The 144,179-nt window shown below is 36.4% G+C and overlaps 2 long non-coding RNA genes across 2 annotated transcripts; one reads left to right on the top strand and one right to left on the bottom strand.

Moving 5' to 3' along the window:
• Positions 1-28,082: 28,082 nt before the first annotated feature.
• LOC144454579 (uncharacterized) lies at positions 28,083-96,972 on the top strand. Its single transcript, XR_013483100.1, has 2 exons — positions 28,083-28,234; positions 95,186-96,972. It is a non-coding gene; the product is annotated as an uncharacterized LOC144454579 (long non-coding RNA).
• Positions 96,973-107,997: 11,025 nt separating this feature from the next.
• On the bottom strand, positions 107,998-117,547 carry LOC110201693 (uncharacterized). Its single transcript, XR_002322555.2, has 3 exons — positions 117,244-117,547; positions 114,950-115,069; positions 107,998-108,100 (listed from the first exon to the last, which is right to left on the bottom strand). It is a non-coding gene; the product is annotated as an uncharacterized LOC110201693 (long non-coding RNA).
• Positions 117,548-144,179: the final 26,632 nt, after the last annotated feature.

Genomic DNA, 144,179 nt, shown 5'->3' with positions numbered 1-144,179 from the left:
TAAAAAGAGAGTGTTAGCTGAAAAAACTTGAGACTATATGATATTCCCAGGACATAGGTTAGGGTCAAGCAGTGGACCTATGATTTCATTGGTATAAGAAGTTTGGGGTGTTGAAACACCTTCTACCAGTTCAGTTTTGTGGTTTCTCTGCAATTTGAACTTGCCTGTGGTTCTAGGAGGTTGTGACTTCTTAGAATAACGTAGATAATACATGTCAAACATGGCACTTCAATCTAGGCCTGCCTGACTTCAAGGCTCTCTATCTTCTGTAGCACATTGCCTTTCTAGGAAATACTTTCGTTTTTGTTTTGTTTTGTTCTGAAAGATAAGCTTGGTAAAAATCCTATTTATGTTAGCTATTAACTAGATATATAGTTTAACCCCAGATGACAATAAGCAATGTCCACATTCACCTAAAAGTAACACTCTTTAATTTGGAGCAAGATAGCAGGAAACATTCCTGAGGGATAAGTTTTCAAACCTAGTAATTTGGTACCAAGTGGGCAGCTAGGTGGCACAATAGAGCACTGGGCTTGGAAAGAGGAATACTCTTCTTCATGAGTTCAAATCCAGCCTCAGACACCAGCTATGTGACCCTGGGCAACTAACTTGAACTGTTTATTTCAGTTTCTCATTTATAAAATGAGCTGGAGAAGGAAATGGCAAAGTCCTCCAATATCTTTGCCAAGAAAACCCCAGATTGGGGTTGTAAAATGTCTGAAATGACTGAACAACAATATAGCATCAAACAACTTAACCTCAAACCTTAACAATTATTTTTTAACTTATCCAAATTTACTAAATGATATAGTAACAACACACTAAATGTAACCAATCATTTCCATTTAATCTCTTTGATGGTCACCTAGAGAGTATCATGAGAATCTTAAGTATAGCATTTTAGATATAGAGAAATAACTATCATAGTTTTAAATGATGTCAGATAGTAGCATTTAATTTTAATTTATCTTAATGCTTTTTTAGGCAAAAATTTTTATATTAAAAAAACTATAATTGGTACTTCTGTATATCTAAAATACCATACTCAATGATCAGATAGTGTTATCCATGAAACATTTCAAGATGGTGAACAATGAAACAGATTAATTTGTGCCCAGTAAAGTTTTACTTGCAAGAATATTTTACTGAATTCTAATTCTTTAAAATTTGATAAGCCCAGGTGCCTGGGACAATCTACTACAACTACCCCTTTCATGTTGGCATTAATCAATGGACCAATATTCTTTGGGGTCAGTCATCCAACCAATTTCAAATCAACCTGTGCTGATACATATCTCTCAATCTTATCCACAAGGCTACTGTTAAAGAACTTGTCAAGTTCTTCACTGAAATCAAGCTCTATTATCTCTATAGCACAACGCTGATCTATCAATGTGATAACCCTGTCAAAAAAGGAAACACGTTTAGTCTGGCATGACTTATTTCTAATGAAATTATGCTAGCTTTTAGGAATCACCACTGTCCTTTATAAGTGCTTACAAACACTGCCTTTAATGTACTATATATTTAACCAATAATTATACGGTCACGCTGTATGGGTGAAACTCAGAAAAATATGCTTTCTCACCTTTTCCAAAAAATATTTACCTGTGTTCATTCCTACAGCTACAAACTTCTTCTCCATGACTTCCTAAGTTCACTAATAAAGGCTCCTTAATCCTATCCATGTCAATTCAGTACCATGAGATACAAATTTCACCTGTGCCTAAGACTTAAACTCATAAGGATAGCTAGGTATCACTCTTCCCAAATCCTTGTTTATTTTTGCTTTCCATTTTCAACTAATCATTTTCATTCACTCCAACATGACATGAATATCACTGTTTTTGGTATAGGCATTAAAAATTCAATGTACATTTTTTTAAGAATTTGAATTTATAGAACAGAAAACTTGAGACTTTTTAATGGTAGACTGGAAAATAAATGTACGAAAGCTTGATCAACATTCAGTTTTTATGTGCTTTCCACATTATATTCTTCAGACTCATTATTGTATTACTAATGGAACAATGTTTTGGTGTTGTAGAAAATTTAGAAAAGGATTGATTAAATACTTGGAGATTCAGTTATAGCTTCTCATCTTTTCAAGGGGTGAGCAATTCCTGTTACTGGTCTAGAATCAATTGTACTGGCTTTTTGTTGAAAGGGTGTCATGCTAATCCTGGTTCAAGAGGAATTTAATTGACACAGCAATACCATTTCTAAGTCTGTATCCCTAAGAGATGATAAAAATGGGAAAAGGACCTACATGTACAAAATATTTATGGCAGCTTTTTTGGTGGTGGCCAATATTAGGAAATTGAGGGGATGCCCATCAATTGGGGAATGACTGAACAAGTTGTGGTATGTGAATGTAATGGAATACTATTGTTTCATAAGAAATGATGAGGAGGGAGACTTCAGAAAACCTGGAAAGACGTACATGAACTGATGCCCAGTGAAGAGAGCAGAACTAGGAGAACATTGTACTCAGTAACAGTAACACTGTGAGATGACCAATTTTGATAGACTTAGCTCTTCTCACCAATTCAAGGATCTAAGACAACTCCAATGGACTTACGATGGAAAATGCTATTTACATCCAGAAAAAGAAATATGGAGTGTGAATGCAGACCGAAGCATATTATTTTCTCTTTTTTTGTTTCATCTTTCTTATGCTTTTCCCCTTTGGTTCTAATTCTTCTTTACAACATAACTAGTGTGAAAATTTTAAAAAAAGAGAGAAACTTAAAAATGACTTCTCTATCTGCTCTGAAGAGGTGATGAACTAAGGGTGTGAAATATTGCATATGCCCTTAGTTTATATATTGGTTGGTTTTGCTAAGTGTCTTCTTTTTCTAGTTCTTTTTTAATCTTTGTTATTGGGCATGGCTTAATAATGAGAGGAGAAGAAAGGGATATTTAAACCAAAATTATTTTAAAAAATGAAACTGCAAAAAAAATTTTCAAGTAAATTTTAAAAAAGTGAGTCAAAGATAGTGGTGTCCACTGAATTAGAATGTAATTAGAAAATATATCTTTTCTCACCACAATCCACTGATTCATCATAGGTCCCTTACTTTTGCACTGGCTAGGAAGTGTTTTTTGCTTTATACTATATGAGTCTCTGGGCCAGAAACATAACTCTGTTTTGTTGATTTGTACTTTTTTTTTTTTAATGAGGTGATCAGGATTAAGTGACTTATCCAGGGTCACACAGCTGGAAAGTGTTAAGTGTCTGAGGCTTGATTTGAACTCAGGTTCTCCTGACTCTAAGGCTAGAGCTCTATTCACTGTGTGACCTAGCTGCCCGATTTGTACTTTTAAAATGACCACTGATAACACAAACAACCTCAGGAAGCATATGAAATGTATGGAATTCCAGTGGGTGGAAATTAAACCAAAAAGAAACATAAAGGGATTAGGAAGTTTCTTCTTTATGTTTTATTTTTCTCCTCTAAGTAAAGTCAAAAGAAGTAATTCAGGCCTGAGGGAGACTGTTGTCAGGAGATCAATGGTATCAGTTCCTATTTCTGTCACAGGAGCAATGGGAAATGTTCATTTAACTAAAAAATGAAGAATGAAAATTTTCAAAAAAAGAAAATCATTTTGTAGTGATGCCTGAAATAAATCAAGGGTATCTCTGGAAGACATCCAAGAGCATTCACAAATAGTAACTATTTAAGTCCAGATCATGGCATCATCGAATTATAGAGCTAGAAGAAACTAAGGTTCAGAAGTCCTCCAATCGTCCCTAAAGCTGGATTCCCTTCTTCAACATCTGACTGTTCTGATCTCAAATTCCAGTTCAGCTACTTACTACCTGTATGACTTTGGCCAAGTAATTTTTCTCTTTTCTGGGTCTTGATTTTTTCATTTATAAAGTGTGGTAGTTGGACTTTTTGTTCTTGGCAGTCTTTTCCTGTTCTAAATCATATGATTCTGTGTCCATTCACAAATAAATATCCCATTTCTAATTATTTCCAGGAACCTGAACTCACTGCCTCACAGGGTAGGCTGCCACTTTGTTGGATATCTGTTAATGTTAGGAAGTTCTTTCTTCTACAGAGCAAAAATAAATATCCCTGACTATCATTTCCACCTATTTATTTCTGGTTCAGCCTCCTCGGTCCAAGCACAGTATTCTAATCTTTCTCCTAAATGACATTATAGGATGTTGCACCTTTAAAAAGTGAGTGTGTTTCTGATAAGATTATAGTTTCCATGGCATCCTATGTATCCAGTGTGTTTATTTTCTAAACCACACATTTTTATTAAGTACTATATTAATTATTACTAAAGATAGTTTTATTCAGTTCATCAACTCATTTGTTTCCCAAATCAGCCTATTTATATCAAGCATTAGCTTCATGTTCAGATTGACGGTTAATGGCAGAGAGATTTCTCCTTAGAAATAATAAGTGATCTTTTCCTTCTGCATAATAACATGTTTTCCTACACTTAAATTTCAAACCTAAGTGTAAAACTTTAAAAATCAATAAAACAACAATTATATATGCAAAATGGAATAAAACTGTGCTATCTGGCATAGTCAGAGAGTGGAATGTTTTATTTAATAAACAAATCCGATAAGTTTTTTTTTTATTTTTTTGAATTTTATTAATTTATTTGGATTTATCAACAATCACTTCCATATGCTTTTGAGTTGAAAATTTTTCCCCCTTCCCCCTCCAGCCTCCCCAAGATGGCACACAATCTGATATAGGCTTTACATTTACATTCTTATTAAACATATTTTCACAATAGTGAAGTTGTAAGTAAAAATTAAAACCAACAGGAGGAACCATCAGAAAGATGAAACAAAACTCAACAGAAGGTAAAAATAAGTGATAGCAATTCTACTTCCGTAGTTCTTTCTTTGGATGTGGACAGCATTTTCCATCCTGTGGCCTCTGGAGATCTCTCAGATCCTTGTAATGCTGAGAAAGATTCAGTTTAACAATATTAGTCATTGCATAATGTGGCTGTTATTGTGTACAAATTCCTCTTGGTTCTGCTCACTTCACTCAGCATCAGACCATATAAGTCTTTCCAGGTTTTTCTGAAGTCAGCCTGTTCATCATTTCTTATACCACAATAGTATTCCATTACATTCATGTACCACAACTTGCTCAGCCATTCCCCAATTGATGGGCATCCTCTCAATTTCCAATTCTTTGCTACCACAAAAAGAGCTGCTATGAATATTTTTGTACTTGTGGTCTTTTAATGTAGAAGCTGCAAGGTCATGTGTAATCCTGACTGTGGTTCCATGATATTTAAATTGTCTCTTTCTGGCTGGTTGTAGCACCTTCTCTTTCATCTGGTAATTTTGGAATTTTGCTATTATATTCCTTGGCATTGTCAATTTGGGAGCTCTTTCAGGTGGTGATTGGTCGATTCTTTTCTATGGTTATTCTCCTTTCTGGTTCTAGGACTTTCAGGCAGTTTTCCTTCATGATTTCCTGAAAGATACTGTCCAGGCTCTTTTGTTCATCATGATTTTCAGGTAGTCCAATAATCTTTAAGTTGTCTCTCCTAATTAGATTTTCCAGGTTAGTAGTTTTACCAATGAAGTATTTTATGTTTTCTTCTATTTTTTTATTTTTTTGTTTCTGTTTGACTGATTCTTGTTCTCTTATAGAGACATTAGTTTCCATTTGTCCAATTCTAGTTTTTAACAGATTGTTTTCTTCTGTTACTTTTTGTACTTCCTTCTTCAATTGGCCAATTGTATTTTTGAAGGTCTCTTCTATCTCTCTCATTTGACTATTAAAATCCTTCTTAAGCTCTTCTATGAAGGCTTTTTGGGCTTCAGACCAGTTCATATTCCCTTTTGACATTGAAGATGTGGGTTTGTTGATAATGTTGTCCTCTTCAGAATTTCTGTCTTGATCTTCACTCTTCTCATAATATGAATCTATGGTACATTTCGTTTTACTCATGGAGTTTCTTTATTCCCTGGCCTTTAAAGAGATTGAGGTCTCCTGCTGGAAAACAGAGGGCACTGACCCAAGCTTCTTGTGTTGGGAGCCTAGGTCTTGATCACTGGCTTTGTGTGCTGGGGGCTCTTATCTTGGCAATTGGAGGCTGTAGGTTTCTGGCAGCTTACCTGGAGTTGGGCTGGAATCAGCAAGGCTGGAACTTTGAGGCAATTCTAGGTTGCCTGCTTTTCCTTTCCTTTAGCTTTCTTCAGCTTCTTTTAGATAGGTGCTGCAGGGTGTTTATCTGCCTGGGGCCCCCTGCAGTGTTGTCTACCTCATTTCTGCTAATTCACTGGGAGGTTCCTTTGAGGTAGAATGCCAAGGCACCTGGTGGTTTTTCAAGCTGGCCTCCACTGGTTCCCCCGCTGTAACAGGGGCACTCAGAGGTCCAGGTGTTGGTGTTTGCCTGTTCTACCACCTGGGCTTCAGGATTTCTTCCTGGTTAACAAGTGGAGGCTGCAGGGCTATGATAGCTCCCCTGGTGTTGGGCTGGAACCAGCAAGGCTAGGGCTTTAGGAAGCCTTTAGGTTGTTTTCTTCACCTCCTTTCAGATGAATGCTGCAGGGTACTTATCTGCCTGGGGCCCCTTGTAGTTCTGCCTCCCTTATGTTTGCTGAGGCACTGGGAGACCCCTTTGCTCGGCTGCTGCACTGCTGCTCCCCATCTTTTTTCTAGTTCAGCTGTTTCAGGGTTTTTTTCTGGGGTGATATTATCTGGGTTTTCAGAGGTTGATAGGGGAGAGTGAGAGTGGCTACCTTTTCACTCCATCTTGGCTCACTGAAGCAGAAGTCAACAAGTCCAATTAGTATGGAATTACTGTACATCTCAAACAGACATTTCTAGTTTTCAAAGAATTAGAATACAATTAAATGTTTAAGGCTAGAAATCTATTAAGCATATTAGTTGTTCATCTCTGAAAATGCACCAATTTTTCATTGTCCCTAGAAATAGTGTGGTGCCCAAAAATGAATCTGATGTACCTGGTATGTACTGCCTAGGACAAAATACAGGGTAATTACTTTTCCCCCTCTTGAAATCCATCTTTCTTCAAGGCCCTTCCTCAGGCCTTCTACTATAAAGTCTTCACTGATCATATGAGCTAAAAGCAATCTCTACCTCCCAACTTTTTGTATAGATCTTTGTACAAACCTCTCTTTTCCTCTTTCATTCTACCCTGATACTTCATAACCTGGTCCAAGTTTACCTTTCCATTCTTCTTGTAACTTACTCCTTTCTTTTGTGGATGGTGAAATAGAGAATCAATTAGATAGGAATTAAAAAGACTGCTTTGCTAATGTTGAAGTTGGATAACATGCATTTAGAATTTTCTTCGTTTACATTATTGTGATACTTAATTTGAGCATGTGCTATCATCACAATTGGACAGGAAACTCCAACATGAGAATAATATCTGACCTTACTATTAGACAGTAAACTCCTTAAAGGCAAGAGAGAAGGATCATAGGAACACAGGGATTTAGAGCTGGAAGGGACTTCAGAGGTCATCAAATTCAATACCCTCACTTTATAAATGAGAGACCTGAGGCTAAAGAGATTAATTGATTTGCCCAAGGCATCATATAGCTAATTAGTGGCACACCCAGCATTTGAACCCCAATATTCTGAATCCAAATAAAACACCCTTTCAACTAACATACTACTGTTATTCAGTGGACATTGACTTTCCTATTATTCTTTTAACAAAACACTCATCTCCTGACTTTAGGTATTTTTCACTTGCTGTCCCCCATGCCTAGAACTCTCTCCCTCTTCATTTCTTACTTAATTTCCCTCACTTCCTTCAAGTCTCAGCTAAAGTAATACTTTCTACAAGAAGCCTTTCAGCATTTCTATAGTAATAGTACCTTCCTTCTATTGATTATTTCCAATTTATCTGATATATAGGTTTTTTTGTAGGTAATTGGTTGCATATTGTCTCCCCATTATATTGTAAACTCTCTAAGAGCAGGGACTGTCTTTTACCTTTCTTTCCATACCCAATGCTTACCACAATGCCTGCCATATAGTACAGACTTCATAAATAATAATCAGACTCAGGGACAATTCTCATGTCAATAGTATGTTTTCCCTAGTCTGTTAAAATATAATCTATTTCACCCTTAAAAGTATTTTTTTTTGGTGGTAGGGTACTTTCCATGGATGTACACACTGATAATGAGGTTGGTACACACATTACTAGAGCTAGCCCAGTGTTTGGGAGGCTCTGAAGGAAAGTATGGGAGAAAAGAGGTATTAGACTAACTACCAAACTGAAGCTGTACACAGCCATTATGCTGACCTCATTGATGTATGCCTGTGAAACCTGGACGGTATACCAATGCTGTATCAGGAAACTGAATCACTTTGATTAGAATTGTCTTAGAAAGATTCTGAAGATCACTTGACAGGATAAGATACCAGACATTGAAGTCCTTTCTCAACCTAAACTGACAAGCATTTAAACTCTACTTCAGAGAGCACTACTCCAATGGGCTGGCCACATTATCTGAATGTAAAATGTATGCTTGCCAAAAAGACCATTTTGTAGAGAACTCACAAAGGACAAGCGTTCACATGATGGTCAGAAGAAATGATACAAAGACACTCACAATGTCCCTCTTAAGAATTTCGGAATTGATTGTGTGACATGGGAGACACTGGCTCAGTGTCTCAACCTGGTGTGCCCACATCAGAGAAGGTGCTGTACTCTATGAGCAAAGCAGAATTGAAATAGCTAAAAAGAAACAAGATATGCACAAATTAAGAGTCCACCCCAAATGTTCACATGGACTATTTGTGCCTAACCTGTGGTAGAATATTCAAAGCTTGTATTGGTCTGGATCAACCACAGATGGACACACTGAAACTTGATTCTAACATAGTTATGTCATTTTGGTCTTCGAGAACAAAGGACAATACCTGGCATTCACCATATCTAGAACCTGTTGATTCTTTTTCTCAAAGAAAATGTTTCTAATATAAAGGAATGAAGTTTTTGCATAATTTTCAAGTCTGCCCTCTCTCATTCCTTCCTCCTGAACCAAACTTTTCCATTTATTTTTCTTCATTTGCACCATTTATTTCCTCTGCATTGAATATGCTGTCTATCATAGAATATGTTGATCGAAATTAGCAGGTATTATCAAGTTGTAAATAGAATTTCTCTACCTATTTCACCATCAGTAACCCATGTTGAATAAGTTGCAATTATTTTCATGGTGATATTTTTCCAAATACTTATAATTAATAGTGAATAATGTGATGAGAAAATGTACCATTAAATAATATTTATTGTTACCTTTGAGCATATGATACACACACACACACACACACACACACACACACCGAATGTTGATATAAATATTTTAGTACACAGAAGGTATTTCAAGCTTTCTTTGATTTCTTGTACATTTTAAATGAGCACTTGTGGTAGCATCATTGATTCAAAGTGTATGAACATCTAAGGGAGCTGGGTGACACAGTGGATGGAATCAGGAAGACTTAAGTTCAAATCCGGCCTCATATATTAACTGTGTCACCCTATGCAAGTCATTTAACCTGTGCCTTAGTTTCCTTATATGTAAAGTTAACTGGAGAAGGAAATGGCAAAACACTCCAATGTCTACCAAGAAAACCCCAAATGGGGCCACGAAGAGTCGGATGTGACTGAAATGACTGAACAACAAATTGATTGTTTTCTAGACCTATGTTTAAACTGTTTAGGATATCCCTAAGTGAGGAATCCCCTGTACAATATAGATTGGCTCATTTTCTAAAACTTTAGTCTTAGAGTGTTGCCTAGAATACAAAGGTAAGGGGTATTGGCCAGGGTCACACAGCCAGTGTGTGTTAAGAGGCAGGACTTGAACCCAGTTATTCCTTGCTCTGAAGAGAGCTCTCTAGCCACTCTGCACAGCATTGTCTCTCTTACCTGGAACCTTAATTTAGGGAACTTCCCTCACTGACCAGATCACCTGAGAGCATTGCTTGAGGGCAAGAAGAGGTTAAGTGACCCAGCTAGAATGGGTCAAAAGCAAGACTTAAATCCAGGTTCTTCCATGACTCTTAGATCAGCTCTTATTTTACTGGACCATGTTATCAGTTCATCTTTCTCTTCATCTACTTACTTACTCCTTTTCTTTCTCCTTTGGCTCTTCCATCTCCTTTATCACCACCTCCTTTTCCTTTACCCCCTCCTCCTTCTTTTCCTTACCTCCTCCACCCTTCTCTTCCCTTGCCTTCTCCTTCATCTTCTCATTTTTCATCTCTGCCTCCTCCTTCACCTTTTCCTCTTTTCATCTCCTTCTCTTCCTCCTCTTCCTTTACTTCTTCCTATCACTCTTCCTCCCCCTTCTTCTTCTTCTCCTCTTATCCCTTTTTCATCATCTCCTCCTCCTGCTCTCTCAAAAATAAGAAAATTTCCTTATTGATGAGGCCATAGATCCATGAAGCATGGAAAATGATTTACATTTGAATCATTAGAATTTTGTACTTGAGAGCCTCTGATCTCCATTGGTTACAATTTTTTGAGAGATGTTGGTCATGGGATAGTACTTTTTTGTAATTTTAAATTATTGTCATAAACTTAACATTTAACAAAGACAAACAACCATGTAAACACTCAAAATAATGAATAAGATGTTAAATAAAATCCTTATCATTTAACAAAGTAAGAAGCAAATGAAAGAAAAAAGCATTTATTAAGCAACTCCTTTGTGTAAAACATTGTACTATGCCCTTTACAAATATTATCTCATTTGATCTTTACAACAATTTTAGGGGGTAGATGCTTTTATTATCCCAATTTAATAGTTGAAGAAAGAAGCAAAAAGAGGTTGAGTGACTTGCTCAAGGTTACATAGCTAGAAAATGTTTAAACTCTAGGCATACCATTTATCCACAGCACCCCCTAGATGCCTCAAATGAATAGACAAAAACAAACATGAAAATCCATTTGCTCTGTGTATTTAAATGTACATATGAAGTTCTGGTACTTTTGGTTTTGTTTTTTTTCTTTCAACTTTTAGTCTTAGAGAGTTGTGTAGATTACTGAGATATTAATTAAAGTTGTCCAGGGTGACACATCCAGAATATATCAGATGCAGGGCTTCAATCCCACACTCATTGCTGTATATGGTGTTCTGATTCCATTGAGCTTCTTCCATACAGGATTATCCATATTTTCTTTGTATTCATCCTTTCAATTACATGAACATACAGGAAAGCTATTCTTCAATTACCAAATAAGTAGCTTTCCCCATCCCACATCCCAAGCAATTATAAATGATCATAGCAAATGGACATTTCTTTCTGTGTATGGATAGATCCTCTTTTTTCTTTTTCTGATCTTTTAAGGGTAAGATTCTAGTAATAGATCCACTGGGTCCAGACATATAATAAGTTAATTCATATTCTTCAGAATATTTCTACTTGTCTGGAGTCCTACTTACAACAAGCCAGAATGCCGGTTTCTCCACATATATTAAATATTATTTTTACTCTATTTTTTCCATTCTAGTGTATATAGAACATGCTTTTTTATACTTTAAAAATCTATTCTTCTAAAGTCTAAGATATGAGAAATCATGATTATGCAATCCTCATGAACTCTGGGATGGCATTTTCTCTTTCCTCTATGGTTTTGGTTGCTTCACTATATCAAAGAAGTATTTCTTATTCATAGGAATAAGAATATCAGAATATCATAAGAATATAAGAATATCATCACCAGTTAGATTCTTGTTTTTGCTTCCTAGAGACAAAATATTCCTAGACATAAAAAGACATTACTTTGCTTTTAATGGAAGTAGTTCTCCAGAAGATATTATCCTCTGTTACTACCATAGTTTGCCTCTGTGGCAAGTTTGGAATTTCTATCAAGCATTCACCATCCACTGCCTTTACTTGGTCAGGTGCTCTGGTAGTCTGTTTGAATAGTGGCCTTTCTTTTTTGTTTTCATTTTGTTTCGGTTTTTATCTTCACAAATTTTCTGAGCCTTCAGTTTTTGAGGATCTGCTAAAGAACATGTGAAAGAGTGAACTGATCATAGCTTGGAATTAGGAAAATTCATTTGGCAATGATGTATTGGGTTGGGAATGCCCGAATATAATGCTAGCCTAGAGCAGAGTAGAGGCAGTAGAAACCAGCAAGGCAATATTTCCCAGTGTCCATCAGTGGAACATGGCCAACTGAGAGCTTTAGAGGAAAATTCACCTAAAGTGGCAGCAGAACAAATAACTTATTCTATCTGTTTGGAGATCAGAACTGCAGGCAAAATGATGAAAATGAAACTCAGGAAATGGCCCCAGGATTATGAAAAGGAAGATTGTCCCAAGAAAAACCACAAAAGACTCCTTACTAGGGAATCACATTCAGAAGTTAAAGGTGGATGATCAATCCATTGAGTGCATCATCAGTAAATGATTGTCACTTCTTGAGGAGGGTTTTTCCATTGTTAGTTACTATTTTCATAAGACTCAAATATGAATTCTATCTCTCTTCATTGACCTATAAATAAAGGGGCTCATATTTTTATCTTTCTTTTTTTTTTCACTGTTTTTGTTTTGTTTTTTGGTGAAGCAATTGAGGTTAAGTGACTTGGCCTGGCCAGAGTCCGTAGTTAGTGAGTATGATATGTCTGAGGCTGGATTAGAACTCATAGTCTAGATGACTCCAGTGCTGGTGCTCTATCCACTATGCCACCTACCTGCCCCATATTTTTATCTTTCTGAAGCTAATAAAGTGGGTTGTTGATAACATAATGTCTAGTGTCAGTCAGGAATTTCCTGTGTTATCTGGGCAAAGGGAAGAAAACAAAAAAATAAATCCTTCAAGATATGTCATGGCCCTCTTCATCATGTGAGAACATCTGACAAAAAGGTTACATAAACTAACATTTTCTCTGCTTTGTTTCACCTTTTGATTTAATCAAAATCTACCTTTAATTGTAATTTTATATTCTGGAAGCAGATGCCCATCCCTCTGAGTTTACTCTTCTGGGACACAGTAGAAAGCAATGACATCACAGAGGAGAAGCAAGAATGCCAATATAAATATGAAAAAGGTTCAGGGAAATTTTTGCAGGATGAATTAAAGCTCTAGACATTCTGTACTACATATCCTATAGGTATCTTAAACAACTTACCCAAAATAGAGTTTATTAACTTTTCCTTCAAAGCAATCCTTCTTCTGAACCTCATTTTTCTCTCAAGAGAAAACACAAGTTTGTAATCTCACTGCTATCCTCAGTTACTTTGCTTTTGACATGACTCCAAACTACCTGCCTTCCTTTATACCTTAATCTCCTTCCACAGTTGGTAGTCAGGCCAAACTGATTCCCTTGCTGAACCTCCCATCCCACTCCATTTTCTATCTCTCAGTCTTTGTGTTGGCCATCCCCAGGCCTAGAATGTTCTCCTTTAATGCTTTTGTTTCTTAGGAATCCTTGTTTCCTGAAACTCTGCTTGAGACGAATTGTACATCAAGAATTTCCTGATCCTCCACCTACTAGTGTCCCCTCCACACTAAAAAACAGACTTATTTTTATTGTCTATATATTATGCACATGCTTTTCCTCATGAAATAATGTAAGCTTCTTTAAGGAAAAGACTATTTCATTTTTGTCTTTGTATCCCCTATGTCTAGCACAGGATCAGGCATGGAGTAGAGACTTAACAAATGCTTGTGGATTAACGTAACTGGCATTCCTACACACAGCATAGAAAGTTGAGTGGTTAATGTTACCAGGGCTTGGATTTTTATCCTGAGTTTAGCTGCTTCAACAGAGGAAATTCACTAATTTGCATGAAATTTACATGAGCATTCAGGAAATTTTCTGAATCATCTATGTCAGAAAAGGCAAGGTGGAAATCACCGAAGAGCAGTGTTTGGTTGTGAAATTCAATTAACTTCCTGGTTCTGGAAGGATGAATTAAAAATATTATAAGGAGTGCAGCAACTTTCCTTTTGACCACTTTTACCCTTTAGGGCTCAGCTCAAATTCTGTATGAAATTGAAAAGGAATGAAAAAATTATATAATGATCTGGTCATCTCCTTTGATTCTCCATCATGAAGTTGTGTGTGTGTGTGTGTGTGTGTGTGTGTGTGTTTATAATTGAGGTCTAAATTCTTTTGTATTGTAGGTGTTCATTGTTCTGCTCAGGATGATTTAAGAATAGAAGCTGTGTATTACTGTTCATTCATGCTGGCACTGAAAGCCATTCATCCATCCATGCGACACCAAACAGCATTGAACTGCTAACTAAGAAGAAACTCATATGCATATTACTCAGTGAAGTTGTTGAGAGTATGTCGTTCATTCTTTTAAATTGAATGTCTTATCTGAGAAGGGAGGTGATTGGACAACTACAAGGCAGCTGCCCTTTTAACTTTTGTAAGGAATACATGGAGTCACAGTACAAGCTTCCTTTTATGTTCTGCTTAGAAAAGTTAATTTTACATGCCAGCTCCCCAGGTAAACCTTTGGAAGATGGCTAGCTACAGCTACAGTCAACTATCCCTAGAAATACTACTCTGCCATTCATTACAAGTATGTGTAAGAAGGAAAGAGACATCCCTCACCTTTGGTAAGCCCTCAAATAGGTCTACAGTTGCATCTAGATTTAATATCTTTTATGAACTCTTATCCCACATTACTAGATGCAGGCTGGACAACTTCATTGCATACTCTGTTGGCAACTAAAACTTAATGTCTCTACCTCCCCACACACATTTCCCAACAATAACCATCAAAAAAATCCATTAGTTTCTCTATTAACCTTCTCTTCCTTCAAAAGTTCAAATTGTGATTGAGGGAACCACTATCCTCCCAATTTTTCAGATTCACAGTCTTTAAGGAGTCATCTCTAACTTCTGCTTTGACTAATAATTTACTGGAATTGTGTATATAATGTATGACTCATATTTACATAAAATTTTCTGTTCAAGTCATAAATGCGTACATCTTGTACCCCTGCCACTTAGTGCTAATTTAACATCTCAGAAGAAATTACACACAGTTTTTAAAAGCCAAACTTACAAATAATGGCAATTATCATACTATCCATGGGAAGAACGAACGTTGTGATACACTAGTTGGTTCATGGGAGCAGCTGAAAAAATGTGTATTTGGCCTGTATGTAGGTAAGCTTATGGAAACTAAGGAGGTCATTAGACACTAAAATAAAAAATAATTGTGGATTTGATCAAAGTGACCTTCTAGATAACAGGCAAATCCTTAACAAGAAGGTAAAAGGAATATTAAAAATTATTGAAAGGACAGATGTTCTGTCTGTATTTCAAGTGTAAACTCCATATCAAACCCACAGCCTATAACTGGTGTAAAACATTAATAATTACATCCTCCTACTGAAGACCACATTTTTATTTTAAATTGGAACACTTTGAGCATGCAATGTAATATAATGTATTCAAAGATGATTATACTTAGCACCTCATCACCAGAGAACATGACAAATGTTAACTAATTAATCTTCAAAATAACTCTGTATTATTATTACTATGCCAAAATAAACTGATGCAAAAGATTGTTAGAATCATATTCATGGCCCTAGAAAGGACTGGGCCAAGGCTTACACAGGGATAGACCACTGCCTACTGATGGATAAGCTACCACCAACAGGGGGAGTGATTTGAGAGAAACAGCAAGCAGGATCTCTCATATCTACATATTCCCCTTATTGGCCTGATTTAGGATTTTCAAAATATTCAACAAATATTATCTTATTGTATCCCCACAAAAATCTTGGGAGGCCATCATTATTAACACTCCAATTTATTAGTTGAAGAAATTGAGGCTGAAAAAAAGATTAAGCAACTCACCCAGGGTGACATAAAAGTGTCTGATCCTGGATTGGAACTCAGACCTTCCTGATTCCAAGCACAACACTCTATCCATTGTGTTGTCTAATTACCTCAATGTAACTGACACAGTGATATTCCAGAAGCACAGGTCTGACTATGTTAATTCAAGGTTTAGAAAGATTAAGTGATTCCCCATGGTTTCACATTTAAAGTATTTCACAAACAGATTTAAGACTACCTTTATAGGCTTTTGATGGGATGTTCCTCTTTGCATACTCTCCACTACAGTCAAAATGACTTTCTTACTGTCCTTCACACATAGAATTCACTCTTTCATCCCCACATACTTATGGAAACAGTACTCCATAACTAGAATTAATTTCTACCTCAGAACTACCTTATAATCTCTACCTTAATCTACTTTATAATCTGTGTATATACTAGAGAGAGTGATAGAGAATAAATATGCATATACATGTGCAAGCATTTATAATCTCTCCTCACTCTCTCTAATTGAAAAACAAATTAAATATTAAATAATAATCAACTTTCATTAACAAATATACATAGCTTAGCAAAACAAATTTCCGCATTGGCCATTTCTCTCTCTCTCTCTCTCTCTCTTGCATCCTCTGGTTGGCAGCAAGTGATCACTCAGCCTCCACTTAAGGGCTTACAGTGAAGGGGGACTCACAATGTCCCAAGACAGCCCATTCTATCTTTGGATGACTCTGGTTGGGAAGGTTTTTCCCTTAAACTAGGCTGAAATGTGTCTCTCTGCAAATTCTGTCACTGGGGCAAAGGAGAACAAGTCTAATCCCTTTTCTTCTTGACAGCTTTCCAAATAGTAGACCTAAAGTCTACTATCATGTTCTCCCCTAAGGCTTTTCCTTTATAGGGTAGTCAGACCCCTCATCTTATACATGAAGAAGTAAGTGAAGTGACTCAACAAAATTCACTCTAGCATTTACTTCCCAAGCCTAGATTAGGCCCCAGGATTTCTTGCTCCCAATTCCTTAAGCTAAAGAAAAATCTTTACTTTTGCCCCATGAAACAGCCTTTTGGTCACAGCCCATTTGTTCCTTTCCCTTACTTATATTTTGCATATAATCACATTGCTAGCTAACTGAAATTCACAGCTGCATGTCAACACTCCTCTGTTTTAGGAATTTGGCAATGGCCAAAGAACACTAAGTTGTCATTCAACTAAGAAACAAAATTATTTTTTACAAAATGTGCTTTGTTTACAAACTGCATTTAGTTAGTATGATTTACCTAGGGAGAGAGAAAAGGATTTCTACTATACCAGTTTCTTTCCACTCATTTAAATTTTAACCTTGATACTTTGTTCTAAGTTAAAAGGCTTTTTCCTTTTTTCCCCCTTTTGTCTGTCAAGTCACTCCTGAGCTCATTAACCGAAGGGAATATTTTAGTTTAAACTTTTTAAGGTTATATTTGACCTAAGATGAAAGAGAGAAGGAGAGGAGGTGGGAAGGAGAAAGAATGCTGACCTAAGAAAGACATAAAAATAACTTCAGAAGATATGACTGGAATGCCAGTCAAAAAACCAGGCATCAATTATACATCACATGGGAAAGATGGGCTGACTGTAATTCTCCTCCCAGAAAATAAGCCTATCTTCAGGCCTGAGCAGGATAGATCATAAAGAACGAGTAATGATTATCCTGTCCTTAAAATGAGCAAAATAAGGAGAATCAGAAGAACCATATATACATTGGCTGCAATGTGCAAATGAAAAGAATCCTAAAGGAAAGTTGAATTCTAATTAATTGTGGAAATTACCTCCCTCCTCCTGACAGAGAGGTGGGGAAATGAGTGGGGAATGTTTCAGTTACTATAAGATATCTTCACTGTTTCCACTGTTTTTGCTTTAACAGAATTTCATATTATAACAAAGGGTTCAATTCCAGGGGTTAGAGGCATATTCATAAATAACTATGAAATGAAAACAAAAGAATCAATACAACTTTCTTTTTTCTTCAACCAAACTCTGTATGATGTTATTCTAGATTCCTGTTTATATTCTTCTGTGTTCACTTGGTTTTGTACTTCCTTTTTGAATATAGTACACACTGTCAAGGAAACTCATGCATAATAATGATAATAATAAAATAATGACTAGGATTTATGTAGTACCCTCTATTAAGAGATAATCTTCTTTCTTTATACAGAAGGAAAAATAAAAAGAAGGCGAGAGTAGTGTTGAACTGAGGGTGATTTTAAAAACAACTTATCTTCATTTTGCTGGGTTTCCAAGAGAGACTAGCTGTGTTCTTTTTGTGGACCTGCTGACTTTTCCCTCCTAGGATCCTAACACAGTGCTGGCACTCCATATGCTTCTACTTTTTCATGCCAACAGGTGGCCTTTTGGATATAACACCATTTATATGCAAACAGCACCCCCCCCCATTTTGTTTTCACATTAAGATGGATCTAAGAAGACTAAGTCCCCAGAGTGGCAGAGGAAAGGGGAAAACCATTCGTGACAAGTCACTAGAACATGCTTAGCTCTTTTTGAATTAATATTTCTGAATTACATACTTGTTTCCTTTGGATCAGTGAACAGAGTCCAGCACTAGATTTGTAAGTCTCTCTGATGCTTGAAGACAACAGTGGATTAGAATAACCCTAAAGAGTAAAAGCCCTGCATTATCAAAGAAAGACTGCAAAACCTATCTCTGAACTTGATTATATTAAGAAACCAAACAAGAGCACTCCACTCTGACCCATCATGCCCTGGCCTAAGGATGTCAGGACATACTTTCAGCTATTCTTCACTCCATTGAAAATATCAATGCCATTCTGCATGCAAACATCTCCCAGCATTCAATTATGCTTACGTATCCAGTATGTAGGCCAGTCAATTTAAACTGAATTAAAAAATGTCTCTCAGTTTAACTGTCACATACTTTTTTTTAAGCTCCCAAGGATGAAAATGTTAAGTGGTTAAATCCATGCATGTGTGTTCTGGGGTTTTTTGGTTGTAGAAAAAAAAACACATTCCTTTCCCTTCTTTTTATTTCTGTTTTCCACATCAAAATTGTCCAGAATTACAAAAAAAAAATATTTTCAAACACTGTCTAGAAAATGTCTCTGGGAAATGGTCACAGGATCATGAACTGTATGCACATATGTGTGCACAGATGTATGTTTATATGATGGTTGTGTGTATTTCCAAGCAGCTCATAGATTTAATGACTAACAGGGCTCAAAAGTACTTGATATATCATCTATTCTAGCCACTCCTATCTAAGGAGGCCCATTTAGATGAAGTGATTGACAAAAGAATATATACTAGTTCCATGCCAGCAATATGATCAAGTCTTCTAACCCTGAGTCCAATACTAAAAGATTTAGAGCCAGGAATAGTCTCAAATCTCAGTTCTGCCACTCATTCTCTGTTAGACAATAGGGTATTCACAATCTCTCAGAAACAATGTTCATTTGTAAAATGAGGATACTAATACTTGTACTAACAAACCCATGTGTTTATAATAAGGATCAAATTAATACATACGGAATGTTCTGTTAATCAGAAATTACTATATAGATGTGAGTATCATTGTAGGCATGTGCAGGCACACATGCTGTATAAGAGGTGGCATAGTGGATAGAGTACTCGGCCTACTGTCAGGAAGACCTCAGTTCTTATCCACCCCCAGATACTTATTGGCTATGTGCTACTGCCTTGTTTTCCTCAACTGTAAAATTGTAATAATAATAGCATTTTTATCCCAGGGTTATGAACAACAAAAGAGATAATAATTATAAAGTGCTTAGAACATAGTAGGTGCTATGTAAATGCTAATTATTATTATCATTATTATGCATGAGTTTCTTTGAATGTGTATAATATATTTAAAAGCTATTCTTCTAACAAAAGCATTTTGCATGGATAGATGAATGGAAGGAAGTTAGGAAGGAAGGAAGGAAGGAAAGATCTAACTTAGGTGTCAATTATTCATCAGGTACCATGCTAAGCACTTAACAAACATGTAATGTGATCATTGCAACAACTCTTGAAGGTATTATTAGCCACATTTTATATTTTAGGAAAAAGAAATAGGTATAAATTAAGCAACTTGTCCAAGACGGTTTGAAGCAAGATTGGTGTTCAGATCTTATTGATGCCAAGTGTAGGGCTGTATCCACTATACCACCTAGCTGCCATAGCTATTTTATGGCCCGAAGACCTAAAATTTTAACATAACATTTCACTTTAAATTGTGGTTGACCCAACAGATAGTCGTGGAGCCTATGGTGAGCTGAAGTCACCTATAGCATATTTTCAACAATGAAGTACGTGTAAAGGGTGACATAAGGGAAATTTTAAAGGAAAAATGCCATCAGAAAAGGTAGGCCAGCCATGTGTTGGACACAGGAGTTAACCAACAGACAAGTCACAAAATATAAAACAAACAAACAGAATCAACACAGAGGAAGGCTGCTGTGGATGATCTAGAGAAATACATGAACAAGTCAACCAATTTGAAAAGAGAGTGTGTGTTATCATCTGCTCTAGTACAGGCAGGGCCCATATCCAAGGTCCTGAAAGCACATTAAAATACTACAGAATAAATATGGGTAGCACAAAAGACCTTCTCAATGGGTAAGGAAAGGAGAAGAAGGGGATAGAGAGAACATGGAACTGAAAACAAAATATAATTGAATTTTAAAAGAGAAAAAAATAAGAAAATGACAGTTAAATTGGTAACTCTTGCCAAAGGTCATTAACCCTTTAATGACCATGCTATACAGCTTCTAAAAGAGTCTACTGGCATTGGTAACAACATTTATTCATTCCCTGGGCTGCCAATCTATACCTCTGCTCAAAACAGGCCATCCCACTGCAACCACCTTCGTTGAGGGCCAGAGCTGGACAGTCTAATATGGGATAAGGAATTTAGGTTACAACTTGACTCTTTCCTTTTCCTACCTGTAAGGGCTTACTTATTAAGAGTATTTGGCTCTGCCACCATTTCCTGCCTAGGAGGTTAGAACACTGGCCCTTACACCTTGATAGTAAGCAGGTGTGAACAACTAAGGATGTGCATAAGGGCTGGGGTTAGTCATGTAAGAATGGTGAGAATGCCTAGGAGATGATTGTTACGTTTCACTATAAAATCTGGTCCCTCATAATAATAAATTGGCTCAGTCTTTCACTGACCTGCCTGCCCCACGTTTCTTCGTTTCACACTCCTCCATTTGCTGTAACACTCAGTCGTGAGCCACACACCTTCATTCATAGGTAGTATTATATGTTTTCATTTCAGAAATCATAGGATCTAAATGTGAAAGGAATCATAGGTGTTGAGATGGAAAGGACCTTAGATGTCACATAGTTCCAACTCCTTCATTCTACAGAGGAGGAGAGGCCCCTAAAAAGAAAGTCATTGCCCAAAGTCACACATGTAAGAAATTTGAAGTGATAGGATTTGAAACGTTCCTGGAAGCCTGAAATTCTTTTAATTAGGGACCAGGATTTAGGTTTCCCAATCAGAAATTAGGTATGAAGTGACAATAATCCAGGAAGAGAACATATGTTTACTGAAATTCACACTAGCAATGTTAGGAAGAAGAGGGCACAGATGCAAAAGTCCTACCTAGGCTCTACCACATGAGTTTTTAAACTGGTGTCTTCACTGAGTTTAAATGAGAAAATATACATATTTTTTACTCCTAAGCAAAATTCAGTATTTCATTCAGATATTTAAAAAAAATAATATTCTGAAAAGAGATTCATAACCTTCCCTCATAAGTAAAGGGGATCTGTGAAACACACTAAATCAAAAATTTAAAAAGAAAAAGAATCTTAGCTCTAGAAAGAGGCAGAGAAAAGACAATACTACAAAGGGAGGAAAAGGGTACAAGAAGGGGAGGCCAAAGACATCCAAGACAAGTCTTTTCTATTTCACAGCTTCATCCAGGTTTACCCTGTAATTTCTCTCTGATTGCTGTAAGGCCCAGCTGGTTTCTTTACATCTGTATTTGCCACTTGGCAAAATAAGCACTTAGTTTAATATTTTGCTTCAGAATGTTCATCTCTCCGTCCTCTTTGTAATTGATTCATTTTCACTCAGTCTGGTGTAGCTGTTTAGGAAATTCTCAATGAGGCTGGTCAACCATGTAAATCAATTTATTATGCCCCTTCTTTCAGAGCCTTTACAATCTAGTTCTGTCTAAAGGAGCTGAAAAACAAGTATATTGTTTCAGTGCTGGTGGTCAGTGAGGCCATGGCAGGGTTATCCTGCCTCGCTGGCCAAGTGATTTTACAGGTGGTTTCCAGGAAACAGAAGTGTTTGAGAAGCTGGATGGTGTGTCTCAGAAAGGTCTGAATCACATATTCACAAAGCAGATTGTAACTGAATTCTTAGAGGTCGGCAAGTTCAAAACATACGTTCGGATTTCCAGAGAAGCTTGGAATTATTCACTAGCACATCTATCAGGTAGGTGAATGAATGTCAAGTATCAGTCTCCTATTTTTTACAAGAGACTAAGAAACTTACCAAAAATTATGCAACACATGTGCTGCAGAGCAGGCATTAGAATGTATATTTGGGCCATCCAGCCTGCTCTTAGGCAATGGGCATTTTTTTACCTGGGCACTGTGAAGAAATTTAAAGAAATGATTCTTCCCTTGTAGCAGTATATTCTCTGAGGTAATATTAAATCTTTATTTTTGTTCTTTTATTTTTATGTCATAATAATTTATATCATAATAATAATGTTGTTACCAATACCAGTAGACTCTCTTATAATAATAATTTTATATCATAATAATTAACAATAATTGCACCCCCTTTACTTTCTCCTCCACACCTTTTTGCAAGAAAGAAAGAGTTGAGCTAAATTATACATTAACAATCTTAAAACAAACACAATATTCCATAACCGTGGTCCCTAACCTCTCCAACAAAAGGAAGTTTATTTCCTCAACTCTTTTGGGGCTATACATATATACACATATATACAAAATCACATATAAGTGGATGAATATAATGTATGTGCATATACGAATATATGTAATTGGCTGAATATAACTATATAATATTCAATTTAGTTTCACTGTTATTTTCATTCATGTTCATTTACATTGTTGGGTTAATGGTATATACCTTGTTTTCATAGTTCCCCTTTTCCTCAGCATCAATCCATTCATGTCTTCCCATATTTTCCTGAGTTTTTCCCCATTCTTCATTTCCTGCAGAATAACAGTATCCCTTTATAGTTGTATGTCATATTTTTAGCCATTTCCCAAACAAGACCATCCATTTAGACTTTTTCTCTATCATAAAAATGTTACTACAAATGAAGTTCATTTTATAAGCACTTAGTACATGCTCAGCACTGAGAGTACAAAAACAAAAGTGAAGACAGTCCCTGTCCTTAACAAGCTCCTATTTTAGTGAGGTAAGCTTAACCACACAGATAAGAGAGTGGTAACCAGGAAGGTGTATTTGGATTTGGCAACGTACAAGGATAGCTAGTGAAGTAACAATGGAGTATTTTGACCTATCCATTATACAAGCAGTGATAGTCTGTTCAGTTGATCATATTTCCAGAACTAGGAAGTTGACTGGGGCTGGGATAGGTACAGAGACTAGCAAGATCAAGGTAAGGGTTCCTTTCAGCTCTAAATCTGCATTCCTAAAGAGACACTCCTGCCTTTTTATTCTACAATATAGACTCAAAAAAACTATTTAAGAATGAGGAGAAAACAGCAGTATAATACGGTTTCATACAACTCAGCTTATATTTTATTGAAGTGAATTCAAAGACTTTGATGGAGCAATTGTCATCTAAATTATGTTTTCAAGAAGCACTGGTCATAGGATTTAGGATGCCAGGGGGAAAACAGCAAAGAAGTACTCCCAAACCAAAAATAAAACTACAAACAAACACAACTGTTTAGAGCTTATTTTACAAATCATATGCCTGCCAGTAGATGGAAGAGGGTGGCATGTAGTGCAGTAGGTCAAGTTCATTGGCAAGACTAATCAATTGGTTACCAAACATTTATTAAGTACCTGATATGTTCTAGGCACTATGTATATGAAAACAAAAAAGAAAAAATCTCTGCTTTCAAGATGCTCATATTTTAACTCAAATATAACAAGTGCATATGTAAGAGGAGTCTGAATAAATTTAAAGAGAATTAATACAAGATGAGTCAATAAAGGTAGGTGAGGCTGAAGGGCACTAGTAGTTGGGGAGATCTGAAAAGGTTTCATGTAAAAGTCAGTCAAAAACACTAATTAAGCACCTACTATGTGACAGACACTGAGCTAAATGTTGGGGATACAAAAAGAGACAAAAGGCAATCTCTGTCCTTAAGGAGCTTTCAAATTAATGAGGGATACAACAAGCAAACAAATATGTACAAGAAAGCTATATATTGGATAAATTTTATTTGTCCTTTATTTCGAAGAGGACCAATGGCATTACAGTTGATGTCTTGATTTGTTCATGAACTGGATTTAAATGAGGTAGAGTTGCTGAAAGTCAGCAGCCTCACTCTCTATTCCACAGTCATCAAAGTTCAGTGGCAGGGCAAAAGTCTTGGCAGTGGCCAGGGATACAATGAATGACCTTGGCATTTTTGACCAAACTCTAAGGTGCCACAGCATCTGCTTCAGTCACCTTCACGGTTGTTGGGATAAATTGTTCTTATCCATCCATCCTGCCAGGGGGAATCTTCACATACTTCTGGTAGACATACCCCTAAATCATCCATAGGTTTGAGGCCTGTTGGTTACCCTTAACCTGGTTTAGCCTTTCTGCCACAATGGTTTTACTGGGGTGTGCCTGCTGTGAATGCTACAGCTTCTTGGAGTCCCAGGTAAGAGTTGGATGAGTGGATACCAAAGGTGGATGAACAGCCCCAAAAAGGGCTCTTGGCAAGCCCCCCTACAGTCCACCCTGAACACCCCATACAACCCACAGAATAGATAGGAAGGAACTAATGGAGGGAAGGCACTAGAATTAAAAGGGGTTGGGGAATGCTTCTTGTAGACGGTAAGAATTTAGATGGGGTTCGAAGGAAACGAGAGAATTGTGGAGGTAGAGATCAGGATGGAGAGCACTTCAGGCATGGAGAACAGCTTCAGAAAATGCCCAGAGATAGACTGTCTTGCTTGTGGAATAGTCAGAAGGCCAGTGTCACTGGATCGAAGAGTAAAGAACAAGACTGAAAAGGCTATAATACTGATAGGTTATGAAGGACATTGAATGCCCAACAGAGGGTTTGACTTATCAAGTCCTTCTTGCTTACTGAGTGTGTATACGTGGGAAAGGAGGTTCAGGGTACTCTGATTATTCTTATGGTTTCTATTCTTGATATGTTCTTAAATAAGAAGTCCTTAGAGCTTACTGAATATGTATTTGTGGAGAGGTAGGGGTCACATAGTTAGACCTGAGCTGAAGAGAGGATGAATGGGAGTCAAGAGAGATATGAAGCAGATTGAACCAATAGCAGACCATTGCAATAATCCATACATGAGGTGATAAGGACCTGGATTGGATGGTTGCAGTACCAGAAGACAGAAGGGAGCATATCTGAGAAATACTGCAAAAGTGAAATTGATATAACTTGTTAAGGGTTTTGATATGGAGGATGAGAGATAGTGAGGAATCACAGATGGCACTAATATTGGGAGCCCAGGAGACTCTATGGTTAGTGGTACTTTTGACAATAACAGGAAAGTTTGAGGGGGAAGGGATTAGGGATAAAAATAGGCTCAGTTGTAGATATATCATGTTTTTTTTAATATAAATTTATTTATTTTTAGTTTTCAATATTCACTTCCACAAGTTTTTGAGTTCCAAATTTCTCACCCCTCCCCCCAGCCCAAGATGGCATGTATTCTGAATACCCCTTCCCCTGGTCTGCCTTCTCTTCTATCTCTCCCCCCTCCCTTCTCTTATCCCCTTCCCCTTCTATTTTCCTGTAGAGCAGAATAGACTTCTGTGCCCCATTTCCTGTATTTCTTATTTCCCAGTTGCATGTGAAAACATTTTTTTAAACATGTGTTTTTAAAACTTTGAGCTCCAAATTTTCTCCCTTCCTCCCTCCCCATCCACCCTCATTGAAAAGGCAAGCAACTCAATATAGGTTATACATGTGTAGTTATGCAAAACACTTCCTTAGTAGTCGTGTTGTAAAAAAAATAAATCTATTTCCCTTAATCCTATCCTGCCCTCCCATTTATTCTATTCTTTCTTTTGACCCTGTCCCTCCTCAGAAGTATTTGCTTCTGATTACCCTCTTTCCCAATCTGCCCTCCTCTCTATCATCCCCCTGCTCTCTTGTCCCCTTCTCCCCCTATTTTCCTGTAGGGTAAGACAGATTTCCACACCCAATTGAATGTGTATGTTATTCCCTCCTTAAGCCAATTCCTATGAGAATAAGATTCCCTCATTCCCTCTCACCTTCCCGTTTCCCCTCCACTGTGAGAGACTTTTCTTTTCTGTTTTTTTTGTGAGATAATTTACCCCATTCTACCTCTCCCTTTCTTCTCTGAGTATCATCCTCTCTCATCCCTTAATTTTATTCTCCAGATATGACCCCTTAATCTTCAACTCACCCTGTGCCCTCTATCTATCTATATATACATACATACAATTTTTTTCCTTCAACTACCCTAATACTGACAAAGTTCTCATGAGTTACAAATATCATCTTTCCATGCAGGAATGTAAACAGTTCAATCTTAATAAGTCTCTTATGATTTCTCTTTCCTGTTTACCTCTTCATGTTCCACTGGAGTCCTGTATTTGAAAGTCAATTTTTCTGTTTAGCTCTGGTCTTTTCATCAGGAATGCTTGAAAGTCCTCTATTTCACTGAATGACCATTTTTTCCCCTGAAGGATTATACTCAGTTTTGCTGGGTAGGTGATTCTTGGTTGTAATCCTATCTCCTTTGCCCTCTGGAATATTATATTCCATGCCCTGCGGTCCTTTAATGTAGAAGCTGCTAAATCTTGTGTTATCCTGATTGTGTTTCCACAGTACTTGAATCGTTTCCTTCTGGCAGCTTTAGACATATCATGTTTAAGATATCTACTGGACATGTAGTTCAAGATGTCTTAAAGGCAGTTAGAAATGCAAGACAGGAAGAAGTGAGGGCAGGATAGGTAGACTTCAGAATCAGCATAGAGATCATAATTATATCCATGGGAACTGATCAGCAAGAAAAGAGAAGAGGGCCTAGGACAGAGACTTGTAGGACATTTACAATTAGAGGGCATAACCTAGGTGAGGATCCAGAAAAGGAGACTGAGAAATAGTAGTTCAATACATAAGAAAAGAACCAGGACAGAGTATTGTCCCTAAAAGCTAAAGGGAAATATCAAAAACAGGGGAGTGCTCAAGAATGCCAAATGTTGCAGAGAGGTGAAGAAGAATGAGGACTGAGAAAAGGTCATCAGATTTGACAATGATTAGGTCACTGGTAACTGGAGAGGATAGTTTCAGTGCAATATTGAAGAGAGAAGCCAGAATGTAAAGGGTTAAAAAGATAGTGAGAGAAGAAACAGCTTAGACACTTAGTTTAGAGACTTCTCAAGGAGTTCTGCCACAAGGGCAGGATGGTAATTGAGACGGAAGAATCAAGTGAGAGTTTTTTGAGGGTGGGGAAGACATGAGTATGTAAGTAAGCAGTAAAAAATAAAAGCAAGTAGATAAGAAGATACTGAAGATAATAGAATGTGGACAACAGAAGAATCAATCTGTTGAAGGAGAGAGGATGGAATGGGATTGCCTATGCTGGTAGAGAGGTTAACATTAATAAGGATTAAGGCCACTACTTCATGTGAGACAGGAGTAAAGAATGAAAAAATAGAAGAGAAATGCAAAACATCTCATAAGAAAAACAACTGATCCAGAGAACATATCAAAAGGAGAAAACATAATAATAATCAGACTACCTGAAAGCTATGATGAAAAAAAAAAGAATCTTGATGCAATAATATGAGAAATAATTAAAGAAAATTGTCCTGAAGCATTAGACAAAGAGGTGAAAGTAGAAATAGAAAAAATTCACTGATCACCACCTGAGATTCTATGAGAAAACCCCCCAAGCAATATCATAGTCAAATTCTGAAACCCTTAGCTCAAGGATAAACTATTATGAGCAACAAGAAAAAAAAAATATGGCAATGCCACAATTAGAATCACATGAAACCTAGCAGTGATGACACTAAAAGACCACATGTCTTGGAACACTCTATATCTAAGAGCAAAATAGCTGGGGTTCCAGTCATACATATTATAGCCAGCAAAACTAAGCATGATCCAGAATGAGAAAAAATGGGCATTTAATGAATTGTCAGACTTCCAAGATTTTATTTTTAAAAAATCTGAACTTAATAGAAGATTTGACATACAAGAGTCAAGAGAAATATAAGGTACATATCAAAGATTAATTACAAGGGACTTGATGAGAACAGACTGTTTGCCCTTTTAATGAGTTAATGTGAAATGTATGTATAAGATTCTTATTAGTAATTGGGTAGTTCATAAGAAATATTGGGGGTAGACTTTGGTATGGTATGATTTAAAAGTAAAACCATTTAGGAACAACTAAATAAAAGTAATTATCTTATACAAATGAAGTGTGAGAGAAAGAACCAACACAGGGGAAATTAGATGGGGGAAGGGGTCTAGTAGTTCTGGAAACTTACTTTCATCAGGAATATATGTATATGTATGTATGTATGTATATGTATGTATGTATGTATTCCAGATTCAAAAAGAAATAAAATGCTAAGGGAATAAGAAAGGGGAAAAGGTTAAGGGAGGGATCTTTAGAGGGGAGAGCTGAGGAATAGGTTAAAAGAAGACATAGAAGGGTGTTTAGATTAATGAGAATGGGAGGATAAGGGAGGGTTCTTGGAAGGGGTAGGTTAAGTAATAGGAAAGCAAAGTAGCAGGTAGAAGTAAAGTAAAGGAGTTAGGAGGGATAGGAAATAAGAGATATGCACAAACAAAATAAAGATCAGGAGCAGAATTTGTTAGGGAAAAAGGAGCAGGGGTGGTAATCATGATTTTGGATAAGTTTAAGGCTAAAACAGGTTTAATGAAAAGAGAAAAATAGGGAAACTACATTATGTGTCAACTATATCTATCAGTATTGTTTTGGACTATCTAAAATAACTAGATAGTGCAAGGTTAGAATATTGCTGTGATGTAGGAAATGACAAGTTGGTGGGCTTGGAAAAATATGGAAAAAAACAGACTTATGACAGAAGAAGTTATACACTCTCAGAGAAATAGAGGACAAATTAGTATAGTATGGTCTTAAATTCATGCATATGAATGTATCTGCACTTAATTTTAGACTTCTGGGGTGGGGAGGACGGTGGAAAAAGAACAAAGTAAAAAGTGCACAGCAGAAAACAAAAGAAAACTTGCAAAGAAAATAGGGACAGCTTTCAACACAATTCATAGTGTATATTATATAGGCTTTCTTGAAATGGAAATATATTGCTTTATATTTTTAATCCTCTCATATTCTGCTGTGCACATGACAATGGTTTATTTTTATTTTCTTACTTTGTACTTAAGTTTCAATATTTAAGTTTATAATATGCTTCTTTTCCTTTTCTCATTGTATTTAAGCTTTAGCATTTAAGCATAAATTTAAAAAAATTAAGTCTAAAATAAAAAAAAGAAAGAAAGAAAATTTAAAAAAAGAACTCTCCTGACAAGTACAAGATGGGAAAGGCACATCTATACAATAGCTCATCTGAAAAGAAATGAGAGATTTAAGTTGAATATGAATCAACACTGAGATATGTAAGTTAACTATACATTGTTTTAGACTTCATTTTGAGAAGCCTGGTTTCTAGAAATAGTAGTCCTGTTGTATTCTGTCACCATCAATCTGCAACTGGAGAACTACTGTTTTGAATCCTAAGAAAAATGATGATAATCTAGAAAGCATTCACAGAAAAGAAACAAGAAGGTGGAAGGCCTAGAATTCATGCCATTTATGAATTAGTTGAAGTAACTCACAGGTGTGTAGCATGATGAAAAGAAGGAATGGAGGGGGGTGAACAGAACAGAGGAACAGAACAGTGCCTTTATGTATTTAAAGGATTATATGGAAGACATTTTGGCCTGGCTCCTGGGAGTTAATGTAGCAGGAATATGTAGAATTTGATTTGAGCTTGACACGGGGCAGATGGGGAACTTATTAAAGGAACTTACTAAACTGGCTCAAGAAATTGTTAAGTAGGTTTTCCCTCAGTGGACATCTTTAAGAGCAAAGGCTAGATGGCCACTTGTCAGATATAATGAAGTCCATATTCTTCAGGGATGAGTTGGACTCGATGACCATTGATATCCCTTGCTAGGATTTCAATGTTTTAAAGGTTAATTCAAAAGTACCAGGAAAGTGGGAATTCTATTAGCTCACTTTTTCGAAACAGGAAAAACAAATGTAGGGGAAAAAAACAAAAAAGTCATTACCAGAAAAGAAAACACAACCATTGCCTTCACCTCTCTGCAAAACTGAATTACTTTATACTTGAGCATACATAATATAAGAAAAACAATAAAATATTATAGCAGAATATATGGGAGGTAACCTTAGAGAAGATGCTACCAGCGCCTGAGGGGATTGGAACAGGGACTTTGAAGAAGACAATGTTTGAGCTGAGTTTTGAAGGACAAGAGGAATTCTAAGAGCTAGAGGTGTTGTTGTGGACAACAGGGGTGTCTGATGAAATCATCCACAAAGATCCCTTCAGGTTTGAATGTTATGACTAATTTGGCATTGCTGAATCTTAATTTATATGAACGAGAGAAGAATTCATTTCTCTGGGGTAGAACAAAAAGTAAAACTTTACACCATGAGGTATCTATAGTTTACTTTCAGCAACTCAATTTTATGAACTGTGGGAAAGGGATTAGCTTTTCAGGCTGGTGGCCACTGTTATCCATTGTAGATCTGACATAAGAATAGTTTGGCAGTTGATGTTAAAAAGGGTTATGGTTATAAAAAGTCCAGGATGACCTGATTAGAATTGAAAAACAGTGTAACCTCTAGACTACGGAGGCCATTCAAGTCATGGCTGGGGTACCGCTGAGTAGTAATAACCAACCACTGACCATGGATTTCACAAGCAATTTGTGGGAATTGTGGATGAACTGTCAGATTTTCTTGCTGCCTTCATGGGGCACCTTCAGTTTTCACTGAACACCAGGGTCCAAGCTAAGGGCTATGACATGGTACTCTGGCCTTCCTCTGTCCCAATGTTAGATATTCTACGATTCTGTGATTCTATGACCCTATTTTGATATCAGTATCACTTAACTTTTAGTATTCCCCAGTCTATATAGACTTATCCTCATAGGCCTGTGATACAGTGGGGAAAATGCTGGATTTGGAGTCAGGGGTCTAGGCTCAAATGCTAGCTCAAACTGCTAATTTTGTGATCTTGGGCAAGTCTCTTTTACCTATCCATGTTTTCATTTCTTAATACGTAAAATAATACTGTTAGACTGAATGACCTCTAAAGTCCCTTTCAGCTTTGAAGCTGTGACTCAAAGAATGTTGAAGCTGAAATAGACCTCAGTGAACCATCTTACAGATGTAAAATATAAATAAATTTGAGGTTGAAATGGAATAAAATTATTTTACCCAATGCCATACCCATAAGCTACAGCATTTAGTTTCAAATACAGGAGTTGTTGTTACCACATTATGTTGCTTTCTCTTGAAAGGGTCAGTTTTGGATATTGGCTCATCCAGTATACAATAGTCTGTTTCATGCTTCTCTCCAAATAACTGATGATTTGGGCAGCTAGGTGGTACAGTGTATAGAGCTCCGGCCTTGGAGTCAGGAGGACTGGAGTTTGAATCCGACCTCAGACACTTCCTATCTGTGTGACCCTGGGCAAGTCACTAAACCCCGATTGCCTCACCAAAAAAAAAAAAAAAAAAGAACAAAAAACCTAACACAGCTATAACTGACGATTCAAAACCTATAGCTAACAAGTTCCTATTCAGGAACCAGGTAAAGTTAGAGAACACGGGGATAAGTCACCTTCATTCTACTTTCAGAAATCTCTCCAGTCACAGTAAATTACTTTTCACATGCCAACAGATGACTTGATGTTATGGATTTCAAAATTCTTTAAAGCTGTTGCTGTGATTCTCCTAGGCTCCTTTCACACTTGTAAAAAATAATAACCACCCCAAAAAGAGCTGAACCACACTTCTCACTTTGCAAACACTTCCACAGATTTATTCTCACCTTGGAGCTTATTAGCATACATCTGGCAGGACACATTGCAGCCTTGCTAAACTATGTTTTTGAATTTTATTTTTTTTGCTTGATGATCTCAACATGTGAGGCTGTCGGAGTACCCAGACCCATTTCATCCTACCTTCTCTACTTAATCCGAAGTCCTTAATTAATCTCCAAAAAAAAGTTCACAAAATCTACTCTTATTATCATCACCAAACTGTACTTATTAAGTAATCAAGTGTGAGAGTGGGCCTGTTGGTGGGCCCTGACAGAAGTAGCTTCATTTTGAATCATATATTTCAAAATTTTCCTATACATCCCACAATTGCTATCAGCCTAACAAACTTCAAACTTCCAAATACATGCGTACAAAGTTAGTAAATTTTACTAATCACAGAGTGAGTCTAGACCACTTACTCACTGACTTGCTCCTAAGCTCCCCCTCCCATTCAGTCTCTGAGAATCTACCCAGCAATAACAATTTGATAGAAGGGCAGGGCCCTAGAAGATCTGGGCTCTCAATCAGGATACACAACTCAATCCATGATTCAGTTATCTATGTGCTCTCAGGACGATAGGGTAGAGAAGCCAGGGCACACACTTGTATACCTATGAATGACTGACTCTGGATCCATTCAGCACCTGTGTTGCTTCTTGGTCCCCCCCCCTTATACCATACACTCAAGGTGACATTTTAGACACTGTTCAGAGAAGACTACTGTGGATGTTGACTTGGGAAGTAGTAAGCTCTATATCCATAGAGCTGGTCAAAGAGAGGAGGCTTGATGGTCTCCTTTGGGGATGTTATTGAGGAGAAACTGCTCAGGTAAAGTTTGGATAGATAAGCCTCAATGAACTCCTTATCTTTCAAATTCTGTGATCCTGTCAATTCTAAAACCAGGATCAAAAATGAAAAGTAGGTTGGATGGACCAAGACTTTTTCAAAACTATGACTTGAGGGGCAGCTAGGTAGCACAGTGGATAGAGTAACGGCCCTGGATTCAGGAGGACCTGAGTTCAAATCTGGCCTCAGACACATAACACTTACTAGCTGTGTGACCCTGGGCAAGTCACTTAACCCCACTGCCTAGTAAAACAAACAAAAAAAAACTATGACTTGAATAGACAGATAAAGCAAGTGTTATGTGCTATGTTCAAGACATTATATTCTAAATTAGAAATATTGAAAACCAAAGGAATAATTAATAAAATTGAAATTAAGAAAACTATTGAACTAACAAATAAAACTAAGAACTGGTTTTATGAAAAAACCAATAAAATAGATAAGCCGTTGGTTAATTTAATTAAAAAAAAAAAGAAAACCAAATTACTAGTATCAAGAATGAAAAGGGCGAAGCTACCACCAAGGAACAGGAAATTAAAACAATAATGAGGAATTATTTTGCCCAACTATATGCCAACAAATTTGACAATCTTAGTAAAATGGATACATATTTACAAAAATACAAATTGCCCAGATTAACCGAAGAGGAAGTAAAATTCTTAAATAACCCCATCTCAGAAAAATAAACTGAACAAGCCATTGATGAACTCCCCAGGAAAAAATCTCCAGGGCCAGATGGATTTACATGCGAATTCTATCAAACACTGAAAAAACAATTAATTCCAATATTATATAGACTATTTGGGAAAATAGGTGAAGAAGGAGTCTTACCAAATTCTTTTTATGATACAAATATGGTGTTGATACCTAAACCAGGAAGAGTCAAAATAGAGAAAGAAAATTATAGACCAATTTCTCTAATGAATATAGATGCAAAAATTTTAAACAAAATACTAGCAAGTAGATTGCAGCAACTTATCACAAGAATAATACACTATGACCAGGTAGGATTTATACCAGGAATGCAGGGTTGGTTCAATATTAGGAAAACTATCAGCATCATTGAGCATATCAACAACAAAACCAACAGAAACCACATGATCATCTCAATAGATGCAGAAAAAGCTTTTGATAAAATACAACACCCATTCCTATTAAAAACACTAGAAAGCATAGGTATAAATGGAGTCTTCCTTAAAATAATAAATAGCATCTATCTAAAACCTTCAGCAAGCATTATATGTAATGGGGACAGGCTAGAAGCATTTCCAATAAGATCGGGGTGAAACAAGGATGTCCATTATCACCACTGTTATTCAATATTGTACTGGAAACCTTAGCTTTAGCAATAAGAGAAGAAAAAGAAATTGAAGGCATTAGAATAGGCAAAGAAGAAACAAAGCTATCACTCTTTGCAGATGACATGATGATATACTTAGAGAATCCTAGAGAATCAAGTAAAAAACTACTTGAAATAATAAACAACTTTAGCAAAGTTGCAGGCTATAAAATAAACCCACATAAATCATCAGCATTTCTATATATTACCAACAAAGCCCAACAGCAAGAGATAGAAAGAGAAATCCCATTTAAACTTACTGTAGACATTATAAAATATTTAGGAGTCTACCCCTGAAACAAACCCAGGAACTCTATGAACACAATTACAAAACACTTTTCACACAAATAAAATCAGATCTAAATAATTGGAAAAACATCAGTTGCTCATGGGTAGGAGCTAATATAATAAAAATGACAATCCTACCTAAGCTAATTTACTTATTCAGTGCCATACCAATCAAACTACCAAAAATTATTTTATAGAGTTAGAAAAAATAATAACAAGATTCATTTGGAAAAACAAAAGGTCCAGAATATCAAAGGAACTAATGAAAAGAAATGCAGGGAAGGTGGCCTAGCAATTCCAGATCTTAAATTGTATTATAAAGCAGCAATCATCAAAACTGCTTGGTACTGGCTAAGAAATAGGAGGTGGATCAGTGGAATAGGTTAAATATGCAAGACACAGTAGTCAATGACTATAGTAATCTATTATTTGATAAACCCAAAGACCCCAGCTTCTGGATAAGAACCCACTCTTTAAAAAAACTGCTGGGAAAACTGGAAAAGAGTATGGCAGAAACTAGGCATAGACCCAAATCTCACACCATATACCAAAATAAAGTCAAAATGGGTTCATGACTTAGATATAAAGGCTGATACCATAAGTAAACTGGGAGAACAAGGAATAGTTTACCTATCAGATCTATGGAGAACAGAAGAATTCATGACCAAACAGGAGATAGAGAGCATTATGAAAAGCAAAATGGATAATTTTGATTACATTAAACTGAAAAGTTTTTACACAAAGCCAATGCAACTAAGATTAGAAGGAAGGTAGAAAATTGGGAAAGAATTTTTACAACCAGTCTTCTGATAAAGGCCATTTCTAAAATATATAGAGAATTAAGACAAATTTATAAGAACACAAGCCATTCCCCAATTGATAAATGGTCAAAGGATATGAACAGACAGTTCTCAGATGAAGAAATTAAAGCCATCTATAGTCATATGAAAAAATGCTCTAAATCATTATTGATTAGAGAAATGCAAATCAAAACAACTCTGAGGTACCACATCACACCTATCAGATTGGCCAACATGACAAAACAGGAAAATGATAAATGTTGGAGAGATGTGGGAAAATTGGAACACTAATACATTGTTGGTGGAGTTGTGAAATGATCCAACCATTTTGGAGAACAATTTGGAACTATGCCCAAAGGGCTACAAAAATGTGCATACCCTTTGATCCAGCAATAGCACTTCTAGGGCTATATCCCAAAGAGATCAAACAAATGGGAAAAGGACCCACATGTACAAAAATATACAGCTCTTTTTGTGGTGGCAAAGAATTGGAAATTGAGAGGATGCCCATCAATTGGGGAATGGCTGAGCAAGTGTGGTATATGAATGTAATGGAATACTATTGTGCTATAAGAAATGATGAACAGGCTGACTTCACAAAAACCTGGAAAGACTTATATAGTCTGATGCTGAGTGAAGTGGTGAGCAGATCCAAGAGTACTTTGTACACAATAACAGCCATGTTATGCAATGACTAAGAATGTTAAACTGAACCCTTCTCAGCATTACGAGGATCTAAGACCTCTCCAGAGGCCTCGGGATGGAAAATGCTGTCCACATCCAAAGAAAGAACTATGGAACTTGAATCGCTATCACTTATTTTTACCTTCTGTTGAGTTTTGTTTCATCTTTCTTATGGTTTCTCCTATTGGTTTTAATTTTTACTTACAACTTCAGTAATGTAAAAATATGTTTAATGGGTATGTAAATGTAAAGCCTATATCAGATTGTGCACTGTCTTGGGGAGGGTGGGGGGGAGGAAAAGGGAGAAAAATTTTCAACTCAAAAGCATATGGAAAAAATAAATAAAAAATATAAATAAAAAAGCATTAAATAAAAAAAGACATTATCTTAAGGACTGGGAATGCAAATACAAAGCAAAAGGAAAGACATTTCCTGCTGTCAAGCAGCTTATATTTTAGTAGGGAAAGACTATTATAAAAGGGAGGTTAAAAGTCCCTCTAGAGTCCATGAGTAAAATGTTCATTCCACAGGTCCAATCCACTGATACATTCTAGATACATTAGTCCAAACACAATTAAATTCTGAAGTCAATCAGTTTGCTTGAACTATTTTACCATCTGTCATTTCTTCTCTTCGGATACCCATGGCTACTCATACATGGAGAGCAAGCCATGCTTTTTGCCTCTTAATCCTGGACCTTTTTGTCTAAACTCAGTATCCTCTGAGAGCTCAAACTCATCTCTCCATTCTTAAAAAAAACAAAAAACAAAAAAAACCTCTTCTCTTTTTCACATTAAGGTGTCAGTTCTGATTGTTCTACTCTCAACTTGGACTTTGATCTTACTAATGAATTTACATCAAACTATGGATGAAATAAAGTTTAAGTTTGCAAGCCAGCTAAAGGGATTTAGCGTATAGAAAAGGACCCCTGGAGAGGCATCTGTCTTATAGAGGGAGGCTTTAATGGCAGAATTTCAGATACCTGGAATGAAAATGGGGAAAGGTACATTGGTATCACAGCCTACACCTAATACATGTGACCAGTCCTACAAAGACAGCCTAATTGGGCTAAAGTGTGCCTTAGATGGTGTTGAATTTGGTAATTAGTGGGCAATTATCCTTTTCACAAGAATGTTTACTGTTCCCATAGACCCATCAGTTATGCTGCAAGGTTCAGTTAACTCAACCCTCTCCATGCAAATTTCAGTCTAACCTCAGTGCCTAGCCGAGAAGGTAGGCTAAAGCACTACTGTCCAAAGTGGGAGCCATGACCTGATTTTAAAGGGTATATGATCAGATAGTTACAGGGTGGGAAGATGAGAGGGTAGGAAGATGAATTACATCCCACTCCTCTTGCAATGGCCAATGTGAGGCTTGTTTCTTTCCAGTGTACCCACACCAGCTCTTTTGTATGGGCACTACTCCATTCCCTCCTTACCTCTGATGTATACATTTTCAAACTTCTTACCAAATCACCCTCAGCAGTAGCCATGCTTGGGTTATTAAGGGAAATTATCTACCCTTCTTACCCAAACCAGGTTCACCACTTGCTCCCAGATCCCATTATAGATGTGGCAGGTCAGATGTCAAAGGATCAGATCTATGATTCAGGGAAGTACTACGCAAGAACCCTTCTCTCCCCACACTTTCCACTTTTTATTTAGCTAAGATGGTCACTTATGGGTTGTGAGCCAAAACCCAACTATCATTGTATTGTTGTTGTTCAGTCATTTCAGTTACGTCTAACTCTCTACAATTCCATTTGTTTTGTTTTGGCTTTTTGACAAAGGTATTAGAGTGGTTCGCCTTCTCTAGCTCATTTTAGAAATGAGTAAACTAAGGCAAACAGGATTAAAAAATTTGTCCAAGGTCACAAAAGGCCAGATTTGAACTCACAATAATAAATACCCGTGACTTTATGCCCAGCACTCTACCCACCTCACCAGCCAGCTACCTAATCATTGTAATGTTTTTCCCCAAAATCTTCCCTTCTATACAACCTCCCTTTGTTCATCAATGGCACAACTATTATTCTAAGCATCCATATTCCCTACCTCAGTGTCATCCTCAACTCCTCACTGTCTCTTACTCCCCATATTCCATTTTTTATTTTTCCAATTCTACTTCCACATCACCTCTTATAGGTATTCAGTTTACTTCTATAACCACTATGCTGGTACAGGTCCTCACCAACTCTGGTCTAGAATGTTGCAATAGATTCCTAAGTTGGTCTCTCTGACCTCAGTTTCTCCCCACACCAATCCTTAAGTGAGGATAAGGCCATGTTACTAACCTAATTAACTCCAGTGGCTTCCTAATGACTTTAGAATCACATACTATTTCATGTGTGTTTAATCATGTTTTCATTTCTATTTTCTACACTTTTAACATAAATAATTAATAGTACAGTAGTATATGCATATAATTCATAAAAAAAGATATATGTGCATATTGGGGTCTATGCTCATTTTCCTACTGATAGGAATATGAGATAAAAAGAAAAAGTTTGTGAAGACCACTAGATTAAGTCTTTTTTTTCTTCTGTACCCATGCAAAGTTTGTCCCCGGAAAAGGCAGAACATTCTGTAGGTAAAACTTTGAAGATGCATGTATAAAAGTCAAGCTTTCATCAAGCTTCTCTTAGAACTTGCCTCAAAAATAAAAAAAAAAAGATAAAGAATGAGATATGTGTAGAGTGGAAATGATTACGTATAAAACTTTTCTTGGATTAAAGGTCAGACTTCAGACTCTATGGTAAGGACACATATTGGATGTCCTTCCTGATTAATCTATAAGAATCAGAGATGAGGGAAGAATAAATTATCAAAGAGATTAATTGGGTTGGATTTGGGAGACTCATGGTTTGAATGCCTAATGAACTGCATTCTCTCTGTTACTGTTGTGGCATAGAGACTGGCCTTGTGGCTTAGAAGATCCATGCTGATTTCCCTGGGAGAAAGCAGGATTTCTGTGAATCTTGTCTATTCCAGGTACAAGTTACCTGGCTTCAAATGCAGGTGGTATCAGATCACAGTGATATTCACTGGGGAAAATATAAGGGCCAGACTATTTGTTTTTCTCTACCCCATGTAAGAGTGCTGTTCTAAATGATCTTGTTAAAGAAAAAAAAAAATTAAAATCCTTTAAAAGGACAAATGTGGGATCAACTAAGTGCTTGATACGAAGTTACACAACCATATAACGATATAACTTTTCCCTTTTTCTCTATCAATCCTCTTGCCCTGATCCTTAACCTTCTTACTTTATCGAACAACTTACTATCTTCTGGGAATTGTCCTTGAATCCAAACTGGCTGTCTATAGTTTGTTCCTTCATCTTTAACTACCCTACTATGATACATACATATTGAATTAATGTCTGTAGTTCTGAGTTGCTATATTTTCTCCCATAGGAAGAAAACCTCCCAGGGGAAGCCCCAGGTGTGCAACTCAGGAATCATTGCCATTAAAACTATACCATTAATGCAACATCACCAAACAGCATGGAGCACAGCATCTAGGTAGATTTCCCAAATTAAAATTTACATCTGCTATTTCAAGAAGCTATTGGCCAACTGTTTTTCCACTGAGACATTTGTAGTCCAAAGGAAATGTTACTGTAATATAATTTTGTGGTTACAATTAGCATCCTAGACTAATTTATTTACTTTCTGAAAAAGCTTTACAGCAATAGCTCCAGGAGAACTAATACATGATTTTTTTTAAAAGGTCCTTAGGGAACACAAACAAACAAACAGATATGGGACAGGTAATAACACATAAAACTCAATACTGGATGACAATGTTAATCAAAGGTAACAACAAAGGCATATATAGCTGTGAAGGTGAGAAACAATGACAGAATTTGATCCAAAAGCTACACTTGTAACACATGTACACACATATGTGCATATATACACATATATACCTACACAGAGTATGCCTGCATGTATATATCTATATGCATATATATATATATATATATATATATATATATATATATATATCTTTATAGGCATGCATATATATATATGCACATATATACATATACACACATGCTATTATTGTTCAGTCATTCAATTATGTCTGATTTTTTGCGACCCCCAAAGACCATAATATCTTGGCAGCGACACTGGAGTTGCCATTCCTTCTCTAGTGGATTAAGGCAAATAGAGGTTAAATGATTTCCCCAGTCACGCAGGTAGTTAAGTATCTATGGCTAAATTTGAACTTAGATCTTCCTTACTCCAGGCCTAGCACACTATCCAATGAGTCTCTACACACATACATATGTATTTATACACACATATACATGCATGTAATAATAAAGAAATGGAAAGAATGCAATTTGAGTTAATAACTATATGAAACACAGACCTTATTTCTAGAGTTTTTGGTTTTGACACTCTAAAACACAAATTAGGATCTAACAACTTTAATGTCAAATTGCACAGAATCTCAGAGGCCATATCCTTTAGAATCACCTCTACAATGTACTCAGCAAGTGGTCACCCAGCCTTTGCTTGAAGATTTTCATTTACAGGGCAGCCATTATATTTCATATGGGGACAGCTCAGTTAGGAAGACTTTTTAAAAAAATAGATTTCAAGTGATATATTTTGTTTTTATGTCACAGATTATTTTAAAATTATGTTTTTGCTCTTGAAATTTTAGTTCAGAAAAACTGATCAGTGCATTAAGAAGAATATGACATTATAGGCAAAGTTTCACATTTGTGGACCTGTGTATGACCTGTGTATGTGCAAAGGAGGAGGGAGGGCAATTAGGATTTTTTTTTAGTCAAACTGAAAACTGCCTTTCTGTAACTTCTTTCTATTGTCCCTAATTCTTCCCTTTGTAGTCAAAAAGAACAGATCTAATTGTTTTTCGGAAGCATAGTTCTTCATGTATTTGAAGACATCTACTATATTTGTAAAGATGGCTATTGTTTGTGCTTCTCGAGGCATACCATTTGACTTTGTTGTTTATATAGACTTCGTATAGATTTGAGGACATACAAAACACCATGCCTGCATGTTGTCTCCTTTCATAGAATCCCAGAGTTTAAAGGGACCTCTGAGACCAACTAATTCAATGTCTAAGTGAAAGAGCCAACAAGTGACTGTTCAGCCTTTGATCCAAGATCTCCAACGAGTGGTAACTCACCACCTCATAACAATTCAATAAAGTAGTTAAGCCTAATATTACTATTCACATTTTTTGACTGAGGAAACCAAAGTGTAAAAGTGAAGGAACCTGTTCAAGATGACAACAAACAAGTGGCAGAAGTAGAACTTAAAGGACATAATTATACTGCTCTGCTCTATCACACTTGTTTTCCATGCATGTAAATGTGTATATAGAGTATAATTATATGAACATATGATAAAGATAAATAGAATGAGGAGGAAAGGGGAGAAATGTACCAGTTTCTGCCTCATATTTTACTGCAGAGTTCTCAAAAAACATAGAAACTGAGAAATAGTTTGTGCCTTCAGTTTCATAAGCTTCAATGCAACAATAATCAACCATCAAGATATTGATTGGAAAAAAATTACTGAAGAGTATCTTATACGTACATATAATACATATATGTATACATATATGTGTACGTATGTGTTCATATATATGGAAACACACATATATACATATATAATTGAAATGCTATGAGTGCATGTAATATACACATCAAATTCTACATATACATTTCATAAACAGGTACTTAGATCTAATTGAAAGTTATAAGTTCCAGTGTAGAAGTAGTAAATTAGAGACTCCTTAGAAAATGATGAATACTGTCCAATAAAAAAACATGTATTATTAGTTTAGGAAGGAAGTTAGTGGGCAATTATGCTTTTTATAACCAATCATTACCTTCCACTCCCACTTCTTACTATCCAGTCAGTCAAGAATGATTTATTAAGTGTTTATATGTGCCAGGTACTATGCTAAGTGAAGAAGTTACAAAGAAAGCCAAAAGACAGTCCCTGTTCTCAAGGAGCTCACAGTCCAACTGGGAAGCCATCATGCAAATAACCGTGTTAAAACAAACTATATGCAGGACAATTTGGAAACAATTGATAGAGGGAAGACACTAACATTAAGGAGGATGAGGAAAGACTTCCTGGAGAATGTATGACTTTATCTGGAACTGAAAGAAGCCAGGGACACTAGGAGGAAGAGATGAGCATGGATTCCAGGCAAGAGACATAGCCAGAGAAAATGCAGTTGAGAAGTGAATAGTTTTGTTCAAGAAATAATAAAGGGTCTAGTGTCACTGGACTTAAGAGTTCATGGGGATTAGTAAGACACAAGGTGGCAATGGCTAGTAGCAAGAGCTCATGGATCTATTTTGTAGAGGCAGTAGCAGAGGTTACATGTTCTCAAATGAGTTTCTCCAAGAGATGGGAATCATATGGACAACTTTGTCCCCAGTCTTCCAAAACAATAACATCAAATTCAAATAGAAATGAATCCTTGTGGGCTGCATATTGCCTTAGAAAACCACAAATCAACATTATGAATGTTGTATTTTTATTTATTTTGTTAAACATTTTACAACTACATTTTAATCTGGTTCAGGGGGGCCACTTGGGCTTTGCCTGAGTATGATACCTCTCTTCTAGAGTGAGAAGGGGGAGTTCCTGGGGAGGGATAATACCACAAGTCTACAGACTTGTGTAGGTCCCTGGAAACAAGAAAGGAACCATATAAGGGTTCACTAGAATGCTAGGGGAAGGAGCTGGATCTCTAGCATCCTTGAGTTCCTTTCTTCTCTGAAGGGAGTCCATGCCACATTGTGGCACTATGAGTTTGATGGAGTATATAGAACCCTAAAGGGATGGAGGTATTCACCAAATAGGGAAGATAATTACAGAAATTCATTATGAGCTACTGCAAATACTTTGCATTTTCTTCATTTGTTCTATGGGGTGAAGCAAAAGCTGTCCTTTATTAAATATACACTGTTATATAGAATGCTTGCGTGATTTCTAGAGATATCTTTATGGGCATCAATATAGATAAGCTAAAGTCTCTATTTCCCAGTGGAAAATCAGGGGTGGGGGTGAGGTGAAGAACAAATTAGAGACAAGTAATATAGTGGAAAGAACATCAATTTTAGAATAAGAGAAACTGAATTCAAATAATACTGCTGTTGCTATCTATTTGAACAAAGGCAAGTCACTTAAACTCTCTGTGTCTCATATAAAAAATGGTATTGTGTTCAACTAGATAGCCTCTAAGGTCATTTTTGTACAGATTAAATACAGACACACATATACATGCATGTATGTTTGTATATATGTATTGGTAAACGTGTATATACATGTATGTACATATAAACATACATGTGCATGTGCATATAAGTATCACATATATAACACAGAGAGAGAAAAGGAAAGAGGGAGAGAATGAGAGAGAGAGGGAGAGAGACAGACAGACAAAGAGGGAGAGAGACAGAGACAGACAGACAGAAACAGGCAGAGACACAGAGACAGGCAGAGTCATTGTAGAGATGGAGCCTGAGGAAGTAAAGGAAGAGGAACCCCTGTGCAATTGATGGCTAGCAAGAAAAAGTTGATCCTTGAGAACAAAAAGCTTCTTAACCAGGAAAGCATTCACATATCAGCTATCAATCCCTATCAGGTGAGGGAGGGACACACCAGAAGAAACGGGAAAAGATCAAATTCATCTAATTCCAAAATTCAAGGCAGGAAATGATTGCCCTCTGTTCCCAAAAAGGGCAAAATCTAGAGATGGAGAAGAGTCTTTTAGCAATTGTTTCAAAGGCAGCTAGAAATTAAGAGATGAATACTCCTACCGTTTTAGTATTTAAGATTCTGATTCTACAGTCTTACTCACTTTTATTCTCCGATAAAATAGATGTGCTAAACATGTTGAGCAAGAGCAATCTTTGTGAGAAATGCGGTGAAAGTTTGTTCTATTCATTTGTAAATTTTATAGCTCCAGTTAACAGAGATTGTAGAAGGTGTAAATGGGCCTTTATCAAAATTTACTGATCTGGAAGAAAGAGGTTGAAGTTAAAGAAAAAAAATCAACCTCCTTATTATTAGCAGTCTAGGAGCTAACACAATTCTTGATGCTAGTCATATGAATTTTTTATGGGTTTTCAGAGGGTATTTACTAAATGTTTTTATCCTTCGGTATTTTTATACAGAAATATCATGATGCTAGTAAAACTACGTCTTTTAAAACACACTTCCAATGAGTGCTTACATGTAAACATTTTATTTATACAGAAAATCAAAAGGCATTTTATCACATTTATTCTTTGGGGGAAAGGGGTAAATAATTCCTAAAACTGAAAATTTTCCTGTAGAAATTCTGAGATAATTGTTACTCCTCATCTGTATTATTGGTATTCCCAATCCTATTTCTATCTTCCATTCTCATCTATACACTTTGTATTCACATATCTAGTGCCAAAAGAACATGAAGATATGACCACAGTTACTGGTAGAAAAATCAGCACACAGAGAGTGGAGAGTGCAGGAGAATGTGGTGGTGGGGTGAGGGTGGAGGAAATGTAGGTTCTAGTTTGCAGTCTACCAATAGCTATCTGACTTTGGGCATTCAGTAGTGGATGATGGTGATGATGATGATGATGATGATGAAAAAGAACATTAATAGACATTCATAGAGCACATCATAAATAGAGCAAAAACCTAGCAGGCATAACTTCACCGAACAATGCTAAAATGTGATAACAGGTAATAACATGATTTGTCAAACATAAACAAAATTGGTGGCATAGCTCTAGATAGAGCCTATAAAATTGCTGAAATCCAAGTTTGGAATGAATAGGCCCTCCCAACATGATATTAGCCTACCTCACACAAAGACAAATACATGAGAATCATGTGGTTCTGTTTGTGGAAAAGAAGGGGTCTGTGATGGAAGTTCATGGCCAGGTTACTATTACAAGAGAGGGCCATCTCCAGTTGTCCTGGTCTATATCTTGCCACTGGACCTAGATGGCTCTAGAGGAGAGAGTGAGGCTAGTGACTTTGCACAGTCCTCCATCACTTAAATCCAATTCATTTGCAAGTCATGACATCATGTTCCTGATGTCATGTTCCTTTTCAAGAAAGAAGGATAAATAAAAGGACAAAAACATTTCAAAATGGGTTCATGATTTAGATATAAAGGCTGATACTATAAGCAATGGGAGAGCAAGGAATAGTTTACCTATCAGATTTATGGAGAATAGAAGAATTCATGATCAAACAGGAGATGGAGAACATTACAAAATGCAAAATGGATAATTTTGATTACATTAAATTGAAAAGTTTTTGCACAAAGTCAATGCAACCAAGATTAGAAGGAAAGTAGAAAATTGGGAAAGAATTTTTACAACCAGTCTCTCTGATGAAGGCCTCATTTCTAAAATATATAGAGAATTAAGACAAATTTATAAGAACATAAGCCATTCCACAATTGATAAATGGTCAAAGGATATGAACAGGCAGTTCTCAGATGAAGAAATTAAAGCCATTTTTGTCATATGAAAAAATGCTCTAAATCACTATTGATTAGAGAAATGCAAATCAAAACAACTCTTTGATAAAGGCCTCATTTCTAAAATATATAGAGAATTAAGACAAATTTATAAGAATACAAGTCATTCCACAATTGATAAATGGTCAAAGGATATGAACAGGCAGTTCTCAGATGAAGAAATTAAAGCCATTTTTGTCATATGAAAAAATGCTCTAAATCACTATTGATTAGAGAAATGCAAATCAAAATAACTCTGAGGTACCACATCACACCTATCAGATTGGCCAACATGACAAAACAGGAAAATGATAAATGTTGGAGAAGATGTGAGAAAATTGGAACACTAATGCATTGCTGGTAGAGTTGTGATATAATCCAACCATTTTGGAAAGCAATTTGGAACTATACCGAAAGGGCTATAAAAATGTGCATACTCTTTGACCCAGAAATAGCACTTCTAGAGCTGTATTCCAAAGATATCATACAAATTGGAAAAGGACCCACATGTACAAAAATATTTATAACAGCTTATTTTGTGGTGGCAAAGAATTGGAAATTGAGGAAATGACCATCAATTGGGGAATAGCTGAACAAGTTGTGGCCTATGAATGTAATGGAATACTATTGTACTATAAGAAATGATAAGCAAGCAGACTTCAGAAAAACCTGAAAAAACTTGCATGGACTGATGCTGAGTGAAGTGAGCAGAACCACAGTACACAGTAACAGCCACATTTTGTGATGGCTAACTTTGACAGACTTAGCCCTTCTCAGCAATGCAAGGATGTAAGGCATCTCCAAAGGTCTCATGATGGGAAATGATATTCACATTCAAAGGAAGAACTATGGAGTTTGAATGCAGACCGAAGCACACTGCTGTTTTTTCCTTCTTTTTTGTTTTGTTTTCTCTTTCCTGTGGTTTCTCCTATTGGTTCTAATTCTTCCTTACAACATCACTAATGTGAAAATATATTTAAAACGCATGTACATGTATAACCTATATCAGATTGAGCACCATCTTGGAGAGGAAGTTAGGGAGGGAGCTGGACAAAAACTTAAAACTCTAAAGCTTATGAAAGTGATTGTTGATAAATCAAAATAAATTAATAAAAAAAGAAAGAAAGAAGGACAAACAACATTATAAGAAATTATAAGTGAATTATCCTTAAGGATCCTGGACTCACTGATAAATAAAGCTTTTTGTAAGTAACTGCAACAAATAGCTGCAGATGGCAAATTTAGGATCTTCTCAATACCTAGTAAGATATTATAAAGTGGCTAGAAATAGGCACTAAAAGGTCACAATCCTGCACAGATGACAAATCCCTGCACTTCAAATACAAACACCAAGATATTATTGTAAAGTAACAAGTATATACAGTATATACAGTGTTGGAAGCACAGTACCATCAAAGACAAATTTATTGTTCCAAATCTCCCAGATGTAACATTGACCCATAACAGATTAAGAACATTTTTTTTTTACAAATCCTAAAAACCTCCAAGCAATGTGTAATGAAAAGTTTTTTATAAAAGGGGGACATACAAAGTGGAAGAAATCAAAATTCTTTGGGGACAGGATGAAGTACATATCATCAATATTGTTCTATTACTAGATTTGTCCCAAAGATGACTTCGGAGACCCTACTTCAGTGAGAAGATGCGCTTGCATCTCAAACATTTTATTCAATAATAAAAATGATAATAAATAAATAAGCAATTTTATCCCTTCTCCAATTTACCTAATATTACAACAACAACAATAACATTTACAACAATGACAACAGCCTCAGCAGCCACCAAACTACCAAAAATAGTAAGATAATGATTTATTCCAGGTCTGTTTCTATTTTAACTTCATTGACTATAGAATGAAAAGAATGAGAATTTTAATGATATAACATTTATAATGGTTTTATGATTTTTAAAAAATAATTTGTTACCTATCTAGAATAAGCAACATATGGGTATCAATATGTTGTAGTGGAAAGAACACTGAGCTAGTAGTCAGTCATAGGAATAGAGTTTGAATCCCAATTCTGCCACCTATGTAACTTCTCTTGCCCTCAGCATGTGTGTGTACATATATGTATATGTGTGTGTATATGTGTTTGTGTATATGTGTGTGTGTGGGTGAGTGCACGCGTGCGTGTGTGTGTGTGTGTGTATAATCAGAGAACTAGACTAATTGATCCCTAAGGTCAGACAGTCAGTTCTGATGCTGTCATCCTATGGCCCTGTGTTTTATTATCATCATTCAACAAAGAAGCAAACTAACTCAAGTAGATTGACTCCCTCCCTAGTGAGTCAGTCTCTCTAACAAGAGACTGTAAGTAACCTAGTTCTGACTCTAAGTATAGTGATCTTTTTTCACTTTTCCATGCTACTTCACAAAGTTTCCATTCCAGACCCCTAAAAGGAAGGAGTGGAATGAATGATGTCTTAGGTTCTCTCCAGCCCTCTGAGTCCATGATCTTTTTCAAGTTTGATACATTGCCTGAGTCTAACAGCTTTCTTGGAACAGGTACTTGGTTTAAAAATAGGCATTTCTTAGTAGATTAGAAAGAGGTCAAATGCTTAATGATTTTTTAATCTGAAATAATTTTTCTTAGAGAAAAATAATGAAAAAGGAAATACAATTATACTTTTTCTCAAATGGCTCCATTTCCCCCCCTAAAACATTAATTGGTGTTACTTTCCCTCTTTTACATTTGTATATATAGCTTTAATTGTTATAACTTGTCTTTACAAACTTGGCCAGCCCCAGGCAAAAAGGGGGTAGTTAAGGGAGTTTCTCTGGTGCCTGTTATTTCCTAGTTTGAATCTCATCCCCCACCCCTTCCCTCCACTTTTGTTGCCTTAATTTTTTTTTTTGCTGTCTATGGAAGAAAGGAAGGGAAGAAGGGAAAGAAAGGACAGAATGAAAGGAGGGAGGGAAACAATAATATATGTATATAAAGCTCCTAGTATGTGCCAGGAACTGTGCTAAGTACATTTACACATTTGACTCTCACAGCCCTGCAAGGTATTATGCCCACTTTATAGTCGACGCAATTAAGGCAGAGATTAAGTGACTTACCTAGAGTCACATAGTGTGTCTGAAGCTGGATTTGAAATTAAGTCTTCATGGATTTAGATCCACTGTGTCAACTAGCCGAAGAAAAGAAAAATTCTTCTGCTTGGCACTTATAGCCCTTCAAAATCTGACTTTACCCTATCTTTCCCAATTGATTTTGCAATACTTCCCTTTATATTCTGTGGATGTGTATATGTATATGTGTGCGTCTATGCACAGATATAGTTGTAGACTTATATGAATAGATACATATGCATGTATAACCAAATACTGTCACACACGCTATGTAGTGTCTACATGATTTTGGACAAGTCACAGTGTCTCTGGGATTTAATTTTCTTATTTTTGAAATGAAGAGTTTGTACCATTGATTCTCCAAGGTACCTATCAGCTTGAAATTTGTGATTTAAAAGATTAGACCTATCTTACCCTATATATGAAAATAAAGTCAAAATAGATACACAATTTAGATATAAAGCCTGATACTATAAGCAAACTGAGAGAGCAAGAAATAGTTTACCTGTCAGATTAATGGAGAAGAGAATTTATGACCAAACAAGAGACAGAGAAAATTTTGCAATGCAAAATTGATAATTTTGATTACATTAAATTGAAAAAATTTTGCACAAAAAAAGCCGTGACCAAGATGAGGAGGGAAGCAGAAAATTGGGAAAGAATTTTTACAACCAGTGTCTCTGATGGAAGCATGCTATTTGCTCTATTTTTTTTCTTTTTTTTTGGTTCTTTCTTGCAGTTACTCCCATGGATTATAATTCTTCTTTACAATATGACTAATGTGAAAATGTTTAATAGGAATGTATATGTAGAACCTATGTCAGATTTCATGGTGTCTTGGGAAGGAAGGAGAGAGGGAGGGGGAGAAAATTTAAAACTCAAAAACTTATGGAAGTAAATGTTGAAAACTAAAATTTATTAATTAATTAAAAAAGGAAACCTACCAAAAAAAAAAAAGATGAGACCTTTGCTTTAAGAATACCCTGCCTCACTCCTTTTCTTCTCTCTCTCTCTCTCTCTCTCTCTCTCTCTCTCTCTCACAATGTTAGCATTTCTTTTATCTTGATTGTTTTAAACACATATCTTTTTGCCACATACACTATCTATACACACACACACACACACACACAACACACACACCACACACACATAATATATAATATATATACATATATATATATATACAGAAATGTAAATAAAACAATCTTAATAAAAAAACCAATTACTTTCTGGGTAAAAAAATCTAGATTCATGTCTCATAATTTTAATTTTCCAAATATTGTATTTGAATTTCTGATCTTTTTTTTTAAATTTTAGGCAATTGGGGCTAAGTGACTTGCCCAGGGTCACACAGCTAATAAGTGACAAGTGTTTGGTCTGAGGCCGAAGTAGAACTCGGGTCCTCCTGACTTCAGGTCCAGTGCTCTATCCACTGCCCCGCCTAGCTGCCCCTCTGTGATCCTTTTTATTCCTTATCAAGTCCACTAAGATTCTAATTGTTTTTCTTTTGAAAGATATTTTTCTACTTTTGGAAGCTTGCAGCTTTTACTTTTCTTTATCTTGATAATTTTGGAGTTTAACTATGATATTTTCAAATGTTAAATCTTGGCTTGGTCTTTGAAGATGTCATGTGATTTGTTCACGTGTGTATTTAGTAGGATTTTTTAAACCAATTCTTTGAAACTTTCCTACAATATATTTCCTGAAGACAATGTCCAGAAAAGGTTTGTTGCTCTTAGTTCCTCTGAATATCAATATTTTTGAGTTTCCTACATCACGGTCGTTTCTCCTGATTTTTCACTTGAATCCATGTCTTCTTTTTTTATTTTTTACATACTTTTTCTTTTCTGCCCTCCACTGTCTGTAACATTTTGGGGGCATTTCCAACTGAATATCCTATAGATATCTCAATATAACCATATCCGAAACAAAACTCATCTTTCCAACAATTAACAAAAAACAACCAAAAACCCACTGCTTTTCCGAACTTTATCTCTGCTGAAGGAACCAACATCCCAGTTATCCAGATTTACAACCTAAGCCACCCTTGATTCTTCATTACTTCCCCTCTCCCTCATTCTATTATCAATTGCCAAATTATTCTGTTAACAACTCTTTCATCAGTTCTTGTTTCAATTCTCACACATCTCCCACCTTATTTCATGCCTTCACCTCCTCTTTTCTGGACTATTTCAAAAGCCTCGTAAATGGGCTCTTTCCCTCAGCTTTCTCCTTCCCAAGCCATCCTCCAAATAGCTACTAAAATGACTAAAACACAGGTCTCAGAATTGAATCTCCTTACTTAAAAATTTCAGTAGCTCCCTATTGGGCAAAACTAAAACTCCTCAGTCCATATTTAAATTCCTTCACATTCTGGCTCCTCCCTACTTTTCCAGGATTATCACACAGCATTATGCTTCACACATTCTACCTTCTACCAAGACTTATCAAATTATTCATACATGCCGTGTCACCTTCTACTTCCATGCTTTTGCAGAGGCATAAAATGTACTTGGGCAGCTGGATGGCACGGTGGGTACAGTGCTGGTCCTGGATTGAGGAAGACTCATCTTCCTGATTTCAAATCTAGCTTCAGACACATACTAACTGTATGACCCTGGTGAGGTCATTTAACTCTGTATGCCTCAATCTTTTCATCTGTAAAATAAGCTAAAGAAGGAAATGGCAATCCACTCCAGTATCTTTGCCAAATGACAATAACAAATAAGGTCATGAAGAGTTGGACATGACTGAAATAACTGAACAATAACAATTATCATCCAGAATACTTCAAAATTGGAAGTTATCTTGAAATCTGAATTTTCAGGCACTTAGGTGGCATAGTGGTTAGAGGGCCAAGCCTGGAGTCAGAAAGACTCCTTCTCCTGAGTTCAAATCTGGCCTCAAATATTTATTATCTGTGTGACCTTGGACAAGTCACTTAGCTCTCTTTGCCTCTGTTTCCTCGTCTGTAAAATGAGCTGGAGAAGGAAGTGGCAGACCAGTCCAGTATCTCTGTCAAGAAAATGCCAAATAGGATAATGAATTGGACACAACTGAAACCACTGAACGACAAAAATGTATTCACTTCTCACCTCTACATCTTAGAAGCCCTTGCTTCCTACAGAGCTCAATTCAAAAGTTACTTCCTACACAAGGCTTTTTCCTGATTCCCTCAGCTGCTGGTAAATCCCTCACAGAATTGACCCTTTATTTATTTTGTACATATTGTATATTATTTATGAGTATATTTTTCCTGATACAACATAAGTTCCTTAAATATATATCCTGAGCACTTAGCAGTTGATGAAAAATAGTACTACTCAAAAAGTGTTTGCTCAATTAAGGTATCTTCAATTCATCATACCTATAACTTTTTTGTACATAGTTGCTTAAATGTTTCCATTTAGGTTTTCCATTAGGTTGTAATCTCCTTGAGAGAAGGGACTAAGTCTTATTATTATTATTACTTGTTTTGTTCTGTTTGTTCCTTAATTGTGTCCCCTTGTACTTGACATTGGACTTGGCACATAATAGGTGTTTAATAAATGCTGACTTGACTTGACAAGCATGGGGGGAAAGATAGTGAGTTCATATTCGGATACATTGAGTTTAAGATGTCTACATGTCTATTCCAAAAAGTTCAATAAGCAGTTGGGTAACTGAAGATGTAAGGCTGGATATAAGGGGAGAGGTTAGGCCTTGAAAAATAGGTCATCAAATTTATGGGAGCTGGTGATATTACTAAGCTGAATAGAAAAGAAGAGGATTCAGGGAAGAGCTGTGGGTGAGGGGGACGTGTGGCTTGGTAGGGGGAGGGTCATGGCTAATGAGTATGACTTGGATGAAGTTTTTTCAAAGCAAAGTGTTTTGATCTTCCATCATTTAAAATATTTTGAGAATTAATCTCTCAAAACCTCAATTTTTTTACCTCCAACATGGGTCTCCCTTGTATGCATTTGGTCTGGAATAGCTAGTCTTCCTTTTTTTTTTTTTTCTTTCTGTTAACTTTAGGACCATTTCTATTTAGATTCATAGGATCATGGGTTTAAAGATAGACAGAAGCTTAGTGGTCAGATAATTCAATTTCCTCAAGTAATACTTAAATGATTGTGATATTAAAGTCCAGAGTAAAACTTCACTGTCATAAATGATAAACATATTTATTTTAGAATTTTGATAAATCCTTTCCTTGTTTCATTTATTTTGTACTGTCCTTAAATGGCTTCTGGATGATATAGCTTAGTTGGATCTCTCATCAAGTTTTATTTAAGTTTTTTTTTTCTTTTCACTGTTTCTCACCATTTTATGAGAAGCATAAACATTATTATCAAAAACAAAAAAAGGTGACTAAGAAAATATAAATAACTACTGGCATATATGTATATACACAACAAAAACACCTTCATATGAAGAAATTTACATAAACATTGATGGTATTCTTCATAAAGATACTAGAGTTAGCAGACTTTCACAAATGATAATCTTTATCATCTAAAATCAAATCTTTAGAGTAATACAATTAATGGAAAGTGCCAAAGAATACATGATTCATAGAGCTTATTGTTTAAATATAAAACTTGTTTCAGATGAACAAATTGGGATAAAAAGGTTTTCCTCTAAGAAAAGGTATCTCCCATTCCACTAAGAATCATTCAATATTCCTGGAAAGAATGTAAAAGAAATATGAGTTTGTTCAATTACTATCTGATTATTAATATTAAGCCCAATTTAGATACAGGGAAGAAAGAAAAAATAAAATTCATTTCTTTCTTCCATTTTTCTTCTTTATTTATGGTCATACTCTCTTCCTAAGTAAACAGTCCTTAAGTTAGGCAACAGGCTTATTGGAGATCATTTAGTCCCATTCTCTCATTGTACGGAATGAGGGAACTAGGACTTAATTGAGGAAAAATGACTTGTCAAAAATTATATGTTACATCAGAGTATGACTAAAATTCTGAAATTCCAGGCCACTGGAAGAAGCACTGACTGTCCTTGATTCCAATAGGAAGCATCTCCAATGCCATACTTCCTGGAAAAAAAAAAAGAATTCTTACCACACACATTTCTGCTGCTGAAGGGAACTGGATGGTAAGCTAGCCTTGAGGCTAGGAAAACCTGTCAAGTCCTGACTCTCATTTACCCTCTCCTTATTCCAGACAAGTCCCTAAGGCTATAAATTACAGTTGTTGTTCAGTCAGTAATTCAGCCTTGTCCAACTCTTTGTGACCCTCGGAACCATAGCACACCAATATAGGGTTTCCATAAGGTTTTCTTGGAAAAGATATTGAAGTGGTTTGCCATTTCTTTCTCCAGTAGATTAAGGCAAACAGAGATTTAGTGACTTGCTCAGGGTCATTCAGCTAATAAGTGTCCAAGGCCGGATTTGAACTCAGGTCTTCTGGATTCAAGGCCCAGTGCTCTAGCCACTGAGCCATCTAGCTACTTCCATAAATTACAGAGAAAGATTCAATTTACATTGGTAGAAGTTCTTCACAAACTGTCAGGGGATTCTCTATAACTGAAATTACAGATTCATTCCCTGTGCAATCTCTAACTTACATATGTGTGTGTGTGCGCACGTGTGCACATATATGTATATGTGTATCTGTGTATGTATATGCATGCATATATGTGTATGTATATATGTACATATAACAAATGTATATATGAATGTAAATTACTATATATGTGTGTGTGTGTGTGTGTGTGTGGTTGTGTGTGTGTGTGGTGTGTGTGTGTATATATATATAATATATAAAATTTAAAATATAAGACTTCTTCCCTGCTAGGCAATAACATAGCTGCCATTTATATGTAGTACTCTGAAATTTGCAAAGCACTTTCCACATATGATTTCTTTTGATCCTCTTAATAACCCCATGAGGTAGGTACTACTTATCATCCCCAGTTTATAGATGTGGAAACTAAGGCTGAGAGAGGTAGCAACCTCCCCAGGGTCAAACAGCTGGCAAGTATCTGAGAAAGGATTCAAACTCAGGCCTTACTGATTCCAAGTCCAGCACTCTATCCACCATGCCACTTCCTTGCCCTTGAAAATAGAAAGGTGTATTCACCGAGGCTGGTGAAATAGGATCAAATGTATGTGCTTGTGAATATCTTATTTTTTCCCAGTTTTATGACATGAAGAGCTCCCGTTGTTTTGTCTACCTTTATATATGAGGATCCTTATAGCTAGTCCAAAATTACCTTGGCATTTATCTCCCATTGACAGTTTTTCTCTGAGATTCATTCTCTCTCCAAATATTTTTTTCACTGAGCAAATCCTCTTGTCTGTTTGGTGGGAAAGGTATGTCAACAATAACAAGCAGTATTTCAGTGATGTTTCACCTCCACTGTCCAGCTGAATTTATGCCCTCGCTCACAGACAACTATTAATTACATTTATTTATCTACTCTGTGCCCAGAAGACAGTGACAGGAAGCTTTGTTTCAAAGAAGCTGAGATATCTTCACTTGCTTTCTTATGTCCCAAAATGTCTTTAACTGTTTTCATCTTCCATGATTTTGCCTTATTTTTACTTATGACCAGCATCACCTTCTTTATCTAATTCTCTCATTTAAGTTATTTTTTCCCCTTTGCTCTCAATTTCTTTTCTCATTTTTTTTCCTTAGTCATTTCCTTCTGTCCTGTTCTCATTGGAAACAAGAATCTAATGACATTCTAGAGAATGAACCTGTTGTTCACAGGGCCTGTCTGATGGCTAAGAGAATATACTTTTAGTGAGAATTGAGTGACTTCTCCCAGGCACACATTTCACTGCCATTACTCCAGTAAATGAAAACAACACTCTTTATAAGGGATATGCTTGGGGTAGAGGGTGGGGAATGAAATATACACCAAACTGAAACCCTAATATTATATTTCTTTTAAGAATCCCAATAGACTGATTAACAAAGTACCTGATACATGGGAATGTTTTTCAGTGATATTTCTTTCTAAGGAAGGAAGAAATATTGGTCTCCCTTTAATTAGACAAGACTTTACCCCATCACAACTTGTGATATACTGTTTTTGCAAATGTTAAACACTGAAACAGAAAACTTTAAAATGATCACAGAATATTCTTCTTTCCCTTGTAAATTCACATCTCATTAGATATTCATTTCCCTCTGGCTCAATTATCATTCTGATTTGTCCTGTGTAGGCAGTCTCATCTGTTATTGCATCTGCTTTGGTGGGGAGAGAAATTTCATGAAATCCCCTTACTTGTTTCCCTGTTTCTTTCATATATATATATATATATATATATATATGTATATATATATATATATATACATATATATATATATATATACATATATATATATATACATATATATATATATACATATATATATATACACACACACATATATACATATATATGTATATATATACGTATATATATACACATATATGTATATATATGTATATATACATACATATGTATATGTATGTATGTATATATGTATGTATATATGTATATATACATATATGTATATATACATATATATACATATATATGTATGTATGTATATGTGTATGTATGTATATATGTGTGTGTAATATGTATGTATATATGTATATATGTAGGTGTATATTTATGTATATGTATGCACATATGTGTGTACAAGTGTGCATATGTGTATATAAATATAATAAAAGTTGGATGAGCAAAAATAGTCTACTATCTTTCATCCCACATAGATTATTACATTAAGATGATGGGTAAGTGAGTAGACTGGGGACAATTTTGTTTACATTGACAGAACCAGCTGGACTAGGGCCGGGGCTGTCAAACAAGGAAGCTTTTAGTCTGGTGAACCACATATAATTCTGAAATACTATGCCCTGTGTCTGAACAATATCCTCCCAGTTATGACCTTCTTCAAGTAGAAATGCAGCACAATTACCACCACAAAGATGAGAAAAATGGGTCAGGGGAAAATAAACAAAAAAGAAACCAGAAAACCCAAAGTCATCTCACTAATGAGTCTCCAGTGCCTTCTTAGTGTTCCTTTTTCAAAATCAGAATGGAGTTATTTTAGTGGTCAGGTACCACATTTCACAGAGCATCCATGTTTCATCACAAGTTTCTAGCTGCTTTTTGTATTGTCCTTAAACTATCCTGCTAAAAGTTAATCTAAAATTCACAATGGTCACCTCAGCCCCTTCTTTCCAAAACCAAATTTAATGAAATGACAAGATTTCAGAGCTGGGAGGGAACTCAGAATCTGTCTAGTTCATTTCATAGCTCTGTAGGAATTTTCTATACACACTTGTATAATTGGTCATCCTACCTACATCCTGAGGGGGATCGTGCTGACTCTTAAGGCAGTTCTTTCCTCTTCAAGATGATTGTTAGGAAGAAGGAATTCCCAGCACCACCTTTGCAGCTCTAAAACACAATGGGTCAGCTAGGTCAGCCTTCTTCTATCCTGTTATCAGTTCACTTGATGTAATTACAGAAGGTGTTCACATACAATAAAGTTTTAAGTGCATAAACTATTGTCTAATTCCTGTGATCCCTTTATGAAATGTGGACCTCTTCGATCAGGTAAAGAAAAGAACAAAAATGTTAGCTAAACAAGCAAGCTAACTATGCCTTGTGGAGGCATTTAAAAGATCAATGATTGTAAGCAATTTGTCAAATAGTGGAAGCTTCTAAGAAAGCTTGAGAATGCTTTGTGGAAGAAGAGGGTTTTGCCTCTACTAGAGGGAAAGAGAGCTTGAATGGCCTAAACCTACAAGGGATGTGTATCAGTAGGTGAAAATTTATCTAAGCAAAAGCAGAGATACACTGACTGTATGAATCCGAGACTGTCATACAAGAATGGAGCAGCTTCAAGGAGTTCAACCCCTCAGAACAGAGACAGCTACCAATTATAGGATTAAGAAACATCAGACCCTCAGAGTCCTGACGAGTGGCCTACCCAGAAAAGATGCCCTCCAGATCCTCAGAACCAGGAAGTAGTCTACTTTAAGTATAGCTGCATGGGTACTATACTTTACACAGAGAGATGAGACCTGCAATATCAGGAGACAAATTACTCTTGTGCCACAGCAATCAGATTACCATTGTAATCTAGGCTTCAGCCTCCTTTGCCCATGGATGCTATATGTGTTTTTAAGAGCGTGAATGGAGTTTTGACGAGGGAATAATTTGCACCAACTCTTCTTACTATAGCATCTTAGTAAATGCTTTTGCTAAAAGCTAATTAATCTAATGGCAGATTGTTAATGGGAAGCACACTAAGCTACAGTTATAGGAATATCCATCCCCACAAGTTTACAACCCTGGATCCCGGGAATAGTCTACCTTAGGTACAAAGACTAAGTTGGGGGGACTAGCTTTAGATGGGGTGCCACAAGAAGAAGAAGAAGTGCCCAGGTTTCCTTCATGTGCTCCATCTGGCCTCTCAATGCAACTCTCTCTCACTGGCTCCTAGACTTTCTCCCCTTTGTTATTACATCTCTCTATCCTGTTTATGCCTACTACTATCCAATGAAGTTTTCTTTATCTCAAATAGCAGTTAGAGGAAGCACAGTACAGATAAATAGGGCACCAGACTTGGTGCTCAGCTCCTATAGCTTAACCTTCTAAAGTTGCATTATATGCAATATTTGCATTATATGCATATTTGTATAGTCATCTTTCTGCTCTCTCACCCCACTCCTGATGCCTACCCCTTACCCTAGTTTGGTGGTAGAGTGGATAAAGCACTGGGGCTAGAGTCAGGAAGGCTTTGTTTCAAATCCTCAGACACTTATTAGCAGTATGACACTGCGCAAGTCATTTAACTGATGTTTACCTCAGCTGCCTCAATTGTAAAATGGAGATAATAATAGCACCTACCTCCCAAGGTGGTTGTGAGGATCAAATTACATAAATGTCTGTAAAGAGCTTAGTACAGTGACTGGAATACCTAGGTACCTAATAATAGTTGTTCCCTTCGCTTTCCCAGAATGTAAACGGCTTGAGGACAGAGGTGTGTTTTTTTTTAATCCAAAAATTTGGCACATAATAGGTGTTTAATAAAACTTGGTAATTGATTAATGTTACCCTAAATATTTCTGCTCCTCACACAGGGCACAGCATCTCCCATCTCTGCTTTTGTACTGTCCACCATGTCTGGAATATACTCCCTCTCTCTCTCTGCCTTATAAAATCCCTCTCTTTCTTCAAGACAGAGTTCAAGTACCAATTCTATATGAAGCCTGTCTCTATCATTGACAGTAGCCAGTATCCTCCCTCCTAAACCACCTTATATTAACTACTTCATACTTTTGTTTGCAGGGAATATAAATTCTATGTGAAGATTTTTTCATTTTTCACATTTGCATTCTCATTGCCCAGTTCAGTGCATAGCACACAGTAGGTACTTAATTAATGCATAGAGACCTGTTGATGACAAAGGCTCAATGTCTACTCAAGTTCAAGGAAAGGCACAGACATAGGAAAAGAAAGCAATTTTCAATCTTCACCTGGTTTGAGCAAATTCCTTGCACTTGCTTTCATCAATCACTCCCTCCTAAGCAAAACTATTGCCTGTCCTCCACCTTTTGCCTCCTTGATAATACATCATCTTAAGTGTATTCCTACCTGACTTCTGACAGACATCCTCTCTCTTCCATGGCTTGCTCGCTCTCAGCTGCCTCTGCTTTTAGAGACCACAAAGCACTCAATTCTTGTCCCTGCCTGCCCTCTCTTTCAGGCACGAGTAATTTCCAACAGACCCTTGCTCATACCCTAATTGCCCTAATGCAATCAGTCCCTCTGATTATCAGCAGCTGTATTCACAATGCCTAGCTAGAGACATTCTAGATTCACCTTCCTTCTCTAGGCATTCTTTCATAGTTCCTAATTTTCTTATCTCCCTAATTTTACCTTCCCTGCTTCTGTCACCTTTATAAACTCCTATTTGGATTCTTCCTTCCATCCTCTAAATATGAGAATTCCCCAAGACTTAGCCTGTAGTCCTCTATTCCACTGTCTTAAATGCTGCCTTGGAGTTAATACCTACTGTCACAGCCTCAAAGTTCATATCTATAAAGATGATTCCCATATCTGCAGCCATGACTTCATTTTTAAGTTCTGGTCACATGCTTATTGGACATTTCTATTTACATGTCCTGTAATCAGTTTGAAAATCAACATGTCTAATGCTGAACTCCAAAACATGCTCTTATTCCTGATTTTCTGATTTTTGTCAATAGTCAGGTCATTCTTCCCACAAACCTTGATCTAGAATGCAGTTGACCATGGCAACAACTAGCATAGCAAGAGTTGGTGAGAGTAGAACAGCCCATTCTCATCAGAGGACCATGCTAGCCAGACTGTGTTTAAGTATATAATGAAGTAAAAAGTGTCTGAAAGGGGCTATGATAAATGATAAAAATTTATTTGGAGGCATCAGAAGCCTTTAATTAGAGTGAATCAATGACAGCTTGGCAAGTCACTTCTAAAAGTCTACGAACCCCTATCTGAGTTTACATATTTTGCATCTTTATTCTTATCAAGCCATAATAAGAACAATTCACCTTCATTTAGCTTAGACTGCATCCATAATTGCTTTACCCAAGGAGAGGCCTAGGCAAGATACTCAGAGAGTCTCACAGATAGAAGGAACTTAGAGGACATCTAGTTCAATCCACACTGGAAAGGGAATCAATCATCCTCTCTCCAGAATCCCCCAAATGTAGTCATCTTGCTTCTGAAGACTTCTGATGAAGGAGAATCCACAGCCTTAGAAGGCAGTCTCTTCAACTTTTGGATAACTCTAATTGTTAGTAAGTTATTTTTTCCCTTTTATTGAGCTTAAATATTCCTTCCTGCAACTTCCTCTCCTTGCTCCTGGTTCTGTACTTCAAGTGCAAGGATAACATCTTTAATCTCTCTTCCACATAGCAGACTTTCACAATCCTGAAGACAGCCATATCTCCTGTCTCCATCAGGGACTACATCACCTTCATTAAATAGTCTCTTCTCAGGACAAAATTATTTCAGCTCCTTAGCTTCTGTTGTTCTCTTCACAGATCTTGGGGGTGTGTGTGTGTGTGTGTGTGTGTGTGTGTGTGTGTGTGTGTGTGTGTGTGTGTGTGTGTGTCTTCACTGCCCTGCTTCCACCCCTCAAGATATTTTTCAGTATGTCAACACCTATACTAAAATTTGATGCCCTGACTGAATACAAAAATTCAAATGCATCTGGTCAGTGCATAATTTTATTCATCTATGCATATGTTCATTCACATCTAGATTTTTAATTTTATCGGTGTAGGGAATTCAAGACAGGAAACCCCTTTCTCCAGTTCAAATTAGCATTTGTAATTTTGAATAATGTCCCAGGACTGTCATAAATTTAAGTGGCTTCTCTAGATTAACACAATCAGTATTTGTTTGAGACAGAAAGGACTTGAATCCAGGCCTTCCTGACTCTGAGAAGGACATTCTAATCACTCTATAGTACTGTATATGAGCTAAGTGCTCACTCTCTCAACACACACTCAGACTAGCACATGAAGTCCTCAGAGGATACCAATTTACAATTTCCTTTAAGGATCTGAGAGATTGGGTGGGGGGGGATTCCTTAACACTATTGCTTATCATCTAGTGTGTTTGCCCACTATCAATTGCCTATAATTAATGCCCAAATATAATTTTGGTTTTCTTCAATATCAATTGACCAATTAATATTAATTAGCTCTTACAAAGGGATATTTATTGAGAAGATACAGCAAGAACTAAGTTAGAGGTTACCAAGAGGAAAATTTAAGCTTTAGGTCAAGAAAAAAAAAAAACTTTGAACTTTGAAAACTTTTAAAAAACAAGAAAAAACAATCAGAACCATAAAAAATAGAATTTTTGATGTCTTTGGAGTTATTGGTTTCCCCCTCATGGAGTTCTTTGACCTGAAGGGTGAATAACCATTTGTATGTGATATTATTAGGTAAATTCTTGTTCATTTGGGTTAGACCAGATGACCTCTGAGATTCCTTCCAACACTGACATTTTGTAACTCAGTGACTTCACATTAAAAAATAACAACAACAACAACAAAAATAAAACAAATTAAAAATTGGTTTGATCTAGATCAGTGATTTCAATGAAGGTGGAACTCCTGGTATGGAAACTCCTTCTACCAATTCTGATTAGCAACTTTTATGCTTTACAATCTTAGGAAGTTGTCTAGAAAACCGTGAGGTTTGCATTTTCCTAGATTCATACAAGTATGTTTCAGAGCCCATTTACATTATTCTTTAGATTGTTCAAAGCATTTTCCTCACAACAAACCTAGTAATTAATCTCCATGAGACACTCATTGCTACATGATATTATTTTGAACATATACAAAATAACTTGACCCCTACAGTAACTTTTACAAATATCTTCTTTTCAAGTTTCTTATACCATCCTTTCACAGAAGAGGACTTACTGAGAAAACAGGGTGCCATCAGTCATGAGTTCTATCTACTCCTTTACTGTATACTTTATCCTTTCTATACCTTCCCCATTTCAGCTACTTTAGTCTTAGAGGAAGAAGTGGATCTTTCCCTTTCCAAAAACAATTTCTCTCATGTATTCTTGGTATCACCTCCTCTGTCTTTTCCCAAAGGTCTTTTTAATCATATCATCTCTCTATCTCATCTTCAATCTCTCTTTATGAGCCTTCTTCACCTCTCTCCCTATATTTATTGAAACAAAACAAAACAAAACAAACAAAAAAAACTTCAACTTGTTATGCACTCTAATTTTCATCCTTTATTTCTTTTACTGATTACTGCCAAACTACAGTGTGTGGCAGTGTGGCAATGTGGCAATGTAGCAGTGTGTGTGTGTGTGTGTGTGTGTGTGTGTATGTATGTGTGTGTGTTGGAGTGGGTGGGTGAGGGAGTTGGAGAGAACTGTAAACACGGGTTTCACTTCTTCCCAACCTACTAACTCCTCAATCTAGTTACCAACCGCAAACTTTTTTTTTCTATTTAAATTTATTTATTTTTAGTTTTCAACATTTACTTCCGCAAGATTTTGCATTCCAAATTTTCACCCCATCTTGCCCCTCCCCCACTCTCAAGATGGCATGAGTTCTGAATACCCTTCCCCAGTCTGCTCCCCTTCTATCTCTCCCCCCCTTCTCTTATCCCTTCCCTTCCATTTCCTGTAGGGCAGGATAGATTTCTGTACCTCATTTCCTGTATTTCTTATTTCCCAGCTGCATGTGGAAACATTTTTTTTAAACATGTGTTTCCAAAACTCTGGGTTCCAAAGTTTCTCCCTTCCTCCCACCCCACCCACCCTCATTGAAAAGGCAAGCAACTCAATACAGGCCATACATGTGCAGTTATGCAAAACACTTCCATAGTAGACATGTTGAAAAACTAACTCTATTTCCCTTAATCCTATCCTGCCCCCCATCTATTCTATTCTTTCTTTTGACCCTGTCCCTCTTCAGAAGTACTTCCTTCTGATTACCCCTTTCCCAATCTGCCCTTCCGTCTATCATCCCCCTGCTGTCTTGTCCCCTTCCTCCCCTATTTTCCTGTAGGGTAAGACAGATTTCCATACCCAATTGAGTGTGTATGTTATTCCCTTCTTAAGCCAAATCCTACGAGAATAAGATTCCCTCATTTCCTCTCACCTTCCCCTGTTTCCCCTCCACTGTAAGAACCTTTTCTTGTCTGTTTTGTGCCAGATAATGTACCCCATTCTACTTCTCCCTTTCTCCTTCTCCTAGTATAATCCTCTCTCACCCTTAATTTTATTCTCCAGATATCACCCCTTCATCTTCAACTCACCCTGTGCCCTCTATCTATCTATCTATCTATCTAATCTATCTCTATCTATCTATCTATCCATATAGATAATTTTTCCCCTCTCACTACCCTAATACTGACTAAGGTCTTATGAGTTATAAATATCATCTTTCCATGCAGGAATATAAACAGTTCAGCCTTAATAATTATGCTTTCTCTTTCCTGTTTACCTCTTCATGTTCCACTTGAGTCTTATATTTGAAAGTCAAATTTTCTATTCAGCTCTGGTCTTTTCATCAAGAATGTTTGAAAATCCTTTATTTCACTGAATGACCATTTTTTCCCCTGAAGGATTATACTCAGTTTTGCTGGGTAAGTGATTCTTGATTGTAATCCTATCTCCTTTGCCCTCCAGAATACTATATTCCATGCCCTTCAGTCCCTTAATGTAGAAGTTGCTAAATCTTGTGTTATCCTGATTGTGTTTCCACCATACTTGAATTGTTTCTTTCTGGCTGCTTGCAATATTTTCTCCTTGACCTGGGAACTCTGGAATTTGGCTGCAAAATTCCTAAGAGTTTTCCTGTGGGGATCTCTTTCAGGGGGAGATTGGTGAATTCTTTCAATTTCTATTTTGCCCTCTGGTTCTACTGTATCAGGGCAGTTTTCCTTGATAATTTCTTGAAAGATGATGTCTAGGCTCTTTTTTTGATCATGGCTTTCAGATAGTCCAATAATTTTTAAATTCTCTCTCCTGGATCTATTTTCCAGGTCAGTTGTTTTTCCAATGAGATATTTCACATTGTTTTCTAATTTTTCATTCTTTTGGATTTGTTCTACTGTGTCATGATTTCTCATAAAGTCACTATCTTCCAATTGCTCTATTCTAATTTTTAAGGAAGTATTTTCTTCAATAAGCTTTTGGACTTCCTTTTCCATTTGGCCAGTTTTGCTTTTTAGGGCATTCTTGTCCTCATTGGCTTTTTGGACCTCTTTTGCCATTTGGGTTAGGCTATTTTTTAAGGTGTTATTTTCTTCAGTATTTTTTTGGGTCTCCTTTAGCAAGCTGTTGACTTGTTTTTCATGATTTTCTTGCATCACTTTCATTTCTCTTCCCAGTTTTTCCTCTACTTCTCTTACTTGCTTCTCAAAATCCCTTTTGAGCTCTTCCAAGGTCTGGAACAGATTCATATTTTTCTTGGAGGCTTTGGATGTGGGAGCTTTGACTTTGTTTTCTTCTGGTTGTATGTTTTGATCTTCTTTGTCAGCAAAGTAATATAATATAGTCTGACTCTTTTTGCGAGGTTTGCTCATGATCCCAGCCAACTACTTGAGTTTTAAACTCATTGTTAAGGTAAAAGTCTGCTTCCAATGTGGAGAATGTTCTGTCCCCAGCTTCAGGGGTTTATACAGCTCTTTTCAGAGGTACTTGTAGAGACCTGTAAATTTTCAGTTCTTCCAAGTTTGTAAGATAAGGGTGGAGGTGTTTATTCTTTTCCTGGCCTTTGCTCTGGTCTTTGAGTGACTGGCCATAAGCAGTCTTTTCTCTCTTGGAATTGTGAGGAGGGTTTCCTCTTCACTGCCACTACAAGCTCTACCACACCAGTGCTCCTCCTTACCCCAGGACCGCCAGCTGGAACTGTGACCCAGATCCAAGCAGGGCAATGCAAGAGATTCCTGCATCAGCACCAGCAAAGAGATCCCTGCAGTCCCCCTCTGATCAGCCACTTGATTCTCCCTCAGTCTGTGGGCTGGAAGCTCAGAAAGCAGCCACCACCTGGCACCTGAGCTCTGAGCTCTATGCTCTGGAGCTGTCTCTGACCTAGCTCCTTTCTCAGCACCACAGAAACAGACTTTTCCCACTGACCTTTTAAGTTGTCTTTAGCATTCATGGATTGAGGAGTCTGGAAACTGCCACAGCTGCCTGTGATTCATTCCTCTGAGGCCTGCTCCAGGTTTACTGCGGCCTGTGCGCCCATGCAGAACTGCGCTCCCCTCCCCTCATGGTGTGATATGCCTTTCCAATCAAACATCCAGACTGTCTTGGGCTGGAAATTTGTTTTACTTTGTCTTTTTGTGGGTTCTTCTTCTTAAGAATTTTTTAGAGCCATTTTATTTTTATGGGTGTTTGGAGGGGTTTGGGGTAGAGCTCAGGCAAGTCACTGCTTTCAGGCCACCACCTTGGCTCCACCCCCCCAACCCCAAACTTTTACTAAAACAGTCTCTTAAGCTACTAATGAGGCCTCATATATGAAATAGGATCACTCTTTTTCATTCATTACTTAATTGTGACTAATGTAACAGGGACAGATGAAATAACTGAGGAAACAAAGGTTCAAGCTTCTAAGCATATTTATTTAGTAAGCAACACATGTCAATTGCATAATCAATCAGGAACAGGCCTCCTCAGCCTTGGCGCTGGACCCTACATATATGAGGAGACAGATATTTATGCATTAAAAACAATCAAATAAGACCAATTAATTATAGGCAAACACTTAGCAGGATATAAACCAGGATACAGAATTAGGTAATCAGATTTTAATTGGAGGAAAGATTAGGGACGTTCCAAGTATGGAGAGGGGAGAGCAAACAGATGCAATTGCCTGAAATCAGAAAAAGAGGTGTCCCAATCTGAATTCAATCAAAGGAACATTGAAACAATAACGCATTGACCAAAATAAGGCCAGTTTTCAGATAAGTCATATGAGTTACTTGGGTTGTATAATTGTGAGAAAACTTGCATTAATCTTTGGATCTGAATGGATTTGTGGTCAGCGTGACCTACATCTTTAGTTAAGGGTCTCTAAGCAGCAGGTAAAGTGGTCCAGCTTCCCAGCCATTCAGGGCTAGATTCAAACAATACAGTAAGTTTTTTTTTTCCACATTTTCCACAACTGAATAAAGTTTTCTTACAAGACAGAAAATGGATTCAACCCATAATTAAATAGAAAGAGAACTGAGCTAGATTCAGAATTGAGTCACAAGGTGGATTCAGTATGGTTCACTCAATTCCCACATTAAGGATGTCAAATTTGAATTTCCAACTAGACTTAAAATAGAAAGTACTCTTTAGGCAGTGTATTTGTGCTTCTGATTCTTTCCCTGTTGTACCCAACTCACCTTCTAATAATAGGAAGGGCTAAATTTTGAGGCAGAAAATGAATACTAGATTGTGCAAGCGAGTGTCCCCTGTTTCTGTTCTCTGAGTCTATGCTTCAGTTGTTTCCTTCTTGCTTTAGCAAAAGGTTTCTATAGTTTTTGGAATATACTCCCTCTTCATTACTACTTTGTATTTTCTCTAGCTTTCTTCAAAACATAGTTCAGGTTCTACCTCCTACAGGAGATCTTTCTTCTCCCTCTCCACCAATCACAAGAATATAATGTACTTAGAGATGGAACTCTTTTGTTTTTTGTCTTTGTACTCACAATTCATAGCCCCATGTCTTGCACATATTAGGAATCGAATTTTTTTTAATTGAAATGAATTTAACTGAACTGTGTCCAGCACTTACTGAGATACATCCAAGTATGATGAAATCACCCTTGTCTAGGATCTTACCCTTTTTGATGTCTGATAAATTCAGTTTCTGAGGGAACAAATTATCAGAATTGAAACTATTCTGACACAATTAACCCTTATGTTTCCATGGAATGCTGGAGTTACAAAAAAGTTGAGCTAGAGTCAGCTCCTATTTCTGAGAGCTTAAAAACGATTGTTAATTTTTTTTTTCAGCCAAAGACAAGGTTTATTAGAACATTCTCCATATTGGACAGACTCTTTTTTTTTCCTTTTTTTTTTTTTTAGTAATTGGGGTTAAGTGATTTGCCCAGGGTCACACAACTAGTTAAGTGTCAAGTGTTTGGTCTGAGGTGGATTTGAACTCAGGTCCTCCTGACTTCAGGGCCAGTGCTCTATCCACTGCACCACCTAGTTGCCCCTTGGACAGACCCTTAAGGAATCTGAACATTAGTTAGCTATTGGCTAGATTGTAAGAATCTAAGCATCTTAATGGAGACCAGATGGACCTAACATACAGAAAAACTATGAGAGGGATCTAGGAGTGGCCAAGTAGTCTATGAGGTAATAGAACTCCAGAGACCTGGACTAAGTGGCTAAGGGAAAATGGAGCCTATATAGGATTTAGAGTGGGAAGTGGCCTAAGGCCATAGGGAGCCATAGCACTAGACTAGCTTAAGGGTAACAGAATTGGGAGATTGGGTGTAGCCACAATGAAAGGCTAGTTGATGGGATTATAGCCTCAGGCAAATGCCAGAGATTTGGCCACATGGGAAAGTCCAGGGATTTTCCTTTTTGAGGTCTTGATCCCATCCTTATCATTCCCTGCTTCAAACAAATGTGAACTAAATTCTTTTTTGGTAAGGGGCGAAGGCCTTGGCTTGTGAAATTGCTTCCTGCTGGCAAGGGGCATAGATAGAACTGTCCCTGCCTTGAGGGGGGCCAAGAGGAGGTTGTCTGGAACTAAGCACAGGCTGCATCCAGGGAACAGTGAGTGTGGGGAGGAACATTGGCTGGTATCTGCTGTTGGCTACCAACTATAGGTGAATGGCCTGTAGTTTAGAAGACACAAATCTGACAGAAAAGACTGCACGGTCCAGATATGAAAAGGGACTAGATTTAGGGCCCAATATGAGAGGATAAAACATCCTTAGCTCTGTCTGGATTCAGACAATTCAGTTTTCCAACCATCCGCTATCAAAACCACCTCATAGCTGATGGGGTTGGGACCTAGACCACAAAAAGCTAAAACCCACATGGCCAAAACTCTGGCATTCCCCTGAGGCTATAATCCCATCAACTGGCCTTTCATTGTGGACCTCCCTATGGCCCCAGGCCACTTCTCCATTCTCCCTTGTCCATAGGGTCCAGGTCCCTGGAATTCTATTACCTCATAGACTACTTGGCCACTCCTAGATCCCTCCCAAAGTCTTTCTGTGTATAAGGCCCATCTTGTCTCCATTAAGATGCTCAGATTCTTATAATTTAGCCACTGCTCAGATTCCTAAAATCTGGCCACTGCTTAGATTCTTCTAGCCACAGCTGGGATTCTTATAATCTAGCCACTGTGTACCCATGTTCAGACTCCTTAAGAGTGTGCCCAATATGATGGATGTTCTAATAAACTTTCTCTTTGGCTGAAAGAAGACTTGGGTTGAATTCTTTTCGGTAGGACCCATGTGTTGTGATTTTGGGGTCCCAGAACCCCTGAGCCCATAAACTGCATCATAACCAAACTCAGGAATAGCCAGGTGGGTAACATTCCCTTTCAAAGGAACACAATGGGGAAACTGAGCCAGGAGGATCCCATCATAGACTGAGGCTAAAGATGGTGGACTATTGATTTATTGATGGATTATTATGATCCATTAGACAACTCAAAATAAAATCATGAGCTTTTTTGCCTCAAACAGTAAGTTCCACTAATCACGGTTTAGGAAAAACTTTTCCAGGATTTATGTCTTAAATTTAAATTTGTCCTGGTGTAAAAAGGCCTGTCATTATGATGCAGTTTAAGGGTTCAGGGGTCCTATCATTATGATGCAGTTTAAGGGTTCAGGGGTCCTTAGACACCAAAATCACAACACATGGGTCCTGCCCAAAAGAATCTACCCAAGCCTTCTTTCAGCCAAAGACAAGGTTTATTAGAATATCTGCCTATTGGGCAGACTCTTAAGGAGTCCGAATATTAGTAAGCTATTGGCTAGATTTTAAGAATCTAAGATTTTAGGAATCTGAGCAGTGGTTAGATTATAAGAATCTGAATATCTTAATGGAGACAAGGTGGAATTATATACAGAAAGACTGTGGGAAGGACCTAGGAGTGGCCAGTAAACTGGGACCTGGACCTTGGGCCAAGGGAGAATGTAGCCTAGCTAGGATTAAGGGTGGGAAATGGCCTGGGGCCATATATATAGGGAGGTAAAACAATGGAGTGGAGATTGGGTGTAGCCACAATGAAAGGTCAATTGATGGGATTATAGCCTCAGGGGAAGCCAGAGACTTGGCAATATGGGAAAATCCAGGGTTTTTCCTTTCTGGGGCCCAGATCCCAACCCCATCAATTACAGATTATTTCCATATACTTGCAAATTCTCAGTGAGACAAAACCCAAACAAGCTGTTTGGCAAGTTTACACATTAAAACAATAGCCAAATTATTTTAGCGGTAACCAAATTATAAAAAGATGCTTGACATAGCTGATACAAAAAGTTCACCAATTTGAAATTGAAACAAACCCGTTACCAATCAGGCGACTTCAGTTTTGTTAAATGCATTTCCAAATTACTTTACACAAAGAATCAACATCTCATCATTAACAGTTAAAACTACAACTTTAAAAGAGCGGGCTCACCCAAGTTCAGAGGCCAGTTTCTTTACCTTGAGCAGAAAGTGCTGAACCTGGGTGATGCTTCCAAGTAAAGGTTGCCCCAGGGCCCAAGCCCATTGCCAGTGGGGCCCATGCTGTAGCTGCTGCCCCTTCCCCCTCCTTCCTTTCCCCAGGTAGGGGAGGGAAAAATCAAAGGTGAGGGGGAAAAGGTGAAACTCTCTCCTCCTACACCAGGAATTAACAAATATGTTCTTGACTCAAGGGAAGGGAGTGGGAGAAGGGAATGACCAGGATTGTAAGGAGGAGGTTCAAAACTCCTTAATGATCAATCACAAAACCTCCAGAATATGCTAAGATGTTTGTAGCTGTTCTCACTTTTCCCTGTAACCTCTATGGAGGAGGATCCAAGGGTTTAGAGGGAAGGGAGTAAGTAAGCCTCAGGGAGCCAAAGAGCACCTGCAGTTTTTCTCAATTCCCTAGCACACAGGGAATTGACAGAATTGGGCATACACTTCCAGATAGGGTGTCTGTCTTTGTCTTCTATGCTAGGGAAGGTGTACCCAGGTCAATGGCCTTGAATGGAAACTCTCAGTTGACTGAGAGCCTGAGAGTGTCAGGCCCAACTGCAAGACAGCCTCACAACTGTCTGCCCCAAAAGCACCTGCAAGCCTTCCTGGATACTTGGAAAGTGACTCCAGCTGCAGGGCAAGAAAGGGGTGGTGGAGGCTTACATACCTTCCAGTCTCGGCTGGAGAAGAACTTGGGGTTAGGCAGTTCCCCCATACAGGCCACCAAAATGTTGAGGTTCAGGGGTTAAGGGGTGCTGGGACTCCGAAATCACAACAGGTGGGTCCTACCTGAATGAGTCTGACCCAAGCCTTCTTTCAGCCAAAGACAAGGTTCGTTAGAACCTCCTCCATATTGGCCAGAGTCTTAAGGAATTTGAACATTAGTGAGCTATTGGCTAGATTGTAAGAATCTGAGCCTGATTGCTAAATTTTTTAGGGTGAAAGTTTACACCTCAGAAATCAGAAGCCCTATAAATCAGGGCTTGATTAATTATTTGCTTGATTGTATAGATTTAAGAACATGAAGACAGAAAATTTATCATATATACATTTCCCCCCAAAGGTTGATTGTCAAACATTTGCAAACATTTGACTGGTTACAACATACTTAAAATGGTTTTTTAAAAAATTGAGCAATAGAAGACAATAAAGCTAAACTAGGAAAGATTATCTATGATGATAAATATCTGGGAAGGAAAACAACAACAACAATAACAACAACTTCTTCCCCTGTAAAATCTGATAAGAATCCTTAAAAGGCATGCTGAAAAAGCACTATTAAACAGGACATGACAACACAGACTAGAGAGCAAGGCTTTCTCACTTTTAATCTTCATACACTGGACAAAATTTAAAGGTGCCCTAACATTCTCAGAAGGAGTAGACCAGATTTCTGGGTTACATTTATACTGGATTACAAGATTTAATTTAAAACAACTTTGGGTCTACTTTTCCTATGGTTGGCAAACATGAAAAGGTATCACAGACAATTGAGACAGTTGCTACTTTGGTGTTGGGAGAATCTATTACTGGGTTTAGCAAATGCACTCCTACAGATCAATGCTGACCTTTCGCTGGCTGTTTACTCTGATTAGGGAATTTACGGTAAACCATGCTCTCCCCATCTCAAATCTATCAGCTATGCTTTGTTCTGTAAGAAATTCTACATCTTTGTCAGCAAGACATTGCTGGGCAACCCAATTGTTTTCTTAGGGAGAAGATTTGTTTCCCTCAACGACAGCAATGCCTCAAGTAGCCCTCTCCAAAATAGCACTGAAATTTATACAATGCATTTGTGAAAAACACCCCACTAAAATCAAGGACAATAGGAAACAATTGGGCATGCTTCAGAAGATGAGAGCTGGCTTGCTCAGTTTCAAAGAACTTTGGGGTCAGATAATGGTTTGGCTTCCCCAGAGGTTAAAAAAAATGTACTTGGTTCCTGTGCCATTTTAACTAATATGATTGTGGATATGCATATGAAATATTTAATTTCATTCTTTACCACTAACAAAGTTAGAAATTGAAGTCCTAGGTTTCAGTGACTCCTAGCTTGTGAGCCACGATTTCTGCAGGGTCACAGTATTGCTGTCAATACCATGAATACTTATGTGCACAAAACACTGTCTTTGAATCTTTTTTTTTTTAGATCTAATGTACAAATCTGAATAATTTTGGTATATACAATGTATGTGGTAAGCTATGGCTCTGGATCTCAAATCTGAACTCACATGGATGGAGCTAAATCTATTTGACCACCACTCCCCTCCATAATTCAATAATGTCTCCATTCCAACCCTGGATAGTCCTTTAGGAAAATCTGCAGTTTTGGCCTCTGTTTTCTTAGGATCCCACTTCTTACTCCTCTGATACCTACTGAAAACAATTTAAAAAAAAGCCATGCTTATTAACAGGTAATAATGAAACAACAAACCTGAATAGAAATCGCTTATTTTTTTTTATTTAAGTCTCTTTGCTCTGAAGTTTTCATGATTTTCTTCTCTAAATCACATCTCTGACTTAATCTGAATCCATTTGAACCCCACCCCAAAGGCAATTTCTCTTTGTGCTTGCCTGATTCTCTCTCTAATGTCTGTTTGATACCCTCCCACTGTAGCCATGATGACTACTTTCACCCTACTTGGTCCCCTGATTTATAAAGGAAAAATGGAATTGGATGATATCTTTTCAAAGTTGTCATAATTTAGACTGGAGAACCAGAGAAAAACTCCAAGGCCAAAGAGAAATCCCTAATATAATCTTGCATAATGTGATTTGCATATACTTTCAATGCTAATCTTGCCTCCTCCAGCCACCAAAAAAAACTGCCCAAAGAAATGAGAAAAAGCCTACCTATAGTTGTATTCTCCCCCTTAACATTCAGCTTGACAAGGACCATAGCCACATTGGTTCACCAAACATCGCACTGCATTATACTATTTTTTATTGGGTACAAATGCTTTCGTGACCAACAAAACACAAGTTTATTTCAAAGTGTAATTGAATTCATCATAGGCTTCTGTTGTAATGCATTTGCTCAATTTACAGGTGCTAAAAGTTGAATTGCTGTCATGTGGGGGTCTTCAAAAATTCTGATATTAAAAAGGGATTCAAAAAGTATGATTAACCATTTCTGTAGATGCTTTCGTACACTATACAGAATTTAACAAGGCTAACTAGATGTAACATGATTTTCCAATACCATCTTCTGCTGTCTTAGAATCTTCAAGCCAAATGTTTGCAGAAATCTAACCTCTTGAGTAGCTTCCAATATTGGTTCATAGTCACTGATTTAGAATTTAAAGGGACCTTAGAATTCACCTGGTCCAACCTCTCATTTTAAATATGAGGAAATTTAGGTCAAGAGTACTTAAATGACATATAAGTTTGCACACATAGTACAGAGTATACTTAAAATTTTAATTAATTTCCTCTAATTCCAATTGTATAGTTCCTTGCAACAGACTTAAGTCTTTAATCTTAGCATTTCCTTGGATTCTATGAATCAATAGAAAGCTTAGGATTTGTCTAAAGCAAATCAGTGAGAGCCTACTAGGATGTAAATTGTGATATAGGAATAAGACCTGTTGGTCCTGAGTGTACTTTTTGGCCAGCCACTCTAGCATCAAGATCTTAAAGAACAACTTTGGGGCCCAAGCATCAGAGGCTGAGATGTGGAGGCATCCAGAAACTATATTGATTTTGGATGTATGCTTTGGGGGATGAATGTCATACAACAACTGTGTTAAGTCTGAACCCACTCTCCCCAGGCACTGAAATGGAATGGGGACAGTCTGGCCACTTAGTGAGGTGAAATACTTTTACTTTTATTCTTGCTATGTCTTTCAATTAAGATTCCTTTTGTAGCATAAAAAGAAAAGAAAAGGAATGGGAAAGGAAGAGAAAGGGAAGATAAAGGATAAGAAAGGGGAGGAGTGGAAATGAGGTAGCAAAAATATTTGATATTTTGTTCCCCAACAGCTTTTATTAAATATCTGGTGACATGTGCTTTTTATACAAATATTTCTTGTACTAGTAAAGCAAAAGTTAAAACTTATCTTATGACTTTCTAGCACATCTTATGACTTATCTCATGACTTTATATCACATATTTAAAAACTGACTGAAAAAGTACCAATTTTATTAACAAAGGTTTAAAGTGAACACTTCATTCAGTTTTCTGGGTAGTCTAATCATGGGGGCACAATTAATACTCACCTGAAAAGAAGCACCATATTACATAGCATTTCTCCATAAGCAATGCAAGCAGGGAACACAACTGGTAGGATGAACAGTATTTTTTTTTATTTTAATAATTTTATCAATATATTTTGCTTTTCCATTGTCAATATTTTTCAGAATAAGAAATTTTAAAGGCATGCAATCTATTTACTTGTCTATGACTTTGGATTTATCTTAACATACAGAAGCAGCTAGGTGGTACAGTGGTCAGTGTACTAGACTTGTGTTCAAATCCTATGTCAGATACTCCTTAGCTGTGTGACCCTGGACAAGTCATTTAACCTGTCTCAGTTTCCTCATCTACAAAATGGGGATAATAGCATCTTCTTTCCAGGATTGTTGTGAGGATAAGAATATCAGTTTTGTAAAACAATTTGCAAAAATTAAAGTGATATATCAATGTAAGCTATTTATTGTTATTATCTTACTTTCTGGATTGGGGCAGCCTCCCCCGGAAGCATCTTAATCATGAGTGTGCTTCATGATTTTCCCCAGATACAGTGTAATGTGTACCACATGCCAATGGCATTATTAAGACCTAAATCAATGACAAACTTTATGTTTTTTCATCAGATTCAATTTTGGGAAAGTACTACTTAGCTTGAATATATTTTTTGTTACCTGGCATAGTTGTAATGAAACTCTGACAACTGAAGAAGGCAAGGAGGTTAAGAAGGGAAGTTATGCTCACTTTATTTATGAATATGTGAAATCTAGAATCTATGGGATGGGTGGGAAGGAGAGAGAGAGAGAGAGAGAGAGAGAGAGAGAGAGAGAGAGAGGAGAGAGAGAGAGAGAGAGAGAGAGAGAGGAACTGAAGGGAGGAGGGGGAGAGGAAGGAGATGGGGGAATCGAATCAGTGACATACAGACACAAGGAGAGACAAAGGGTGTGAGGTGTTTGGAGGTTGTGTGTGGGCATAATATGGGGGTACCTCCAACAGTTATCCCCTCTCTCATGAATCTTGGATCTCATTCTGCTTCTTACCATCTACCTACAAATATGCTAAAATCTCCCCAATTCTAATTTAAGAAGGGGAGCTGGTTTCAGTTAACAGACCTCATCATCTGTGATTACATCATGGTGGGGAAGGGAGAGGCATTCACATAGGCATGTACTGTCTTCCTCTTTAGAATATCAGCTCATTAAAGACAGGGAATGTTTGTTTTTGTTGGTGTCTGCAAATACTAGATGCTTAATAAATCTTTGTTGACTGATTAAAAACTTAAACACTTTTAACTGACATTCGATTGCTTTCCACTATTTAGCACTGCCTTGCCTTTCAATGTATCTTATTACTTTCCTCTCATCCTTTCATATTCTTGGAATGATTCTCTTCTCTCTTTTCACTTCTTAAACTCTCAACCATCCTTCAAACTCAAATTAAATATACATTCTGCAAAAGATCTCCACTTTTGAAGAAAATTCAGTCCCTCTGGCCTGACATAACACTTTGTTTAGTATGTCTCATTTGTACTTGCCAGATTATATTTTCCCCAAGTTATATCACTGAAAGTAGGAATCAAGAATTATATTTATTTGTAATTCTCATAATATCTTCTCTGTATTGGTTAAATATGTTAGCATTCATGCAATATTTATTTAATGAATGAATGACATTGAATGAATGAATTTTAAATTGCTTTTCTTTTTTTGGACGGGTACAAATGGACATACTACGTTATAATGGTTCTACTTCATTAAATTATGTCCTGAGCGATCTGAAACCTGTGGTTAAAGGTGGTCTAACATATCAGATAGTAATAACTTAATTACAAGGCAAACTTGGCTCAACTATACATGAAAATACATCAAATTATTTCAGATCAATATAAAGCATTTATAATTTTACTCTCATTAAGTCTATACAACCAATTAATAATTTCCATTTAAACTGGAATATATTTCAGTTATAATTATTATCTTAGATATGAATATATTTCTATTACATCAGTTGCCTTCAGTGTCCTTCTGAAATGTATTAAAGTTAAGGTAAAATAAGCTACTCGTTGTTTTAATATAAAGTAAGCAAACAAATTTTCATAAAATTCAGCATTGTACTTTTTTTCAAAGGAACTATCATTGAGTCATTAATTTGCAGCATTAATAAAGAATTCACAAGGTCTGATGAATTGCAAAGAAATTATATTGTCATTTAGGTAATAGCCAGTCTGAAATAAACCCCCAGAGTCTGAAAGTAATATTAAAAAAAAAAAACATGAAACCAATAGAAGACTTTTGTGTCAAATATAGTGTAGCATAAGGAGTAAATACCAATTATTCCTGTAACAGTTCCTCCTTAAAGCTTTTACATGGCAATTTGGTATCCCTGAAATCTTAATGCCTACAGATCAAAAGCAAGAAAGATTTCAGCAGCTCTTTATTATCAAACTGTTAGGCATGTCCTATTTATTTGGTTCCATTCTTTAAAGCACTCACCTCCATCATTAGTGTTGGAATGAGAAATCAAGTCAGAGTTAGAAAAAGGAAGATTACTTCCCTAACTAGCCAACTTCTGTCGTCCTATAAAACAATTTCCTCTGTTTCTTGGCGAGCTTTAAATATGTGCTGTCTTTCACATACAAAAATGGTGCTAGGGACCCAGCATACTATTTCTTGTCTATTACTTGACCAACAAAGCTTTTACTCTAGCCAGTGCCTACACTCACACCTCCATCCTTCTATTAGATCACTTCTTATGATAAGGATGTTTAGTCCACTTCAGCCTGAAAAGCTCTACCACTCCTTACTTTTCCTTTTTCTTTTTTTAAGTCACTTATCTGTCTTATTGCGGTAACCAGTCAGAAGTCCACATAAGCAAGCTGTCTTTTGGCTATAGAAGACAAAGTAATTGTTATCAACCAAGAAAATTGGAGGGAAAGTTGTTTCTTTCCTGATACTTAAAATAAATTCTATTATTATGAATGTCAAATGGTTAGTCTGCTGACCTTTAGATGGGAAATGACTAGGTCTGAAGTTTAAGTAAGCCCTCAAGGGAACATATGATGGTCTCCATTTCCCAAGGGTTTAATGCACTACAATTATTGAGGGAACTGCACTGCAAAATTCTCTGACTTAATAAAAAGTATACTTCTCCTCTATGAAAATTAACATGAGGATAATATATATTCTAGAATTGTGCTCTGTGTTCCACTAAACATAATTCTATTGGTCATTGCAATTATCTATACCTGGAATAAAGATTCATTCCTTATTTGTCAGTCACCATGTTGGTGGCTGAATTCCCACAATATTTCTTGCTGGCTCATGTATATTAAATGCATAATTCATAAGACAGCAATCAAGTGGGTGCTCACTCTACCTCTCAATCAAATTATCATTCTTCCAATTCCTTCCTGTCCTTTTGTGTAAAGGGAAGTCAAAAAAGAATTAAGAAGATGCCTTACTCTGCTGTCAGTACCCCCTGGCAACTGCAGATTGAGACTTTCTGGATCCATAGGAAACTTTTGTTCACTTTTTTTTTTACACCTTACCTCTTCCTATGCATGGCTATTGCAGGAAATATCATTTGGCAGTTAACTAAAATTCTTTGGTAACATTTTAAAAATAAATATTCTTCTTTATGGTGAATTTTGTCCTCAGTAAACACAAATATTTCAATATAAAAAGAATAAGAAAGAGGCTTGAATAGGAAAGTGAATTTCTATTATATTCAGTGTGGTTTTTAAGCTATATATATATGTAAACTATATATGTAAATTATATGTACATATATATGTTATTTTTTCTTTATCTTATAAGTCTCCATAATTTTTAAAGCATCATGGCAACCAATGAAACTCCAAGTTTACCTTAATATATGAGGTCTTTCTTTTCCAATAGAGAGAAATCTGGAACAAAATTCCAAATAACCAAGATGATTATCACATAGAAGACAATGGAAAAGTAAAACTATGGGTGAACCAAGTCCAACATATACTCAGTAATAAAGGATGTCATTAAGAAATTGTATTGAGGACAAAACGGGCAGGTAATGTGGCAAAAACAAAGGATAATAGGCAGATGTCCAGAGACATCCACTGGGAGAAAGTAAAAAATGATCCAGTATGTTAAATGGGCCCCCATTTCAGTGGATACAAGATGGTAAGCTTGACAGAATTTTCAGATGTGGATGGGTCAGTATATACATCATCAGAAGGAATTCCTAAACTTATGAGATCACAAATCCTTTTCAGAATTTGGGTATTTTGAGTATATAAATGTGTATATATAAATATACACATATATTTGAATATATATATATATATATACATACATACATACATACTTAAACATGTAAATATGTTCATAGTATATGTGTATATGCTCAAAATACTCAAATACTCAGAAGTATTTCTGATCTTATTACTCTGGAAGTTATTTCTAATGATTTTTGTACTTATACAATGCATAAACATGTATACATATATACTCTACTCAAATTACCTATCTATCTGTCTATTAGTTGGTCCATCTGTCTGTCTATTGACAGTGTGTCATAATGGATATAAAACTGGCCATGAAGCCAGGGTTCACGTCTTGTCTCTGATACACGTTACCTCGGTCAAGTCATTTAACTCTTTTCTGTTCTTGGCAGTTCTCTGACTATAAGTTACAGGGAAAGTAGTGACTGGCATTGGTAGAGGGAGTTTTCTTCCCTGAAAGTTCCCAATATCAATGAAATTATAGATCTAGTCCCTATTTCTATATGATGATACATATTCAATTTTAAAAGGAAATAACATAGTTGCTCTATTTCTTCCCCTTGTGTAATTTTAAATATTTTTCTATGCTTTTAACATAATGGTTTATTGGTGATCCTTTTTTTTTTTTTTGCTGGACAAGGGCAACTCTATCATTACCTACTAATCCACTACTGTCACTTCTGCCTCTAAGTAGAAGGCATACCTTTGAAACTCATACTTATAGTCTAACAAGCAAATGAACACATTGGCCTTGTCTGAAAATGCAGGCCTCATTAGTTATCTCTAGTTCATTAGGTTTCTATTAGGAGAATGGAGGTAGATTTCATCAACAGTCTTCTGAAAATGATATTATTTGCTGTGTTGATAAGAAATGATGAATACAGGAAAGTCCTAGAAATAATTATACAAACTGATACATGGTAAAATGTGAAGTACCAGAACAATTTATATTAGCACTTTATTTTAATGCATAAAAACTTATGCTTTATCAACAGCCCACTAACTTATACTTTTTACTGTCTAGTTCACTATTTTGTTTTAAAATGTTTTCAATAACTCCTGTTTTTATATCAACATCATTTTCAAATATATCTAACCCTCTCCTCTAACCGCATTAGCCCTCCTAACAAAGAACAACAAAAACAACAACAAAAAGAATGAAAAAGTAGTTCAGCAAAACTAACCAACATGCCAAATGAGTTTGTGAGGGTATATCATGTTCCTGACCCATGGTCTTTCACCTCTACAAAGAGGACAAAAGATACATTTCTCATCATCACCTTTGGGCAATGTTTCTGAGTAATTATAATTGTTTAATGTTCGAGATTTTTAAAAATCCATTAAAAGTCTGTAGTCATTATATGTGTTTATTTTACTCATTCTAATTATCTCACTTAGTATCCATTCATATATCTTCCCATACTTCTCTGAATTCTTCATGTTAATCTTTTCCTAAGGCATGGTAATATTCTATTGCATTAATTTACTAAATGCCATATTTGTTTATATATTCTCCAGCAATTACTTATATACTTAGAGTATTCTGAGTCCTTTGCTACCATCTATTTTGGATATCAAACAAATGTCAAAAATATTTTATGAAAAGATTATTTTTTGATAACTTAACAATTTTCCTTTTTATCTTGCCTGTATTGGTTATGTACATTAGATAACTTACAAACTGCATGTAATTGAAATGTTCTACCTTACGTTTTTGGCTGTTTGTTTAGTTAACCACCTCCTCAACTAGCCATAGCTATGAAAAAGGTACCTGGTGCCTTGCATTTATGGTATGACTTTTAATATTTGCATTACATGTCTATTTTGAATACTGTGGTTGAAATATACGCAGTTGAAAAAGAGCCCAGCTTTAACAAGATGCATAGAACCATGATTCATTCATTCAGTAAACTTGGTCCTTCTATTCACATGCACAAAAAGAAATGCAATAAGGACACAATTAAACAGAAAGTTTGATGAGTGAGGCAAAAGCTGAAAATAAATACAGTACTCAGTAGAATGTGTCACCACTACTGGAATAGAGAGAATATGGACAAATCACCCAAGAGAATAGCTTGGGCAAACAAGTAGAGCTTTTCTAATTCTCATTTGTCATGAAGTTCAAAAAACAGAGAACCAGATTCAATACATTCTGCCTAATACCATCCAAGTCACTTTTTCTTTTTTTTTTAAATTTATTTGTTTATTTTTTTAGTTTTCAACATTTACTTCCACAAGATTTTGAGTTTCAAATTTTCTCCCCATCTCTCCCCTCCACCCCAGATGACATGCATTCTGATTACCCCTTCCCCAATCTACCCTCCCTTCTATCACCCATTCCTTCTCTTATTCCCTTCCCCTTCTATTTTCCTGCAGGGTAAGATAGATTTCTATGCCACATTGCCTCTGTATCTTAATTCTCAGTTGCATGTAAAAACGATTTTTAACATTTGTTTTTAAAACTTTAAATTCTAAATTCTCTCCCTTGGTCCCTCCCCACCCACTCTCATTGAGAAGGCAAGCAATTCAATATAGGCTATGCATGTGCAGTCATGCAAAACACTTCCATAATAGTCATATTGTGAAAGACTATATTTCCTTTTATCCTATCCCACCCAGTTTTTACTATTCTCTCCTTTGACCCTGTCCCTCCTTAAAAGTGTTTGCTTCTGATTATTCCCTCCCCCAATCTACCCTCTCTTCTATCACCCTTCCATCTCTTATCCCTTTCCCCCTTACTTTTCCATAGGGCAAGATATATTTCCATACCCAATTGAGTGTGTATGTTGTCCCCTTCCTTAAGTCAAATCTGACTAGAGTAAATTTCACTCATTCCTTCTCATTCCCCCCTCTTCCCCTCCACTGCAGAAGTTTTTCCTTGCCAGTTTTATGTGATTTAATTTACCCCATTCTATTTCTCCTTTTCTCCTTCTCCTAGTACATTCCTCTCTTACTCCTTAATTTTTTTTTAGATATTTTCTTCTTATTCATCTCATCCTGTGCCCTCTGCCTATATATATATCCTATAACTACCCTAACAAAAACAAAGGTTTCATGAGTTACAAATATCATCTTTCCATGTAGGAATGTAATCAGTTCAACTTTAATAAATCCCTTAAGATTTCTCTTTCCTGTTTATCTTTTTATGCTTCTCTTGAGTCGTATATTTGAAAGTCAAATTTTCTATTTAGTTCTGGCTTCTCAAGAATGTATTCAATTCCTCTGTCTCATTGAACGTCAATTTTTTTTCCCCTCATAGATTATACTCTATTTAACTGGGTAGATGATTCTTGGTTTTAATCCAACCTCCTTTGGCCTCCAGAATATCATATTCCAAGCCCTCCAATCCTTTAAGGTAGAAGCTGCTAAATCTTGTGTTATCTTGATTGTGTTTCCACAAAACTTGAATTGTTTCTTTCTGTCTGCTTACAATATTTTTTCACTTGACCTGGGAACTCTGAAATTTGGTTATAATATTCCTATGATTCTGCCTTTTTGGATCTCTTTCAGGAGATGATTAGTGGATTCCTTCAATTTCTATTTTATCCTCCTTGATAATTTCTTGAAAGATGGTGTCTAGGCTCTTTTGTTGATCATGGCTTTCAGATAGCCCAATATTTTTTTTTTAATTATCTCTCCTGGAACTATTTTCCAAGTTAGTTGCTTTTCCAATGAGATATTTCACATTTTACATTCTGTTTTCTAATTTCTTCATTTCTCATAGAGTCATTAGCTTTCATTTGTTCCATTCTAATTGTGGGCTGAGAGGTCTGCTGCTATTGCTACTGCTGCAGCCACCACTGCTGCCCTGGGGCTACACTGTACTCCTCTCTCACTGACCTTTTAAAATTGTCTTTGGTGTTCATAGGTTGAGAAGTTTGAAAACTGACAAAGCTGCCCATGATTCATTCCCCTGAGATCTACTTCTAGTTTTCTAGGGACCAATCTGTGCTGGTGTGGCCCTTGCTGAACTGCACTCCTCTCCTATCCTGGCACAACACACCTTTTCTGCTAACTATCTAGGTTGTCTTTGGCTGGAAATTTGTTTCATTCCTTCTTTTTGTGGGTTCTGCTGCTCTAGAATTTGTTTAGAACCATTTTTACAGGTATTTGGAGGGGTTTGTGGGAGACCTCTGGCAAATTCCTGCCTTTACTCCTCCATCTTGGCTCCACCTTGCCCCCCCCTAGTTACTTTTTCAACTGTGCTTTAAAAATAGGTTACTTTGAGTAGACAGCATGACAATGTGCATATAGTTAACCTCAGAGTCTGGAGGACACATAGGTTCTCTATCATGCAAACTTAAGTACATCCCTTAACCTTTTACTAATCCAAGGGAATCTCTAAGGCCATCACTTCTAAAGCAGTTTCAGATTTGTGTTGGTAGTGAGAACTTCCCCAACAGAAATACCCTGAGCTCATAAAATTACAGGTAAAAAAATATAATTTCTTCTTTGATCCACTTGTTGAAATGAAAATCAAAGATTTCTTCCTCTACTAATGAAAAGTGCAAACTTTCCAAGCCTTAGTAGGAAATCAAATTACTACAGTAAAAATAAGCCTTATGTAATTAGCTAGCCTCATCTACAGACAAAAATAATACTGTCTGTCACATAATAATGTCAGATAATAATAATACTTTATAATCACTGGACATGTAACTGAGGTCTTTCCACTTTGCAGACTCTAAATTTATAGATCCATAGAAAATTAGAGCTAGATCATCATTTAGTTCAACCATGACCTGGGGAAGAATTACATCAACAACATTCCTGACAAGTGGGCATTTAGGATATGCCTGAAGGCTTCTGACAATGAGGAAATCAGTATGTCTGAAAGCGGCCCATTCCTCTGGATAGCTCTGCTTGTTTTAAAATCAATTTTATTGATATCATTTCTTTAATGTCGTCTACTTTCCAGTTTTACTCTGTCTCCATCCCCTAGGAACTATATTTTATAATAAAACATAAATTTTTAAAAAATTATATATATATATATATATATATATATATATATATGTGTGTGTGTGTGTGTGTGTGTGTGTGTGTGTATATGGGGTAGTATATAAAGTTTTACTCATATCTTTGGTGACCAACTTAGTCATTCTAATTTCAAAATATTCAGCTTCTATTATTTAAGTGAAATTATTTTCACTTTTGGAGGTATTCTTTATATTTTTCCTGGTCCTTCATTACTTCATTTTACATCAGTTCTTATTAGATTTTCTCCCCCTTCTTCCCCCCCACCCTCCCCAAGACTGAGCACAATCTGATATAGGCTATTCATTTACATTCCTATTAAACATATTTTCACATTAGTGAAGTTGTAAGTAAAAATTACAACCAATAGGAGGAACCATCAGAAAGATGAAACAAAACTCAACAGAAGGTAAAAATAAGTGATAGAGATTCCACTTCCACAGTTCTTTCTTTGGATGTGGACAGCATTTTCCATCACGAGGCCTCTGGAGATGTCTTAGATCCTTGTAATGCTGAGAAGGGTTCAGTCTAACAATCTTAGTCATCACATAACGTGGCTGTTATTGTGTACAGAGTCCTCTTGGTTCTTGGTTGCTCATTTTTAGTATTCATCAACTGCCTAAGTTAATTCTGAACTTTAACATTTCTGAAGCTATTATTTGAAGAGTGTACCTCTCTTTGTAATTACTCTCTTTTGCCTTTCCTTGCTTTCATCTTTTGTACATGTCTTTTAAGAAAGGTCGAGTTCCCTATGCACTCAGATAATTCTATTTAAAGAGCTCCCTTTGTTCCTCTCTGAAATAATTTATGTTTCTTTCATTAGATTTTTTTTAGAGATTATACCATCCACCTTAAACTATCTTCCCATGTTACTCCCTGACAACAAATGTTTTGGATAAATTTTTGTTCATGAGATCCTACACATACTTTATTTTAATTATTGGAAACTCATACCCCATTAATCTATAGTATTTAGACAACTGCAAGCTTTACACCTTCATTATTTAACAAAAATTCTAAAATGAAAGGAGGGTAAAGAATTCTTAAAGACCTTTGACTTTTTTCTCTATCAGAGACAGTGTGCATTTTCTACACACATTAATGTTACTTGATACCAATGGATACGCAAACAAAGTATAACCCTACAAGCCACTGGAGCAATCCCTTTGGCCATCATACTTTTAGAAACTAAGAAATTGTGTACTATCTTTTTTTTTTAAAGGCAATTGAGGCTAAGTGACTTGCCCAAGGTCACACAGCTAGTTAGTGTCAAGTGTTTGGTCTGAGTCCAGATTTGAACTCAGGTCCTCCTGACTTCAGGGTCGGTGCTCTATCCACTGCGCAACCTAGCCACCTAGCTGCCCCCATCTCTTTTCTGAATAACTCTCAAAGTTAATTGCTGTCGTAGAGGACATGCAGAGCTTACTGAGGGTTTTTTAGTGAGACTCCTCTCCCCAAAGTCTCCATTCAAGGCCATAATGCAAATATTATATACTAAAGATATTATCCAAAAAGACGTCTGTAGAAATTCAACTCACAGGGGCAACTAGGTGGCACAGCGTATAGAGCAGTGGCCCTGAAGTCGGGAGCACCTGAGTCTAAATCCAGCCTTAGACCAAACACTTGATACTTACTAGCTGTGTGACCCTGGGCAAGTCACTTAACCCCAATTGCCTAAAAAAAAAAAAAGAAAAGAAATTTAACTCACAGGCATTTTTTTCCTCCTCTCATAGGCTATCAGACATGAAATACTTTTTTGTACTTCAATCTCAACTCTTCAGGATTCCAATGTCTTCATTGCTGCCCTCTACCACCACCCTCATCAAGATATTTCAGACTTGTAATTAATTAGCATAGCCTTTAAGAACTCAGGGTGAGAGAAGAACTGCTCTTTATGGAATTTAAAATAATTTCCACCATTTTCAGTGCTCATAGCTATCATAATGAGTAACTTATTCTGGCAAATGAGCAATGTTTTGGCAAATTGGGGAATTCCAAAGAAGACAAAAAAGGGGGAAGGAATGAATCACCCTGAATTGAAATGTGTCTACCAGCTTGAGGCTGTTGAATGAAAAGGAACATGTGACGATAAATGTCATTTCAATGATTTTAATACTTTCGAAGAAAAACTGGTAATGGATGCAATGCCTAAAAAAAGTTAAAATATGAATTATTTCACAAAATTTTCATTCAAATAAAATAATGCATATTATTAATTTTATATTTCTGAGTACAGATTATTATTTATATTATTGTTGTTGTTAATATTAGTTTTAGTGGTAGTGGTCAGATGGTGGTGGTAGTGATGGTGTTAGCATGAAAATTTTTCCACTGGTTTCATTAGCACTACTCATAAAGCTTCTCCAAAGTATATCAGTGTGATGTTGAAGACAGACACATGGCCTCAAAGATAAGAATACCTGGATTCATATCTTGTGAGAAATATGGGCTATGTGACCATAGGCAAGTTGTTCATCCTATCTGTGCTCTGGACATTTTCCAAGGCTATAAATTGTTGAGAAAGTGTCAAACTGCATAGGTAGAAGGAGTTTCCTCACCCAAGAGTTCCAAGTATCAATGAAATCACAGATCCTTCTCTTTTGCCTGTTCCTCTATCAAAAAGCAGATCAATCAAACTTAAGCCTATATTGGTTCATCTTTTATTTGACTTTGTCTAGGTGATGTAGGCTTTATGAGGGAGCTCAAAAAAAGAAAAACAGTAGAAAATCATATGCTGAATGATGTACAAGCTCAGCCCGTAGATTTTTTAAGTGTCTTCCATGCACTGGAAGACTTCTACTCCCAAGGAATGTATAATGGCACACACTGCTTCCCTTGGAATAAATAACTTCTTGATACATGTATTTCATGCCCTGGCTGCTTATTCTTTTCCAAATTTCAAAGTTAGACTTCAAATCCTTCAATTATTGCTGATTAAAGAAGGAATTATGCAAGATTTTCTCAGTAAAAATGTGGTAAGTTGTTGGCATGATCCCCTCAGTGCTTGGCCTGCTCATTCACTTACCATAAAGAAGGTCTCTGTTTCCTGCAGAAATCAAGAAACTGGTACCCTTATGATTGACACAGTGAGTATGAAAATGATGAAACTACTCAAAAGGATTATTGAGCTCTTCAAATTCTCTAAGATTCAGTGAGACCACACTGTTTGTAACTAATGAAACTACAGTAATTCCACAAAGTCCTTATGCCTACCTTTCAGTCTTTCCTTCCTTCCTGGAGGTGGGAATTTCTTCTGAATCCTAAAAATGAACAAAAATTCATTTTCTATCATATCTCTTCTCATCCCCAACTGGAAAGTGTCTATAGATAAAACAAAGAAAAAACAAAGTTTCTTTGACAATCCACTCAGTTTCAGTTTTACTGCCATACTTCCTGCTTTTAGATCTCTTATTTTTTTTCCTTATTCCCTCCCTTCTCAGTACTGTGGTTAGAGAGAGAATAATATAAGACCATTGAATGTTTTTGGTTCTATATGGAGAAATACCAACTTTTAGATTTCCATGGTGCCTGAATGAATGCTACTATATTATTTATTATATATCATGTCATTATTGTATTATATTCTGTCCCCCTAGTTTAAAACAAACAAAAAAACTAGTTTGCCACCTATCATGAGTGATTGAAATTTCCCCTCTCTTTCCCATGGAGAATCTATAAACCATGGCTTACAATTGTTTTTCTTGAAGCTAGTTCTCTTTTTATTCAATCAATTTTTCTTCCCTTACATGGTATCCATTTCCTGACCAAAGCATCACTTGTGACCCTTACAGCATCCAGAATTTTGAAGCAATGACTTCAGCATCTCAGGGTGATATCTCTTGGTGTTCTCTTCCATGGGATAACTGCACCCACAAAATGAATTTTGTTCTTAAATGATGAACTGTTAGGTAAGAGTGTGACACTTTCTCAAAAATGCAAAGAAGGAAATCTTTTTGTTTCTTTTCTCACCAGTGACTCCATTGTCAGCTTAGGATTTGAAATCTGAAATGCCTATTTCCAGGATGAATCCCTGAGTAGAATGGAAGAAGCCAAACATTTAAAGACTTCTTTTTTATAATATTGTGTATTTAGGAAAAATTCATCTCATATGGACATATTTACTTATTGTTTGCTTATATGATTTATAATCATGGTTAAAGAAAAAAATTGATTGATTATAATCATGTAATTAATTGGCTAAAAGTATGAATTTCAAGTCTGGCAGAATATTGGCTTTTCATGTTTTGTTTAATATTCTATAAATCAATCCAAAATGATATATTTATTAACCATCTACTACATGCACAAGACTGTGTTGGAGTCTGTCACACATACACACACACTAAAGAAACAGTTTCTGCCTTTATGAAACTTATATTCTATGATGAATGATATCCTTAAATTCAATGAAAAAGTGTTGAGGGAAGGAGCTATTTAAGACTTTTTCCTAGCTTTATCTGGGGGTGTTAGACAATGTTTAAAAATGAGCTCTCTGGGAAAAAAATGTATTCATGATACAGTTTTAAGTTAATCTAAATTATTAACATTTTCCCATCTTTGCCTTAAGTCCAGCCAAGCCTTGGTTTGTAACATTTGCCAATTTCCAAGGTGTAAATGCTTACATAGAAATTTTAACAATTTACCCTCTAACATTATAGAAGCTGGCTCTAATATACTTATGGAGTAATACCTACTACTGTGGAATATGTGTATGTGTGTCAGTCTGGGAATAGTGTACAAGTGAATATATAATAGTATTTAAGATAATCATCATGTAGAAATATAGGTTCATGAGACAGAAAAGAGAATCTAGTAACTACTGCTCAATTCATTTTGTTATATTTAGGAATATATTCTGTCTCTTAGAGCAATCTTTCTTTCTAACCCCAGATACAAAGGAGAGAAGTGGAAACTGTGATAGAGACTGCTCTAAGGTAGATAAACTTGAACCAACCATAATGACTGTAATAAGCAGAGCCAAAAAAATAAAAAAGGAAAAGAAAGGAAATGAGCAAAAATAAATTTTATCAGCTTTTTTTTAGGATTGTTAAAGGGAAAACAACAGATAGAAGGATGTTTTTCATTTATGTAAATATAAAAAGCAATCAGAAAACAACTGCACTGCTGAAAACTAATGCATGGAAATAGATATCTGATTTCATTGGGGTAACAGATGCTTGGCTAATTCAAGATATCAACAAGGATGTGAAAACAGTAGGGTATAAAGTCACCCCATGATGTGTCAAAGCTGGGAATTTCTAAAAGATGCAGTCACTGACTTGCCAGCTTAATTGTGCGAGCCGCTGTTGCTATTAAAACTTGATTTTTTAAACTTTATTTCGTGCCTCTGTTGCATTACCACCCACAGCTTAAGGCACACTAATTGGGTGCTATTGGGAAATTAATATAAGCAAAGTAACAAAAGTTAGAAATTTTGATACTAAAACAAAATATGTAGGTCCTATTTAGAAGAGGGAAAGATACAACGGAATTTATGTAAAAGCAACTGTCATTCCCAATGTCTAAAGCTGTTATTTGTGCTCATTTTAGGGAAAAGAAGTTCAAAGTAATTCATGCAAAGTAGCCTTATAGTTGAACAGGTGTGAAATAAACATCAGAAAAGAAAGCACCTCCATGTATATTAAGGTCATCATATTTTGAAAATCTTGATTGGTAAAAAAAAAAGGGGGTATCAAAGAGTTCAGATGTGTTTGATTCTGAATACAAGAGAGATGATAGATGAAATAGATAGGGAGATAAATAGATATCTATCTCCATCTATCATCACCTTATATATATGGTATCTAGAATTATCTTGGAATCATGGTGGACCTTTTATATTTAGAACAGTAACAGATACTGAAACATCTATAAATTGTTTAGGAGACACACACACAGTATATACACACACATACACATATATATGCATGTATGTGTTTATATATACATATATGTGTATGTATTATATATGTTCTCTTTTGATCAATTAGCTAGCTTTTATTTAGCTGGGAAGTCAGTGCTAAACTGGGAGTTCAAAACATAATAATCAGATGAAATGGGGAAGTATCTATCTGCTTTCTGTTATTTCAGAGTTCCCTATCTTTAATATATAAGAAGTGAACTTTGATAACAACAAAATATGTGTCGGATGGACTTGGTAGTGAGAAACAATGAAATTTAAAAGGTACTGCTGTTCCTAGATTTCATCCAGCAAGATACCAGAATGGAAAAAGGAGGGAGCTAATGTCAGAAACCCATCTGTAGTAATCCCAGCTGCATCCACATAAATTTAGGACATTGATGAACTCATTGGTCATTAAGAAATTACAGCAAATTTAGGGAGTAAATGGAAGAAATACAAAAGAAAAATATGTTGCTTTGAGAAGTGGTGAGCTCTCCTTGGAAGGCTTCAAAAGGAGACTGGACTGCCACTTCTCAGGTTTGTTAGTATAAGGATTACTTCAAATATGGGTTGGAGTAAATGGCCACTAAAATCTCTTTCAAATACCAAAATCTGTGATTTGTTTTGCTTTTTAGCATTCTATGAAAAGGATGAGACAAGATATAGGGGCTTGGAAAATATGTTTAAAAGACAGTAGTTTATTATAATTAAAGGTTAGAGAATATTGAAGGGAATAATATGAGCTATGACTGGAAAAGAGTATTGCCAGATTATGAAGGGCTTTGAAGGAAAGAATTTCTTTGTTTTAATCTAATTTTATTTATTTTTGTGACATTATAAGTTCCAAACTGCCCCCTTCCCTCCCTCTCACTAGAGAAGGCCAACATATCACACACACACACACACACATATGTGTATATATACATAATGTATATATATGTATATATACATTATGTATATATATATACATGTATATATGTATATATACATTATGTATATATATATATACATGTATATATGTAAAACCATACTATGCATACTTCTATTTATCAGTTCTTTCTCTGGAGGTGACTAGCATCTTCCTTCATAAGTCCTTTGTAGTTAATTTGAGTATTTATGATACTCAGAATAACTTAATCATTCACAGCTGTTCCTCAAACAATATTGCTGTTACTATACAGAATATTTTCTTGGTTCTGCTCGTTTTACTCTTCTTTATTTCATGCAAGTCTTTCCATATTTTATATAAAATCAACCATTTCATCATTTCTTATAGTACATTAATATTCCATCACAATCATATACCACAACTTGTTTAGCCATTCCCCAATTGGTGGTCATCCCCTCAAGTTCCAGTTCTTTGCTACCACAAAGAAATCTCTTATAAATATTTTAGAACATACAGATTATTTTCCTTTTTCTGATCACCTGGGAAAGAGACATTACAGTGGTATTTCTGAGTTAGGACATAATTTCAGATTGTTCTCCTAAATGGTTGGATCAATTCATAGGTCTGCTAACGAAGTATTAGTGTCACAATTTCTCTATATCCCTTCCAACATTTTTCATTTTCTTCTTCTATCATTTTAGCCAATTTGACAGGTATGAGATGATATCTCATAATTATTTTAATTTGTATTTTCTAATCAACAATGATTTAGAGAATTTTTCATAGGGAAAGAAATTTTCACATTAAGTACACAGTAAATAGGAACCCAATCAAAGCAATGAAGTTACTTAACTGATGCAATGATTTAAGAATACTTTTTAGGGGACTAATGCAAAAGTCCAAATGGGTTATATTATGATAATGGTACTGGCAAGAGCGAGAAAAGGGAGGAAATGCCCAGAAAGATTAATGCATAAGTGTTTAATTACACAGTTCTGATTGTAATCCTGACTAGTATCTGAATACTAGCTGACAACAAAAATCAAGAACAATCTTTAGGTCAGCTAAGCTTCAGTGGAAAGAATGATGAGTAAAAACTCTGATGTTATAAAGTACAAGGAATTCCAAGGAATTTGGATGTTAGGTATCTTCCAAAAAGTTGGTCACTCAAAAGACACAGAGCTAGTCATGTAGGAAGGATGATAAATGAGAAATGCCACCTAACTAAAAGATTGTGTTCTATAGAATGAACAACAAGTTGAGTATGAAAGAGTCCAATTATTTGGACGAAGACGTGTTATCATTCTGCATTACCAGAAAGAGTTTCAATACCAAGATTTCTTTCTCTACTCTTGAAAAACCACAAAATAGAACAAAAAAATCAATTCAATAGATATGATTTTTGAATGACTTATATTATCCTCAGCTTTAACTAAAATGGGTTTATTTTCCAATTCTTGTCCAGACAATCACAATAGAGTCTTACTGCATTTTGTAATTAAGCTACATTTTTGAGTTTGTTGTATAACAGTCACCAACTGTTCCAGATGTATCTTGAAATCTGGAGTGAAAAATGGCTATGCCATCTATGGAAGCCACTTCTACTTGCCGATACCCCAAATGTCTATAGTGGAAAGAATCTTGGAAGGTTCACATGATTCTATTATATAATCACTTTTTACCAGAGGATAACTGTCTGAGTTAGCAACAGCACTAATTTTCCTGTAACAAATCAAAATGTTTTTATCTCATATATCTTGGGAATCAAAAGCACTTGTAAGATCCAAATGATTACACATGGTGAAAAATCCAGCCACTTCAATATCTCATTTACCTCCTTCATAGCTATTAATATATTAATTTTCATTTACCCCCAAATAATATGTATTCTCAACAGAGAGAACAGTACTGAGTAAAAAGAGAAGTATTCTATTCCTGAATTATTTTTCCTTACAGCCTCTGGGGAACTTTTTTTTTTTAACTAGTTAGGATTGCCATAAGCTTTTCTTCACTGACATTCAATTTTTTGTCTTTTGGTGTTAATTCTCTAGACGTATTAACCCCTATTCTCACCCTGGAAGCTGCCTTCACCACCATACTATAACAGCTTTCTTGCCTTGGAAGGACCCTCCAATTCTGTGGCCCATTCCTCTCATCAGTGATTTCCTCCTGGAACCTCAATATTAAGGAAGAAGTCTCAGGCCACTCATGCTGACTCCTTAATTCCTTTCTGGTCCACCCCCCCTCCACTAACTATCCATACTTCTTTTTCCATTATGCTCTAGAAACCTTTTCAACCTGGAAAATCCTCCTGTCATTTCAGCCTTCTCACACTGGAAGATTCCTCTACCCTTTCAGGCTCTTCCTCTTAGTGTTGTTTCTTCTTGGCATCTCCATTTTAAGGAAAGGCCCCTAGGTCAGCCATGTTTATTGTTTTATTCCTCTCTTGGCCATGTTCCTGAATTTCCAGACATCTTTCTCCACCATGCTTCATGGGTTACCCCCTCCCTTTTTTCATCTTCCTTTTATATTTTGGCTTCCTTTATTAGGATGTAACCTCCTTGAACAGGGATTGTTTTGTTTTGTTTTGTTTTGTTTTTCTGTTTCTCTTTGTATTCCCAGTATTTAATATGATGCCTGGCACATAGTAAGCATTTAATAAATACTTGTTGGCTTCACTCATTGTAGGAGCAACCAGCTCAGACCATTTACACTGGTTCAAAGATTTTTCTGCCTTAGATTTTGAAATTAAGGCTAATTACATCCTCAATTCATTTAACCCCCCCCATGCCTGTTTCCTCCTAAGTAAAATGAGAGGGTTGGTCTAGATAACCTCTAGATAATTCCAATTCTATATTTATAATCCTATGATCCATCTATATAACCAGAAATTAAGAAAACATTACAAATTTAGATTTCAATAGTTACTGGTATGTTGTCTCTGTTGTTCATTGAGTCTTGTACAATAGCTATGCTTAAGCTGATTAGTTAGAGTTAAGATATTATCAATTAATCAAATGGAAAATGGATTGAAGTAAGGAGAGATTTGAAACAGGCAGACCCACCATCAGGTTATTGCAGTAAGTGAGGTATAATGTGATGAGGTATAATGTGATGTGATGAGGGCTTGTGCAGTGTGGTGGCAATATCAGAGGAGATGGAGGCATATTCAGAAGATGTGAAATTGACAAGCTTTGGCAAAAGATTAGATATAGGGAGTAAGAGGCAGTGAGGGATTCAGGAAGGTTCCTTAATTGTGAGTCTGAGGGAATGGGAGGGTGGTGTTGCCTCTACAGTAATAGGGAAGTTAGAAGCAGGTGAAAGTTTAGGGGGAAAGATAGAATTCTGTTTTAGACAGATTGATTTTATGTTGTCGACTGGGCATCCAGTCCAAGATATCTGAAAGTCAGTTGGAGATAGGAGATTGGAAGTCAGCAGAGAGATAGAGGAAGGATAGGTAGATCTGAGAATCATCAGCATAGAGATGCTACTTAAATCTATGTGAGCTGATGAGATCACCAAGTGAAGGAGGGAGGGAGAAGATAAGAAGAGAAGAGGATCCAGGACAAAACCCTGAGGGACACTTATGATTAGAGGCATAATCTGGAGAACGATCCAGCAAAGAAGAAAGAGAAGAAGCAATCAGAAGTAGGAGGAAAATGAGGGGGAAGTGGTGTCCTGAAAAACCCAGAAAACAGACAGTATCAAGGAAGAAAGAATGACCAACCATGTCAAAAGTTGCAGAGATGTCAAGGAGAATGAGGATTGTGAAAAGGCAATTGGACTTTGCAACTAAGGTATCATTAGTATTTTTGGAGAGAGCAGTTTCAGTAGAATGATAAAGCCAGAAGCCAGATTGTAAGTGGCTAAGAAAAGAGTGAGAGGAGAGAAAGTGGAGCCACATATTGTGGATGGCCTTTTCATGGACTTCAGCTACAAAAGGCAGAAGAGACAAAGGATGATAGTTAGCAAGGACAAAAGGATCAAGTGAAGGACTTTCCAGGATAGGGAAGAAAGGGGTATGCTTGTAGGCAGTGGGAAATGAGCCAGTGGAGAGGGAGAGATTTAAAATAAATGAGAGTGAGGATGACAGGGGGAAATATATGGAAAGAGATGGGATGGATTGGGATTGCTTGATGAAGTAGAGGGCTTGTTCTTGGTAAGGAGTAAGTCTATCTCATCATGTGACACATTGGTAAAGGCAGATAGAGTGGAGAGAAAAGGGATTTCATGGTGAATCACCCTTATATCAAATCAGCAGAATATTATAGTGGATATAGTTCTGAATTTGCAGTTAAGAAAACCTGAGTTCAAATCTTGCTTATAACACTACTTCTAAGAACATAGGTAAATTACAAACTCTGAATTTCACGTACTTTTCTAAGACAATTTAATTCAAATATAAATACATTTCAATGAAACCTATATGCTTATTCAGAACTATATCTCTTGGCCCGGTGGATTGGGTCAAGTAGCTACAGAGTGGTCACAGCAAGAAAAGTGACATAGTAGAATGCTGTAAATGAACTTTAAATAAATTAGAAAAACTAATTTCTTACCTTGAATCTCAATTGTTAAGTGGAAAATATCCCAAAGTCAAAAGTATAAGTATAAGTATACCCAGAGAGATACGATTATTTACAGAATTATTTTTAAAATATATGGGGAACAAAAGCTTGACATTTAAAACACAGAAATGTAGTCCACAGTTAACCTAAGGAAACAGCCATATAAAATGAGAAGGAGGGGATTCTGCAGTGGGAAGGGATGTTTAAGATTTTATGCCACTGATAAATAATGAAAAGCCAGTGTTTCACAAATTGAATACAAAGAGATGGTAAGAGAAAATAACAGGTACTTGTGCAAAGGAAGGTAACACCAAAGCACATGAGAACAATCAAAATAACCTAAAAATGACATGGTATGGGAGTCATCAAAGCAGTGAATGTGAAGTGCTTTGTGAAATCACCCTTCTCAGATCTTTTTCAAAATAGATTCCCTCGAGTCCAAAGCCCTGAATTTATTTTTAACAAGATATTTCTCCCTTTTGCTTTTCAAATTTTTGTGTACTTTATTCCTAATGAGCTTACTAATTTGGAAGAGTTCTTTCTAATGTAGAAGTTTTCAAATTACTGTTTTTTCTAGGGGCCAAGCTCTGTACTGCTAATGGTCTGCTCCAGTACCAGAAACCTAGAAGAGTTATCATACAGAAACCTATGCAGACTTCCTTCCTGTGATGCTTCAAAATTCTACCATTGTAAAGAGAGAGAAGAGACTAACAAAAAATATTTTCTTTCTAAGTTTGGTGTCTGCCATGATTTAAAAAATCCAAATTTCTTTTAGTTGCCATTTGAACCATCTGATTCTCATCCTTTTGACATAAGTAATCAAAATGTGATTTGTGTGTGCTATGATCTGGAAGAAACTATGTGCTTTATATTTGACTAACATCTTTCTTTAAAAATAGTGACTTCTGCTTGACAAAGCACAGATGAACTTGAAGTTCAATAAGAAAATGGAATCTTCCATCTTCAAGTTGAACCTCAGTTTGACCAGCAACATCAGCTACATTGTTCTTAATTTAAGTGTGTATTTTGTTGGAAAAGTAAATGTCATGAATAAATCTTCACAAAGTCTGTAGATCTGACAAATCATGTGGTATTTAATAAAACACATTCTCAAAGAAAATGTTTTCAAAGCTCTCTGGGAGGTATGCCTGAGTAGAGACCAAAGAGAGTGTCACAATAATGCCAACTGAGGGAGAGCTGAAAAAGAAACCTCTCTGCCAGTAGCATCAATATTTTTCCCTTTTATGTCTACATTAAATAAAACAAGATGAATGTTTCTTTCTCTCAAACAATCAAATCCTCAGCTACCTCTCATATCCATATTTTATGAGGTATACCCAATGAGTAGGGTGAAGTTTCTTTACTATTGCTGTACTGGTATTGCAAATATTTGAATAAATCCATGGGTTTATCAGTGTAGGCAGGTTACTCTTTCCCCAATGAATACTTCCTTTCATACCTTCTCATCCTATGGAAATATCACAGGGCCACATTGGAGACAGCTCAAAGCAGCTCTCCCAGAAGCAATTGTCAAATTTTCAATGTATTATACCTTCTAAATGAGCCAACACTACAAATAAGGGCTAATTTATTGTTTGTTGATTGCCTAGACTTAAGAAAATGTTAATTATGTAAATGAAACTTACAAGTGTATTGGATGTTTTCAGAAGTCTGGTTGTTAAACATTTACCAGTACATCCCTGGTTATCCATGTCTTTCTAAAAATTCCCCATAGGGAATCTCTCTAACCTTTAGGTAACTCAATCTGTTTTAATAGCTTCAGGATACCAATGTAGCACTAGAGTTGTCTATCAGTTCTCTCTCATTCTTGACATATGGTCAGCCAATAAATAAAAGTAGTTGCTATTGTTGCTATGGTTATCATCCTCTTTGCAATAAGGAAGTGAAATGGGAAAAAAGACAAAGGGTAAGGAGAAGAATGAAAGAGGAAGAGATGGGAAAATACAAAGGAAAGGAAAAGGAGGAGAATTCATATTTTCAGTGCTTTACTATTTAGAAAACGCCTTATATGAAATAGTGGTTTAACTAATTTGCAAATGAAAATGTTAAGTAACTTGTTCATGTACTCAGTGGTAGAGGAATGATCCAAACATAGGATTTTGTTTCAGTCTACTTCTCCTTCCTGAATGCCCTTTTAAAATGCCTTATAAATGTCTCATTTTCATAGCTATCATTTATTGTATGCAGGTTAAAATCTATCAATCTACTTAGGTATATCCATTGCATATATGCGTATGTATGTATACATGTATACTCGTTTCTCAGTAATCCTTTCTGCTATATCAATTTGGACACATTTTTGTTATTTCTGTAATACATTTTACTAAAAAATCATTTTACATATTGAACTCCCCTTAAACATTATACCTGCTGTATGAACCAAGTATCACTGTCATTTGTATATTATTCTAGCTACTCTATATTGGTCTCAACATTGCAAAAGTTGTTACCCCTGTAAGGTAACTAACTGACTGAGTTCTGCCAAATTTGGTTGCTTGAAAACAAGGAAAACTGTGGAAAGTATAGAAAGCTGTCTTGTGACTCAGAGTCTTGTGCTAAGGTAACAAAATATTTGAATACAAGCTTGGAAAACTCAGGGAAGCTAAGTAGACTTTCACATTGTATATAAAAGACTAAGTTGCTTTCATTTCATGATGGGTGAAACAAAATATGTCAAACCAAGTATATGGAGGATTGAATGCCTTCAGTATCTTCCACCTACCCCCATTCATTTTTTACAATTTTCTTTCTATCTGCATAATCAAAGATAAATAATGAATTAAGACAAATACATATATTTTGCTGGACAGTGAAAGTGAGGGAGCACGAAAATGAAAAAAAGCAAAACAAAATGGAGGGAAAAAAGAGAAGAAATTCCTAAGTTGGATCCTTGAATCCTACCAGAGTATGCAGACATTGTAAACAATTAACTCTATACTAGAAAGAAATGACTTGCACAAGTCTGACAACGCCTCTTTAATCATCCCTCTTCGGTAACATAGTGGAGAGATAAGGGATAAAGATGACACATAAGGCTACTTTTCAGTTTTAAATCTTTTGATCCCTTTGCTTATACCTTTGGTCTTACAGAAAAGATTGCTCATCCAACGTGAATTACTAGCCAATTTTTAATAAATTCACAAGCATTTATTAAGTGGTTATCAAGTGTTGGTCAGTATCAGGAATGGAGGATACAAAGAAAAACAAAACAAAACAAAAATTCCCTTCCTTTAAGGAACTGACATTTTCATGAGGGCAACAATAAACACTATATAATTATGTGAAACGAGGACAACTAGGTGGATCAATAATGGATAGGGCTCAAATATTGCACTCAGGAAGACCTGAGTTCAATTTCTACCTTAGAGTGTCACAAGCTATGTGATCCTGAGCAAGGTACTTACTCTCTGTATGCCCTGGTTTTCTTATCTATGAAATGGGATAATAATAGCACTCTCAGGGTAGAATTAGGATAGGATCAAATGAATTAACACCTGTAAAACACTTTGTAAACCTTAAAGTGCTATATAAATGCTAACTGATGATGTTACAAAGTGGATGGGAAGGTAACCTTAAAGGGATGCTTAATGTTTAAGTGAAGGGTAATACAATTATGCAAAATATTTAATAAATATATACCACATGTAAAATCACTACAGAGTAAATACGTATCTATAGCATTCAAGACATTCTCTCTTGACGCCTGTCTGTTATCTTGTTCTCACTCCTTCAACAAATCCCAAGGCAATTATCAACATCATGTGTCAAAATTTAAGATCTTTCATCACAATAATATAATTTCTGAAACTACCGTATTCTCAATCCATTTCAATATTTCTGTTCCATACATCTAATCAGCTGATCAAATCATATTAAAGTTAAAATCTTTATCTTGTCAAATTAATACCCTTTCTTGTCAATCACAGTTCACTCCCCTTTCTTGACAAGACCAATGACATGCAAATTTAGGTGATTTACAATCCTTATCCATTTCGCCCATTAATTTCCGAATCTTCAATTTCAGTTTCTGGCTTCCTCCCAATCCTCTCTAACTAAATTGTGATAAGATGACTATTGGATTTTTTGTTCTCATTATTTCTGGAAGCTGTCTCCTACTTCTCAACCTTTACATGATAGATACAGCTGTCAAAAACCTGGGCACGATCCCAGACACTGAACTTTCCTATAAGGAAAAAAAAGTGAAAGGTGCATTTGAGAATATTACTTAAGAAAAGGAACCTAAGGATACTGAGTGATTTAACTATAGGTCATAATCTTTACCAAAATCACTCCACATTTTCTTTTAGTACTGCACAAGAACAAGTGAGAGGAGATATATGAAGTTATCCCATTTTCAGCTTAGTGATAATCTGTATTAAGCCACTATTACCCAAAACATAACACTTCTAGACCAATTCATTTCATAACAATTTGTTAAATGCCTACTAGATGACTAGTGATTTCCCTTCTAGCTTTAAAATCTTCATTTTTTCTCCTTTCATTGAGTTACTTTATAAACTAAGTTTGTATTCTTCTGAAGTTAATATAACCATCCCTCCATACTTAGTAAAGATGTAGACTGTAGGCTAGATTACAGGGAGTTATTCTGGAATATGGGAAAATAATTATGATACCAGTCAGGAGATCAGGAGATCAGGTCATCTGGTAACATTTCACATTTTTGATGCAGTTTCCACAACTAAAAAATGAGGATGTTGTATTACATGATTCATAAGATCTCTTTCAGATCTGAAATGCTTGGGTAAATAAAATTTAATGATTTAAATTATCTCTGTTCATTATCAAAGACAGAACAAAGTCAGAAATGTAAAAATAGTACAAAATATCACGAATACTTATTCCCTTCCTTCCAGATTGTTTTGGTTAAAGTGAGAGCCATCATTTTAAGATTGACAATTAGCCTTTAATTAGCTTTAAGCCAGCTTCCATTAGTTGTAATAGCAACAGACTTGCAATTAGAAGATCTGCCCTTTTACTCTAGCTTTATTAAGTATGGAACCCTTACTATAATCTTAGGACAATGAGAAAATAGAAGAAAACAGAAGAAGATTAGAAGATCATTGTGTCTACTCTCCCTCATTCTATAAACATGGTAACTCATGCACAGAGGAGTTAAGTGAGTCAATTATGGTCACATACTGATTAAATGTCAGAGCCAGAATTTGAATCTCTATCTTCTGAGTCCAAACTCAGTGGTCTTACCTCTATGCCACTGTCACAGTCTCTCAGCATCAATTCCCTCATTTTCAAATGGTAATAACATCTGAGATGAAATATTATATTTAAAGCATTTTGTAAATATAAAGTCATATAAATATAAGCTATTATTATTTATAAGTTATTTGCTTATGATATCTTTATTTAATTCTTTATGATGATGCATGAAGACACAGCATGGTATAGCCAATAAAGAACTGGCTTTAAAGCCAGGAAGATCTGGTTTCAGGTCCTGTCAAAGACACATACTGGCTATATTACCTCGTGTAAGTGACTTAAACTCTCAGTTATCTAGAAAACTTACTGAGAATATAAGTTGCCATACTTACCTTCACTGTTAGAGGGAATTCTCTTTCTTCATGATAATGAAATTACAGCACTATTCTGCAATCCTTATCTCTTTGATGAAGCACAAAGTATCAGTGAATTCATGTAAGAATATAGGACAATCAAGCTGGCAGAAAATAATTCACTTATTCATCACTTCAGGATACAAAAGATGAGTAGCTGACCATATGGCCACCCCACTGCTGGGGCCCCATATCAACGTTTGATAATTTTTCTAGTGATCAACATTCATTTGAGCAACCAGCATTGCATTATAGATAGAATACCAGGATTTGAAGTTAGTAAGACCTACGTTCAAGTCCTATCTTTAAAAAAAATGATATATGCAAGTCCCTTAGCATTTGAGAGTTTCAATCAACTATGAAATCTTAGTAAAACATGTTGCTGAATAGCATTGATGGAGGGAGATTCCACATTAGTTGGTTTCCCCATCAATGAAAGGACAATAGCACCTACCTACCAGAGTGTTATGAGGATAAAATGAGATGATATTGATAAACCACTTTGAAAGCCTTAAAGTGATATATAAATTGTAGCTTCTATAATCATCATCATCATCACCATCACATTCAGAGGTCTGGACTCCCAAGAAAAGCAATCAGCAATAATTCCCTACTCCATAGTACCTTTTAATTTCTGAAAATCAATAGGACTAGACAGCTTCAACACAGTGAGCTGGACAAGTTCCCACATTGTTTAAATGATGGTAGATGGCCATTGCAACTCAATGCCCTAGTCAAACTGTATTACACCATAACATATTCTTTATTTCACCTCGGCCTTTGCTCATCATTTTCCCCATTCTGGAATGGTCAAAATCTCCCTCTGTCTAATTTAAATGCCACCTCCTCCATAAGGCCTCCCTCGTTGACTTCTCCCTTTCCCTGCAATAAAAGATCCTCTGTCTTGGCTCTCACATAGCACTTTCCACAGCATTATTATTTATCTATGTGTTTCTGTCTACTTATCTTTCTACAATGTAAACTCCATGAGCCCAGAAACCCTGTTTTATGTAAATTTTACATTTCCTCCAGAGCATAATAATGTAGTACTCTTTACAGAGTTGGGTGCATAATAAGCATTTGGTGAATGAATTAATACTAGGCTGATTTTCTATGAGCAGCAGGTTTGGCAAGGTACAAAAAAAAGTGGAAGCTATACCTAGAGGTTTGTGAGTAAAAGGGTAAATGTGATCTTTCCAGTAGTTCAAACTTTGTAAAGACAAATTTTTCTGTAGCTTCTATGTATTTTAGCACAGTGTTAGGCACAAAGTTAATCATTTAAATATACTTTCCACCATATAGTGGAAAGATTCTCTTGGAATTAAAGGATCCAAATATTACTTGAGCTACTTATTGCCTTTGAAACCTGGGGCAATTCACTTTGCCTCGTTGGGCCTCAGCTTTCTTATTTGTGACATGGGAATCCGTTTATGTAATCCCATTTACATTGCAATAGGAAGCCTCAAAAGCAGCTTTCTAAGTCAATTAGTTCAGAGGAAGAGTTAAAGAGGACTTCCCCCCTCCACACACCTTTCTCTATTTGAGGAATAATGTTCTATGTCATGAAGGGTGATACAGGCTTATGGATACCTAGACTCTGCAAGTTAACTTTCATCAAACCTTGAAAAGAAAAATGGGGAGAAAATGCCTCCTCATATCAGTATCTAACTTCAGGTATACATTATAATATTATCAAATTCATTATAAGCATTACTTTCAATGCACTCGGGAGCTCTTGAGAGAGCAAGGTTCAAGACCACAGCAAGCAAAGTTAGCCCTGGAGACTTTTTGAACACAGTCAGCTCCAGCCGAGAGCTAAGCTTCAAAAATAAAATCAAATCTCAATGAAAGATACCACACTCACCAAATACAAACATATTTTTTTTACTTTGAAACTTTAAAAATTATAAACAGTTTTTCCTCACACTTGTCATGTTTTACTTCCTCACTGAGAGTTGTATTTATGTCGTATCTGAATGTAAAAGCTTCATCTATTATTGAGGTACAAGATAGTTATGTTTTTTATTATTATGGAAAAATCATTTATTCCATTCTCTCATAACAGGAAAATCACTGGACTATGAGTTCTCAAGGGAACTTGAGGGAAGCATATGTCCTAATGTAGAGGAAGGTGAGGGAAGGGGCAAAGAAAATGCCAACAACTAAGGGATTAAAGAAGAAATCTCAACTGATCAAGCAATGCAATACAACTTAACAAACACTTATTGAGCACCTGTGGCATGCAATGCATCATGCTAGGGGCTAAGCATAGAGAAAAAAAAGAAATAATCTCTGGCCTCAAGGAGCATACATTCTAATTGGGGAATACATTCAGACAGATGAGAGAGAGAGAGAGAGAGAGAGAGAGAGAGAGAGAGAGAGAGAGAGAGAGAGAGAATGTAGATATTTCTTTATGTATATCTACATCAATATTTAGATATAAAACAAAATAATTCCAAGACATAGAGAGTACTGATGGGGGTTGGAAGTGGAAATGGACCTTATTAGTAAAGGACTAATGTAAGAGGTGGCAACAAAGCTGTGCTTTGAAATAATGTAGGGATTTCTAAGAATCACAAGGGAGGAGGCAGGATTTACCTTATCAAAGAAACAAAGGGTAGAGATAGAATGTTACTTATGAGGAAACAACACACTAAAATGTCTTGATAGTACAAAGGTAGTTCACCTTTCACATAGCAATTTGTCAGATGTATTTATCATGGATCAATCATTCCCACTCTTTGATGAGTGTACATCCCCTTATATCTGCTGAAGCATGGCCAATTTTTTTTTTCCCTTTTGGTCTCAAAAGCATATTCCTGGGATATCTATATCTATAAGGATCTGGTACTGAGAGGATGAGAGCTAACAGCCAGCACTTCCATTTGACAAACATTAGACTCCTGGCAGACTTTCAGTCTAGATGCCACTAAAACATAGCCTGCCAATTGAAGAATTACTATATTGTTTTCATTTCATTCTCATCTTTATTAAATGAAAGGTTTAAAGAGGTTGAATGAGAGAGGGGATAGGGCAGATCTAGTATATTGAAGTTACTCAACAAAGAATAAAAAATAACTTTTGAAAGGTCAGGAGAAATATTAAGTTTTGACTTCAATCAGATAGCCAAAGGCAAAAGTAGAGATAAAAAGACGGAAAAAAAAAAAAACACCTTGGATGATGTTGAGTGAGGAGGGCAAGAGAACCAGTAAAGTTAGGAACAGCTCTTTTATAGATCCAAGGTAAATAATAGGCATTTGTTCCTTTTTTATTCCTTCATGATGCCAGCTTTTTTCTTTTTTTTCATGGACAGCTTTTTTTTTTTGCACCTCTTTTTATTTATTTGTTAGTTTTTTTCCTATTCAAAAACATGGAAAAAACTAGGTTAATCAGATCACAAAGAAACTGATGGATACTGGAAGATATTAGGCATACACATCCAAAAAAATGAATCCTTCAGGAAGGACCTATGTATTAAGTCATTATATCCCCAAATAATTTGATGTCTTGATGTTTTGATGAGATTTCTTTTCTTTACTCCCACAAGGAAATCCATTTAAATCAGAAATATTTTTTTTCATGACTTTGACAAAGGAATTTTTTTAGTACATTGTCTTTACTCTACACTTAAGTAGGATCCCATAGCTGCAGTCCCATAGCACTGCTTAAAAATATAGTAGGTCTCATATGGTTAGCCCAGTGACTATGAAATGAAATACACCTTTATATTTGCTATATTCACTAATTCATAAAGGACTCAATGAATATTTAATACCTTTATGAATTAATATAAAAGTCATAATGCCAACAGAATGAATAGGTCATGGTTGAGTGGTCAAGCCACTTTTCCTGTTTCTCCCATATCTCAAGAGAAACATCTCTGCCTCTGTATCAGCTGGTCTTACAGATCAATATTAAAGTACCACAAATTTCTGATGTATAATATTTGATTGAGGGTCCCTTAACAAGATGCTCTTCCATTTTACATCATCTCCACTCTAGCATCAATGTAAGTATGGAGAATTTAAAGAGGTTTCCATGGTGAAGAGGTAGTAGATGGCCTTTTATTTTTGAGCCAACTAATAATTGATTCAAACTTATTTCAACCAAAACTTTATAGGCATTAACCCGTATTTCAATGAAATGCTTATGTAACCATAAGCATTTATGCTTCTGAGAATCTCCAGTTACATAAAAGTCCTTGGAAAAGAGAAATATTTCTTAGTTCCATAGTTTCTAACCCATGCCATATTGTCATATTTCAGGAATTTCACTTTCTGACATCACCCAGCTATTATCACTAACACCACTTGCGAGCACATACAAAGAAGGAAAAAGTTTGTTCTCAGAACAATGAAAACAGAGAATTCATTTCAGAACTAATAGAAAATAACATGTTCTAACAATAAGAAACTCTTCTCACAGACTTTTATGTCCTCAATCACTCCCAGACATATACAGAGTAGAGCTCTAAGTCATAACTCTCAGTTGTTCCCAGAAGGCAGCGTGAGTGGACAGGCATGTGGGCAGCAACCAGAAAGTGATGTCTTTTATTCCCACGTCCTATTTGTGATATAAGATAATTCTCCAGCAATTCTAATGAGTATGGCTTCTGCATGTCATACCACCTTTCTCCTCAACTACCAACATATGATGTTGGTTGTTTCTTCCTGTGGACAGTTCCCCTTAACTCATCCACAGTCCCATGACCCACTTTTATTTCCATACAGTTCTTTGCAGCTCCAAGCTAATGGTTTCAGTCATCCCTTTCCTGAAAACCAGTTCTCTTGGATTGACTGTATGGGCAGGACTGCTTTGGCACTCTTGTCATAGCAGACTGTATTGAAGGTCTGACCATAGCTCCAGTTTGATCAATCAATTCACAAGTATTTCTAGGTGAGGGTATTTCTGCTTTGTACTCTCTGCTCCAGCCTACCACCTTTTACCTTCCAAGAAAGGTCAACATTCAGGTATCCTTATTCTCCCAGCACCCAAGTGGTATACTTTTGTCTTATGTCAATAACTCTCTCAGTTCTACATGCTCAACAGATCCTAAGTACCTCCCCACCCCAATTATCCCTTAGGATCTAGTACCTCTGAAATAAACTAGGCAGGGTTATTCAAATTACTCAGTGCTACTTTAGGTTTCAGTCCTGAATAAAATGGAAGGATGCATTGACTTATACTCTACAAAATTTGCTACACCCTTAGGAGAGAGCAAAAGGTGTTACCCACTCTCTTACATAATTCATTGTCTTTATTTTTGCTAGCTAGACTTATGAATTACCGACATGAGTTTAGAAAACTGTTGAATTAAGGAAGGATAGAAGAACATAAGGAATGAAGGGAAGGAGAAAAGACAGGAGTACAGAGCAAAGAAGAAAGGGAAGGACAGAAGCAAGGAAGGAAGGAAGGAAGGAAAGAAGGGAGGGGGGATGCAGGAAAGGAGAGAGAGAGAAGGACACAGGACAGAGGGAAGGAGGATCTTCAGTTCAAATAGGGTATAAGACAACACACCAGTAGCTAAATGTTTAGTGTTTTATGTCTGACAAAGGAAAAGTTATCAAACAAAATCAAGATGTCCAATAAGAATAGTTCACCCTTGTTGTACCACCTGATTGCCCTGGGCTTTCACTCTAGACCCCAAAAATACTTGGCATGTTTCAGCCTTGGAAGACTGCTTACTGTGAATTCATTTTCTTTATAACAACTTTTCATAAAAACTAGTTCTGTTGCACTAGCTCCAGAAAGCCCTTAACAACAAGAACAACACCATAACTCAGATGATTCCCTTTAACTGCCAGGGCAGGTACATGTGCATGTGTGTGTGTGTGTGTGTGTTCATACACACACACACACACACACACATAATCATACCTAACTTGCTAATTGAAAGCATCTATAAATTATATCTCAAGTCAAATGATTTCAAAACATATTCCAAGGAGACAATGGAATCCCTCAATTAGATCTCTATTGTTATTCAATGTTAATCATGTCTAATACTTTCTCATATCTTCCCTAAGTATGTGAACTTGATGCTAGTTACTAAGTTACTAGTTTCATTCACTTTCCCACTCCTTTCAATGGTTCCCCCTTCCCTTATTCTTTCACTTTTACATGACAAACAAATGATGCATTCTTCTTATTTTAAAAATTGTTCATTCACTGCACCATCATAGATAGAAATAGATATAGATAGATACATAGATACATAGATACATAGACAGATACTTGTATACATGTATATACATATATATGCATATATATGTGTGTATATGTATATTGTATATACATATTATATATATATATACTATATATTTATATACTCTCTGTCTCTCTCTCTCTCTATATATATATATATGTACATATACATATAGTAAAACTTTATATTCATATACAATTTAAGAGTGAAGCATAATTTTATAGTGTGTAGAGAGATGTCCTCTAAGCCAGAAACACCTGGTTTCAAATTCTATCTCTAATACATACTAACTGTATGAATCTGGCAAATCACCTAACTTTTGAATGCTCTAGGTAGGCCTTTAAGACAAAGTTGCAGAGAAGGTTCAAACCTGCATTGCTATATGTTTCCTCACCCAGTAGCACAAATTTAGAGAGCCTACCCTAAGTGTTCAAATGGACTATTTGTGCTCAAACTGTGGTAGAACATTCCGAGCTTGTATTGGTCTGATCAGGTATAGTCAGACACATTGAAACTTGACTCTAGCATAATGATGTCATTTTGGTCCTCTTTGAGAATGAAGGACAACAACAACCAACCAGTTACTATACTAATGAAATCATAGACCCCAGGCTAAAGAGTGGATTTTTGCCCCCGATTGAATTATGATCTTGTATTCTGAAATTATTCCTAGGACTATTTCAAATGACAAATTCTGGGAAATGATAGGAAACAGTGACCTCAGTTCTTTTTAGGGAGCAGGCCTAGAACAACTTTGGAGTCACTATTTTATGCATCTGTGTAAGAAGACAAAAATATACTTAGCATGGACAATAACCAAAAAAGGCTATTTACAGATGACCTTAACATGTACACCTTTGAATGGCAGCCATTTCCTGCTTTATCATGTCAGTAAGCCATTACAGAAAACTGTATCTAATAGTCAAAGCCCTACCTATAGATCAAGTAGGTAACTATCTACTTTGTGCAATTTAAATCTTTCAGTGTAAATTAAAAAAAAAAAAACTGCTACCACAAATATTTTGCTTTCCAGACTGCCACAAAATGCCTATAGTCATTCCTTTGAATAAAGGTTTAAAGTCTTCAGGAAACCCCTGAAAAAATGTTATAATACATGCAATATATACTGTTAATTTGTCTCCATGCTTCCAGTTTCTCCATTCTCCCATCCATAGGCTCCATGCTACCCCTAAAATAATCTTTCAAAAGCATATTTTTGGCTAATTCACTTGTCCACTAAAAAATCTTAAGTGTCTCACTACTACCTCTAGGACAAAACATTAACTCCTCTGCTTGACATTTAAAGCTCTTCCTGTTACAACTCTAGTGGACACTCAAATAATTACAGGAAGACTGGCCTGAGGCACAAGAAGAGTATTCCTGGAGGTTGTCTCACCCATTATATTATTAGTTCCTTGAGGGAAAGGACCATGTTTTTGTCTTTTGTTTTTTGTATTCTCTGGACACAGCACATAGCCTGGCATATAGCAAGTCTTTAATAAATGCTTGTTTGACTGACATGAATGAATGAATGAATGAACGAATGAATGAATGAATGAATGACTTTAATGGGCTCCTGCACAAAAATAAATTCACTACCTGACATTCCACCATTGCTGCTTCATTCCTTTGAGTTTTGAAGTTCTGTTGTTGAGTTCCACATTGCAAGGAAGTATTCCTGGAAGAAAAACAAAGCAAAATAAAAATTCCTAAACCTTTTTATAACTTTTTTTCCCCAATGCCTAGCAAAGTTCTTTGGATATAGAAGGCACTTAATAAATGTTTGGTAAATCGAATCTCTATAGGACCTTGTGGCTTATTTATAAAATGCTTTCCTCCGCACAATCCAGGTGAGGAAAGTAGGGCAAACAGCACACTTTACAGCTCAGGAAATGGATTCCCAGAGAGTAACTTGCCCTTGGTTATAAGCATCAGTCACAAGCATCAGACTCAGGATTTGAAACCAAATTTCTCCAGAACCCATTTCTAGCTATGCTTTCTCTGTAGGATTCTTCTCTCTTTGAGGGTTCATGCCAGAAGTCTTACTAGCAAAAACCACAGGTGTTCTAGTTAATAACTATAACACAGAGGACCTTATTAACAGTGTAGAGATCTTAGAGGGGAAAATTATTCCCAAGGGCACTGAAGAAGAGGTGAGAGGGCCCAGAAAATAAACTGTATTTGCTTCCCCTTTGTGTCCCACGTTGGCCTTTCTAAACCAGGACACACACACACACACGTATACATACACACACATATATGGTGTATATGTATATATGTATGTTTGTATATGTGTGTGTGTGTGTTAACACACACACACATATTTAGATTAGATTGGCTACGTTTATGTAACTTGAAGTTTTTGATTTGAGAAGCCTATGTTTGACTAGCAGAGAGCCTCTGCAGGGCACCAAAGTGTCTCATTAACAAAGGCATTCTTTTTAATATATGCTGCTATGTAGACAAAAAGAACAATGGGAGGACTGGAGTCAGATTATTTACATATGTGTGTGTGTTGTGTGTGTGTGTGGTGTGTGGTGTGTGGTGTGCGTGTGTGTGTGTGTGTGTGTCCACAGGTGTTCAGCTCTGAGGGTCAGAAGCTCAGAGGGGACAATGACAAACTGCTGAACTCATAGGCAAACTTCTGTTTAAGAGAAGGAAGAATTTTCTAAGAATTAGACTAACATGCACATGGATTGGTTGCCTTTTCATGATCAAGTCCCTCTTTAAACGTAAACTACATGATCACCTGTCAGTGAATAGACTCTAACAAACATTTCTTAGGAGTTTTCTTTGTTGGAGGCACTGAGTCAGGTGGTAAAGAAATGCAGACAAAATGAAAGATAGTCACCGCCCTCAAGGAGCTTACATTCTACCCATAGTACAGTGGATTTTCTGCAGTGGGTGGAGTGTTGGTTTAGATAGATTTTGAGGTTACTAATTCCAAATATTGATTCCATGATTCTATAATTTCATGGCATTTTGCTTACCAATTCAAACCAAAGTAATGCCTCTGAGCAAATGTAGGAGTCCATCTAAATGCCCCCTTCATGAAATGTTGAGACGAAATAACTAAATAGCAAAGAAAACTCTAAGTTGTCACTAAGTTCTTGAAGCTGGAGTATAATGCCACATTTTAAAGCTGTGGATGACATCTTATGAAAATAATAAGAAAAAAACCTAGCCACCTTTCCTCTGTCACACATATGATCTCATTAATCCTCAAGACTTACAAAAGGGTTGGCATTCATCCATATTCTCACTGTATTGAAGGACAAGGACTGACTGAAAGAGGAAAAATAAAGTTGGTCTTATAGCCACATCCTACTAAGAATGGATAGCCCCAGTATAATTACTCCAAATCTTCTTCGTGCCAACACTAATACTGGAACAAACAAAAAGTAACCTCCCAATGTGGCATATCCAGTTCTTAGATTGACTTCATTAGCCTTTTTGGAAAATGTAATGGCTTAAGGTCCAATGTTAAAATGTTATTTCAGAATTGCAATAAAATACAAGCTAGGTCCCTGAGTGGCTAATAATAAGAATATCACATATTCTTTGGAAAAGAGGCAGTGTGATGCAGGGGATAGAGTCAGGAAGACTGAGGTTCAAGTCCTCCTGCTGATACTTAATAGCTATGTGACTATAAATTAGTCCTTTAGCCTTTATCAGTTAAAGCCCATTCTCTATGACTGGAAGTTTTAGATAGTTGGGATTTATCATTAGTTGGAATTACCATTGGAACAGGAGTTTCTCCATCTCTGAATTCAAAGTTCCTTGACTGATTGACACATTTTCTCTGAATATGGAATGTATATTAAACTAAGTAGTGAAGTTGCCTTATCAATTTTTCCTAGCAGTCTTATTATCCTCATTTCTATTCATTGCCCCAGGAGCAGTCATAATGTGCTAAAGACTGCACTATAAAGAGAATGTAAGCTGTATGATAGTAAAACCAAATAGATCAAGACACAGTATACTGTAGTAGAAATGCACAGGACTGGGAGCCAGAAAACTTGATTTCTTGTCTCGGATATGTTACTTAACTTAAAGCGTGACTTTGTGCTTATCACTTGGTCCTTCCAGGTTCAGATTCATTGATTGCTATTCCTACCTTTAAGACAGTTGCATTCTACACTTCTCCATCCCTACTGACAGGATGTAGCTGATGTTACTTGAAATCAGCATTTCTGTCTCTCCTCCCTTCAGATTCTCCAAGCTCCTGACTCAGTATCACTACTTTATTTTAGTACAAATAGGGATTTATACTTAAAACTCAAAGCCCTTGGCAGAGATCTTATTTATTCTTTAAGCATACTCACGAAGGTAGCCTGTGATGCAGGGTCAAGAGTGGTCAACTGTGTAAAATGCTAGAGAGATCTCAGAAAAGATGAAGATTGAGAAAAGTGAAATAGGATGGTTGTAACAGCAAAGGATTTCAGTCAGCAAAGTAAGTGAGTAAAAAAGGGTCAACAACAATGACATTTTTGTCTCATAATCTCCATTTCCTATCATAGTGCTTGGAAGATATCAGGTACTTGGTAAAGGCCAGTTTAAAAAAAATAAAAATAAAATGCAATACCATGTAATTGTAGTGACCAAGATTATCCCTCAAGGAGAAATTTTAATGTGTGTGCCTCTCCTATTTACAGAGGTGGGCTGGTGGTTATGAGTCAGGAGCAATGCATATACTTCCATTATTGGTTGAGTTTTGATTCATTTTGCTGGACTGTTTTCCCCATTTCTTTTCTTCTTTTGTAATTGGGCTTATAAATCTAGTTCATTTTTGCATGCTACTGATTGGGCATGGTGAAGAGAATTCCAACAAAACATTGCATGCTTGTGTGAGGGACAGAACTGGTAGGAAGACTTTTGAAGATAATAGATACTCTTTGCTAAAGAGACACCTGAGTGATTCTAGACATTATTTGGGACCAACTCCAGGGAAGAAAGGGAAAAAGACAAAAAGTTATAGATGGGGAAGACAGTGCCTCAATATGTCCCTTATTTCCAGTTTGGCCCTTAGGAGGCTTTGGGGAATTTCCCTATGGATTACATCAGGGTCTCTTTCTTGGTGTGGGCTGAGTTCTGATCTCACTCTCAGCAAAGAACTCATTTACTGTTGTACAATTTGGGATTTTTCTGATCTGTAGAATTTTTCCAATTTTTATTTGCTATCTGCTTTGACAAATGTGTATACTCAAGATGGCTGAGTGAAAGCAGTGACTTGCTTGAGCTCTCCCCCAAACCCTTCCAAATACCCATATAAAAATGGCTCTAAACAAATTCTAAAGCAGCAGAACCCACAAAAAGACAGAGTAAAACAAATTTCCCACCCAAGACAGTGGATGGTTGATCAGAAAGGCATATCACACTAGATGGGGAGAGGAGCCCAGTTCCACATGGGCACACAGGCCGCAGGGAACCTAGAGCAGGCCTCAGAGGACTGAATTATGGGCAGCTGTGGTGGCTTCCAGACTCCTCAATCCACGAATGCCAAAGACAACTTAGAAGGTCAGTGGGAAAAGTCTGTTTTTGGAGTAAGAGAAGAGCTAGGTCAGAGCCAGTTCCAAAGCACAGAGTGCACAACGCGGGTGCCAGGGCGGGGGCTGTGCCCTGAACTTCCGGCCCACAGATTAAGGAGGAATCAAGTGGCTGATCAGTGGAGGACTGCAGGGATCTCTTTGCTGGTGCTGAGGCAGGAATCTCTTGCTTTTCCCGTGCTTAGATCTGGGTCACAGTTCTGGGTAGCAGTCCTGGGGTGAGGAAGAGTGCTGGCATTGGTGGAGCTTGTAGTGGCAGGGTAGAGGAAATCCTCCTCACAGTTCCAGGAGAGAAAAGACTGCTTGTGGCCGGTCACTCAAAGACCAGAGCTCAGGCCAGGAAAAGAGTAAACACCTTGACTGCTATCATACCATCTTGGAAGAACTGAAAATTTACAAGTCCCTCGAGGTATCTCTGAAAACAGTTATACAAACCCCCAAAGCTTGGGACAGTACATTCTCCACATTGGAAGGATACTTTTACCTTAATAAAGAGTTTAAAACTCAAGTAGTTAGCTGGGATCATGAGCAAACCTCGTGAAAAGTGCCAGACTATATTACATTACTTTGCTGACAAAGAAGATCAAAACATACAACCAGAAGAAGACAACAAAGTCAAAGTTCCCACATCCAAAGCCTCCAAGAAAAATATGAATCTCTCCCAGGCCTTGGAAGAGCTCAAAAGGGATTTTGAGAAGCAAGTAAGAGAAGCAGAGGAAAAACTGGGAAGAGAAATGAAAGTGATGCAAGAAAATCATGAAAAACAAGTCAACAGCTTGCTAAAGGAGACCCAAAAAAATACTGAAGAAAATAACACCTTAAAAAATAGCCTAACCCAAATGGCAAAAGAGGTCCAAAAAGCCAATGAGGACAAGAATGCCCTAAAAAGCAAAACTGGCCAAATGGAAAAAGAAGTCCTAAAGCTTACTGAAGAAAATACTTCCTTAAAAATTAGAACAGAGCAATTGGAAGACAGTGATTTTATGAGAAATCACGACACAGAAGAACAAATCCAAAAGAATGAAAAATTAGAAAACAATGTGAAATATCTCATTGGAAAAACAACTGACCTGGAAAATAGATCCAGGAGAGAGAATTTAAAAATTATTGGACTATCTGAAAGCCATGATCAAAAAAAGAGCCTAGACATCATCTTTCAAGAAATTATCAAGGAAAACTGCCCTGATACAGTAGAACCAGAGGGCAAAATAGAAATTGAAAGAATCCACCGATCTCCCCCTGAAAGAGATCCCCAAAGGAAAACTCCTAGGAATATTGTAGCCAAATTCCAGAGTTCCCAGGTCAAGGAGAAAATATTGCAAGCAGCCAGAAAGAAACAATGCAAGTATGGTGGAAACACAATCAGGATAACACAAGATTTAGCAGCTTCTACATTAAGAGACCGCAGTGCATGGAATATAATATTCTGGAGGGCAAAGGAGATAGGATTACAACCAAGAATCACCTACCCAGCAAAACTGAGTATAATCCTTCAGAGGAAAAAATGGTCATTCAGTGAAATAGAGGACTTTCAAGCATTCTTGATGAAAAGACCAGAGCTGAATAGAAAATTGACTTTCAAATACAAGACTCAAGTGGAACATGAAGAGGTAAACAGGAAAGAGAAAGCATAAGAGACTTATTAAGGCTGAACTGTTTACATTCCTGCATGGAAAGATGATATTTATAACTCACGAGATCTTTGTCAGTATTAGGGTAGTGGGAGGGGAAAAATTGTAAGTATGTATGGATAGATAGATAGATAGATAGATAGATAGATAGATAGATAGATAGCACAGGGTGAGGTGAAAATGAAGGGATTGTATCTGGAGAATAAAATTAAAGGGTGAGAGAGGATTATACTAGGAGAAGGATAAAGGGAGAGGTACAATGGGGTACATTATCTTGCACAAAACATACAAGAAAAGGTTCTTACAGTGGAGGGGAAACAGGGGAAGGTGAGAGGAAATGAGGGAATCTTATTGTCATAGGATTTGGCTTAAGGAGGGAATAACATACACACTCAATTGGGTATGGAAATCTGTCTCACCCTACAGGAAAATAGTGGAGGAAGGAGACAAGAGAGCAGGGGGATGATAGAGAGAAGGGCAGATTGGGAAAGGGGTCATCAGAAGGAAGTACTTCTGAGGAGGGACAGGGTCAAAAGAAAGAAGAGAATAAAAGGGGGGGAGGATAGGATTAAGGGAAATAGAGTTAGTTTTTCTCAACACGTCTATTATATAAGTGTTTTGCATAGCTGCACATGTATGGCCTGTATTGACTTGCTTGCCTTTTCACTGTAGGTGGTTGGGGTGGGAGGAAGGGAGAAAATTTGGAACCCGAAGTTTTAAAAACACATGTTTAAAAAAAATGTTTCCACATGCAACTGGGAAATAAGAAATACAGGAAATGAGGTACAGAAATCTATCCTGTCCTACAGGAAAATAGAAGGGGAAGGGGATAAGAGAAGTGGGGGGAGAGGTAGAAGGGAGGGCAGACTAGGGGAAGGGGGTATTCAGAATGCATGCCATCTTGTGGGAAGGGGCAAGATGGGGTGAAAATATGGAATTCAAAATCTTGTTGAAGTAAATGTTTAAAACTAAAAATAAATCTATATATTAAAAAAATGTATATATTCACTATTCTCTATTTGTGATTGTCTTTTGTAAGACTAGCATTGGGTAGGAAGGTATCCAACTGGTGAATATAAGTTAAGGGCTTCCAGTCAGATATGCAGCTTTTGTTCTAAACCAAAATTATGCCTTTATGCCAGCAAGGGCGATAGATAGATAGATAGATAGATAGATAGATAGATAGATAGATAGACAGACAGACAGACAGACAGACAGACAGACAGATAGATAGATAGATAGATAGATAGATAGATAAATTATTCCTATCTATTAAAGTACTCCTTTACTCCATTTAGGTATATAGCATCTGAAACTGGAATTGAATGGAAACATATGAGATTTACATACTTGCACTAGTTATCAGTGTTCTAGGCAGCACCCACACAGGGTATGGGAATAACTGTTTCTTCCTCTGTCCTATTGAAGTCAACAAGGATGGATAGGAAATATCCAGGGGTACATTTTGGCCTTTCCAAAAAGGAAAAAAAAAGATGTATTAATGAAAACAACTGTTATAGTTCAAGCTGCTTGACATTTTTGCAGGTATAATGGGTCAAATGGAGTTGAAAGCTGGATCAGATTTATATACCTTAATGTGTTTCTTGTGAGAGCAAGCAATACAACATGCACTGTGAATTCAAATAAATGTGCATTTCCTAAATTATTAAAACTTTATATGACTAATTAAGAAGCATATCAATAGAGTTCTTATCCCCCTTTAGCTCCCTTATTAAAGGGAGCTTGAATGCATGCAGAGATCATTTCACCAAACTAAACGTGATAAATTAAATGTCAGTAAAATAACTCATAACTGACACTCACTGATGCCATTGTGACATCCAAATCGATAATTTAATGCAACAGAACTTTTCCCCTTGAAGGATTTGTGACTTGTTAGTTAACTCAGACCCTTAGAGTAGGAAGTTGAGGACAAATTCAATGCTTGGGATTTCCAAATAGGTCACTTAGGCTTGCTTTGTTTTGGTCCCACAAGAACACTGATGAACCAGACCAACGTCTCTTTGCTGTTAAGTTCTTTCTGGATTATAAGTAGCCAAGGCGTGGATAAATCAGACTAATAAATCCTTTACATTACTCAACATGATACGTTGTATTGATGATAGGCAACAGCACTATCTTTATCTACTAAAGTCAGCATTATTATTGCTAGCCCCATAATTTAATGAGGCTGATATAGATTTCTCTTACAGCTTTTATGCACAAAAACATCTAAATACAACATAAAATATATGGATAATAAAAGAAAATATATTCATTAAGTTAATAGTGAAGGACTATAATTGCTAGTAAAAATGAAATCAGTTAGATTAAATGGTACAATGTAGTCATACAGGAAATTAATTCCAACTGCGATAACCATTATTATCAGAAATCCATCACTAGGCTACAGGAATGGAGGAAAAGTTACAAAATATCTCTTTGCTTATTATTATGCCATGGTCTTCTCCATTATCACCTTCATTACCCTATTCCTTTCTTAATGTGTTTCATCTCCCCATGTGGAAGAACCTTATTCCCATTTCTAGGAACTGAATATGAAAAGAAAAAGAAATATCTGACTTTATTATAGCAATTAGCTTTGCACCAAACTCCTACTTCTTATCTCCCTATGGTACCATAAAGTGGAAGGAGGACAGTTGTTCAGTGGGGGTAGTGAGGCAGCAGCTTTTACTAAGAGACCAAATGAGTACACAGATTTCTAAAACTTCTTCCTCTAAAGTTACCTTTCATCTAACCTGGACACATCATATTTGCACCTACTGTTATGTAAGTTATCTCCCCTACCAGAATTTAAGTTCCTTAAGGACAGGACTGTTTTTGCCTTTCTCTGTTTCCCCAGTCCTTAGCAGAGTGAAAACTGTCACTTAATGCTTGCTGATTGCTTGAATGATTTCACTTTTTTACTGCCTGTTTGTAATTGAATAAAACCAGAGAAAACACTGGCCTCTAACCTGGTGTTAAGACTGCCTCCCTCCCCTACTGCACCCCATAAAAATTGTACATCTTGGTAAGAGAGAGAAAAAGAAAGCCCAGGAAGATTGATTTGTTGAAAAGCAAAGGAATCTCATGTGTATCTATGTTCCCCTGTGTCATATGTGATCCTAGAGAAAGGAACACGATGTAATGAGAAATGGAATGCATCTGAATCAGAGATCTTGGATTCAAATGCTGATTCTCCTACTTCTACCCCTGTGATCTTAAGCAATCTGCTTCACCTGTAGGAACCTCACTTATAAATTGAAGGATTTGGATCAAATCATCTCAAAGGTCCCTTCCAGCTCTAAAATCTATGGAGTCTATAGGATTCTATGTCCATAACATTGTTCCTATTAGCCCCCTTCTCTCCATTCACATACCCACCACACTAGGTCAGGTCCTCATGAACTCTCATTTAACCTACTATAATCACCTACTAATTGGTCTCCTTGATTTCACTCTTTTCCCTCTCTAATTTATCCTTTGCAGAACTGCCAAAAAAAAAAAAACTTCTCATAGCAAAGGACTGACAATCTCCATCACAAAGTCAAAAAACATTCATTGCCTCCTCATTACCTCTAGGATAAAACACAAATTCATTTGATTCATATTTATTGGCCCTCAACCACTTGGTTTCCACCTACCTTTCAAGCATTAATTCTATCCTTTCTCAGAGAAAAAGTGAAGCAGGGAGATAATTAAGGGCAGCTGTCTTCTCCTGGATCAGAACCATAGGAGGAAAAGTTGTTTTCTGAAGGAAACAGCAATCTCATCTACGTTGATACAACAGGATCAGCATTCACATTCTTACCCTTTGTCAACTCCTTTGTTAACTAGGGCAGCTGTCATTTTGCTAGAAATAGTAACTTTTTTCAGAGTCTTTGAAGGGGGAACAAAAGCAAGGAAGCTAAAATCTGATTGTATGTATTTGGTTCCTCAAAATTTTACCTGACCTGAAGATGGAGGCAAGCCAATCTTCTATGCCTGAGAGAGCTTCCTCTTCTTCCCAGCATCTCTCTCCTACAAGACTCCAAGAACAATTCCATAAGCTTTAATACTGACTTTACTGGCCAATTAAATCCTGAGAAAATATCTAAATCTCTATAGTTACATGAATATATGCCAGATTACAGGACTAGGTTAGATACAGAACATACAATTTCTTCTTTCCTTCTTATTAAGGGGAGAGAAAGGGCTAATATGAAACCTGTCTTTATGTACTTACAGGTATGTCAGATAGAAGTGGGTGCCAACATGTTATGTTGGTCCCCAGAATCAGAATCAGGAGCAATGGCTCTAAGTCGCAAAGACTGAATTTGGGCTTGATAGAAGGAGGGAAAACACTTCCTAAAAATTAGGATTATTCAAAAGTGGAAGGGCCTGCTGTGGAAGGTTATATTTTGTTTTGTTTTTTTCTCATTTGAGGTCTTTAATCAATGGCTGAATGACCACTTAGGTAAGCTGGAAGTAGAATTCTTTGTGAAGAATGGGTTGTATTAGATGGCCACTGCTTCCTTACCAACAGTGAAATTTTGTGAACTTTGCCTCTCCTAAATTTCTTCATATCCATACTGTATATTTACTGTATGTATTTATATAAGTGTGCCTTACCCCAAGCCACTAGACCTGCTTCTAGCCTAAGTCCTGGAAAATCATTTAGGGGAGGAAATCATTGTGGATCTGGGACTCACTTTTCACTGCAAGCAATGATTCTTGACCAGGTATGACCAAGTATGACCAACAGGATGGGGTGACAGCACCTCTCAGACCACTGATTAGCTTTTAGCCCAGCCTTCATAGGCATCATTGAGGAAAGAGGCTCATGAAACGAAGATACTATCCTTCTCTGCCAACACAGGGCAGTCAGATCAGCCTGCTGAGGCAACAAGGCACCTTGAGGAAGCAGGAAGCAGAATGTGCCAGGGAAGTTAAGCCATCATGACCACCATTCCCCCTAGATCTAGATGGAGACATCCCAGGACCAACAGGCAGAGAGAGGGGAGAATAATACTCCAATCATGGGGTTTGGCCTGTCTGAAGTCATAGAGGCTGAAGGAAAGGATTGACTCTACTTGGTTCTATGCACATACAAATGAATCTGTAATCTCATTGGCTTCAGTTTTTCCTCTAATAATTCGGTAAGACTATCTTACAGTTGTATCTTGATTATTAGAAAGAAAAACAAAGGATCGCCTTCCTTTTGTGAGAAGTATGAGAAAAGGAGAACTATTTTGTTTGATTTTAGTTTGATTCCATGTTTTGGAATCTATTTTTAGTATCAGCATCCTTTCAATGTTGTATCACATCAAGCAATGAAACACTAAAGCTCTTGAAGAACTGAAACTCAGAAGAACTGAAATCCCCTTCTAATTTTAGCTGCATGGTTTTGTTTATGCAAAAACTTTTCTATTTTATGTACTGATAATTATCTATTTTTATCTTCTATAATCCTCTCTACACTTTTTAAATTTTTCATTAAGTCTTGCCCTTTCCATAGATCTGAAAGGAAATTTCTTCTGTTTCCCTAATTTGTTTATAGCATAACTTTTTTTTTAATATTCATTTGGAGCTAATCTTAGTATATGGCTTGAGATTTTATTCTAAACCTAATTTCTCCAAGACATGCTTTTCAGTTGTTATTTTTTTAATTTGTCAAGTAACTAGTCCTTTATACAGTGCCTCATACATAGTAAAAGGCTCAATAAATGTAAACTGGCTGACTAATAACTAGGATCTAAGAGTTTATTGAATACTAGGCTCCTAGGTTCATTTGCTTCAGTGTGTCATATACTTGATCCATTCTACTGATCAACCACCCTATTTTTAAACTAGCATCAAATCATATTGATGATTACTAATTTGTAGAATAGTTTTAGATCTAGTACTGTTACTCTGCTTTACATCTCATTTTTTTCTCATTATTTCCCTTGAAATTCTTGAACTTTTGTTCTTCCAGGTAAATCTTATTTTATTACAAATCCATAAAATAGTCTTTAGGTAATTTGGTTGGTATTAGTCATTCTAACTTTTTAGCTCTCAAACTTTTGGGGTCCCCTTGTCTACATATTGCCTCCCATATCACCAAGAGCCCTAGAATTAGAACACAGAAATCAACCCAAGATAACACCTGCTCCTTCTACTCCACATAAGAAAGAGAATAATACAACTTTCCAAAGGATTTTGGTAAGAAATTTGTATGTGAAAGCACCGTATATAAGAAAAAGATTACTAGGAATATGTATGTTACTGGCTCCTCAAATTGAACCTAAGAACCATTTATGTAGGGTTTTATTTATTACTAAAGAATGATAGCTATCATTTTAATGTAATTTTATGGTTTAAAAAATGCTTTCCTTATGAGGTAGACAGTATATATTTTATCCTTCTCATTTTACAGATGAATAAACAGAAACTCAGAGAAGGTAGGGGATTTTTTTTTCAAGATCACATAGCTAGCATGTGTCAGAATTGGAATGTGAACTCAGTTCTTTAAGTTTCAAATGTTGTACTCTTTTGTATATACAAAAACAGCAGCAGTAAATCAGACCAACTTCATGCCAACGAAGAACTATTGAATAAGTGGCTAAAACTTCCCACCATCTGCAGAAGAAAAGGGGGGTTTTAAGGTGTTTAAAGTAGCTCTTCTAAAGTAGTTTATCAGGGAAGCTAGATGGGGCAGTGGATAGAGCTCTAATCCTGGAGTCAGGATGACCTGAGTTCAAATCTGGCCTCATACACTTCATACTCACTTACTAGCTGTGTGACCCTGGACTTAATCCCAATTGCCTCACCAAACAAACAAACAAAAACAAAACAAAGCAAAACAAGTTTATCTGAAAACACAGTATCTGAAAATACAGGAAGTTTGGTATTTAGGAGCTTGAATTTATTAATCAATGTGGAATATATAAAGAAAGAAAAAAAACTATGCAAGCTATCACTGCAGATTGCAAAACATTAGCAACTACCAGATATCTGGCAACATATGACCTTACAGACAGAATTATACCTAAAAGCTTGTTAACCTCCATAAACTAAAAAATTTTAAGTCCAATGCTACCAACACAGACCTCACTATATCCTTGAGAGTTCCAAATACAAAACATATTAGAACTAAAGGGTTTTCATAGCTAAAATTACTGCTCTATGCTAAGGGAACATATAGATCCATAAAAATTTAAGGGAAACATTTTAATGGATATCATACCAAATACTCATCATCTTGAAGCCATGTCAAATAGGAAATTTTCAAAATACAGAAAATGAGAAAAAAATCAGAAAAATATAGGAATTGGATAGAACACATGTAATCATCATCATCATCATGTGCCTTACCAGAGATCTCCTGAAGATGTTTTCAGCAAACCTATTAAAACTGAGCACATATCCTAATACATTTTTCAAATTAGACTTTTATTTCATTAGTTTGTGATGCTCACTATAAGGAGCTTCCTCTCCCAGTGGAGATCAACATTCTCTTGCAAATTTAGCCTTTGAAAGTTTCCTCAGGCAAATATGAGTCAGAGACAGGACATAATTCCAGATGTTCCTGACTCTGAGACCAGTTTTCTATGACACCACACTACTTCTGTCTCCAATTTTTTTGTTCAATTACAAGAAGAAAAAAAAAGTCATTTTGTTGACCTGTTCCATAGTACTCAGAACATTAAACATACCTAAATAATAGCAGGAATATAATCTTTCTCAAGAGCATTTCTAGCTGAATACCAGATAACTGATAAGAATGGAATTACAACAACAACAAACACCGTGAGTCAGTTTAAGAGCTTATATCACCACAAATTTCTTTGCTTCTATGGGAAGTGTCTTCCTTCAACATTAAAAAAAAATTATAAAATTCCAGTGCCTTCCTTCAATGCTAAAATAATAAAGTCCTTATTTTGTACCTGGCAGCATGGCATAATAGAAAGAGGACCAGCCTAGAGACCTGGGTTCAGGTCTAACCTTTTTTTTCCACTTTTCAAAATTTATTGCTTGTTACTAATTTCATATATGACGAATTCCAAAATGTGTTCTCCCGAATGCATGGATAAATTCACAGCTCTCCCAAATAGTGCATTAGTGTAACTATATTTCCACAACTCCTTCAATCTTTCTCATTTTTCTTTTCTGTCACATTAGCCAATCTGAGAGAAGGGTGACATGATACCTCAAATTCATTTCTAATTTGCATTTCTCTAATTATTAGTTATTAGAGCAATTTTGTGAAAATTTATAGTTTTGATTTATTTTTCTGGGAACCATCTCTTTTTTTAAAATGAATAAATTTATTTACATTCACTTCCACAAGATTTAGAGTTCCAAATTTTCTCCCCATCTCGTCCCTCCCCCAACCACAAGACAGCATGCATTCTGAATACCCTTTCACCTAATCTGCTCTCCCTTCTATCTCCCTCCTCTACCTTCTCTTATCTTCTTTCTCTTCTATTTTCCAGTAGGACAGGATAGATGTCTATACCCCATTACCTGTATATCTTATTTCCCAGTTGCATGTGAAAACAATTTTAACATTTGTTTGTAAAACTTTGGGTTCCAAATTTTCTCCCTTCTTTCTCCCCACCCACCCTCATTGAGATGGGAAGCAACTGGATACATGTGTTGTCATGCCAAACACTTCATAGTAGTCATCCTGGGGAAACCAACTATTTTTCTCTTCATCCTATCCCGCCCCCCATTTATTCTATTCTCTCTGTTGACACTGTCCCTCCTCAGAAGTGTTTCCTTCTGATTACCCCCCCACCAATCTGCCCTCCCCTTTATCATCTCCCTGCCCTCTTAACCCCTTCCACCCTATTTTCCTATAGGGTAGGATAGCTTTCCATACCCAATTGAGTGTGTAGGTTATTCCTTCCTCAAGCCAAATCTAATGAGAATAAGATTCACTCATTCCCTCTCACCTTCCTCCACTTCCCCTCCACTGTAAAAGCATTTTTTTGTCTGTTTTATGTAAGATAATTTACCCCATTCTACCTCTCCCTTTATCCTTCTCCTAGTATAATACTCTCTCACCCCTTAACTTTATTCTCCAGATATCACCCATTCATCTTCAACTCATCCTGTGTCCTTTATCGATCTGTCAAGCTATACATATACATACACATATACATACATACATACATACATATATACATACACATATATACATGCATATGTATATATATGTGGGTGTGTGTGTATACATATATATATACATATATATGTATACACACACACCCACATATATTTTTCCCTCCAACTATCCTAATACTGAGAAAGGTCTCATGAGTTACAAATATCATCTTTCATGTAGGAGTGTAAACAGTTCAATCTTTAAAAGTCCCTTATGATTTCTCTTTCCTGTTTACCTCTTCATGCTTCTCTTGGGTCTTGTATTTGAAAGTCAAATTTTCTATTCAGCTCTGGTCTTTTCGTCAAGAATGATTGAAAGTCCTCATTTTCACTGAATGTCTATTTTTCCCCCTGAAAGATTACACTCAGTTTTTCTGGATAGGTGATTCTTGGCTGTAATCCTAGCTCCTTTGACCTCTGGAATATTACATTCTGGGCCCTCTGAACCCTTAATGTATAAGCTGCTAAATCCTGTGTTATCCTGATTGTGTTTTCACAGTATTTCAATTATTTCTTTCTGGCTGCTTGCAATACTTTTTCCTTGACCTTGGAACTCTGGAATCTGGCTATAATATTCCTAGGAGTTTTCCTTTGGATATCTCTTTCAGGAGGGGATTGGTGGATTCTTTCCATTTATATTTCGCCCTCTTGTTCTAGAATATCAAGGCAGTTTTCCCTGATAATTTGTTGAAAGATGATGTCTAGGCTCTTTTTTTGATCATGGTTTTCAGATAGTCCAATAATTTTAAAATTATCTCTCTGGATATATTTTCCAGGTCAGGCATTTTCCCAATGAGATATTTCACATTGTCTTCTATTTTCTCATTCTTTGGGGTTTGTTTTTTTTGTGTGTGTTTGTTTATTTTATTTGTTTGTTTTAGGCAATTGGGGTTAAGTGACTTGCCCAGAATTATACAGCTAGTAAGTGTCAAGTGTTTGGTCTGAGGCTGTATTTGAACTCAGGTCCTCCTGACTTCAGGGCCAGTGCTCTATCCACTGTGCCACCTAGCTGCACTTCTTTTGGGTTTGTTTTACAGTATATTGATTTCTTATAAAGTTACCAGCCTCCAATTGCTGCATTCTAATTTTTAAGGAAGTGTTTTCTTCAGTAAGCTTTTGGACTTCCTTTTCCATTTGGCCAATTTTGCTTTTGAAGTCATTCTTCTCCTCATTGGTTTTTTGGACCTCTTTTGCCATTTGGGGTCAGCTATTTTTTTAAGGAGTTATTTTCTTCAGTATTTTTTTGGGTCTCCTTTTGCAAGTTGTTGACAAGTTTTTCATGATTTTCTCACATTACTCTCATTTCTCTTCCCAGTTTTTCCTCTACTTCTCTTACTTACTTCTCAAAATCCTTTTTGAGCTCTTCCATGACCTGGGACCAATTCACATTTTTCTTGGGGGCTTTGGATGTAGGAGCTTTGACTTTGTTGTCTTCTTCTGGTTGTATGTTTTGATCTTCTTTGTCACCAAAGAAATATTCTATGGTCTGACTATTTTTGCAAGTTTGCTCATGATTCAAGCCAATTACTTGAGTTATAAACTCTTTGTTAAGGTAGGAGTTTGCTTCCAGTGTAGAGAATGTACTGTCCCAAGCTTTGGGGGTTTTGTGCAGCTGTTTGCAGAGCTACTTCTAGGGACCTGTAAATTTTCAGTTTTTTCAAGGTGGTATGATCAAGGGCAAGGTGTTTACTCCTTCCCTGGCTTGTGCTCTGGTCTATGAATAACCGAAAACACTCTTTTCTGCCTTGGAACTGTGAGGAGGATACTCTCTTTACTGCCACTACAAACTCCACCACTCCAGTGCTCCTCTTGGCCCCAGGATCACCATGCAGAGCTGTGACCCAGATCCAAGCACAGGCAAAGCAAAAGAATCCTGCCTAAGCACCAGAAAAGTGGTCCCGCAATTCCCCTCTGATCAGCTACTGGATTCCCTTCAATCTGTGGGCAGAGCACTCTGGAAGCAGTAGCCACCCTGGAGCTGCACTGGAACTGGTGCTGGGACCAAGCTTCTCTCTCACTGTGGACACAAACCTTTTCTACTGATCTTCTAAATTGTCTTTGGTGTTTGTGGGTCGAGAAGTCTACAAATTTCCATGGCTGCCCTTGATTCAGTCCTCTGAGGCCTTCTCCAGGTTTACTGAGGTCTGGTCTTCGCCTGCATGCCCAGCATAAACTGTCTTCCTCTCCTCATCCAGCATGATATACCTTTCTGATCAACCACCCAGGTTGTCTTGGGCTGGACATTTGCTTCACTCTGTCTTTTTGTGGGTTCTGCTGCTCTAGAATTTGTTTAGAGCCATTTTTACAGGTATTTGGGAGGGTTTGGGGGAGAGCTCAAGAAAGTCACTGCTTTTACTCCACCATCTTGGCTCCACCCCTCCAGATTTATTACTTTTTTTAAAGTCTAGGAATTTTAGTAGACTGCTGTATGAATTGACACATCCAAGCAGCTCAAAAGAACTAATTGTTAAATTTTAGTTCTGGGCAATTGCACCTTGGAAATCTACAAATGCTACTCTTCAGGATTTGATTTATTGTTTTCTCTTCTCTGGTCTTTAACTATTATCCCCACTTTTTAACAATGCTACCCATAGTAATCAAATTAATTTTACTAATGTCATTCCTAATCATCTTAACTCATCTACTCAAAACAATTAACGGGTCACCTTTGACTACAAAATAATCCCCCAACTTCTTAGTTCAGTATTCAAAGCCTCCATAATTTAATCCTAGGCTTATCTCACACAATCTCATTGGACACACCAGCCAAAATGCTCTATCTTCCATTCTAAGAATTGCCTTTGCTTTTATGCCTCATGATATAATCATCCCTTCTGTGTGGGATCAGATATTCTTGTTTCAGTTCTACCCATCTCAAGAGGCAACATAATACAGTGGGAAGAAGCACATTATTTGCAGTCAAATGACCTGGATGGAATCCCTGCTCTGGTGCTAACTACTGATGTGATATTGGGCCAGCCATAACCTCAGCTCAGTTTCTTCTTCTGAAAAATAAGATTTAAAGTAGATGACCTCTAAATCCTTTCTTGTTGCTGTTCAGTTATTTCAGTTGTGTCCAACTCTTCAGGACCCAATTTGGGGTTTTCTTGGCAAAAATACTGGAGTGGTTTGTCATCTCCTTCTCCAATTGATTTTACAGATGAAGAAACTGAGGCAAATAGAGTTAAGTGACCTTCCCAGGCTCACATGGATAGTAAGGGTCTGATGCCAGATATGAAATCAGGAAGATGAATTTTCCTCACTCCATGCCTGGCATTGTATCCACTCCATCACCTAACTCTAAATATTTATGGAACGATGAAATACCACTTCCTCCTAAAGTCTTTCCTTCTCAGCAGTAGCTTTCACTCCTCTGAACTCCTTTGGCAATCTGTTTTACTCCTTTTATTAGGAAAGCTATTGTTACACACTCAACAACTCTGATTATATTACAAACTCCTTGTTTTCAGAGACTCTGGTCATTTATCTTTCTATCACCCATAGCACCAAGCAAAGCCTGTAATTGGTGCCCAATAATTGTTTATTGAATAAATGAATAACACTGATCAATAGCTTCAATCTCTGGTCTTTCCTTTCTGATTCCTTTCTTTCCCCAAAATGTCTGTAAATTAGCCCCTGCTAAAGGATTGCAGAATCTAAGAAGTTAACAATGAAAAAGATCAATTAGGTCATTAGTCCCTGGTTTTACCAATGCACAATTGCTCCCTAAAGGACACTTTCTAGTTCCTCAGCTGAAACATTTAGAACTAGACTGCACAGAACAACTTCCTTCACTCCCTCAGAGGCTGTGTTACACATGAATAGAACTCACAGCAAGGAAGTTTTGGTAATGTTGAGCTTACATTTTCCTACCCAAAGTCTCTTATTTCATTTGACATTGTTATAATGAAATTCACATATATTACACACTGTTCTAATTTAGTATAGGTTTTTAATTTTTAAAATCTAAATTTATCATATGGAAATGCCTTCAGACATCTTTATGAATACAGGAAAAGAGAAAGGATTCACCTTTCCCTTTATTACAGTGGCAAAACAAAACACACAATGAGTGGGAGAGAGGCCTTGCTCTCAGGAAAAATTTTGAAGTAGACTGAGTTTATCTTTAGTATTTAGTGTTTCCTTTCAATGCCTTTTTCCACATCCTAGAACTCTTTACTCTTAAGCTCAATTTTCCCCTTCTCCATTGACACACCCTGACCTCATCTTCACATGGCAAACAAGTTGCCCATGGCCATAGTAATTTACTTCCACATTTGTTAAACCAACTTGCCTTGAAGCATTGATTAATTAATATGTAAAGTATAAATAAAATAAAGTATATATAAAGTATACATAAAATAAAAAATAAATAAATGTAAATTTCATAAATTTTAAAAATTAAATTAAATTGAATTCATTATGTTGAAATGAATCCCTTTCATCAAGAGTTGCATTTTAGTGCAGGGCCCTAGTACACTGAAAAATATCTTAAGAGGCAAAGAAAGCTATCAATCAAACAACAAACAGTTGAGATAGTCCTCCTTTAAACAAGGCACTATGGTAGATACTTTAGAAAATAAAGAAACTACTAATTATTGGTCTATATCATCCAGAAGTTTGTAATCTCATTGGAGAAAGAGATATTGATGCATAAAAATCAAAGCCACCAATTCAAAGCAATCACTAACTGAGAAAGCTGGATGGCGCAGTAGATATTGAAAATCAAGAAAACCTGTTTGAATTATACCTGTGTGACCCCAGGGAAGTCCTTTGACCACTCTCAGTCTCTCTTTCCTCATCTGTAAAATGGCTATTATGATAACAGGGCTTTCATCAAAGGACTGTTGTAAAGATTGAATGTAAGTGAAGTGCTTTGCAAACCTATGCATCCTATAGTAATAATAATAATAAATAGCTAACATGCATATAATGCTAAGTGTCAGGTACTATGCTAAGTACTTTACAGTTATTATTTCACTTCATCCTCATACCCCATCTTACAGTTGAAAAAACTGAGGCTAACAGAGGTTAAGTGACTTGACCAGGGTCACATAACTACTAAGTGTCTGAAGGTGGATTTGGATTCAGGTCTTCCCTACCTTATTGCTTCCAGGAGACTACTTCCAAATATAAGGAAACACAAAGACTCTAAGAAGAGATTCAGGTGCCAAGTTACACAATGACCTAAAAAATGCCTGAGCATTCATATGGTCCCCATGTTAATCAAGCAACACAATACCTCCACCTTTTCTGCTCAAAGTTTCCTCTTAGATAAAAAAGTGGTTTCCTTATGAATGAAAAAAGGACTTAAATTTTGCACTGAGGGTGAAGTGTCAAGTAAAAAAATAAAATGTGACTCATGTCATTTGTCCCCTAGCCCCAGGCACAACAGACCTGAGTAAAATATTAAAGGGATATATACAAAAATATCTCTAGATTATGATCAATCCAAGAAACATTAATATCTGATGAGTCCTTGATTCCTCCAAAAGTGCTCAGATTAATAAGACACCATGTGTAGGATAACTTTTATTTAACACAATAAATGTATTTTGGGCTCCTCTGACTCCCTTAATATGATAAACTTTGCTTTCCTTTTCAAAAAGTTTAAAACAATCCTTCTCTATAGTGGGTTCTTGCAGTTCACTTGGCTCACATGACCAACAAATGTGAGTTCATGCAATTTTGTTTACAAAGCACTTGGTAGACTATTCAGCAACAGAAGTTCAACAATTTCTCTGCTTGTAGTAGAATCTTCTTATTTTCATACAAAAACTTTTGCACTAATAATGTCCTTCCCTTCTCCCGGTTTAGTATTTAATGCCCAAGTGATTCAGTGACTCAATTGCTTTTTTCTATAAAAGGAATTTGAGTTGTATGATTCTAGAAGTATTTTCTAGTGATTCAAAAGCTTTCCTAGGCTTCTCCCTTGTGTAGAATCAATCATAATTAATCATTCCCTTCTCTAAATCATAGCTGTAGAGAGTTGATGACAGGTACTTTGTGGGCAGCTACATAGTATGGTGGATAGAGGGTGGAATGTGAAGTAAGGAAGACCTGAATTCAAATCTGTCCTCACACAGACATTTGTTTGCTATGTGATCCCAGACAAGTCACTTAATCTGTTTGCCTCAGTTTCCTCATTTGTAAAATAGAAATAATAATAGCATTTACCTCTCAGGGTTGTTATGAAGATCAAATGAGATAATATTTGTAAAGCATTTAACACAATTCCTGACACAGGGAAGGTGCCATATAAATGTTATTATTATTATTTATTGCTACTTCAGCCTTGAACCTGCTTGTGACTCATACTGGGTTCACACATTCAGTATGTGTCAGAAGCAGAACTTAACTGTAGGTTTTCTTGGCTCTGAGATCAGCTCACTATGTCAAACTGCCTCTTCATTCACCATTGATGTATGTGTATGTGCATGCATATATGTAGATATGATGTATGTATGTACATGCATATAGTTACATATATACATAAACACATAAAATAAACATATACAAATATATTATATGCATGTATAGTATTATATGTAGGTATGTTCATTTTTGTGTGTAAATTAATTACATGTGTATAATTGTATAAGTACATATGATTATAATGACATTTAGGTTAACTAATTCCAAATCAACATATTACCCAAGTGGCATATGATTCATTGAATGCAATGGTACAGATTCAGAGCTAGAAGGGAGACATCTGGGTTACCACCACCAGCATCACCTTCATTTTTCCAGCTTACACACTTTAATTATATTAAATATTGAAAATAAATAAAAACAAAGATAAATGGGATCTCTTGGTCATCTCTTTCTTGTCTCCTCTTAATTAGAAATGACTACCTACATCACCATTATTCTCTTAGATTTGTAGTTGGACTAAACATATCCAAGACCCAGTACAAATCTGTCTTGTAGTCTTTGCCTTCTTTTTTTTTTCCAAATGATCTGCTGTGTTTGCCCACCATACCATCTGTCCCTCCACTTATAGCTCCATTTCTCCTGAATGCAGAGTCCTTGCCTTTCCTGTTCTGTGTCACTTTGTGAGACTGATGCTTGCTGCATTTCTTTTGGTGAGTTCTGTAGGTTGTGGGGAGATTCACCATGTTGGCAGTAGTGTTGTTAGCACAAAGAGATGGTCATCACCATTCTTGTAATGATGAGGAAACTGAAGCCTAGAAGGGTGAACAGGCTTGCTGGAGACTGCAGTGGTACTGTAGCAAATAGTATAGATGTCATCTGAACTCAACTCTCCTGACTCCAAGTCTAGTTTTCTTTCTACTGTACCAAGCCTGGTTTCAATCAAATTTAACATGCATTAATTAAGTTCCTGCTATATGCTAGAGAATATATGAAATCATATACAAAGAAAGGCAAACATGAAGCAGTCCCTGCACTAAAGAATCTTAGATTTAGTGACGTTAATCTTGAGGGTGATCTATGGCCTCTAAAGAGCCTACCCTAGGAGTCCACGCAGGAAAAATCAAGTGGATGAAAAATGCCTGTTGTTCAGTCTATGAAGTACAATTAGACTGTCAGTCGCTTGCTTAAGTTATCAATACACTTATCTTGGACAGATAGTGCAAGATGAACAATGAATTGGTCCCACAATGAGATTTTATAAACACACAATTAAACAACCATATATGAGACTGCCAGAAAGGTAGGGAACCTTTTGAGTGACTTAACTCAGCACTTAACAAAGCAGGGAGCATTTGGCCTCATTTAAATTAGTTAAAAATAACCAGCAGCTAAAATTTTCAGCACAGCAAAATCAGCCAGGGCATAGTTTATTCCTTGATCTCTGAATGCTTGCTTCATTGAGTCTGATAATGATGCATGACGTGAAGGATGTGGCATGTACTCTAATCTCACATTACCTGGGTTTCACTTAGTCATCAGTGTTATTTATCTTAGAATAACTTAGAGCTGAAACAGAAAAACTCATCTTGAGTACTTCTAGCTTACACAGCAGGAGACTTTAAAAAATTTTCTCTCTCCTGAGGAAACTGCTGCCTAGTAGGATCAGACAGGACCCTATCTAAGAATCTGTGCTTTGGGATAAGTATTGCAAACCATACCTAGTCAAGGAGCATACACAGAGTTTTAATCAATTGGTAGGATTAGCTCATAGTAAAGAACATAGAGATTCCCAAGAAGCTTCTAATAGGGAAACCCCCCAAAGCATCCCAGAAATCAGTGATTTAGTACCCACCCTTTTAGAATAATACTCTTAAAAATAGGTCTTAAGGTCAGTTCTTTCTTCACATTTGGCAACCAAGAAACTTGATTATTTGGGGAAGGTTATACTGGAGGTACGGTGTCCAGCTTATAGAAAGATATGTTTGAAAAAGATGTTGAAAAGTTCTTGAGGGCAACCCTCCCTGTTCCTTTGCCTGCCGAAGCATCAAGTTAAAGAAGTGGAAGGGACCTTAAAAAACAAGTCCAGTGCTAAGTGAAAGTAAAGGTTTTTAGAAGTGAAAGAGAGATATGAGAAGGGAACAGTTGGTTACAAAGAGTAAAAAGGAATACGATTTAGAGTTCTGGCCTAGGGGTAAAACTAGGGACTCAAAAGTAGTGATTAAAACTCTGTGTATGGGGGGCAGAGCCAAGATGGTGGGGTAAAAGCAGTGACTTACTTGAGCTGTCCCCCAAACCCCTCCAAATACCTCTAAAAATGACTAAACAAATTCCAGAGCAGCAGAACCCACAAAAAGACAGAGTGAAACAAAGTTCCAGCCAAAGACAAGCTGGATGGTTAATGGGAAAGGTCTGTTGCACTGGGCTGGGAGAGAAGTGCAGTTCAGAGTGGGCCACACAGGCAAAAACAGGGGGAGAATGGGGGGTGCCAGCAAACCTGGAGCAGGCCTCAGGGAACTAAATCACTGGTAGCTGTGGTGGATCCCAGACTTCTCAACCCAAACACCAAGGACAACTTAAGAAAGATCTGTTGGACCTGGATGAGAGAGGAGTGCAGTTCACCTCCAGCCCTGGCACAACCCTAGGGTGGTGACAGTGGCAGCTGCTACCAGAGCTCTTGGCCCAGAGATGGTGAGCCGAGCAGAGGGGAATTGAAGGGATCTCTTGGCTGGTGCTGTTGCAGGATTCTCTTGCTTTGCCCATGCTTGCATCTGGATCACAGTCCCAGATGGCAATCCTGGGCAAGGAGGAGCTCTGGCTTGGCAGACCTTGTGGTGCCAGTACAGAAGGAATCCTCCTCTCAGTTCCAAGGCAGAAAACAGTGCTTTTGGTCACTCATAGACCAGATCACAGGCCGGGAACGGAGTAAACACCTCTCTTTTGATCATACTACCTTGGAAAAACTGAAAATTTACAGGTCCCTAGAAGTATCTCTGAAAACAGCTGCACAAAACCCCTGAAGCTTGGGACAGTACACCCTTCACAGTGGAAGCAGAGCTCTACCTTAACAAAGACTCAAAAAGTCAAGTAGTTGACTGGGAACATAAGACAACAGTGGGAAAAATTCAGTCTCATAGTCTTACTTTGGTGACAAAGAAGATGAAAGCCTGCAATCAGAAGAAGACAACAAAATCAAAGCTCCTACATCCAAAGCCTCCAAGAAAAATATGAATTGGTCTCAGGCCATGGAAGAGCTCAAAAAGGATTTTGAAAAGCAAATAAGAGAAACAGAGGAAAAACTGAGAAGAGAAATGAGAGTGATGCAAGAAAATCATGAAAAACAAGTCAACAACTTGCAAAAGGACATCCAAAAAAATACTGAAGAAAATAACACCTTAAAAAATAGCCGACCTCAAATGGCAAAAGAGGTCCAAAAAGCCAATGAGGAGAAGAATGCCTTCAAAAGCAAAATTGGTCAAATGGAAAAGGAAGTTCAAAAGCTCACTAGAGAAAATAATTCCTCAAAAATTAGAATGGAGCAAATGTAAGCTTATGACTCCATGGGAAATCAAGAAATTATAAGACAAAACCAAAAGAATGAAAAAATAGAAGACAATGTGAAAGATCTCATTGGAAAAATAACTGACCAGGAAAATAGATTCAAGACAGATAATTTAAAAATTATTGAACTACCTGAAAGTCATGATCAATGCGAACAAATAAAAAAAAAGAGCCTAGACATCATCTTTCAAGAAATTATCAAGGAAAACTGCTCTGATATTCTAGAATCAGAGGGTAAAATATAAATGGAAAGAATTCACTAATCACCTCCTAAAAGAGATACCCAAAGGAAAAGTCCTAGGGATATTATAGCCAAATTCCAGAGTTCCCAGGACAAGGAGAAAATATTGCAAGCAGCCAGAAAGAAACAATTCAAATATTGTGGAAACACAATCAGGATAACACAAGATTTAGCAGCTTCTACATTAAGGGATCAGAGGGCTTGGAATATGCTATTCTTACCCTATAGGAAAATGGGGGGGGGGGTAAATGGTTAATAGAGGTGGGGATGATAGAAGGGAAGACAGATTGGGGGAAGGAGTAATCCAAAGAAACACCTTTGAGGAGGGACAGGGTCAAAGGAGAGAACAGAATAAATGGGGATCAGGATAGGAGGGAGTAAATATAGTTAGTCTTTAACAACATGACTATTACAGAAGTGTTTTGCATGACTACACTTATATAAACTTTATCAAATTGCTTGCCTTTTCATTGAGGGTGGGTAGGGAGGGAGGGAGGGAGAAAATCTGGAATTCAAAGTTTTAAAAATGAATGTTAAAAATTGTTTTTAACTGTAACTAGGAAATAAGATATACAGGCAATGGAGTATAGAAATCTATCCTGCCCTACAGGAAAATAGAAGGGGAAGGGGATAAGAGAAGGCAGAGGTGATAGAAGGTAGGTCAGATTGGGAAAGGGATATTCAGAATGCATGCCATCTTGGGCTGTGGGAGGAGAGAGATAGAGAGAAAAATTAGAACTAAAAATCTTGTGGAAGTGAATGTTGAAAACTAAAAATAAATTAATTTAAAAAAAACACTCTATGTATGTTCCTAAGAAATAAAAGACAGATATGAAAGAGAAAAAAAGAGCAAATTTATCCTTCCTCTAAAATCTGTGTGGATTTCCATCTGAATGGAATTTCGTGTATATGAAATTTTAAATGTACCAGTTATTGTTACTCAAAGAACCTAAAACAGAAATTATATGACACAATTTTAGTTTTTATAGAAATTATCATTATCAATTCTATGTTGCTTCCAAAATTATTTTCAGTTTCTAGCTTTGTAAAATGATGGATTTAGTGACTAGTAAAAAAGTGCTTTACTGTCATCCACTGCCACTTTTGCTGTCCTACTTTTAATACTGTAGAGTCTGATAACTAACTAGACCTTTGTAGATACTGATGTGCAATTCTTTCCCTACAGCATGGAAATAGTTATGCCCCCTAGTATCATCCTTGTTTCCCACCATCAGTGGTATAATAAATTCAGCTGCGTTTCAAGTGAAGTCTCCAATTCACTTTGTGAGGTTTCACAGTACTAGATCTCTTCATTTTTTCTCAGGACATTGCATTCACAGCTTTAGAAGGAATGTATTTTCTGAAATTATCATGAGTGAATATGGACAGACACTGGATAGGGGCAATGAAGCAACAGAAATACAGGGATATATGAGTATCATCTCAGATTCCATGATTTGTTAAGTGCTTCACACACTTTGGTGCCCAACAGCTGTGAAATAGGTTAACAATAACTAAAAAGACATCAGAGTGGAAAAAAAGGCTGTAGAAAAAAACAATAGCACATGGCATCATTTAAAACAGAGAAAATGGCACCAAGATTTCAAGGTTCATGAAGCTTCAACTCCTGATTCTTCACATTAAAAAAATCTTTTTTTTTTAAATTTATAGCCTAGTTCTTGCAGGTTAGCAAATTTTATTTGAAAGTTAACCCTATTATGCTAAGGGATAGAGGTTTCTTATAACGTACACCAATTAAAGAGGTCACCCTTGGAGGGAGAAGAGTTTACTATCCAATATTTTTGTCTGTGAGGGTTCGTGTATAAAATAAAACTCTTCAGAGTTTTACAGATAAGTTTGTCTCTTTCTATGTCTACTTCTCAATAAGCTGGTTCTATCAGGTCATCCTAATTTATTACTTAAAGACTTCACCTTAATTATACTTCCACTTTTATTTGGTTCAAGAACTTATTCTCCATACAAATACACTCATATAGATATTCTGCCAACTTCAAAATCAGGCTAATAGGGCAGAGATGTCAATGCAAAAGGGGCATCATTTAAAAAAAAGTTTCAGTTATTTTTTGAGAATCCATTAGCTTCTACCTAGCTTTATAAACTTTAAGATATCTTCTCCTTAGCCACATAGTTTCTTTTGAATGATCCCATGAAAGTATTCTCCTCCACATTGGAAGCACTATGGCCAAACTTGGAGGCAATGTCAATAAATTTCAAGTCAGTCTTCTCTCTAGGGTACCAGCAGTGATTTCATAAGATGAAAACATGCTTCATTATTTCAATAACACATCCTTTTCAACAGGATAGAGTCATTGGCCCCCACTATAGTAAACAAATTCTCATAGAGGTTTAATGCTTATATCATAATTGGTAGATATGTTGTTTTGGATCACTGTACTATCCTGGACCTTGCTACCCTCATTAAACTCGTACATTTTTTTCTTGATCTCAGTGTGGTGTGGTGGTAGCCTTTCTGACTAAACTGTCACATATAGAATGACACACAGTCAAGATGTTAAGCTCTGCAACAGGAAACTTTGCACAGTCCTCAGGAGTAGGTCTAGGGACGTTGTGGGGCAGCTTCTTAGTTTGTTGTAGACTGCTGACCTCATTGCAACCATTGTACTTGGTCACTCAAATGACATTAGCTATCTCATCCTGCCCAGTCACTTGGACAGGGGCATGTTATGTTTCCACTTCTCCTACACCCAATACAGTTTCTCGGGCACACTGCTGCCATTAATCTGAAGTCCCATTAAGTGAGACTTCTACCATAGAGGGGTTACGCATATTAGGTTATGGTCAATCACTTGGATAACCTGACAGTATTCTTCATGCTGCTGAAGTCTTTGCCCAACTGTTTCTTGCCATTAATATTTTGTGATTTCTTGAAGTACTTGTTCAAGGCATTACTCTTAGATTTCTGCCAATTATAAAATCGCCTCTAGCATGTATCACTAATGTTCTTTCCAAAGTTGATTTTGAATACATAGAAACCACATTTATAGTCCACATTGCCTATGAGGACCGTGGACAATGTTTCTCCACAATGATGTCTTCCATCTTGTTCACCTTGGAGCCAGGATTATCATAAAGGATGTCAATAATACTAGCCTTGCAGGGATGTATTGCAGTCTTCTTGAACTTGCTTGCAAGAGCCAATTCTTAAATTTTCAGTGTGAGAACTTACATCTCAGAAACCAGCAGATACTACAAATTGAGACTTTATTGTCTAAACTTAAGAAAGTGAGAACACATTAATAATGCAGATTAAAATTAAATGCATTTTTTTACAATGAGTGTTTCCAGAGTGCTGATTGTTAAACATTTACCAGCACACCTATATGGCACAGGCAAGCTGTGAAGTGAATGGGCTGACATGGAACATCTTTAGAAAGTTCTTTCACCTTCCGTGAGCATCTGTTGCTTTATTTCCAAGACAGGAATTCCAGAGATCCATGCCTGGGAATGGGAAAGAGTTCCAGTGGGATATGCTGTCGCTCACTTTAAGATGAGCAGGGAGAAGTGAAGGGGCCTCCTCAAGAGATCAAAAACCATCATTGGAAGAGGAGGGAGGAAGTTGGAAAAATAAATTACATCTAGGGTTAGTAAGCTTTCACATTTCAGTATATGTAGATTATACCATATAAGTTGGAGGAATAAAGATTATAACAAAAATGACTAACATTGCACAATGGCAGTGGGGCTATGGGCAGGGGCAAATTGATCCTATAGGAAAGCCTTAAAATTGCTGAGATTTTATTGTAGTCTGGGGTTTGGTCTCTCAGTTCTAGAAATGAGCTACCATGTATAGAACACTGTAGGCATGAATATGTATATATAGATAGTTGATAGAGGTATCTATATATGCATATATACATATGCACATATATGGAATGCATATATGTATATATACATATATTCGTATAACCATTCGCATATATGCAGACATATGTGGAAACTATCACTATTATCTTATCCAGCAACCACCAAACTTGAGAAAAGTTGTAGAGTTGTCAGCTACTCAAGCATACACAAGGCTAACAGGAAAAGCAAGTTAATGATTTACAGAGGGAAATACCTCTTTTCAGTGGGGAAGCCTATTTGGAAACCACCTACAGGAGACTTTAGAGGATAAGCTAATCTGCCATCAGATATTGCTATCAAGTCTTCAGAACTCTCTATCTTTCAGCTGCTGCTAAAAATATATCTCTGGAGAACAAATTTCTACCCCCACTCTTCTTAATTTTTTGGTCTGCATGATTTCAAATGTTCAAAGATGTCTTTTCAGTTTTTCATTCATTAAAGTCTTATTCATTAATTCCTTCATTTAGCAAAAAAAAAAAAAAGTTCCTGTATATAGAATTGGGTGTGAAGTACTAGTAGAAAAACAAAAGGGGAATGAGACAAACCCTCTACCTTCTTAGCAGTTACTCTGGTAGAAGCATGACCAAAAGCTACTAGAATTTTTTTTTAATTGCATCTGTGATTTCACCAATATGGATGTCAGTTTCAATAATGTGGATCACAATCTGTCTCTTTTCCATGTTATCCCATAAGTCAACACAGCCAGTCAAATGAGAATGAGAATGTTCTTTGCTTTCTCTTGACATTATGAGCATTATAATAAATTACATGCCCTGATCATCAGCTATCATTTCCAGTCACCATGCAAATAACACATATTTGTGTTTAGTGCATTTTTAAAAATAATTTCTTTTACTCCAGTACTTATTTTTCCATAACTCATAAGTGTCCCACTTCTATGATCGTGAATTCTGAGATACTTTTGGCTAATCACAGTCTTTTATCATTTCATCTTATCTATGCATAACCCCTGCATTTCTTTTTCATCCTCACCTTCACCTATATTCCATCCACTATTCTGTTCTTTCCTACACTGACTACCTTCTCCTTCCTTCCCTCTCTTGAACCCTTAATGACCTAAATGAATTCTTCACTCTCATCTACTCTCAAATCCATTGCCTCCTTGCTCTATAATCATTCCTTGCCAAGGTTCATCCCTGGGTTTTTCCCACCATCTGCCTATTTTGATGTTATTGATGTGCTGCTAAATAGAATTGGAGGAAATTCAAAAATAGTACTTTCTAGAAACATTGAAAATTTATGCAACCTAATGGGTACTTACTACAGCAAGGCAAACAATTCTTCTCTAATTGATTCACTATCTCACCTTTCACTTTAGCTGCTCTCAACTTTCTCATTTCTTCTCAAGCTTCCAGTGGCTCCCTTTGTCACCCTATCACCTGAGGACTTCCCTCATACTTCACTGAAAAAAAAAATTAAGACCATCACTAAGAGTTCCCTTTTCTTCCTTCCTCCTCATCTCTAGTCAGTCAAACATCTTCCTCCACTATCTCCTCATTCATTTGTCTTAGATGAAGAGATAGTAATTCCACTTACCAAAACAAATCCCTTTACATGTGCTCCTGATCCTAACCCCTAAGGGCAAATTCCTTACCCCAAATATATTGTTTGTTGTCTTTTCTTCTTCTTTTTTCTTTTTTTTGGTTAGGCAATGGGGTTAAGTGACTTACCCAGAGGCACACAGCTAGTGTTATGTGTCTGAGGCCGGATTTGAACTCAGGTCCTCCTGACTTCAGAGCCAGTGCTCTCTCCATTGAGCCACCTAGCTGCCCTGTTTGTTCTCTTTTCTTCACATTTACCCAATCTATCAGTCTTTCCTTGCTACCTATAGACATTCCTATGTCTCTGCCACCCTTAACAAATCTTTCACTTGATCTTATCATCCCTTTTAGCTATCATCCTTTATCTCTCCTTCTCTTCATGGCTAAACTCCTGTAGAAAGCCATTTACAGCTGGTGTCTCCACTTTTGGTCTTCATTCTCCCTTCTAAATATCCTCTACTACAGCTTCTGACCTCATCATTCTATTGAGACTGCTGTCTCCAAAGTTACTAATGATTTCTTAATTTGCAAATTTAATGAGCTTTTATCAAGTCTCAACTTCTATAATATCTATGTACAATTTGACATTGTTGATCACCTTCTCTTTCTTGATATCCTCTTCTATTGATTTATCTGACCACTCCCCACTGGTTCTCCTTCAATCTGTCTGCTGCTCATTTCAGTTTCCTTTATTGGATCTTCATCTGTTTGTCTATTAACCAAGGTTGTTTCCCAAGGTTCTGCTGTAGGCCCCCTTTCTCTCTTTCTCATTTTGTTGTATACAATATCACTTGTTGATTTCAGCAGGTCCCATGGATTCAATGATCACAACTGTGTGGATAATTCCCATTTCTATATATCCATCTATTGTGTCTCTCCTGAGCTATAGTGCTGCATGATTAACTGCCTTTTGGACACCACTAACTGAAGAAAGCAAGCCATCTCACACTCAACATTCTCAACATAAAATTCACTACTTTTCCACAACTCCTCCCTCTTCCTAACTTTCCTATTACTGGTGAAGGTATCACCATGCTCCCTGTCACCCATGCTTTTCAACCTCTGTGTAATTCACTTACCCTTCATATCCAATTTCTTTCCAAATGTTATTTCTGCCTTCACATCATCTCTCATTTACATCCCACCCTTTTCCCTTACTATAATAATGACCTTAGTTTAGCTCCGCATCACTTCTCACTTGGACTATTGAAATAGCCTTTTAACTGGTCTCTCTTTCTCAAGTGTCTTCCCACTCTAATCCATCATCTAGTCAGCTACCAAAATAATTATGTCCAAAGTATGTCTGTCAATGTCAAACCTCTGCTCAAGTAGCTTCTTAACATGTCCTCCCTCCATGCTTTTTCCACCTTACTATCTCTACACACTCTACGATCCAGAAACACTGGTTTACTTTCAAGTCTTTGAATACAACATTCCAATTATTCTGGCATCTTATGGGATATCCCCAATGTCTATAACATTCTTCCTTCTCACCTACCTCTTCCAATTTCCCTGCTTTCCTTAAAGACTCAGCTCAAATTCAACATTCATAGAGTAACCAAGTAAAGCAGCTGCCTTCCAATTTCTGATTATTTTCATTTACTTCATATTTATCTTACATATAACTAGTTATTAACATAATATCTTATCCATTAGAATGTATGTCCCTTGAGGGAGTGGACTCTTTTTTTGGGAGGGGGGCTTTCTTTATAGCCCAGCATTTAGCATAATTCCTAACACATAGTGTTTAATAAATGACTCTTGACTGACTGACTTTTTCTCTATTATTCATTGTGTGTTTCAATCTACTCACCCCATTATGCCTTTTTACTGCCCTCTGGTTAATATTTAATTATTTGGAAGATGTATTTTTACACGTCTCAGAAATGTGTATCAGCAATAGTAGATTGGTATGGAAAAGATAGGATTTCATTTCAGGGAGAAATTTGTGTTCATTTAAAGAACTTTAATTTCCCCAAATAATCCAACTTAGTCTCCTCCTGTTTAAATCTGCACCTAATTCATTGTCTATTTGCAGTTTACATCTAAGATATCTATCTGTCTATCTTAGATATATGTAAAATATATATGTATATATGATAATATGTATATATACATAGTATATTATATGTATAATACATACGTATAGGTGAATACACCTTTTATGGGTTGCACAACTAACTATATCTCATAATCAATACCAAAGATATTATTCATCCATTTATTTGTTTTCTATATAAATGTTAAATACAAACAATTCTGAGGAGTTATCAGCCTAATTGAGGAGGTTTGAGGAACTGTAACAAGCACAATGTCATCTATGAATTCTACCTTGACCCACTGGTCTTTTCATGATAGACAGAATTCCACCACTGTAACATCTTTTTTCCAACTGTTTAATTTTTATACTCAACTCCATCTTGAAAAGTACCCTTCCAAACATGCTCACCTATTGATAGGCTTAACTCCTGACTTTCTGGACAACTTTTCCAGGGCTCTTTTTCTCTAGGTACCTCCCTCCCCATCCCTAACTTTTCAGGTTCCTTTTCTGTTTGTTTACTTGTTTGTTTTTGATACCCTTGATATATTTCCTTCCTTCAGATAACTCATGAATTCATGTATCATCTCTATAGCACACACTTCTTTTATATATTCTTTTTCTGATCCAACTTTATTACAAAGCTTTGTTTTTCTTGTTTACCCTCTCTACATCTTCTATGTGTATGTCAAGGGTTGTGTTGTTAAAGTATAAATATGGTGGCTTCATTTATTTTGATGGTGAAAATTTGTTACAAAAATATTTGCAGATCATTTTTACCTTTCTTCTTTTGTTCATTCTCCTTGCAGTTCCATCCTTATATACCTTTAGCCTTGACTTTACTTCAATGGATTTCTCATGAACCATTCCTTTAACCAATTTTCCTTTAAAGAAACAATCAGATCACCAATACTTTGTTAAAATCTATAATGTGTTCACTGAAGACAATTAGAATTGAGCAAGTGGAAACTAATAACTATGAGACATCAAGATATAAAAAAAACAAAATCAAGAAGTGGGGAAAAAAGAAGAAAATGTGAAATATTTCATTGGTAAAACAACTGACCTAGAAAGTAGATCAAAGAAAGATAATATCATAATGATTGGACTATTTAAAAATTATGATAAAAAAGCCACATCTTTCAATAAATTATCAAAGAAAAATGTCCTAATATATTAGAACTAGAGGGCAAAATATAAATTGAAAAAATCCACTCATCACTGCTAAAAGAGAACCCAAAATGAAAACTCCAGGGATAGCATAGCCAAATTTCAGAGCTCACAGATAAAGGAGAAATTATTACAAGCAGCCAAAAAGAAACAATTTGAATATTTTGGAGCTACAGTCAGGATTACACAAGATTTGGAAGCTTATAGTTTAAAGAACCAAAAGGCTAGACATATTATATACTGGAAGGCAAAAGACTTAGAATTGCAACCAAGAATCACTTACCAAGCAAAATTGAATACGATCGGGGGAGGGGGGATGAAGATTTAATGAAATAAAGGACTTTCAAGTATTTATACTTAAAAGACTAAAGCTGAATAAAAAAAAATGACCTCCAAATACAAGACTCGAGGGAAACATAAAAACGTAAAAAAAAATAATAATAATAAAAGAAACAAGAGAAAACATAAGAAATTCAATAAGGTCAAACTGATTATTTTTCTATATGGCAAGATAGTACTTGCAATTCTTAACAACTTTATTAATATAAGAACACTGAGAACAAGTATATGTAGACAGAAGATATGGATATAAGGTGACTTTATAAGATGATACTCACCCCCCCAAAAAAAATTAAAAGGTAAGAAAGAAAATTGCACTAGAAGAAAAAGGAGGGGTTAGTGATTGAATGGGGTAAATTATCCCTCATAAAATAGGCTTGAAAGAGATATTATAATGGAGGAGAGGTTGGGGAGTGGCAGTCATTGCTTAAACCTTATTCTCATGAAAAGAGGGAATAATATATGCATTCAGTTGGATATAGAAATCTACCTTGCCCTATAAAGAAGTAAAAAGTGATGGAGATAATAGAAGGGGGAATGGGGACTAATAAAAGGGAGGATATATTGTGGAAGGTGGTGATCAGAAGCAAAACAATAGTAAAGAGGGAAAGGTTGGGAGTAAGATGGAGAGGGGAACAAACAAGGGGAAATAGCATGGAAGGAAATAAAAAGCTAGTTATCATAACTATAAATATGAATGGGAAGAACTCACCCATAAAATGGAAGAAGATAGCAGAATGGATTAAAAATTAGAATTTTACAATATGTTGTTTACAAGAAACACATGTGAAGCACAGAAATACACAGTATAAAGGCAAGGGGCTGGAGCAGAATCTACTATGTTTCAGCTCAAGTAAAGAAAGCAGAGGTAGTAACCATGATCTCAGACAAAGCAAAACCAATAATAGATCTAATTAAAAGAGATAAAGAAGAAAACTATATCTTGATGAAAGGCACCATAGACAATGAAATCATATCAATATTAAACATATATTTACTAAGTGGCATAGCACCTAAATTTTTGAAGGAGATGTTGAGTAAGAAACAGGAGGAAATATATAATAAAACTATACTAATGTGGGACCTCAACTTTCACCTCCCAGAACTAGATAAATCTAAGCAAAAAATAAACAAGAAAGAAAGAAAGTTAATAAAATTATGTAAAAGTTAGATATGGTAGATCTCTGGAGAAAATATAATAAGAATAGAAAGGAATAAACATTTTTTTTCTTTTTCTCAGCAGTACATGGCACCTACACAGAAACTGACCACTTAATAGGACATTAAAAACCTCATAACCAAATGCAGAAAAGCAAAAATAGTTAACACATCCTTTTCAGATCATAGTACAAAAAATATATAAATTTAATCATGGACAATGGAAAGAGAAATTAAAAAATAATTGGAAATTAAATAATGTAATCCTAAAAAATCATAGAAACAATTGACAATTTATTTAAAGAAAATGAGAGCATATCAAAATTTTTGGGATGTAGCCACAGGAGTAATTGGGGGAAATTAAAACCCCTAATTGTTTTTGGCAATAAAAGAGAGGAAAAGTGGACCAATGAATTGGGCATGCAACTAAAAAAAAAAACTAGAAAAAGAACAAATTAAAATCCTCAATTAAATACCAGATTGGAATTTCTGAAGATCAAATGAAGAATTAGTAAAACAGAAACAAAACTATTTCACTAATAAATAAAATTAGAAACTGGCTTTATGAAATAAAACAATAAAATAGATAAACCTTTGGTGAGTTTGATTTTTTAAAAGTAGAGAAGAAAAACAAATTGTTAGTACCAAAAAATAAAATTGATGAATTCATCACCAATGAAGAGGAAATTAGGACAATTGTTGGCAGCTTTTTTGCCCAAATATGTGCCAATAAATTTGACAATCTAAATGAAATGGGTGAGTATCTACAAAAATAATATAAATTATCCAGTTTAACAGAAGAAGAAATAATATACTTAAAGAACCCAGTGGTAGAAAAAGGAATTGAACAAGCAATCCATGAATTTCCTAAGAAAAAATTCCCAGAACCAGAGGAAATTCTACCAAACATTTAAAAAAAACAATAAACTATTTGGAAAAATAAGTGGAATCCTACCGAATTCCTTTAATAATACAAATATGGTACTGATACCTAAACCAGGAAGAGCCAAAACAGAGAAAGAGAATTATAGACTAATTCTATCTCTCTTTGTACATGTAATGATGTTATACTTAGAAAATCCTAGAGAATCAACTTTAAAAATGACTTGAAATTATCAACAA

Source organism: Phascolarctos cinereus, unplaced genomic scaffold (genome assembly GCF_003287225.1).
Source record: "Phascolarctos cinereus isolate Bilbo 61053 unplaced genomic scaffold, phaCin_HiC Scaffold_726;HRSCAF=1367, whole genome shotgun sequence".
Classification (NCBI taxonomy): domain Eukaryota; kingdom Metazoa; phylum Chordata; class Mammalia; order Diprotodontia; family Phascolarctidae; genus Phascolarctos; species Phascolarctos cinereus.
This window is presented reverse-complemented; position numbering and strand designations above follow the sequence as displayed.